The sequence below is a fragment of the Temnothorax longispinosus genome, chromosome 5 (assembly GCF_030848805.1).
Source record: "Temnothorax longispinosus isolate EJ_2023e chromosome 5, Tlon_JGU_v1, whole genome shotgun sequence".
NCBI classification, from domain to species: Eukaryota; Metazoa; Arthropoda; class Insecta; order Hymenoptera; family Formicidae; genus Temnothorax; species Temnothorax longispinosus.
Window position 1 is genome coordinate 1380412 of NC_092362.1, and position 144179 is coordinate 1524590.

Genomic DNA, 144179 nt, shown 5'->3' on the forward strand with positions numbered 1-144179 from the left:
AAGAGAGGGATCTGCGCCTACCCGGCGCGTATACACTCGCGCTACGTGTACATATACACACCGACACTTGTTTACGCATGGAATATGTAGGCACGATACGTGAGCGTGTTGAGGAGGCCACGTACACGATGCATCCGCGTGCGGTCGCGTGTATGGGTGCATGTAAGCGAGTACGAGTACGAGTGCGATCGTCGGATCGTATCGGCCAGACCTACCTACCTATTCACCGTACCAGCGTCCACTACAAGCATGCCATCAAGCCGTACGCCGTACGGCATGCCTCGCTTGCCTCACGGATTTGCTCCTATTCATTTTCTTCTTCTCTCTCTCCGTCAGCATGAATCCATCTCTCGAGGAGACATCGGAATTCCCCGTGCAAGATTCTTTTTCTCTCTTTTTAATTAACCCCCTTTTTCTCTCTTTTTAGTTAACGCCCCTGGAGTTATATCTTTATATTGTTTGCGAAATATCTTTTACTTTCTCGTCCTTTTAATAGTAGTTTAATTTTTAATTTAATTTAAATTTTTTTTAAGTAGCAATAGTAGTAATTTATTTTATATATCTGTATAAAATAAAAATACCTACCTATTTAAATCTACATCTATATATTGATCTATCATCTATATTATTATATGTTTTTTATACAAGAATATAAGCATGATTTATATTCTAGTAAATGGTAAAATAAAATAAGGATTAGACCTAAAATTAGACCTAAGGAAATATATAAAAATTAGATATCTATGGATGTCGGGTGGAGATGTAATGTAAACATTGTTTTTTTACAGCCTATCCCTATTCGATTTACCTTCATAGTCTGCTACTGCCAATCGATGTCCTTCCTGTGTTACAGGGTGCCACAGCCTCGCTGCTGGTTGCAGTTCCGACGAAACAGCGAAGTTCCGTCCGTGGTTGCCCCCGACTCCGGAGTTGCCCCCGACTCCGGAGTATTCTGACTACCAGCAGGCATCGCAGTTCAGCAACGGTGATTTCCAGTCTTACGGGCCTCCGTGTAAAAAAATCGCACGCCAACAATCATCCAACCGCGACGGTAACGTTCAGGGTTGTCAAAATTCGTGGTGCTGGACGGTTCGCCCGACGTGGCAGTTGTTCGGTAACGCCGCGACCGATGCGAGGGAGTACAGCTTTCCAAATTCATCCGGCTGCCACAATCTTCCATCGTCACCAGAATCTCTCACAGACACCCCGCCGAAACCCGTTGCAACGTCGTCGTTGACGGTCGCGCGGACAGACAACGCGCGGAGGACCCAGGTAGCCAGCTACGCGCGCCCGAAGGAGCGCAGGAATTTCATCTCCGGGCTGTTCGCAACTCGATTCACAACGTCGCCCACGTCGACGAATACGCGTAGCATCGCCGCTACCAGCGCGGCGTCGGCCACCGCTAACGTGTACAACGGGCAGCTGCCGTCTCTAAGCTTCGGGAACAAGACGGAGTTTCACGGCGTGCGCCCCCAGGAAGAGCGACAGCAGTCGTGTGGCGGATCGTCCTCGTTGTCCCGATTCAATCCGTCCGCGGCGTACAACCCCACGTCGAACGCCACGCTGAAGATCCTGCCGAGCGTCAGCAGCGGCGACAACGCCTGCGTGGATAGGAACAGTTTCCTGAAGGATTATTCCCTGAGGACGGTACCAGCGGCGCGGGAGGAACAACATAAGCTGCAGCCCGTGGTACCAAGTTACAGGCTCAACAACGCGGGTATATTGGAGGAGACAGGCCCGGTGCTGAAGGAACAGCCCGTGATAGACACGAACGTGGCTGGCACCATCGCTACTCGCAATAATCGTAGCAATTTCAAGCAGCAATCCTTCTGCGGGGGAAGAAGCACCGGCGACGTATCGCTGGTGAGGCACGCGGCCCTGCCGCATTACCTGGACACCATTTCGCCAACATCGGACATCGTAACGGAGATGAAATACGAGACGCAGTCGGGCCCGCCGGCGGCGCCGCCGCACTTGACCTCGTCCGGCGTCGAGCCGCCGCACAGCAGCCAGGGCTCCGGGATTGTGGTGGGTAGTTCGCCCGGCGAGATCGACAGTCTGCTCTTACCCTGGACAAACGGTCCAGAATTCCTGGAGGGAGGAGTGCCGGACGCGAAGCAAACTGCCGTCGGATTTCAAGACAACTGGGACTCGATCTTGGGTACGACGGTCGCCGAACAGTCGCTGTCGGACGTGAAACTGCTTCCACTTCCGCCCTTCACCAACTATACGGGACACCTCCAAATAAACGGTATCCCTGGACATCACTATCACACGATAGCCTCGTCCGGGCAGAGATCAACGATCGAGGTGGGGTCCGCTTCGCCTACACCCTCCTCCAACCAGGAATTCTTCGAGTCGCCCGTAGTGTCTTCCAGCACACCATGCCCGCAGGCAAGCCAGAAGCAACAGCAGCAGCAGCAGCAGCAGCAGCAGAATCACCAGCAGCCGCAGCATCACCATCCTCACAATCAGCAACAGCAGCAGCAGCTGCCGCAATCGACGCAGCAGATTATTTACGAGGAGATGGAGGACATCGCGCAGATAATCGGTTCGGCGATTGCGGACACAACGGTGCCGGGCAACGGAAACGGCCCCAGTTCCGAGCAGGATACAGACGCCTCGAGGGATTGGATAGATATCGCCGATTGGATAACGGATTGTTCGCCTAAGACCCAGGAGACCACCTCGCCCAGTACGTTCGCGTCTCACCAGATCTACGTGACAACGACCCCATCGACGCAGACTCAGCAGCACGGTTCCGCGTTGCAAAGCCTGCTTACGCAGAAAATGGATTACGCACCCTTGCTGCAGGCGAGATTGCAGGCCGGTAACCCCGCGAGTCTTCAGAACGCGTCGTGCGGCGAGACCCCGTCGTCGACGAGCCCGTACCCGCCGCTCAGCCCGCCCAATCGAGTGTCCACTTCCTGCAGTCCCGACGATATCCTCCATTCATCCTTCGCCGCGCCCTCCCATCCTAGAAAGAGGTCACGATCCTCGCCAGGCTCCGGGGGAGCGACGGGCTCCAAGAAGGGACCCGCGGCCGGCGCCGCGGCGTTATCCTACGGAACGGAATCGGGTTTAATGAGCGGTAAGGATAAGCCAATACATCGGTGTCATATCTGTCAAAGAGGTTTCCTAAACAAAAGCAATATTAAGGTACACTTACGCACGCATACGGGCGAGAAACCGTTCAGATGCGACGTGTGTAGCAAAGCTTTCAGGCAGAAGGCGCATCTTATTAAGCATCAGCAGATACATAAAAGGATTGGTAGGGATTAGATCGTTCATTATCTTTCTCAGCCCGCGATCGAATGGACATATATGATAGAATAGAAGGTAGTCTATGATAGCTAGTTAAATAAGGTAGATAAATATACATAATAAGAACATTTGGACGTATGACACTCTGAAGTACGTTGTGTACTTATAATGCAATGTGTCGATCGTAGTGATTTGTGTGAGCAAATGATTTTAATTATCAGAGTCCGGATAAATGTTGCAAAGTGTATTTTCGGTATTTTCAATAGTCTACGAAACGTGGTCCGATGGGATTTTAACGATGAGCTGCTTGAGCGTTTACTGAATCGCGATAAAGAGATAACAATAAAGAATAAGATAATTCTTGCTCTCTATCGTTAAATCTTATTCGACGATCAGCTCGGAGCCTCACTAGCGGTGCGTCGCGTTAAAATCGCATCAGACTGTCTCGCAGGTACAAGTTTTATTACATTGAAAATACGGTTGAGCTCTACTAAGTGCTTTACGATCCACGATCAGAATATGATGCTCGATTGCCAGCCTGATGCTTGAACGGTGTATATTCGAGTTATTCTTGAAGCATAAATGCGAAGAGTAGTGTCTTCAATATTGACAAGCTTCAAGTATAACTACTAGGGAATCTCTTTCATAGTCATTACGTCGGTGCATGACTTCATCGGTACCGTCAGTTCTTCTTTCGATTAAACCCGATTCCGCTCCAATCTATAGACTCCCTATGAAACTTTACGAGTACTTATTTTTATATGTAATATATACATACATACATACGCTCACATTATGTACATGTATGTATATACGAAAAGAGTTTCATATATAAATATTTATTTATTTGACGACAGACAGAAACATTTTCAAACAAAAATTTTTTATAATTATTTTTTTTTATTTTTTTTTTTTTTAATATTTTTCTATTGTGTGATAATTTTTCTTGAGAGTTACTGAGAACTAGAGATATATGGGCGTGATCGTCGACGACGGCTAGTTTTTTTTTATCCGAAAATAATTTTGTTTTATTAATTACATTTCGATTACTGTGTTATTATACCGGCTGTACTCTACTATACTGATTTTCATTACGTTCGTACGTTCGCTATGTACGAAGAACAATGGTCTCCTGGATCTTTGGCGAATGGTGAGTAATCCAACGGGTGACACCAATCCAGTTCATCGTGACGCCTGTACCGTGCGAGGAACTTCTAAGATAATAAAATTTGTAACATAAGGTTGAACATTTTATTATTAAAGAAAATTTTCCTTGATGTTATTATGGTTCCGGAAACAAAATCTCATCACCCGGTTTCTCGATCGTCTCGAATATTCAAGTAGAAATATTGTACGAGACTAACAATTTTCTTCTCTCTCTTCTATTCTACGATACTCTCAATACGAGTTACATCAAGATACAACTTCTCGAATGTCAATTAGCGTCATTAGGGGTAGAAAGAGAGCGAAGAAATTGATTAATCCTGTGTTAAGACGCAGTCGGGCGCGTGCTGCTCGCGCTCAAGATGTACCTAAACTCCGAACGTAGCGCTAAGGAATAGATTCTAGTTTTGTCTTTTATTTATATCGCTTTTATTTTACGCTCCCTTCAACATCTCCTCCTCCCACTTTTTATTTATCTTCCCTTCCGGATACTCTACTTCGCGTACCTTGTAAGATAGCCGCTCTTATTTATAAGCTTCTTTCCCCGACTCCTTTGTATCTCTCTTTTTTTTTTTAGCTTACCTCACACCGTGTGTAAAATATTGTACGACAAGGTACTTAATTGCACTTCCCTCACCGATCCTGCGACAAGAGGATCTATGTACGGGTCTCTATTTTTTTTTCCTGTAATAACTAAATCGAAGGACGTGCGTATACGTTTGACGAGATTTCGCGAGTTTTCGACGGATCGACGGTAATAATTCTCGGAATCGCAATCGCGCAGGGGACATTCACGGTTCTCGATGTTAGTCGTCGGGTTCGCGGAACACACTCGCCTGCAACACACTTTTTGTTGCGACTCACACTCGCCACTCGATCCTCGAATTCTCGCTCGCTGCTGCTTCCGTCGCGGTAGCTCGCTGATCACGGAACATAATTTGTATAAAGTCGTATGCATTGTACATGTGCATTATTTATGAAAAACTTGATGTTCAATTAAATGATTGTTACCGCAACACGATCTTGTCATTTTTCTCTCTCGTGCCGATACCCCCTCCTTATTCTTATCCGCATCATTCCTCCGCTCTCTATGATACCTTATCGGGCATTCTCTGAACCGACTCTCGACCAGCCAATTCCATAATTATCAATTCGGCAGTGGCGCTTCATAAGAACATTTACAATGTTGTGTACAGATACTAAAAGATTTTTTCGCGACGACGGAAATCCCGGTTGGAAAGATAGTTTGATAGGAGAGAACAGCGATAAATGCATAAACGTGCATTTCTGAGATTCGAGGACGTGACGTTGTAATGGCGCGGAGGATCTTTACGTGAAAACTGCGCGCGGAATATGGACAATTGATTTTTTTTTTCAATTTACCGTTACGTTTATAGGCGGGAATAAAGGTAAAAGAGGTATAAAGATCCGGGTGCGCATGCAATGCGGTCTCTCGTGGGATACTTGATCGCCCGACATCGTAAATACGTTATTTCCGCGGAATTTTACGCCGCTCGTACGGCTTCGATCTCCGCCGGACGCGTCTCGCAATTAAATTCGGGATGAATTCGCGGCGTCACGGTGTTCGGTCAAGTTGCACACGCGCCACTGCCGACGTTATCGCTGGCTTATGGAATAATCACCAGGGGCGTTCGGGGGGAGAGAGAGCAGGGGGACTTATTTTCGGATAGTCATCATCGGTGGTCGTCAGCTTCCGGACTTTGGATGCGAGTGTCACACATCGTGCAGACAACGGGCCGAAATTATACCGACGGGCACTCTAACAAAGGACGACGTTGAAAAGGGATCTGGGACAGTTTGCGTGGCGGTTTGTCTCGATGTTTGCGCTCGGTATATGGACCGCGGATTATTGTTGAATATAATGATATAACGGGTTTACGGTCCCGAAGGTTATACGGTCCGTCGTGCGATGTTGTCTCTTTGATGTGGAACAAGGAGAAGCGTAGATTCAAAAAGGAGAAGATGCTGAGTGAGAGAGAGAGAGAGAGAGAGAGAGAGAGAGAGAGAGAGAGAGAGAGAGAGAGAAAGAGAGAGAGACGAGAGAAGAAAGAAAGGGAGAAAGAGAGAGACAGGGATCTTTTATTTCTGCCCGACAATGAGCCCGAGAGGCTCTTGTGATCGTACACGCGAATCGTAAACAGAGGTATGGTCACAATGCGTCTAACTGTACTGTTGATTAATTCACGTAACAAACATATAAGGCACCAGGAGTATCGATTCCCGGAGCGGCTAACAGTAGCGCGTAACGCCGTAAAATAACTGCAAAACAAATAAGGAGAGTGCTATAAAAATGACGCGAGATGAATATAATTGAGAGAATACGTCGCCGCGCCGTGAAGAAGATGCAAAGCTGATGATTAGATATGGCTGTAAGGCAGATGAAAATAATTAGAAGAAGATGACGTTATATGGGAGATAATAATAGCAGTGGCAGAAGGATACATTGCCGGAGATAAGTTGAATTAAATCCTAAAGAGAGCTCGCCGCTTATAAAGTTCTATTAAAAAAAAAGAAGGAAAAAATCAGGACGGGTGATATGTTCCCGTAATGAAGTACCATTTCACACATTATTTTGCGATTACGGCCGACTAATAGTACGGAGAAAAAGCAACGGAGGTGAAGCGGGAATGAAGATGATGGACCGACACGTCGATGACTCAAACGAGTGGCGGCTAAACCGTAAGGAGGGAGGAGGGAAGGATGGACTGTGGTTCCCATGACGTGCCCAGTCGAACCAGTGACCCAAATTTTTGGGGCCCACTGGCGGAGCTTCGTACCCACAACCTTCGATATCGTGTCTCCTCCCCCTCTTCGTCCCTTTTGACATCACGGATGCGTAAAAGGCTTCGATGCAAAAGCCTGATCAATTGATTCTGCATGATGATATCGGATTGTTGCTCGTTGATGTTTGTGAGAAGACGAACATTGAGAGAGAGAGAGAGAGAGTACGAGGGGGGGAGAGGAGGGGAGAGGGGAAAAGGAGAAAAACGAGAAAAGGCGAGAGAATAAATTTTGTGTTGGACGCCACTACTGAATACGTTCAATTAGTGCCTTCTATTAGTTACAATGATTGTGTAATTTATTCGCGGGATGCTATATGCCTCGCCGTATCCTAGCGACCATCTGTTAGTTTAGTAGCCTAGATACCTGAGAAGCGTATGAAACTTGATACACTGCTAAAAACAAGTAGCAATACGTTTCTTCAGAGATGAGCGTATAATATAATATATGTATCTCGAATTTCGATTATTTTTCTTATCGCATGATTTTAGTATCTTGAACATCCTCGTATAAATATACTGCTTTAGCTTCTCTACAAACGTTGCTTTCCCTTTTTTCGGGCTTTTTTTTTTAAAGAACAATCCCGAGAATAATTGTTTTCGACAATGCATTAATAGCGGAATTTGAAAAAATTTCTGAAGAGTAGGATGTCTTTTTAAGGATCTTTCACGGTAATTCCTGTAATTGCGAGTTACAAAATGAAGGAGAACAGCCTCCATAGCGCACAAAAATGTTCAAACAAAATATGAAATTATATATCTCAGTAATAAATGTTCTTTAGACACCATTGTCAGCGAATTTGTAGATAAACATGGTTGCGATTACATATGTAATTATACGAGGTGCGCCAAGTGTTTTCCTTATACGTATCATCTATTATAATAAGATAATAAAGTGTTTCGCGTTACATAGTCATCCTCCCTAATAACGCCGCAAGAGATTAACGCGGCGGAAGAGATTTCCGTCGCGTTTCTTTGATAATACGCGATAATATACGAAACTTCTCTCCGTGCCCGTTATGCCCGTAATACTTTACTCGGATCCCTCGCGAGCGGGAGCGGAGGCCGCGTCAAGCGCATATCCGCGACATCCGACTTTTTCGGATGAAAAGGAGCATATACGCACGGCCGAATCAGCGCCGCGTGTCACATATCGCATCTGCCGAGAGAGGATTTCATTTTTATTATATATCGCCGGGGCAAAATATCAAGGGGGGAAGGTGCAACCGGATGCAACGTGGAGGACCCGGCATCAATTACGGCCGTCAAAGGAGACAATGGACAATTCTCTCCTCGGCGGCGAGTGCCGCGCGGCGCGGCGCCGCGCGCCGGTAGGCAGCAGGCGGCGTGTAATTTTTACTGTGGAACCTCCTTAAAGAAAGTCTTTCACCGTGTACGCGAAGGAGGAGCGCCGGATTGTCGTTGCCGGCCGCCGCGCGAGGAGGAAGAGGAGGTGGACGAGAGGTGATATGGCAGTGGTGGTATAGAGAACGACGAAGAGGGAGAAGGGCAAAGAGGAACGACGAAGGAGGAGGACCATGTTATACTACTTTGGTATACTTCGTCGTCGGTACCAGGCAGCGATGTTCCACTTACACGGCACACTTTGCAACTCGCCTCGCTTCAGGATCCTGAAGAGTGGTTCTGTGTCTATCCTACGGTTCCGATCGCCGCGTCGTTGGGCTGTATATACGCGCGCACACGAAATGCCTTGGCTTCGAAACACGAAATTCGTGCGAGATCCGTGCTGCGGACGTTAGCGAATATACGTCTCTTCATCTCTCTCTCTCTCTTTCTCTCTCTTCGACTCGTCTCGCACAAGGTTGGAGAAATAAGTCTTATTTTTTTGCACTTGGAAAATCCCAACCGTTGAAACGGAGTACAATAGAAGAATGGTTAAAAGAGTAGCAACTCACCCAAATGATGTCACATGTTCAGGATATTATAAAAACTTAAAACTATAGGAAAGAACGTCGAAAGAATAGTCGACCAGCGGTGCTATAAATTAGACGTTTCTGAGTTAATTTACGATGTATGCGATGACTGCAATTAGCTTTTCCGAGACGAATAAATATTATTTACAAAAGATTTGTTCCATAATTTTTCATTTTTGATGTCGGCAAAGTCTCTTTCTCGAGTTCTCAATTGTACACAAAATATTCGGTTAAACACGCTGACTCATCGGCTTTAGGCCGACTTCTCTTGAAAATCCTCAGAATATATATATATATATATATATATATATATATATATCTTTTTTTTTAAACAAAGCATATATAAGTATTTCATAATTACTTTTTTTCTAAACAAAGTGGAAATCGACGTAATGAATCTTCCTCGTTTTGCATCCAATTATGATATCAGTTCGAAATAAATAAGTAAATGCTTCCGTTTGATGTAGGACACGCGATCTCAATATAAACGAGAGAGTAGGCGTGCGATTAAGTTCGCATTGGATAAAGAGGTAAAAATTAAAACAAGCGTAAGAGTTATACTTCCTATATAGAATATCAAATGTATATATTAGATGTAAGAATTTCTATAAAATTAGTATATAAATACAATATCCCATAGAAGAGAGTAATTATTTTTTCAATAGTTTTTCACAAATTTTTTAAATAACGTTTAATTTTAATTTACACATAATATAATATAATATAATATAATATGATATAATATATATTATATATATTATATGTTTTAACTGATAAATAAATATAGATTTTAAATTTTTATCAATACAAAAAATTCTTACTGCTTTCTCGATATATAGTTAAGAATTGTGTGCGACTATATACTAATCCCACGCCGTTTTATGTGTTACACGTGCGCATCTTGGCGATTACGCTCAAACTAGGACAAGATGAAAATCGACATACTTGCGATTATGTGCGCAAATTTGGCTGCATCCGCCGTGGCACGCTGTGGAAGGCCGCGATCGCGCGGGGAATCGTTCGTCCACGCTATAAATGCTCGATGGCCAATCATTCGAGGCGCTAATTCAAACAAAATACCGTGTCATATCGCGATGCGAACGACGGAGATTTTCGGATTCCCGTTGAGAAATCGAAATGACGTCGGAATCGCTCGTTTCAAGTTCGACACGCTTTCGAGAGTTTAAGGAAAGTCTTGCGACATAAGGTCGTATCTATGTATATATGTAAAAATTACAAAGCCGAAGAGCCGACGGGTAATACGTGTGAAATAATAGCGTTGCATTGGTTCGCCAAGCTTTTAGCGAGGTAACGTATACATTAAATACGTACGACATGTTATATAATTATATAAAAGTATATAATTATATTTTATAATATACATATTATAGAAACGTCGCATGATTTATCAATTATTTAATTTAAGCAAGTTGCGCAGCTCTAAGCATTCAATTTCTTAATGAGTTGAAATGCAGGATGCAATGTTACACGATGCCAATTTGTTCTTTGTAAATTATGTGCCAGTCTCTTGTCCGCTGCCGCCGTGAACTAATTCTCGGTGTACGTAAAAAGATTTTTGCATGCATCTCTTGGCTACCCGAGCGGAACCGGAACACTTTTAACCCGCGATTATCTTGTCAATTTAATCCGTCTCTACGATGAGTTTCTAGCGATAAATGCCAAACACCAAGTTTGTAACATCCACACCGCGTAATAACGTATTATGTATGCAATATGAACAATAAATATTAGTTTTTACACACACACACACATACATACATCGTTTTATTTTCTCTTCTTCCGTTAAAGAAGAAAAAAAGATCGTTATGCGTCACAAATGACCCAGTTTCTACCGCCTGACAAGTATTTCGGTAAATCAAGCAGTTTGATAATGCATGTAGTGTAGAAGATGAATAAAAGATTAACCAAGAAACTCGTATCGCGCGAATGAAGCGTCTTGTTTGTTGTAAAGGCATGTTTTCGATTCGGGAGACTGCGAGAGGTCTCTCCTTCGCATCTCTTCCCCTTTCGCTCATCTCTCATTACCATCGAATGTGCACGCACACCGACGTCGAGGCGCGTCCGGGAGGGGAAGAGGGGGTGCGAGGAGAGGGCCGGAAAGGGGGTACGGAGAGAGAATTTCGCAAATGGACGAATAATTAAAGGCGATTCGGATCATGTGAGTGGTACAGTTCACACAGTTACATCTCGCGCGCCTTCTCAATGGACGTCGTCGGCAGGTGAGCAGCGATGCACGCGTACACGGTGGCTCTCCGGCGTCCTACACGTCTCTCTCTTTCTTTCTCTCTCTCTCGGCCCGGGTTTCACGATTCTCCATTCCCGTGGTAAAGTTCCCATCGTACGAAGACACGGCGTCTATCGCTCGCACTTCGGTCCTCACGAAGGTGCGCAACTTCTCTCGCCGCGAGATTGTGTCAAAAGATACGCCACCGACGCAACAGTAGCCCAGGAAGCAGATAGACCACGACACTTGGTCATTGACGATTCGCTAATTTGTTGCAGGCTAATGGACCAGGAGAATAAATACAAATGCAAAACTCCGCACCGGTCGAAAAAAGTAATTATTTTTTGCGTAATGTGAACGTAGCTGTGGTAAATATACTTATTAGGGCTTCGTAAAAAAATTTTTTTTTCCAGTTTTATTAATATATGTTTTTTATAACCGAGAATTCAAAGATATAATTAGAGCTGCTTTATTGAAGTACTACCGGAGAAGGATAAAGAGAATCGCTTTTTTGCTCAGTTTTACGACTGTACGACGATCACGTGCACGTGTCAGAATATGGACATAAAGACAGAAAAACGTCTCGTACGTCGACAGAAACAGTTAAGAATCATCTATTAATTCTGTCGGCTAATAATAACTGTGAATTATTAATCGTGCTGTAATTTAATACGCGTTTGTTAGCGTCGAGCGTCGCGGTCGACGCGGTTCACCGTCGATGGCATTAAATCATCCCGAAATAAATGGCACGTTTCAATTGATGATATACCCCGAGATTTCTTTCTTTTTTTCTGCAACATACCTGGATCGCGAGCGGGCTTGACAACGGCAAAAGGAAAAGAGCGAGAGAGAAAGGAGGAGAGCCGTACAAATGAGAAAGAGAAGTACAGTTAAGAATTCGTCGCACGTGGAACTGCTATATCTAGCTGTTCTTACCTTTTATCTGATGCTCCATTTAAATAGGAATTCCTAATTACCATTGTACGCTCCCTTCCAGCCGCATCTCCTATGAGCCAGCGTGTTCATCGACGAACGAAGTATGTCGTTTATCAAACGTATCAAATTCACGATTCAAGAATTGGCATCGACGCGACGCTGCGAACTATTCATTAACAGCTAATTAACTCTTAAAGGCTACATGGTCCATATATGGATCTTGCATATGGATCACGTATAAAGCTGGGTCTAATCAACCAAATCTCGAAGAATTATACATGAAATAAGGATAGAAAAGACCGAAGAATATATACTAAAAGTAGAAAAATTGGCAATAATTAATATTAAATTCTCCAAAAAAATCAATCTTTTAAGAGTCTCAAATGGTTGAGACTTGAGATGACTTGAGCTGTAGCCTTTAAGGGTTAAATGCAAGTTTTCGCTCGCTTACATTGTTACTTCCTCAATTTCTAATAGACGCAAGCGGAAGAAAAATACGAGAATTGTAAGAAACGCTTGGCGGGCTTCTGAAAATTCCGATCGAGCGTCAAACGTTAATTCGTCTGCTTTTTTGGCGCACGAGAAACAAACGATCGGCATGCATCCGCTTGACAGGGGCCGGAGACGTATGCCGCCGCGCGCAGTATGACGATTGCTTTCGCGCAGTATGACGATTTCATGATTTATGAGAGTTATTACGATTCCAAGTGATTTATGGCGCGACTCGCGATAGCGCGCGGTTCCCCGAAGAGAAAAACGGCGGGATTCATCGTTACTCGTCACTGAGAAATGTGATTAAGAGAATCGCGCCTTTGAAAAGTAAACGTCCAAGTATCCAACCGTTTAACAGGTCCCGCACGATTATTCGTCGTTGATTTTATCTCGAGTCGAGTATCGAAACGGAGTGAAATATCTCAGATCGAGTTGACAGATGAGTATCGCGTCGTCGATAATTAATAGAAAGCTGTCCGGACGTGTTCGTGTTTTCGTTTCCGCTTTAACTATGATAATCGATTCAACGTGCGCCCGCACGCGGGTTGCGCGTGATTTTCGTCCTCGGGGACGGGAATAATTTTTGACAGAATCCTATAAGATTTCACTCGTGCGTGACCGCGCGGTGCGTGTCGTCGCGCCGTGATGCCAAGAGAAATCGAACTTGATCGTTAAGCGAGTCGCGAATCGCGAGCTCGGCCCATTAGCCGCGTTCGGAGTCTCCTCCCGGTCCCGTCGAGGCCCCGAAGACGTATCATTAATAATGATCGCTGCAGCGAATCGCTCGTTCCGAAAACCAAGCATTTTTTTTTCGAGTATTATCTATACTGCGTGCACAACGCGGAGATACGATTCACGTCTAATTAATGAATATATTGATCTTTTAAAGGCGACAGTGTTATACGTACGTATGTGTATTAATTACCAAAAATATACGATTGCATTATTAATAATAATTTTTTGCAAATATGTATTTATTTTAACGGTATAATACTAATATTACGTATCTCATGTTAAATTGAATAAATAAAATTTTTAATTCAGAAGGGAAATTTGAATTGATCTGTACGGTTTGCAATTTTTGCATAAATCATACAAGTATACGTCGTGAATTATATTAGCGCAAATAGTAATAGGATTCAAGTGTGTATATAATAATATGAAACTTCAAAGTGCAAACAGAAGCCAAAAAAGAAAGCAGTTTCCAAAAGCTCCTATACCTATCCCAAACAACATTCTCTGGTCCGAAATCTCGCGGTTCCTCTCCTTATCTCACTCGCGCAATTTCCAAAGAAATAAGAGAACGGTGACGATCAACGCGCTTCGCGTTATTGCGCGAAAATAGGAAATAAAAATAAGCGGAATGTACATACTTAGAAGCGCATTATATAACGTCCGAGATCCTGTTTGCCGAACGTGGACGTTACGTTACGGCGGAATTCGCGCGGAGAGAATTTCCGCGTGCGTCGGAAGGGGGGGAAAAGAGGAAGCCCGCCCGTAAATCTCCCTCTATTTCCTTTTCTCCCGCGGTGTGTGCCGAGATCGGATCTACGCAGATCCACGATCGATCACCGTGTCGGGCTTCGATCGGCGCGGAGGAAAGGTGCAGCGGCATCAGCTCTGATCGGTAGAAAGCCTTCGCTCGATGTCGGCGTTGCTAGCGCAAGTTGCTGGCGACTCGTTTATGCCGCGTGCGTATACACGCACGTGTGTGTGCGTGTGTGTGTGTATCGGCTCGTCTTTACTAGCATAAGTTAAGCGCGCGCGCCGTGTTCTCCCGGGCTCCCCCCGTGCTGGTGGGACCTTGTTTCATGACCCACATAAAGCAAGGCCGTTAACACTACTCGCGACTCCGCGTACACACACATACGCACACATACACATACACATGTACGAGGGAGCCCGCGCGAGGTGCGCTCCGCGCTCTATGGAGAAGGCTCACGTGTATACCCCCTACCCAGATAGCGCGGCACCCATCGGACCCCCGTGCGAGATGGCCCCGAATTGGTACCACCTGGTAGGATCGCGGCTGTGTACCGCGCGCGAGAGATAAGGGACTCCGGGGGATATGCCTCGTTCCAGCCGGTGCGGTGTGTGTCACTTTTAAAGCGACGCGATTAAATCGAGAGCTCTCTGACCCGGTCGTTATTCTCGTTGACCCATTAAAGGCCGCAATTAAAACATACAGGATTTTAATTAAGACGCGATTGTGTTTTTATTTTGTCTCTCGCGAGATTCGTAGCAGAATTGCAAAAACGGTTTACTCTCTCTTCCTCGCGTATCTGAAAGATCGTGCTCGACGAGAACGTTGACGCATGAAATTATTTAAGCGAGAATCGGCTATGATGGGAAAAAGCAATGTATCTGATGACGTTCTTCTACTTTTCAAATCCTTTAAAGACAAGTATTTTTGAGATATTATTTCTCTGCAAAAAATGTTTGGACATCAAATAATTAAAATTTGTCTTATTTATAAATTTCTTGTTCCTGTAACGATAGATTCTACCGAGTTTTTAGATGAAATAATTCGATCTGGCTCAACACGGCGTATAATCGACGAAAACTTGACCGAGTTAATTTTTGGCTTCGCTGTATCGCTTATGAGGCAAAAACATTCTCCACTTTCCAAATTTTGACGTAAAAGAAACTTATTTCGCGTATGCATATTTGTATAAATCACCCGGATTCCATTTCTACCTCAGGATCGGAATAGGAGTGCCAAATCTGGCTCGCTGCGTATTTCTTTCCAAAAAAAGATGCAAAGCGAAATAAACGAAGCTAATTTCTTCGATATTAAGAAAATATAAAAGAGAGAATAAAAGAATGAAAAAAAGGATTGGAGAATTTTATCAATCGAGTGTCTTCCAACTACCTCTTTCCGTAATTACCGCAGCAATATTATCAAATTAAATGCGACTTATTTATTGCAACCGTGAAACTTTGCGAATTTTCCCCCTGCTCTCATCCTCATCAGAACTCAGAACGCTTCATTGCGATTTGATTCGCATCGTTCGTCGCGCTAACGCCATTAGGACGCGAATAATCTTCGCGAAGGCGCCTTTTTTGTTTTTACGGTCCAGCTTGAGACGGTCCCGCGCTGGTCCCGCGCAAGATGAGGCCCAAGATGAAGAAGCCGCGGGGATCCCTGCCCCCCCTTCGCACTTTGCCTTCCTCATCTTACGCTCACCGCGATGTGTGTACGTACGTATGTACGTCGCACCGTGTCTTCACGCTTATTGTTAGTAGGTCACACCGATGCGTGCTGGTGTTAGCGAGAGGATATTGTGGCAGCGCGTACCAGCGAGCGCGCGCGCACGAAGCGTTATCGTACTCACGACGGAGCCTGGCTGTGGGTCCGGCAGTCACCACCTTGATGGCACCTTGATCTTGATCTTGACTCCGCGCAAGGCCCGCCTCGCGGGCAGACGCCGCTGGGAGAATGCGGACGGTCTGGCGTCTCTCGTTTTCACGTATTATGCGTGTAATTTTCGTCGGAACCCGCGGCTGTGGTTCGAAAAGCCGTAAAATTTATTTTTTCTCTTTTTAATATGACTTCTATTTCCGCGTTTAATTAAAAAGCGTGTCTAAGTTGCGTTTAAAGAAATCTTGAAGAAGAGCGAAAGGAAATTTAAAAGATTTTACGATTTGTGTAAATGAGTTGCGTTAAGTTGATAAATATATGACGATTGTTATGCAGGAGACAGCTAGATTATAAAGAATATTCTTTAGAAATGAATAAGGATATCGATTCAATTTATTATTATTTTTGATAAAGATGTGGATGTAATATTTATATAATTGCGCGCGAATCGGATTAAAATTATTAATATAATAAACGTAATTCTCTACACTTTTATGACTCCTGCGTTTTTTATTTAGGTACGTTACTTGTTTTATTATTGTATAAAAAAATCAAATTTTATATGACGCGTCCCATATCCTTTTATGTAAAATTCTGTTAAATTATTGATAAAGAAAAAATGTTAATAATAGAATAATTAATTAATAAATATATAATGCACAGTTTTTATCTTGTCGTTAATTGATTCACGCACTTTACGAATCTGAAATTTTTATGACCTAATTTAGCCTTCCTTTCCCGATCATTTTTTTAATCATCTGCCTGTACTATAAACATAACTGCCGCCATCTCTCGCGATCGAACCATACCAGAAAATTTATGTATATGAAGAAGAGCTAAGTAACACATAAAAGAAAGTTCTATTATCATTATCTTTCTGCGCTATATATCTTATACGGATGTCGCTTATTTCATTTTGATCATGAATTCTGTGGGGAATCTAAAGCTGCTTTCTTCTTAGCGAAAATTTAATAAGACCGCATTTTTGCTATTGTTGAATTCTCATATCTACGCCAATCACCTTGCTTATTATTTAATATTACACGAAACATATTCTAAAATTCATTTGTATATAAATTATTCTCTAATATTTATTGCACTTCTATATATTTATATCTACAACTTGTATGAACGTGTGAAAATTTTTCTCTATTTATTAATCTTCGGCATAACTGCAAAAAATAAATGTATACATAAAGTGTATAAGAATATTAAAGAAAAATATTTAATATTTATATATATACACTTCACATATATTTATTTTTTATGAATAAAAATGTGTTTATGTATATATGTTTAAAAATATATGTATTTTTATAAATATATATACAAATTGTAATGCACACATTTTTTTTTATTCCGAAAAGTAATATAAATAAATGGCGAAAAATCGATCAGGATCGTCGATCGCACGGTTCTATTCGTCCGACCTACTGCCCCTAAGACGACCTTAAAAATCGCGATTTGCGTTTTCTGCCATCGGCGCACGCTATCCGTAATTATCGGCTGACTCGTCCTGATCACGAACTGCCCCAGATGCAATTTTACACGTTGATGCGAGAGGCGACTCCGAGGTTCACAGGTCAGGGAGCGGGAGGGACGTATTTAGAAAACTCCGACCTTCCGAGTTTTCCTTCATTTTATTGGTACTATCTCTCTCTCTTTCGTACACAACGATCGTCGCAATAGACTCCAGCCGTAATCTGGCACAAAATGCATCTCGAGTTGCGCGTCGGCGGCGAAATCCTCGACAAGCATGCTCGATACGGAAATATTCGTCTTGACGATGACGCGAGCTATATATTATACGCGAGTAAGCGTCGCCGTTACCGATAACGTGTGTCATTACCGAAGATTGGTTTGCAACGGAATATTTTAATTTTTTGTCGTAATAACGTACAGACTGACAAAATGACGCGGACGTGCACGTATTGTCGAGCGAAGTACATTAACTACGCACTAAATTGTTTTTCACGGTAATCTATGGTAGGAAAAAAAATGAAAGGCGACGACGTTTGTCCCTGATCTAACAAATTACCGCGAGTTTTTACAATGGAGCATGCATGAAAGGTGGATGCATTGCGTTTACATTTAAATGAACTTAACACGTCGCATTAAAGCGATGAACCTGGACTAATAGTCGAACAAACGTATTATCGAATGTCTTGAATAACGACGACGTATTGTATTCGTATCTTGAGAGTAGTCTTCGATCGTTCCCAGGACGATTTGCGTTGGAATGTTCACGGATAAGCGGACGCAATACGAACCAAAGTCGTATTCTACAACATATATTCATTTGTGTTCTCACTCGTAATAATAATATTACGAGCAATGATGTATCGTCGATTTCCACCTAGTGAAAAGTCATATTTACAAGCGTGTGGCCACTTAATTTTACTTAATTATATACTTCCTATGATTTACGACATCTTCTATTCCACAAGATTTCAAACTTAACTTCGTCGACTCGTTACTAATAAATTTGTTTATCGATATTAACATCATAACCAATAAGACACGATGCTCTGCCGACACCTTAAATGGTTCAATGAACGGTCCCTTTGCAAATAATCTTCGAAAACTTCCACGTTCAAATGTTGCTTATAGAAGCTCAATATCAACAGCACGAAAAATCATATTGCTAAATTACCCAGCTCATTGTATTTGAACAAGACTACAATTTCTATACTTGTACGAGTTGATTTTATTCCAGTTCTACCGATTGCATTGTTTGATAAAGCCCGTTCTATTAAACTGTATTCTATTAGACTGTTTTTATTTTTCAACTTCAGCAATACGCAATGGATACGAATATCAAAGATTCAATAATCCCAAGATTTTCACATCTACCTTATATATTTATGTATAGTATGGGTATATATTTTCCTTGTCAACTTGTAGATATAATGCCAAGGACTAGAAATTTTGCACGGTAAAAAAATAACACCTTTCTAATTGTATTATTAAAGAATAAAGTTGTCGTTATAGTAGTTTATCTGGAAATTATTAGTGATTTCTTTACTATAATCTGATTTGCTTCATTTTATATCAAATTTGATTTAGCTGGACGACTTTTTAATAAATCTTAATGTATCGTTAATTTTAATATTAATTTTTCTGCAAAGTCACAAGAAACTAATCTAGAAAAACCACATCCCTTAGAATGGCTTAGAATATTGCGCTCAAGTCGAATTCCGACTGATTGTGAGTGTTTGTTTAACTCGGTGGTAATATTTTGTCTTGCACTTAAGATTCAAGTAAAACTCTTCAAAATCTTGCAAATTATTTGAACAATATCTTAATTGTTGTTTCGATATTATTTAAATAGATTTGTTTAATGTGACTTTGACATAACTCCAGTGCATTTATCATCGAATTAATCTATTAAATAGATTGAGCGCTACGAGCAATAAGGAAAATGACTCCATGATAAATATTTGCAACAAAATCCTATTTTTGCTTGATGAATCGATACAATTTAATAAATCTATTAATCAGGCACATATTAGCTTGTATATTAATTTTACGCTCTTATTTATAGGTTCGATATTTTCATGAAACATAATTATAAGCATTTTTATGGTTCGTAATAACTTAATAACAAATAAATATTTATTCACTGATTCCGTTCAATTCGTAATATAGAATCGGAAGAATATTCAACTCGAAAGGGACTATTTCAAACCATGACACCGCGCTGTGCCAACAATTGCTTCCTTTGGTGAAGACTCGGCGAATCCACGGTAATCTCGTCGTTCTTCACGCTGTCGAATGACTTGGAGGTTTTGAAATTATTTAGGACGTTCAAGCAATTGTTGCTCGTCATTTCGAAAGATTTGGAATTCCTTAATGACGCGCTAGCTAACTTTTTGATAGTTTCCGAAATGGGATACTTGAAGTCCACTCTCTCCCGTTCCCTCTCCTTGACCCTTTGATTATCGTTGACCACCAATAAGGGATCTTTCTTCTCCGCTTTTCTCTCCTCCTGCTCCATTTTAGAATCTTCGTGTTTCGTCCTCTGATTCTCGCTTCCGTCAGTTCTATACGTTGTCACTGACTCTGATTTGTCCTCTCTTTTATTCGTAAATGGCTCTAATCGCGGATGTTCGCTCTCTTCCTCCTCCTTCTTGTCGTCTTGACCTAGTAAAGACTTTGGTGGCGCCTCCACGTAACCGCTCTCGTCGCTGTCAGCCTCCTCGTCGAGAGAATCCAGAGTTAGGAATGAAGTCTCCTCGTTCTGCAGAAATTCATGACCTATCCTGCCAGGATACTTCTCATTCACTCGCCTCTCTCTCTTCTGCGGATCCTCGATCCTGTTCAACATCTCTCCCCTCGGTCGATAATCCACTACATCATCGAGATCCTCGACATCCTCGAAATCGAACACGTTCGAAGTGGTGTCCTCCATTTCCTCTTCTTCCTCCTCCATCGATTCATCCTCTTCGCTCGTCAAGGGAAACCTCTTCATGGGATCTATAGGATTAAAACGAGGACTGCCGGCGCATGTCATAAAATGCGCCGAACCTTCCGAGTTCCTTCGCGGCCCTGGCCCCCTGCTGACTCGGTCCTTCACGAAGATAACTCTTTTGGTCGACCCCCGCTGATCGTTTTGATCTAGAAAACATATTTCAAAGGTAAGCAACTTACCAAGAACATTATGACATTATAACTTTATATGTCACGCACCAACTGGTACGACTTGTCAAGCAACTGCCCTTTCGGCATAATTATGCAAATACCGAAACCCCTGTCGTTATATATCCCTCTAAATAAAACTTCACAAAAATAGAAACATAATGTCTCAAATACAAAAATATCCCAAAGGGGAGTAAATAAAACGCTATGGAAAGATACGAACGACATAAAAAATTTGTTATACGTTTGTCGTTTTATAAGCTTGACGATTAACGACGTTAAATAATTATAGCTCGCTTATCTGTTCGTAGCGCTAAAATAGCGTAAAAAAAACCCGTGCTAGAATAAATTACGCCTAGTTTATCTACCTTAATTATATCACAAGGTGATACAAAAACAGGCTTTATCTCCACCTCACCGCGTTTATGTAACCATCCTCGCGTGATATCTCGCGACACAAAAAATTGAGGAAAATTTTAAAGACTGCCGTGCATCAATAAAAGTGCATTTACATCATGAAAAAGGTGTGTTTAAAAAAGGGTTTGTCGGAACTTTGCGTTAAGTTTCGAAATGGTAAATGAATAATAAGCGATAATTTGCGAATACTAACTCTGCGGGAGCGGCTCCTCCGGGCAAGTGGCTCTCTCCTCGCTGGTCGCCGTGCTGGCGGTTTCGCATCCGCTGGAGATGCTACCGTTTTCGTCGGACTCGCGATTGAGGGCGTCCAGCAGTCTGGCTATCCTCCAGCTGTCCTGGTCCTCCCAGCTACGCGCCACGTTCTCCAAGGAACGCAGCTCTTCCAGCAGCCTCTTCTGCTCTATCTCCTCGGCCACCGTGTCCTCCTCGATCGCCGACAGCTTAGGCGCGCTCTTCGACCTCTCCAAGGGCGGCCGGTAGTTCTGGCCGCCGGTGCTCAAGAGGAGCTTCCTACGCGGCAACGACGGGTTGTCGTATAACGCGCTCGCCAGAGACAACCTGTAACGATTCGTGTAAACTGTGCTAATTAATTCAAATTATGCCAATGTACTTAATGAATGTGCTAATGACTTAATGAAACAAGTAATGAAAATTTAATACGTGTGAAAAAGAGAAAAGATTTTTAATTATCTTTCCCGTGGTAATTTATGGATTTGCTTACGAGATGCTACTCCTTGCTAATTTTTATATCTGGAGAATCATATATAAAATTCTAGTTTATGAAATAATTAAAAATAAATTTTAATTTTAATTAATTAAATAATAAAAATTGTATAACTCATTAAATTGACAACTCTTTCTATTTGTACTTTTTCTAGCAAATAAATTCCTGAATGACAATGCGATAAAGAAAGTAGTAAATTAGACGTGTTAGCGCAATTCCGGCAGAAGTGCCAGGGTATGTTTGACCTGCGACTTGGAAACACTGACCCGAATGCACATCGCCGATCGCTTCCCGTCCTGGATCGTGACTCGATCGCGCACATAACGATCTACAATCGTGACCGGAATCGTGACTTCCACGGTGGATGCGCGAGCGCGTGCGTAACTGCGCGTACCTCTCAAAGACCCAAGATGGGGAAATTTCTCTTTTCTCCCGATTAAGGCAAGGGGGAGGCAAGCACCTGCATGGCCGACGTAACGACGATATAACCCGAACGTGGGACGATAAAAATGCGAGGAATGCGCGCGATGGTGCGCGCCGCTGCCCGACATTGAAATGAGCCTAACGGAAACTCGGAGAATTCTACGAGTTTGAGAAATTGTGCCGCGCGCGATTAATCGTGGCCGGTCCAGTTTTAACAAGAGCCGTTAAAGCCAAAGCAGATACGTCATAAAGATAATGCATATTTAGATGATATTCAAGTAATTAAAATAGATAAGACGAGAAGTGATTTCAAATCTTTTCTAGCACGTCGCATAAACAGCGAACATAAATGCGAATGTACTTTGTAACGTGTGTCCTATAATTTTCTCCTAACTCTAATACCTGACAATACCGAACAATACCTCGCTAATCCCGTAGCACTTGCCAATTCCCACTAATTGTTTGCCAATCTTAGATAAAGTCCGTTAACGATTTCCGCTAATCCGTGACTCCCGTTTGTACTTACTTATCTATTGTTGTCGATAAATAAAATTTACATTCTTTTAATTTGTCTCTAAATTTCTCGAGTAACTCTTTGTACGCGCCGCTGAAGTAAGCGCTGCCTTTCCACAGCTCGCTTAGGTCGCAGTTTACTTTTAGCGGCGTGATACCGCTGCTCTCACCTGGCGTTTTGCCTGGAGACCTTGTCCCGACGGAATTCCATGAGCGCCTGCTGCAGCCTGGTATTCAAGATCGAGGCGAGTCTCCTTGCGGTAGACTCCTTGCTGCACAGTGCTGCGTGACACCTCAATTCGGGCCTCAGTCTGCGGCCCTCGTGCCGATACACCCAGACGAACAGTCGCGGGTGAGAGGCCGGGGCCGTGCAATAAGTCACACGGTGAGCCCAGTACTCGGTGAGGCCGTGGTCCTTGGTGGTCGCGGTCAGCCCGCCGTTGGTCACTGTCAGCCTCATGGAGACGTCGGGTCTGCTGCTGGTTACGTAGTTCCGCCATAGGGTCGACACGGGCTTCTCGACGCAGCCTTCACCTGCGGGAAGCGTGAAAGGGGTTGGTCTCAATTAATTTCAGAACTTTGTTAGAGCTAGAGCCGTTGCTGAAACGTTTTTTATTCCTGGGACGGCATGGTGTTAAATATTGAAGGATAAAATTTAAACCGATACCTTGAGTTAAATAACTTTTTGTTATTTTTAACTACCATGTGTATCAAAATTTATTATTTCAACTTAATCGGTTCACTTAAATTAACGACATATTGTGTAGAAACAGCGACGACCTGTAAAAATGATTAAAATTGACTCAAATTGAGTGTAATTTAACAGTGGGAGTCCAGCATTTCGATTCTTCGTGGAACGAAGCCGTAATTCATCGCGGGGAGCTCCTCGCGGATGATGTTCGTGAGCTACGACGTCGAAAGTAACGTCACGCTAATGCCGATGTCTCCGCGCGCGGTACTTTCTACGGTTCATTATGGACATTGACGCATAATCAGACGCTCAGAAATGCCGCTTCTCGCACGGCACGACGAGAGGTATGCCGCGCGCGACTCCAGCGAAGTATGTCACTTTAGGATTGATCTCGCATGCGCATACCCACGTATGTACATACTTTGTTACAACATTCTAGTTACGTTCGAACGTCGGCATGTGCAATGCGTACGAGATAGCCTCCGTTCCACGTACTCCGGGGCATATCCTGACTTTCGATACAGTTCGATTCGCCGCTATACGCGCTGCCTTGGCTCGCGTTGCCAATTTAGAGATACAGGAAACGCAAGTACTGTTACTTAGAGCTCGAAAGCGAGCCGAGCCGGCAGGCGGAATAGAGAAGGGACAACGAGAAAGAGAGAGAAAGAAAGAGAGAGAGAGAGAGAGAGAGAGAGAGAGAGAAAGAAGAGGTAGAATGGCGCAGGTTGAGCGAGAAAAAGGAAAACCGGGAAAGAGAGAAAGAGATAGCAACTTGGGACAGGTAGGTAAGTGCACGCTAAAGTCTCTCTCGTAAGCCGCTGTTCGCGAAAAAAAAATAACGCTATTCTTCGCTCAAACCTCGAAAGTGGTCTCCGCAAAAAAAATAATACGTTGTAACACATGTGTCTGCTTATCGATTGCAAATATACTGCGTTTGTACTCTATTCCACGAGGCAGTGACAAATTAAACTCCGACATGAATATAGCTTGGATCTGTTGTTGATCTTGAGAGACAGGATTTTTCCTCGCGCTCGTGGCATATTCCATCGTGGCGTTCGGATCTTTGCGAACGTCACACAAACGTTCTTTATAATTACAAATCGAGTCGGACTGGCGCCACTAGGCATACAAAACGAACAAATTAATTCTATAAATGATTACAAACGTCACGGATCTTCGATTGCCATGCCGATAGAAGATCGATGATCGTAAAGATAATCGCCGGCGAAGTGACGACTTTCTGGGGCAACAAAAAAGCTTTCTGCGTCTTAAGCGACACTTTAGATCGATCATTATGCAAATAGCTCGTGCAATCCTGTAACGATTGATTTTATATACAGGACGGCTTGACAACGAGATTTTTGATGAGACACAGAAAATGAAAAACGTAGAAAACTGGGAAACAGAAACTAATTAACTTTAACGTTAAAGGTTTTGGTGGTCACATATTTTGTAAATATTCTACTTTGAACTGAAGGAATAGAATTACTAAAAATTTACAGTAAATTCAATCATTTGCGATCGAAACTAGAAATAAAAAAATTTTTATGGAGAAAAATGTAGTTTGTCGATTATAGTCACATACAGGTTCCAATGTTTGAAGAATTATGCGACAGGCTAACCGCAATTATATAGAGTCCAACTCGATATGCATGGGACCGCAAAAGGTTAATATTTATTAGACGTTAATTATTTGTTAAAATGTTACCGCGATAAGAAGGCAATTGATTTATGATTGTCAAATAATTAAGAGCGCAACACATGGTTTATGAACAATTATTGTCAGGTAATAATCTAAGATACAATAATAAAGTGCTTAAGATGTATTATGAGCTCTTAATATCTCCGTGATCATTAAGCGTGCACGATCAAACAATTGCGAAATGCATGCAAGTGATAACTATGATTGCAAGAGAAGGCACATCTATAAATCAAAGACAGCTGAGAAACGTCATTGCGCCTCACAAACGCTTTCCTTGAGATATCTTTTTAATTATGATATATTTATAATCCGGCGGTAAACTAAATATAGCAAACGACCGCTATTATTACGAACAGCGCTCCAAAGACTATTTTTAAATAGAATGAGTTGTGTCAACGTTTCGCACGAGACCGACTGGTGCAGATAAAGAAATGACGTGGAACTGAACACGTGTGTGCTTATTAAATCCCACGTGCATGGAGAAAGACCTAATCAGAAGCAGATGACTAAGAGGCACATCGACTTCAGCGATATTTAATCAAGGCGACATGATCGAATGTCTATCCAGAATCGCGTGCGATTTCCTGGAATACGTTGAGTCCATTATTCCGGGGATGATGCGATCCGTTTGTTGTTTCATCACGCGTGATTCCGCAAAATCGTTCGTGATACTCACGTGATTCCTCCGAAACGGTTCGCACCGAGAAATCTCGTTTTCACGCGAAAGGCGTAAATGTCAAAACAGCTGAAGCTGTTTCTCGCATTTAAGTCGTCACGATTATACCCTCGGGGAAAAAATACCGTGTCTCTTACTTCGACGAGTGTAACGTCGAGAGAAAGCATGCACGGCTCCGCCACCGATCGAGATCCGTGCCGCAATCGAACTGTGACCGCGCCGGCCGACTCGACTGGGTGGAAAAAGGCCATCGAAAATCGCATGCAAATAAACCACGGACAACAATGGTGCCACTGTCGGCGTAATTTGCGTATAGGAAGCCTTACGTTACACGCGCGTTGGAACAACATTTTATTCCGAGCGTGTCAGGAGAAAGCGCACGGGGAGATTCGATAAAAGCGATCCTTTTGCCGCAGGTGAAACGCCGCCGGTGGCGTCCATTGGCGTGCCGCGGAATTCTTTTCCGTTATAACAATTTTTCAAACGAAAGGCTCCGCGAGAGTAAAGTGGCGGAGCCGACGGAAAAATTGCGCTCCGCTCAATTACAAAAGCATCAGATTCAGTTTTTAATTTCAACTCGCGCCGTGCACGCAGCTTTATTACATGTACGTATACACATATGTACATATATATATACGTATATATATATAATTATTTATATACGTGCCACATCACGTATTTAATCATTTAATGTATAATAAAATTAAGCGATTACGACCATTCAAATTTTCATTGAAAATCGATGTTCCTATTCACCGAATATTTTCTAAATTGCCAAAAGATATAGTAGGGGGTTAAATCTCTTAAATTTAATTTTATAAATTTAACAATATAAGTATATATATGATTCGTATTTTAATCATCTAGATTCGAAATTTTCGAATAATTTGGATTCAAATCATAGAAGTTCGAATTCGTATTCGAATAGATCACCAGATCTCTATTTGCAGCTTCGTGATCTATCGAGTCGCGCGAATATTGCGATCGAATTATTGCGAACGGAAAAACAGGCGGTCTGGAACGATGCGGAACGGGAAGCAACGGCGAGAGAGGGACCGTGCACCGGTGCACCGTAGTACGACCGGGTCGTCATTGCCACCGGACTGTGACACTCGGCGCGTTTTAGCGTCCGATATTATTCAATTAGAGATAATGCCGCGACCGCCCGTTGATTTTCCCTTCGTTAGCTGCGCCGCCATCGCGCGCATCGCGCTCCTGCTCGAGCGGGGCATTTCGAGAAAATCGCGCGTGCAAAACCGCGGAACGCCGCGCCGCGCCGCGCGGAAACTTTCCACCGAGAAAACGCCGTTTGCATCGCATGACGAGAGCGAATGTCGCGTGCATCGCACGCGGTCGGCGGATGAACAATATAATAACGTTATATGAATGTAGAGTAAATGCGGCGCAGTAACGGGGTCGCGATTTTTTAAGCGAGAAGAGGTCATTGTCGAGGATGCCCGACACTCCCCGGACAAGAGCCTTTGTGTGTCGTCCACTTCGGCATAATTGCCGTGGCCACGTTTGTGCGTCGATCATAATTTACTCACACTTAATTATAAATCATTCTCGAGAGCGACAGTGCAGACAGTATACCAAAAGTTGAAAATATGCAGAACACATGCTGTGAGTTTCAATGAACAGACGAGACGAGATAAAAGACGATGATAAATAAGAGTCGAGTCTGACTTGGCTGCTTTGAAACAATGGAGACGTAAAAAATTACACTTGTGACACCAATCTGCGTTACGCAAAAGAAAGATGAGATCAAAAAGGTCCTTCGGGTATTTCCCATCTTTTTGTGATTTTTCAACTACCATACGTAATGTAAAAAAAGATATGTGTCAGGCATACGTGTCAGTGTATACTAAAAATATTAGCTAACGTTACCACGTTTTTAACATTATAGAACCGTCGATGACTAACGTATACCTATTTCTACTACCTAAATATACTATGTATTTTTAGAAAGTAATAAAGAGAGAGAATAAAAATTGAACATTTACATATTGCAATAAAAAATCACGGAAAATGTACTGTTATAAAATTGATAGAAAATTATAAACGGCAGTCGTTCTGACTGGCTTTGGTAGATCCTGCAGTATCTTACTCATTTGAAAAAAAAAAAAATCTTATCTGCATCGATTTATCGTTATTGGCAATAATGAAGAATAATAGTCATGTATGCCAATGTATCATCTTCAATGCGTATTAATCACTTCGCGCGTCGGAGAGAGGGAAGTATATCTCCGATTTACAGCGCGCTCGACTTAAAACTGGCGATGCATATAAAAGGAATTAATATTTATGGCGATTTAGCATTAATATGGGAATTAAAATCTCGAGATTATTCCGTGACGTATTACTTATCTTTTTTAAACCGCGGATTAGCCTCATAATTATACAATACGTAACGCTCTAAAAAATCGGCGAAAGAAGTCTTAAAAACATAACAATAAACACGACGCGACGTGGCCGAAGTCTCCAAGCATCGTCGTACGTGACCACACATCACGTTTTTCTCATACACATTCGCCGACATTTATCGCGCACACTTCTTACGAGCAGTTCCTTTCGGTGTTTTTCACGAAATTACTTCTTCTCGAGTGCAATTTCAGGCTGAGGAGCAATCGAGACGCGCGTACTCCAGACGAGTTAATTCATCTCTATATTTATCGTCGCAAACACTGCATGGAATAATTTTTAGTTATATAAAAACAGTAAAAATGTACACGCGCGAATAGCGCGTTTAACTATCAATATAATAATATTATTGCATATTAATATGTATATATTGATAGTTAATGAAATATCAGAGGCAAGAAGAGAATTGCTACATTACATTGCATATTATTAATCGAGGCGCCTTCTCGGTAGTCACATTCTTTAGTGACGTGTAGTTCACGTTAATTATTCTCCTTAATTTCATGATTAATAACGAGTTAATGTGTCTTTTTATCAGTTCCAAGAAGATCGAAACGTTATTTCTTGCGATCTTACGTATCATTTAGAGACGGCGCTCACAACTTCGCGAGATACGTGAAGATTACGTTGAAGGAGCCAATCGGAACGCCCGAGAAAATAAACTAGCTTTTCGAAAAAAAGAAAACTTCAATTTTCTCACGTACATTCGCATCAACATATAATATCATGATTCTGGGTTGCTGCGCCTTCACAGAAGTGAACAAGTGGGTAATTAATGAAAAGCGAAACATGTCTTAAAAGTTTCTAGTACATACAGTCGTCGGTAGAAAAATATTAAGTTTCGCGGCTTCCCCTGGTATAATTCGCAGCTTATCAGACACGCACGGTTGCGTAATTTATCGGCGAATGGAATATTCTGGACGCGTCTCTTTTATCGTTTCCCAGCATCGCGATTGAATCGCTAAACGTGAGCGTGAATTTAATGGAGCTACACGCGCGGTATTCAGTGTGTCGCGCAAATATCGTATTATACGATTGTAAAAAAGAAAACGAGAATAGGTACTTATTCGCGGTTCGCGCTCGCGAGATCAATTTCGCATAATTACGTTTTCACAGAAACCGGAAATGAAACGATTAGCGATATTTTTTAAATCTTGAGTTTCTTGCGATGTTAATTTAAGGTTGAAATATTAATGATAAAATTTCAATCGACCTGCCGCCGCCGCCAAGGATGTTTCAATCATAAATATTTCCTTCTTTCATTTGTCACAATTAAGAAAATTTATATAGTTTTATGATCATGTAATGCATTTGTCACGTTTCGAGGACATAAGTCATTTATTATTGAATGCAATTTTTAAATAAGATAATAACTGAAGGAAAAACATCTACTATCTATATTTTTCTTAATAATATTTCATAAAATTCTATTAAGTCTTTTTACAATCAATAAAATTAAGATAAGAGAAATAAGAACAACACGCCGCTATTAAAGCGTCGAGAGATATGAAATAATAGATTTTTCATGTATTTTCAAGTACACGAATTTTTCCAACTTACTCAATTGCGCGCTGATTTTTTGTCGGACTTTAAAATACAGTTTTCGTTGGAGCATCAAAATCCCTTATCCCTCCCCGATTAATTGATGCTAATAAACATCTAAAACACTGTAAAGAATTTATCGCGAAAAATATTACCTCAGCCAAAGGGTTCGAACCTGGAAACCTCCCCCCATTCCGTGTAGGGGGGAGGATTGTCGTACCAATTCAACTACTGAGGTATAGTTGTAATATTTATCGCAATAAACGGTTAATAATAGTGAGTTGAAAGAATAGAAACCGATAAGACGTATTGTTTCGGCCTGCGTAACAAACAATAATTAGAAAAACGCTCTTAAGATATGCAATCAATATAATTAAGATAAGGCAAATAAGAAAAATAATAATTTTTTTGTGTATTTCCAAGTACGCAAATTTTTCCGTTCACGTTCAGTTCACGAATTATTATTTCATATCTTTCGCTTTAATAACATGTTACTTCTATTTATTTATCTTTGTATATCTTGAGAGCGTTTTTCCAATTTTATTTGTAAGTCTTTTTATAAATTTATAATCAAAGATTAAAAACAAATAAATATCAGCAAAAAACATGAAAATTATGTTCTTTCGTTCACCTGGTCCATGAATAATCTTGTCTCAAAGCTAAATCTTTGTAAAGATTCTCAACGAAAATTTTACAATATATGCAAAACATTCAAGTTCTGCACATAATAAAATATCTCATGAAAAATTCAGATGTTTCTTTCAACGAATAAGTACCTTGTGCCAAAGAACGGATAATTGTCACATGCGGCGCTTTCTTTCCCGAATTGCACCTTTTCCCTAGCAAACTAATAAAAAATGCGCGGAGAACAAAAAGGACTGCGTATTCTTCCAGAAGGCGACGCGAAGGTCGACGAGAACAAGTTCGAGGCAAAACTGGAAACGGCCACGTGAATTCGATGAAGGACCGGTAACGACACATATATACACGGAGCTTTTTTGCAATTTTTTTGCTCTTTGAATCGTTCGACCTCGACGCGGAGCTAGATCTCACGATAGATCTCACGAGCTAAAGCTAAGTCATAAGCATAAATCGGTAATGCGCACTAGAACTGGCAAAGAAACGGTAGTTCGAAGTAGTTAAAAATAGATATTTTATGTATTAGTCTACGAGGCTAACGTGTTCCTCATATCTTTTCTGGGCTTCAAACCTAAGCCAATTTACGTTTGAAATCTTTGCTTCAATAAAAAAGAAATTCAGAATTACGTAATTGCAGGTGTCTTTGATGAACTCGCGGTTCTAAAACCGATACAACATATTTTTCTTTTTTACAGACAGATCTAAAAAATCTGTATATTTTATATTGTCGTTATAAAGCCATAAACACAACAAATTACATATGTTTTTATTATTACGTCGAGTTCGCTCATTGCCACTCGTTATGCATAACGTTGCGAACGTTAATCAGTGTAATCCGATAAAGCCACACGGCCGCGGTATAATAACAGGAGGGATAATTTTTAAAAAGTAATGAAATTAATCTTATACGATGTGTTATTAAGAGGAAATATAAATTATACGCACGCGTAGGACGCACGTCACGTCGGTGTGGCTAAGTTATTCTCGATCGGAAACTCCGCACTTTTGCTTTTAGACCCCTCACGTATGTATCAGCGCGCAGTGATCAAAAATACAAACACGTCGGTTAAACCTGTCGTGATAAAGAGCCGAAGTTATTTATAGTCCGTGTTCGCGCCACTATTTTGGCGCTAAATAAAATTGCCATCTCTATACCGGCCACGTATCTCCTATTTAAAAAAGACCGCGGTGGAAATTTCACTGGTAAATCTTCGGCTTTAGAACGCACGGGTTTAGAGCAAAAATATGGTTTCAAACAAAAATTCTAGAATAAAGGCGCGAAAGAGCCCCATGCGAAAAATTCTTCGAAAGTCTCAAAACTTATCTTAGCTTCTCGTATCATCGTATTTTCTCTACCGTACATTTTTAAGTCTTTTTTTTTATAACGTGTTTTTAATTAAAGTTTTTCGTCGGCTACGCGCGTCCATCTCATTTCTTCCTATTTTTCGCGCTTGGCGCGAAATATGATCGGCCGATTCCGGTTACGGTTTAAATGCAGTCGCCGATACAGGCCGCGAAGCGCGATCGTTATATACGCGCACGCAACACACGCGTCTCGAACGACGATATCCCCCGCATACCCCGGATACCCCGAGGGACAGTCACGGAATTAATTAATCGCCGAATAGGCGTTTGCGCAAACTGTAATAATGGCGATCTGCCGGTGACGATTAAGGCCGCCAATCCAGTCGAGGCGGCGGCGGCGGCGGCGGCGGAGATATGCAGAGAAAGTCCGGCCGGCCCCGTGCCGTGGTACGCCTATGTCCGGTCATTGCACCACATAATTCCTTCTACTTTTTTTTTCACCTCGCGCTACGGCGACCGCTACGGGTGTCAGAACGGAATTTCATCGAGACGCTTTTTCCACGTGCTATCGCGGATCGCGTTTCGTTCGATCGCGTTTCGACATTTCGTTTCTCTTCTCCCCGTTTTGTCCTCGGGGCAAGACGAAACCTAACCGGAAGGTGTCTCGTTTCGCGTTTACAATGGAATAAAACGGAAGGTGGGCGCATGACCGAAATAGTCACGTGCGACTTTTAAAAAGACAAAAGTCACGTTTTTTTTTTTAAGTTCATGCACTTTTTCTCGGCGCAATTTCTTCAACGAACTTGGAGCCGGTTTTCGCTCAGCAAGAGCCTCTAGATGGATTATGCGATGGATTATCGTGTCAAGTTTCAAGATTAAGTAACCTAACAGCTAAACTTTTATTGAATTGCATTTCTTTTAAGAAAGACTGTAAACAAAGTTATAAATAAAGCGTTTCTGCCGCATCAACATTTTATATATGTATGGAGACAAATAATTATGAAATATTATACCTATTTTCCGATGAAACTCGACACAGAAATATCACATTTCATCATCTTTTACATCAGATTTTTTTTTAAATTATTGATTAAGAGATGAATTAGCATTCTTATACCGTCATTTGTCAAATTGGGCAACAACTTCAAATTAGTCAAAGAATTTGCGACTGATCTTGATGAAAGTTCAATTTGCGTCACTTCGAGAAGAATCTCCTGGCTGAAAGGGAAGTTCGCGAGAGGGTAGTTCAACGTCGAGACAACGAGAGGGGGGACTCACGAGCGACGCGAATGCCAATATAGAATTAATGGCGACCTTGCTGCTTGCTGATCCATCCAGCATCGTAAGAAGTATCGCGCACTTCCGGTTGGTCATTCACGCGCCAAGGCTGCTGGCTCACGATCGAGAATACGGCGCGTGCAATACGCGCGACGTGTATCTATCGTTCTTAATTGCCGCTTATCTGGACGCATAATTACCGATGATACACCGGAATGAGCGCCGACCCAATTTTTTCATTGGCCGGAACAACTCGATCGAAACGAAGGCGAAACGTCGGCGGAGTCCGTCGACTCGGTGACTGATAAAATATCGGTACGTCGCTTTTGCAAATATAATGCGGCCCACGATTTGCATATGAACAAATAGACTTTAAGATAAATCCGGCTTTCAATATAATTACTTGGACGACAAATCCGAGATATACGTAGCTCAATTAATCACGCGACGTTGTTGCGATTAACGAAGGGACGGTTTATTCGTAGACGTTATTTATCTTAAATGATAATCGACTCGGTTTAACATAACTGCTTGAGGGATATTTTTTTACATACATACGCGCGTTTGTAGTTCGATTAATTATGCGCAGTGTTTGCCTTTGGCGATCATGCAACACGAGTAAAACTTGATTACTTCAAATGTATGTATTTATCCTATACCGTATTAATAACTAATTTGTACATACATATTAAAATGACAACGTAGGCAAAGATATCGAATGTTTTTGATATCTGCAATAGCTTACAATTTGCTTGCAATCTTTTCTATCAATCCATAATATGAGAAATTTTTTTCTTTTATACTGTCTATATAAATATTCCAGAATATAACAGTTAACACAAATTATAACGGTCAGAATTTCAGTAATCCGTATGAAACAAGGCATAATCTTTTACTTCATTATACTAATTCAATATTATATAATCAATATCTATAATCAATATTATATATCAATATTATATAAAATATTAACTTTAATTTAAGAAGTTAATTTTGAGAATGTTAAAATGTGTAAATGTTCAAAAAATGTCCAGTAAAAAAGTAACACTTGCCCTCTCTCTTTCTTTTTCTTATTCGTAAAATCTCTGATTAACTAAAGATAATTTATTCAAGTTCCACTCACCCTTGGCCCATCCGGTCAGCACGTTTCCGAGATACGCGACTTTGTAGGAGGGATCGTATTCGGTTATCGACGCGTTGCCTCTGTGCCTCCTCCAAAGTCGGCCCAGTCCTCTCTTCAAGGACCTGAGGGTTCTCTGGCCGAACTCCTTGCTCGCGCTTGAGGGCTGCACCGTGCCGTCGGTCTCGTCGATCGAATCCGCGACGACGTCGCCCATCGTCTTCATCCTCGCGTTTGTCTCACTCGCGAATAATCCCTCGTAGATCTTTCGCGCTCGTCTCGAGTACTTGACGTAAGAAAGTCCGCGCCTCTCGGTCGCCGCGCTACATCGTGCCGCCACTTCGTCGCGCTTTGTGTTTCGTTCGGGGGAACGAGAGTATATTTACGGGGAAGAGTTCGGCTTCTTCCTACTCCGGCCGAGCGAAGCGAGAGCCCCGAGATCTCGATAGCCGATCACGGTCGGTGTCGGCGATCGAGAGAGATTGCGAAACTCGAATAAATCGTCGGTGCTAAGCCGGCCGCTACGTAAACGACTGTCGATCGGTCAGAAGCTGTCATTCGCCGCCTCCAAGGCCGTTGTACACCTCACCTCTTCCTCGATCGTTATTTGCGCGCGCGCGAAAAGATCGCGGCTCCGTTCTCTCGTGCGACCCCGCGTGTCATCTCCTTTCCTTCCGCCACTGCGCGTTCCTCCTGCCCGCCGGCGAGGTTCACGATACGTCTCTGAAACAATAAAACGGATGATCGTTTTACGCAAAGTCGATTTTTCATAGCATGCGACGGGGTTGTCGGCCTCGCGAAACGAAAACTGTGCGGCTTATACATCGGTATGACGATATTATTTTTTTTTCCCCCCGGATATTTTTCTTCCGGACTCGATCGACGATGCGCAAAATAATTATTGCGGAAACACTCGAGTCGATCGGAATTTATGTGACCTCAACCAAACTCGCACAGCTCGTTATCCTTCGAATATGAATTATATGTACGTGAATATGATGAATTTTTTAAACGTCATCAAAGCTCGATTTTCGAGAAAGTTTTTGATTAGGATCGTCCCCAAATAGATATCAACTAAGAAACTTTCTCTCGTGCGTTTTCTCTTAGTCCAATTAAAAAAAAAAAATTAAGACAAAAAGACAGAAAGATAAGCGTTAGAGTATGACGTAAATAAATTAGCATACTTCGCTGCAGATAAAATATCTCTAAGAACGGCGAAGATAACTCTTAGCGTAAAATCTGATTTTTATTGCATATTTTTATGCGACTCATCTTATTTTGAAAATTTCCGTACAATCACCCCTTTAAAACTACAAACGAAACTAGCGGCGATACAAACACGTACAAACGATTCCGAAACAGCACCCGTTTGCGGATATAAAATATCTCTAAGAACGGCGAAGATAACTCTTAGCGTAAAATCTGATTTTTATTGCATATTTTTATGCGACTCATCTTATTTTGAAAATTTCCGTACAATCACCCCTTTAAAACTACAAACGAAACTAGCGGCGATACAAACACGTACAAACGATTCCGAAACAGCACCCGTTTGCGGATTTAAAATATCTCTAAGAACGGCGAAGATAACTCTTAGCGTAAAATCTGATTTTTATTGCATATTTTTATGCGACTCATCTTATTTTGAAAATTCCCGTACAATCACCCCTTTAAAACTACAAACGAAACTAGCGGCGATACAAACACGTACAAACGATTCCGAAACAGCACCCGTTTGCGGATTTAAAATATCTCTAAGAACGGCGAAGATAACTCTTAGCGTAAAATCTGATTTTTATTGCATATTTTTATGCGACTCATCTTATTTTGAAAATTTCCGTACAATCACCCCTTTAAAACTACAAACGAAACTAGCGGCGATACAAACACGTACAAACGATTCCGAAACAGCACCCGTTTGCGGATTTAAAATATCTCTAAGAACGGCGAAGATAACTCTTAGCGTAAAATCTGATTTTATTGCATATTTTATGCGACTCATCTTATTTTGAAAATTCCCGTACAATCACCCCTTTAAAACTACAAACGAAACTAGCGGCGATACAAACACGTACAAACGATTCCGAAACAGCACCCGTTTGCGGATTAAAATATCTCTAAGAACGGCGAAGATAACTCTTAGCGTAAAATCTGATTTTTATTGCATATTTTTATGCGACTCATCTTATTTTGAAAATTCCCGTACAATCACCCCTTTAAAACTACAAACGAAACTAGCGGCGATACAAACACGTACAAACGATTCCGAAACAGCACCCGTTTGCGGATTTAAAATATCTCTAAGAACGGCGAAGATAACTCTTAGCGTAAAATCTGATTTTTATTGCATATTTTTATGCGACTCATCTTATTTTGAAAATTCCCGTACAATCACCCCTTTAAAACTACAAACGAAACTAGCGGCGATACAAACACGTACAAACGATTCCGAAACAGCACCCGTTTGCGGATTTAAAATATCTCTAAGAACGGCGAAGATAACTCTTAGCGTAAAATCTGATTTTTATTGCATATTTTTATGCGACTCATCTTATTTTGAAAATTCCCGTACAATCACCCCTTTAAAACTACAAACGAAACTAGCGGCGATACAAACACGTACAAACGATTCAGAAACAGCACCCGTTTGCGGATATAAAATATCTCTAAGAACGGCGAAGATAACTCTTAGCGTAAAATCTGATTTTTATTGCATATTTTTATGCGACTCATCTTATTTTGAAAATTCCCGTACAATCACCCCTTTAAAACTACAAACGAAACTAGCGGCGATACAAACACGTACAAACGATTCCGAAACAGCACCCGTTTGCGGATATCGGAATTAATTAAAGTGATAAAAAACATCATTTCTTTTGCAAATAGATTGTCCATATGAATTAGAAATTGATGACACAATCGTTAAGACTTGCGACGTTGAATTTTTCACGATTTTCTTTTCTCGCTCGTAGAATCTCGGGGATCAAGAAAGCTGAGCGCAAAGTAGAAAGTATTACTAATAAAAATACATACGCGGGAGAAAGTATAATGGTACCAGTGATAACGAGTTACAGTGTTCCAAATACGTACAAAGGTAATTAAAACTGGGTCGATTTTTATCGTCTACGTGAAAAATAGAATAATATTAAAAGTGCTGGCTATTTCTTTCCCTCCCGTAAAACTCTGGGTATAATAGAGCATGTAATTATTGGATAATCATCAATAAGACGTTACTCCGATCGATATTAAATCAGTTTCCCCCCTTCCCCCGCCACGACATGCCTCGTACAACGTTCAAGCGCATAATCGATATCAGCAAGAACAAGATTGCCTTTCTTGCGGAAGAGCCGCCGCGCCAACATTGAAAAATTAGTTTTCGCGAAACGTAACGAGCTCGCATGTAGCACGTGCATTGATAAGAATTTAAACAAGGACGAGAGAGGCAAACGGTTTGGTGGATTTTTAGTACAAGGCTGTTGTGCACGACGCTTGTTTTTAAGATCGCGCTATGCTATACGAGAGTGCGAGTACGCGTTCGTCCGGTCAATTTATCTCGCCGGAAATTACGGTTTTCACCGGAAATCTTGTGGCCGGGCTGCCGCAAGATTTCTCGATCTACGCTAAAATCCCCGTTTAACGGGTCTTTGTTGTAATGAATGTCGTGTTTCACCGTTGACAATAACGATCGACGCGCGAATGAATTAACATGCGTTAAATCAAGATACATTTATCGTAACAATAATTACATTAAGGGACAAAGAGGATTCTATGTTTTCTTAATTATTTAGTTTTTCTCAATTATTAAAAAAAATCTAACGACCAAATTGAAATATTTAAAAAATCGATCGCAATTACAATTTCAGCGTTCTATGTGAAATTATTTTGCGCACTGCTGGAGCATAGCAATTAGTTTGTCCCGACGTTGCAAAAGAACCCGAGAAAAACATTTCCGGACTCGCATGAACATTTTTCGCTTCCTCTGATGCGTTTCTGCAGTCCTAAAACTGTCTATCATCATTCGTTAAATATCCCGCATTATCCGCGGCGCTGCTATGCTGTTTACGAATATTTTTCTCATAATTGAAACATGTGCGGCCAGCGTGGATAATCGGCCTTTGTATAATCGTCATAGTTATGCAGCGACAGGTGGATTCTTGTTGTTCAGACCTACAACTTGCCGCATTTCTTGCAAAATAACACGGAAAATGTAAATTACGACAGCGCTTTCGTAACACGTCGTTCACGCAGAAAATTCTTTCTTGGTTAAACATATATATAAAATAAATGCTTGCAAGTATAGAAATAAAGTACTTTATAAGGAGGTTGGGGATCAGAAATGTTAAAAGTTGCATAAAATTTAGAAGTTGAGAGCGCTTTTATAAGTCATGTCAGTATGTGATTCTTTCAAACTTTTTCATCGGTTAACTTTTGATAACATTTGACATGGATTCTCAAGATACTGTACCTATCAATTAGTTACGCAATCACATACGGAGTGAATAAGCAACCATCACATCGCAATCGTGTTGTCTGTTTGACCATTTAGTGGTGTTATCGGCAACTTCGAGTCTGAGCGAGAAAATTAATGACCTGCGTGCATTAAGCCTGACAATGCGCCGCACGATTTTTTTTTCCCAAGCAGAACTTCGCAATTAGAAAATGTGATTTCTTAAGTACACTTCCACGAAACATGAAATATTTTAAAATTAATGTTTTATATATAAGATTTGTGATAAGATTATTTATGAGTTCCCCCGATGTATGGAGGTAAATTTTTTTTCCGAACAAACAATTTTTTTCGCGTATGTGCAGAATATGCGCGATTATCGTGTAACGGTCATTATTTGATGAAACACTCCCATTTTTAAAACACACAATTTTGGCGCATAAAAAACGTGTATAATTATCATAATGTAAAAATGAGCTGATGTACGGTTTTATTTAACGATTGCGTAAGTTGTTACGGAAATGACGAAGCAAATACTTGGTAGCGAAAATCGGTGAAAAAGAGAGAAAAGGGAGGAAGCAGATATTGCGTTTCTTTGTGACACGATTCCATAACTTTAGATTTTCAATATAAGACTTCTTTTAAATAAGATATATATACAATATAAAAACGGTATCTCTTGAAATCTGGCTTCAAAACCTGGCGGTCCGCAACGCGGGGAAAGAAAAATATGCGTCTCGGTCACTGCGTTTTTTCACGATTGAGAGACTTTTGAGATTCGCAATTTCGGAAAGATCCGCAAGGTAAATATATTCCCGCGTAGCATAATTCTTCGGAGGCTCCCCGAGACTGGGTTTAAAAATAGCCGGCGAATTTGCATCTACGTAAGCGAACGGGCGTGACGAGAAGCGTGCGACGGGAACAAGTGTGATTTACCATGGAAATAAATCGTCAGGGATTTATTAGCCGTCCGCCGTTGTCGTCGCGTAACTGAAAACGTTTATGCGCCGATGAGGTGCCGAGGCAGACGGTGCATAAAACTGTCCGTCCGATTCACGTTGCACACGGAGTCATCATCGTCGCCGCGCGAGATCGAGTCGCCTGCAGTTACGTCAGGATTGACATTGGTCGCCACACCTGCGGTCTGTCCGTCTCGCCCGGTATGTTTTGCGTGAATGGATCGCGTATATACGTGCATCTCCGACGGCGCGGCGGTGCACGGTTCTGTAATTTTACCGGGTATATAAAGCGGCAAGACCGCCGATAATTGTGACCGGTCTTGCTTCCCCGCGCGATCCTCGCGCGGCACAAAACCGCAAACGGAGAGACCGTTTAACCCGCGCGCGGATATTTAACCCCCGATGTCGCGCCGTGCATTAATTAGAATCACGCAAACAACTTGAGGTCGCGTGGTCAAGGCGCGCCGTGAGGCGACGCCGCGATGGTGTTACAATTGAAATATTATAGTTATATGATTAATTTAAATATCGAGCTTGAGTTCAAAAGTTAATTTATAAGCACATGTATGTATGAAGATAAATGATGTATTTTATAGGTGACGAGAGTAATAAAGATGAAAATGCTTAAATTGCACAAGAAGAAACACAATGTTTAAAGTATTACTTTGATTAGTTTTTTTTAAATTAAAACAAGTAAATATCTGATAAAGAAAAATTTATGCGTGTTATTAGAATACTTAAAAATAATCTGCACTGTTACACAATCGTGACAATTTGATTTAATTACTTGTAATTGTCACTATTCACATCAGACGATCATATTTCATCGTCATTTACAGCAACGTTATAGAAGTCCGATATTAATATAATAACACATTTAATGACATCAAAAAGATTACATATACGTGTAACTATTTATTGTAAATCTGCCTTTTCTAGGTATACAGCCACAGAGATGAGACAGAAAAATAAAGTGGAATATTCCATCGACACGCGAGCGAATGAAGAAGCAAGAAATCGCTCGTAATTATGCAAACTCGTGTGAATTCAACTCTTTTTCAACTGAATACTCGTCTTATAATAATACCTACCATCATTGGATAATTAGTTATTTACCACCGCTATTTATCATATTTATTTCTCGTGAAACTTCATTTTCACTGTTTTTTTTATTTGTAAAAAAGAAAAGATATACATGTCAATCAATTCGCATATTTAATATTGCTATTCATATTCATTATTGCTACTTTTTGAAGAAAATAGTAGAATTGCTAGCAAAATAGCGAGTTGCTGATGATAAACAATTGTCGTTGATTATAAAACTAAACTGATCAGCTTGCTTTATAAAATTTCTAAGAACGTGTACTTCTAAGAATCTATGAATTCGTGTAGACTAATCTGATAGGCAAATCTTCTCCTTCTTCTTTACGTGACCAATAAGGAAATCGTATATTTTTCTCAGAATATATACTGACGAGGAAAGTAAAAAGAAATTAATCAGTTCATTGCGTACTCAAACCTAAGCATACATATTTATTAACTTGTTGTTTGGTAATATAATAAAATTTATCGACTGCGAAACACGCACGCGTGGACGTCGTATCGGGCAGATTGTGCCGTGTATACTCACGACGCGATGATGGATTCGTCGGATGCTTAATTGCGGAACTCCTGAATCGCGGAAAAAGAAACCTGTTTGACGAACACACGGTACGACGTTATCATGAGTGATTATGCGTGATTATCGTACGCTTACAATGTCGCACAGTTTTGAATGGACACTTGGTCGTCAGAGCTTAAGTTTTCGCCGATATATGACGCCGATAATAAATGAAGGCCTTCCAGGATAGTCCGCGAGTTTATCACCCGATGCGGGATGTAAGTAAAAGACGTTCTCAACTTACCGCGCGTTATTTTCAGATTCATTACCAAGCATATTTACGTAGCGAGAATTTAATGAAGCCCATAATATTGTTGTGATATCATAATTGCCGGTATTAATTACCTCGCTATCTAGCACAAAAAAAATTCATAATATTAATCGAAGCTTGTGCGTAAAAAGGGAAAAAAAGAAGCGAATAATCGGATCAAGATCACTGGGAGAAAACGTGATTATAAATTATAAGTTCGCAGGGAGAAGCCGATGATTGAGTAACTTATTAACATGCAGAAAATGTGATGTAAACTGCCGAGATTTTTCCCAGTTCCCTCTATCCTGCCATTATTGACAAAGTTTCCTCGCGAAAACGGTACGTAGATCAAGTATTTATTTGTTCATATCGTCAAATTTTCTAGTGACTGCAGATGTGTGATTTTACGCGAATAAGTCCTCGCAATCCGTAGAAATATTTACGAATCCCAGTCTTTAGAAGGAAGTCTCGAAGCGAATTCGCGAATTCAGGTGACCTCGAACGTGCGAAGAATTCACGAACGTAAGTCTTGACATTGTGAGAAATATGTCAGTGAGACAATGTCGGAGCCATTGTGAAAGAATTATGCTATTACAATGGACCAGCGATGACAAATGCACAACCCTAAATTATTCGCGAGGCAAAATGAAATATTAATCTGATTGTCAATTTAGCCTTTCTAAAAGAATTCTGCCTCTCGACTTGCATTGAAATGTCAATATGAAAAATCGAATGTGACGAGATTGAAAATAATAATCAATTTCACAACTTCTTTTGATTGATTAATATACAATTTAACTGTTTTCGTCTATATTAATCTTATAATAGTGTTTTTATATGTATGCGTGTGTGCATGTATGCACATAATTATTTTTGTGGCAGTCATCATTTTGAGAAGCCTATCATCGTCATCGTTTAAGAATATAGTATAATTTATCCAATCCTTTTTTTCCTATAATATAATCATCAACAGGATGCCCGAGAGATTAAACGCAGATTGATTAAACTAATATTAGTCGACAGAACCAGTCACACTCGAGAATTAATAAAATATTCCGACAGCGTCAAAATTTGTGTCCGATTAATCTTACCGATGCATGACTTCACATATATTGTCGTTCGATAATTTCCTCTAATAACATTTTCCTGTATGTACATAGTTGCGTCATCGTTGCACTTATCATTCCGAAGCACTATCATCATCATCATCACTTATGAATATATCCTGTCCAATTAAAAGCAATTTATATATGCGTAGGCATTATCAACGACGAGAGAGAGAGAGAGAGAGAGAGAGAGAGAGAGAGAGAGAGACGATGAATTTGTGCATCAAAGATTAGGTGCAATGTATCGCGCAATTTCTTGGAAAAGCCGTTTACAGAATATGATTTTTCTTAAATTTTCAATTTTCGACATTTAGTTTTATAACTTGACAAATGAAACTGCTCGGTATTAAAACCTATTCAGGCGTATTCGTAAATGTCAAGAGTTTAAACAAAAATCTGAAAATGTTAATCTTAACCAAAGTTTTACAGCCTCTCAAAGTTGCCATGGACCTCTCAGACATAGTGCGTGTTTTCGAAATATACCGGAAGCTGTGTGTTCTAGGGTTAATAAGGTTAATTTGTATAAATTGCATTAAATACATTCTTATTACGAAATTACGAATATTGATTGATTTATCTATTTTTAGTCCACGACTGAGTAAACATCCAGAATAACACTCGATCCGTTCTCAGCTCGTCTTATTATGAATCAGCGCTTGATCCGGATGAGATTAAACGCGGCCCTCAGCTTTTTTACGTCTTTCATCACGTCACGTATAATGAGGCCCGACGAAATCCCACGATCGTTGTCGAGCATCGATGCGGCGGCGAGGGCGACCCAGTATATTCCGCTCTCGCGAAAGTGGCTCGGCTGGTCGCGGGCGAATAAACGAAAGAGGAGTCGCGGAGGCAGAGGAAAAAAGAGAGAGAGAAACGAAAGAAAGATACAGGTGGGGAAAGAAGACCTTTTCGCCGCGGTAATTGTTGCGGTGGGCCGGGGATCGCGGGACAACGCGACGGCTTGCGGAAAATAAGAAACTCGGGGGAGACGAAGAGAAAAAAAGAGGCGAAGAGAAAGAGAGAAAGATGAGGAAGAGGGAGGAAATCGAGCATGCGGTCCTTACCGCATCGCGTCGTGTCGTCCCACGATTGTATGCTAAGGCGGGATATACACACGCGAGTATATAAGTTCATGCGTATAATACCCACACCTGCGGGAAACTGATTTCTAAATGGCTGCCTGCCGTAGGATCGCGCAATATTGCGAAGTATGACTTACGATTGCGAAATTAACGCGAGTCGATGGCTCCACCGGCAGCCGTGGCTTTTCCGACCGAGGCGTGAGAGAGGCGTTCTACCCGTAATGCGCGTCTTCTTCGGATAAATCTACGCTGTATCTGAGAGAAATCACGATGCTTGGATGCCGCCGCGCATCCTTACATACTCGCGTGAAAATTATGCGGAGCGATACCGGTTACTCTTCCTGAGAGACAGACTTGTTGTTAGATCTCCTTGAAACTTATAATAATATTTAATTATAAAAAATTGTGAGTCTATAGTTTCTTCCTTGTAAAAAAAGAGAGAACCGAGCAAACTGAAAGTTTTTAAAAAAGATTAACCCAATGCAAATGCTTGAGAATTTGCTCGAGACGTACATTCTATTTAGATATTTCGATATTACTTTGATTTTAAGACACTCGTTATTTTTCAATCATGTATATTGGATGACGACATTGGTTGTAACAATTTTCTAAGAAAAAGAAAAAAAAACAAAATTTGCATGTATTTATTATCGAAAGCAAAACAAAGTATCGATACCTTGGTAAATTACACGAGGAAAAAGCGGAGTAAACGGTGCATCGATGATATATAAGTGGATGCAATAAAAAGGCGAGTAGGGGTACTCTTGTAACGGGTATCCGCAGGTCCGTTGGAAGGCCGTTGACTCCGCGAAACTTTCGCCGGCGCTTTCATATAAGGCAGACACAAAAGTATTAAAGACATTGTAAAAAGCGTTCGGTATCGACTCGGTCATTGAAATTGATAACCCTGCATGTACGTGAGATAAGTATATGTGTTATAAGTGCATGACTTTCCTTCTTATAAAAGAGACATCGCACCTTTCTCTCTATTATCAATATAAAGACTACTTTAATCATCGGAATAACGGAGATTAAATGCGATTTCGACTTTTAATGCACGTTGAGAATCAAAATTGTATCCCGCACATCTGTCGCACACTGAGAGAAATTTAAATGACAACAAAATTTGATCTGCTGCGAGAGCAAACTTTTTGCTATTGCCAACAAAAGGTTTGCTACTATTGCTAAATTAATTAGCTCTCGCAGCAAACCAAGTGTTTGCTGTCACTATACTGACAAATGATTTGCTAATACAGCAAAAAATTTCTCTCAATGCACGCATAAGCTGATTGATTTATTTAAACTAGTGTTATTGCAGGTGCGACACTTAACTGTGAATTACGTGTAGTAGCATAAGGACGTTTTAATTGTGCATCAGAGTTCATCGTAAATACCATGCGTTTACATTCGCCGAACACTACAATGTTGCATCCACGCGGTTATCACCTCACTCGACCGATTTTAGTTCCGGCATTTAGGAATCTACGCGCTATACGCGAAGTAACGAGGAAGTAAGAAACAGATGAAAGAGATTGCAATCACGCTCGTGAGATCCGATCCGAGAAATAACTCTCCAACTCGCAAGAGCTAGGCATCGCGAGGCAACGTCAACCGCGCCAAAGCTACCCCTCGAAGCTACTAAGAGCCCAAGATCTTCGTCTTCGTTCCGCTGTTTGCTTCTCGGTACAAATCACCGTATCGCGTTGTAAAACCGCGCGCGGCGCGGTGAATGTAAAATTCGTGAGGGCGTTTACGCGCGGATTCCCGACGGTGGCCACCGGGCGGCACGCTGCGTCTTCCCAAGGAAGGAAGGAAGGAAGGAAGAGAGCGAGGAAACGCGACTCTCCCTTCGTCGCCGTCGCCGCATACCGGGAGACTTTCTCACGCCAAGGGCGTCGCCTTATATATCGAATATTCATCTTTCTCTCTTTCTCCGTCCCACTCTCTCTCTCTCTCTCTTTCTCTCTTTCTCTCTCTCACGGCGGCGGATCCTAATTGCGATCTCTTACGAGCAACGCCGCCCACGAACGACCGCAGTCATTTAAATTTGTGTCATTATATACCGCGTGCGCGAGACGGTGCGAAGGAAGCCACCGCCGCCGGCGGGGGACGGTGAAAACCCGGGTGCATTCTTGAGATGCCCGTAACAATGGCCGATGCACGTCTCATGGACAGATATTTCTCGCTCGATTAATGGTACGCGAACTACCCTTCACTTTCAAAACGAGATTAGGGCTGACGTAAAAGTAATTTGTCAGGTTATTGTTATTGTCTCAAGTTACGGCTCGCAATTCTTCGTGCTATACACTGAGAAAAAAACATTTAGATCCAAAAAAATATTTATTAGATGGCTCTTAATAGCTTATTTGCTTAATATAATACACATATTTAGTTAGAATTTGATATTTTTATTTAAATTAAGTAAAAATATCTAATTCTAAATAAATAACCTAATAAATATTTTTTGGATCTACACATTTTTTCTTAGTGTACCATATACTTCAAATTGCTCTCGTATCAATCGCTGCTATATATTCCGAATTATTTTTGTACACGATCGATACCGTGTTCCGCGACTCCAGCAGTCGAATTTTAAACCTGTCGCGCATCTCGTGCCTACCGTAATATTCTTTCGATTACTTTCCACAGTCCTGCCGCAAAATTTACATTTAATGCGCCGAGCAAAGCAATGTCCGCACGCAATCAATTGGACGTATTTTATTTAACGATGCAATTTAGCGCGCGGGAAAGACACTCTGTCCTAAATTACTGCGGGGATGTTTCATAACCCAATGTCGTAAAAATATATGCGGGCAGCGCGGAAGAAAGCCGATGTTCCTGGAACGGACAATGCCAATGAGGTTTCCATGGAAATCCCTCCCGATGCGGTAACGCGAATGAAATTCGCGCTTACAATGGAGACTCGCGCGCATACCCGAGAAGAGAATGATGCGCTACGCTTCCAGCGCATCAGCATAATTACCTTACAATTAAGTTCGCGTTACGTAAATGCGTTACGTACGGCGCGCAAATTGATCGGCATGCTACTTACAATTAGTCAAAAAAAAAAAAAAATCAGCATGTTTCTTGTTTACCACGTTTTGCCCGCGGTTATTTTACATATTGCCATAATGAATGACGAAATTCAGATTGAACTGTACGAAATAACTTTTTATCTTATATCTTCCCAGAATTGATTTGACGCAGAACTATTAACATTCATATCTATAGGACGTCGCAAAAAACGAGTCGAGATAATTTAAACAGTTTCAGAGGTCATTTGGAATAAAAAGTATTATATGATTATAATGTTACTCTGGTTTTCTCAGGGGTTTTTTTTCTTTTTCACTACATAAAATTATTCGCGTTGCATAAATTGACAGTTAATAGCTAATTATAGGCAGTGGAAAAACACGGCCATCAAATATGTGTTTTGGAAATACACCTTTATAAATATCGCACTTATGTGTGAACGATGCATCTTAAATTTGCTTTTATCAATCAAATATACCGCTCTCTTCGCGCTTCAAAAAATTCGAATTTTATAGGTTTTCAAACACATTATTACACAAAGACTATCGACATCTTTCCGAATCTCTGACACCTGAGGCCGTTCTACCTCAAATTAATCGAAGGAATCTGCGGATGGCACGAGAAACTCAGGGCTATCCTATACACGATAATCCTGTTATTAATTTGCACAATAACGACGTGAAGACGATCCGTTGAGTCAAGGATCTATACGGAGACGCGAGGTCTATAACGTTATCGCTTTCAACGGCCTGAATTCACAACGGATCACACGATCAATACTGACGCGGAGAACCGTATCGCTGCAGCGGAGACCGCAAAAGGAAAAAAAAAAAAGAATCACAACCACTTTCTACGACGTCCCGATTACAATCGCGGTGCATTTCGACGCGGTTTGCCACAAGGATCGTACCGCCGCTCGGCGATCAGCATCCACGCCAACCACGAATCAGAATGGAGACGACGATCGCGAGGGAAGTCGCGGAGGAGCTCGTTCGAGAAGCCATTAAACAACAACATCGTCGTATCCATGGACAAAATTATTCCTCGATCGTTGATCCCGTCGTGCCTGCCGATCGATCGTAAATACTCCTCGAGCGCGACGACGACGCGAATGAGGACGCTAAAAAGCCAAGGACTGCTTCTTAAATCCGAATATCTCCGCCGTATAGTCGAAGGTTTCTATGAAGAAACCTGCCGTGCATAATTTCGACGCTCATTAAAGACCCACCGTCTTCAACTCCGGTGATCGGCCTATTTTTCCACGCTTTGACATTCCGCGCGAAATTACACGCTCACGTGTGGAGAAACGACGACGACCACGCGGCGATCGTGATTCCGATGATTATAAGCGTTCATGTGGCGCGGCTATAGCTAGGATAAACGCAGTCGGAGATTGCGCGAAAAACGCACCGGGCGTGCTTCTCCTCGTCACGAAACCCCGCCGCCGGCTCGCGCGCCGCGCCGGTACCTTCGCTCCGGCTTAGCTTCCTATCCTTGAACCTCCGCGGAGAGATAAAGCAGGTACATACGCACACGCACACGCACACGCACACGCACGCCGGGAGAAAGAGAGAACCGGGTGTGGCCGGTGTGTGTATCGGCGGCGACCGGCCGCGACGGAACGGAGAGAGGGAGAGAAAGAGAGACGGCGAATGTGTCAAGTGTGTCACGCGAGTGAAACGTTTGCTTGCGTTCGCGATGCGGTTTATTGCGGCGCGCGATTGTGTGCCAATCCGACTCCGTGTGCGCGCGCGCGCGCGCGCGAACGCGAGCAGAGGCTTCGGAAGCGATTATATGTACAGGGACTACTGCTACTGCTGATGCTGCTGCTGGGTTTACTGTCTGCTGCAAACCCGGCCCGGCCCGTCGTTGCGTGCAACGCCATGCGACGCGTTTTATTGGCGCTAATACGTCGTCTACTCAAAGGAAGGCTACCGGCTGCTGCTCGCGTCACTCGCGAGGGTCGTTAAGCGACAGATCGGCCAAACTTGCATACTGGTAATCGCAATGGTGATCGAGCGAATGCTTCTTCTACGACGGTCTTGTTGGGGAAGGTCAGGGAAGGTAATCATACGGGAGTATTATCCTAAGAATAGACTCGGAGAACGCAGAGAATGTGTCTCGAGTTAAGTGTCAAGAGTTATACAGTCGCCTATAGTCACTTGAATAAAATAACACGTAATATTAATTAATGTAAGAGTGGCCACGATACATACGTGCTCTGTGTTGCGAGATGATCTCTCTCGGTAGATGTAAGATAAAAAACCAAAACGATGCGCATCGAACGAGTAAGTAATATAAAGCGTGAAATTTATGTCTGACGGTACTATACGCGCCTATTCGTCGAAAAACGATTGTCGCAAGAAATCAATCGCTCGAATTCCATCAAGAGTTAGAAACGATAGACGCGTCGAGGGGAACAGGAAAGGCAATTAGATCGTGTCTATTCGTTTCAAATGACCGGCTACGTAGTAAAACAAGCATTCTCGAGGCGAGAATATTAAACGGAAGTGCAATCGCAAAAAAGAATAATAACCGGACAAAAGCACGACGAGCATTAAAAAGGGGACTCTGTAGGTGCTAAACTCGTGACTAAACTCGCTTAATACTTTTCCGGTCGTCACTCGCACCTGCAGGAAAGCCTATTCGCCATTTCCTCGCGTTCGTCGTTTTCGCACCTGACAGGAAGGCGACAGGAGCTTATTAGCATCCAGCTATATCTCGTTATAAAAGTCCCCCATCCTGGCACGATCTTTAAACAAGCGAACTGTCGTGATTCACAAATCCGGCGATCGAGAATCTAAACGTCGAGAGGATCTAAAGCGATCGTACCCTAAAACTTGAAGTATATATTCCGCAACATGGAAAATATGGTATATCTTCAGAGCGCGAGACTTGCGGTACTCGCCTTCTACGAAGGGAAATATTCCGCCTCTAAGAACGAATCCTCCGCGAAGACGCGAGCTAGGTCCCTACTCTACGGATCGTTTCGAAATAATAGTCTATAACTGGGTAATCATACATTCCATAAAATAAGCACGCGCGCGGGCAGGGGACTCGTTACGCCTCAACATTGGCACACAGGTCGGAATAAACCGAAGGGCACAACGTCATGCAAGCCGCGCGCTCGCACATCGCGCGATCGGAAAAATCCATAATTCGACGTTCCGTTGTGCCGCGCCGCGCCGCGCCGGCCCCGCTCGGATTACGTACTTCCTCGCATGCGATTTCCAGTTACCTGAGTTTCGTCTTCCAAAGGGGTATTTTCAACACTGTATTGAAATATTCGTATTCTTTCGCTGAAATTAACTCTGACGCGATAAATATACATTCGGACTGTTTATTATCTTTTTGGCGCGGTTCGGCCGTGACTGTCCTCCTACTGTCGTGCGAATGTCAGCGTATCTCGCACTGCCTTCAAAGAGTTAATAAGGAGTTGAATTACATACGTGATTCGTTATCGCCGTCAGTAAATCCGCCGATTATCGGAGTTGGTTACGCGACAAAGAGGTATAATTAATCGTTAACGAGCCTATACAAGCTTTTACGATCCAAAGGACGATCCTAAAATATCGGTTTATTCCGAGAAGACCCGAGGTAAGTCAAGAGACAGTGATGCATTAATGACTTGATAATTTCATTTCTCTTGCCACTAAATGTTGTGAATAATAATCCGCTTTTCTGAGAAATAAATTATACTTCGATCATCAAAGGATAACAAATTAGAAAATTAACTCGTTTTTTTCGAATGCATTCATAAATTCTGTCACTTAACCATCAGCTGTTTTTTTTTATTTTTATGATAAACTACTGTTTTATGATAATTTAACATTTCAATTGATTTATTCGCAAAATAATATTCGCATAATAACACAAAAACTATAATTTTTTAAAATAAATTTGACAATATGTGAAGATTTTCATATTATATGTTTGCTGTTTGCATTATGATAATAAAAATTACTCTTTTATGATAATTTAACGTCTACATATTCGCGTAATAACATAATAAATTAAATTTTTTATTAAACTCGAGTATAAACTCGAGATGTAGAGAGATTTTAATATTATATATTTAAGTTTTATAATAAAAATTAACTTTTTATGATTAAACATTTCAGATTACGTATAATAATATAAAAACTATATATTTTTTAAAGACTTTGCGAATATACGAAGAATTTTATGTTATATGATTACTGCATTTATAAAGTTTGTTAGAAATATTTATGATTCCAATATTATAATTCCTGAAATCAGTGTCCCGATTGTTCAATGAATTCATAACTCCCATTAAACTGGACCTCCCACCATCGCAAATCAAGTTCGCACCCGGTCAAAAATTTAGTGCTATTTAGGTACTAATTTAGTGCCCCAGTCCAAATTTTAGTGCTCAAACCGTTTGCTAGGAAATCGTGTAAAAAATGGGGGGTCCAACTTAATGGCGAGCTAAAATTCGGACTGGGACACTAAATTTGCACCTAAATAGCACTAAATTTTTGACCGAGTGCAAACTTGATTTGCGACGGTGGGAGGTCCAGCTTAATATAAGGAATTCATGTATCAAAAAAGATATGATGCACTCGTATACATGTTTCATGACACTCGATGAATCAGGCTTCTCGGTAACGAGCTGAACGAGCGAATTAGAATTCACACGTCACCTGAATGATGAAGAAATACAACACGTGGCCGCGTAAGAGCCAACGGTAAAGCCGTATTTCGACCGATCGTGTTAAACGGGTGCGGCCTGGCGCGGGAAGCAGGAACGAAACTGTCACGAGTCGACACGGCACACAGTCTAAAGACTTTCACGTTAATATTCCGGCGCGGAGACTGTGAGCCTTGCTTCGGCCTTTTTCTTCGATACCGCAGGAATTTTTGCATCCCTCGGATTTCGCATCGCCGCGGGGACGACGGAGAGAGAAGAGAAGGTAACGGGGAACGCGTGTGCGATCGAGCGCGAGCTCGTGTGCGTTGCACAAAGTCGCGCAGCGCAGCGCGGCGCGGCGCGGTGCCGGTCTACCGTAAACTTGACTTTACGAGCGGCGGCGGGGCGCATGGCACGCCTGGTGCCCCGCGAGAGTCGGGGAGAGCTGGCTTGTGCACGCCGCTTGCTTTTTCGCGGTTACCTCTGTATTTTGTTTCGTCTCGCCGGCGTAACGGTCCGCCGTGTCGTCGTTTGCCGCTCAGGCGGCGATCTCTTCGCGAGCTGGCGAGATCGAAAAGTCTGTAAAACACACCGTATAGGCTCCTTGTCCTCTTTAGAAAATGGAAAATCACCGATTTCGAACGACGAAGAGAAACGTGAAATAAATGCACCGGTAGATAGCTAATTAAGAGAAATATTGCTACATTTTGCCCGACGCTTAGATCGTTATCACGATCATTATATCTAGGTATTGATTAAGAATTTAATTAGAGACATTGCCGGTTTCAAACAAAAACGTTAATTTTCGTCAAAATGAAAATGCATTATGAGTGCATATACTGTATTTCTTTTTTATTTTCTAATATAACGCATGTTCTATTTTGACAAACATATCTCATTGTTATCTCGCAAGTTATTGATATTAATTTTGATAAAATGCTTCTCATTCCTGAGTTTCGAAAGCCAATCGCGCGCGGCCTAGGCTTTCTCGCTTCGGAATTTCACGACATACGCGCATCTCGTTTGTATGCGGAAGTGCACGCCGCGTGCCACGGCGTATCCTGAAATTCCGCCGAGTATCTCGCTCGCGCGCGGTTTTCACCCCTACGTCCTGCGTCCCTGCGGAAACGCAGTCGCGCGCAGATTCTCTCTTCTTTCCTTTCTTTTTTTTCCGAGACGCAACGAATTCCATGCAAATTTCGCGCGGCGCGGCGTCGTACGCATAATGCCACGCGCCGATTGTTCGCTTTCGCGATTAATTACTGGGTTCGCGCGCAGCTCTGACGTAATCCGCAAATCATCTGGATGGAACTTCCGGAATGCGGCGGCAGATTATTCCGCGAGCGTACTTCCGTATATGCGTTCCGCGTAACGGAGCGTTGCGAGCCGTTCGTCCACGATTCGCCGACGTAATCGAGAAGTTCTATTTTTTATGAGAACGAATTTAGGCGCGCGATTGCGCGTAGGGGCATTAAAGTTATTGCTCTCCGAGAAATTTCGAAACCTCCGCGCTATCGGTATACACGTAGTTTTGAATACATCGCTTCTCTTTGAATAATAATTTCTCGAAACACAATTTAAAGTTTACCGCTTATTGCCGATGTTATTGCTATTTTGCTATTTATAGTTGCGCAATTACCGATGGTTAAAACGGGAAACCTATTAGACTGATGCTAATAGCGTAATTAAATGTCGTGGAATCCGTTCGTTTAAATTCAAGGTATTTGACATGAAGCAAAACGCCGTAATAACTTTTAACTCTAACGAAATTTTGTCCTAAAGTATATATACGAGAAACTGATTTTACATGAGAAAGCTATCGTTAAAATTCATAGCCATTGATCTCACGTGTAGAGAAGCTAAGTTTGCCTACGTGCGATAAAAAATGTAGTAACACGAGGAAGTTGGCCTATGTAAATCAACCTTGACATTCGGCTTTAAATTGCCTTGCCTATTTTCACCGCTATACAGGTAGTGTAATGTGGATGTAACGCTGCAGGTATAAAAATTGTGTCGCTTATGTCCACGGGCCATAACGGCACCTAACGATCCGATCCGAACGACTAATCGGCAGACTGACAATGGGAATTAAGTACGGCGGCGATTGGCACCTAATTAGATAAATTCATATAACCGCTCGTACGTGCCTGTGGCGTATTACAGCCGATCGAGACACACCGCGCGTTATTAAGTTGCCACACAGAACTCGCCAGTTAGAACTCTCGGCGCACTTCCTTGTGGTTTTGCCGATTATCTCGCTCTCCCGGTGGTAATTTCGACAAGTTTCCGACACTCGCGACTTGTCCAAAGTGGCAGTTGCTAATCGCGCCGGTCTCCCTCGCAGTCCCTAATTTTCTCGTTAACGTTTATTGCGCCGGCTCCATCGCGTCATTATTACATATTTTCCTCGCGTAGAGGGATTTAGGAGATTCCGCGAAGTTCGCAACTCCCACACGCGGAAAGAAAAAGTCGCGTCTGAGCAGATGTGAGAGGATTATGACACTTTTTTCCACTATTCTACGTATATCGTTGCATCACCGTGACGAAACGCCCCGACTTTACGCAGTGTGGCACAACGAGAACCGATCGTAGTCATTGATAAAGTCATCAGCGATATTTAAGGCGACGACCACATTTTGAAATTGCAAACATATGACGAACATATTAGGGCCACGTGAAAGATATGAGAACGGCATTAACGACGCTACGAAGAAGTGCTAATTAAACAGTATACTTTACGATGTGTCGCACGTTTTCGAATAGGCAAACTATTCGTCAACTCGTTCGGCATCTTTAATATGCAACAGACAGATTCCACTGTTACTTAATCACCATACAGATGATCCGTTGCTGCAATCATTTATTTACGCTTACTGGAATTTTTCCGTGAGAGAACCAAGCGAGCTGTTTATTTAGGATTTGTGTGCAAGAGCGCAAGCACTACAGGCACAATTGTGCAAAGTCGAAGAGACAGAAATGCCCTATCTTTCGTGCTCCATCTGATAATATCGCTGCGTCTGGATGACAGATGAAATTAGATGGCAAGGTTACGGTACTCAACCAAAAAAAAAACCGGTCTTTAATCCTTTCTCGTGGACTTAATAATTCTTAGCAATTAACCATAATTCATCAAAGCAGCGAGAAAAAAAGGGAAATATAGGATTACAACGGATTTACCGTTTTAACTATCACTTCCTTTCAATAAGTCCATTTTTTGTCGTTTAATAAGAAAATAAGGCAAGAGATGTATTTTATAATTTTGAAAATAAATTTAATTAAATATCTTGACGTGTTTTTATGTTAATAACCGGAGAATTCTCTTTACCGCAGAAATAGGAGCTTCGAGGAAAAACATTTAATTATAATCCATTTTTCCTCTAATTATCTCATTCGATTAGAAGTTATTAATACTCGGCAGTTATTAATACTCTTTGCAATATGTAATTTTACATAATAAATTAAAATAAACTCATTTATTTTGAGCATCTATAATTGTTTTCCTTCGACGTTTTATTTTCCTTTTGAACATTTCGAAGAAAAAAAAACGTATCTGTAACATCAAAGAGATGCGTGCAGAGAGAGTTAAAATTACGCTCTCGCGAAGTTCGTCTGGACATCATCTTGAGCAGGAAAGGGACAATAAAGCATCGCGGCACGTTACGATTAATCATCAACCCTGCGGTGCGCGCGGATTTTAACGGGATTACGTAACAGCTTCTCGAACGATTATTCGTGTCATGACGTCGTACCAATTACCGGGTTATAGATCCGTCGCCGTGTCACACAGGACGCGAATATTATCGATCGATGGCATCCTTATTATACGAGTTACCTCGGTAAAGATATTGAATGTAACCGCTATTGCGCAATGTGAAGGAGATACGAGGAGCTGCGAGATATAATTGATAATTTCAGGGCCGATATATCACGCGCGTGCAAACCACGAGCAATTGCTCGGCAAATTGAAAGAGGGTCGATATCCGACCTTATTTTTAGCCTATACTGGGTGTCTCGACATCGTATGTAAATATCGAAAACTGTATTTTTTAAAAACACCATTTGTTTCAACATTGAGAAGCAGCGTTCGGGGATCGTGAGCGATCCAACAAGAAAATTTCGAAGTAATATACATATCTTATTAAGTTTTTACTGAATCCCGAGTGAGCTGCATTTTAGCAGAATTTTTAATTTAATTAGCGCGCAAGGCGCGCATGAAAGATTCGTCACGGGAGGGAACAGACGCTATTAACCCGTAGCCCAGAAACTGTTTAATTAAAACTGCCGGCATATTTCCGAGTATAATTCCCGACCGACGAATCTCTCTCTGTCGGCTCATCCCGATTTATTTTCCATGTACCACGATAAATAGACAAAATCCAGAGTTTCTTTCTGACACACAGCACCGATTCGTACATAAAAAAAAAATTATTTGTTTCCTTGGAAATTGTAAATTCTAAAACACAGCGAGGTATTTCTGTGCCAGCGGATATAAGCCATGGCCAACGGTTTTAATGTGAAACGTTTTCGTATGTATAGATATATCTTGACCTCCACCGATGAACTTTCTTTCGTAAATTCCTCCAACAAAATGTTTTGCTTCGAGTCCGATCTCCGCAATCGGGCCCCGAGTTTAAAATCGAACACGCCACGAACGTTTCTCCCAAGCGTTTCGACTTTTCCGCGTGCGAAAGGCTTAAGTTTCCGCGTGGGAAAAACGTGATATCGCGCAATCTGATCCGCTTAATTTTAGTTACATAGTAGTAATTTAACTTATTCGCTTTAATTATACTTTAATTATCTAACGAGCTTCACGGTAACGAACGTGCGCGTTAAATTAATCTCGTAAATCATTCGCGATCTGAGACGCTCCTTATGATCATCCGGACGCTATACCTTCTCTCTTAATTACTTAATCACTTATCATCACTGTCGCTGTCAGCTATGTAAATATTTTCAGCGTCAGAGGCATCGAGAGAATCGTTTCGCGCGTATCGAGGATCCGTACTAAGCTGCCGATTCAATTTTCGAGCCTCTTTGTTCCCTATTACACACCGCGTGCAGAGCTGGCGAGCTGAATCTAGAAAGGGACGTGAGGAATAGAGCTAATCAAAGTTAGGTAACTTAAATTGCCGGTGCGGCGCAGCTGCATTCCCGGTGTGCACCGGGTAAGTTTGCCCGCCGTGGCTGAGATCGATATGCCCGAGATTTTATCTAAAAATCGATAGAACGGACAACACGTTCTGACCACGAAACGTTACCGCAATCGCACGAGAGAGTGTGTAATATTTAGCAAAATCACAACACAAAACTCGAGGTCTATTAGCAATAATTTCGAAATAATTAAAATTCGCATTTCTCAATTCCACGTTCGACGATTTATCATTTTAGGAGAACCAACTGTCGCGCGTGTCCTAATAGGTTTTCTCACAATATTAATAGTGTTCGTGTTAATTAGTGTATTATCGAAAAGGATAAATCACGCAGCTCGGCAGTGCTTGTTAAGGTAAAGTGCCATAACGTGAGGAAGTTCGTTCACTTAGATACGACGAGTAATTCAGCAGAAGAATTCATTAATTGTTAGAGGTAAAGTTATACAATATAATATATGCGATTTTAATATCAATAATGCGTACACATTATGAAATACAGAGCGTATTGCAGTGTTTCTGGTAAGTGGTTAACACCATAACTTGATGAAAAAATCACCCCGCCAGTAGTGTTAATTCACACCGCAAAAATGTGAATTTGCCACACCAAGCAGACAGTGTTGTTTTGACACCAACACCGGTGAGAATTATATAAACACCCCATATGGGTGTTATAATCCATACCACTAGTGTTAAATTCACACCCATATTTTTTAGAGTGTACGCCTAATTATACACGTTAATGCGGTCTTCGAGAAGCGACGAAAAATTATAAACAGATGCGCGCAGGACTTTTCTCAGATCGGAGTAATTTCAAATCAAGCGTTACGATTCATGCACCCGCGGGGAGATGCAATCGTCTTTCAACGGTGATTCTTGATTCTTGCACGCCTACCTGTTTTGATTTGCACGTCGGGGATGTGACAGGATGATCGAACGCTTCGCGAGAGGATGCGACGTCCCCGCAGATCGGATAACGATTGGCGCTTCCGTACGATTTTTCGGAGTTAAAGGGACACGTCGCGAGCGGCGCGAGTCGGCTCCTTTTCCCTCGTACGTGATATCGATTTCGCCGGAGAGACGTCTATACGTGGAACGCACCGCGGCAGCTGAGCACCAACTGACGCGATCGCTCGTTGCTCCGTGGCCCGTGCTCGCCGGACGAGAGTCGCGACTCGCAAGACGACGTCTATAGATGGCGTCTACCCGCCTCGGTGAGCGGTTGGTCAACAGTTCGGCATTCGCAGGTAGGTAGGTAGGTAGATAGGTATGTACACGCAAGGTAGATATGTGTGTACGCGTATGCGTGTGTACAATGGCGCGCGTTAATTGTGAGCACCTGTGCAGATGCACTCGCAATTAAGGTAGACGCAATTATTCAGGGCCGGGCTAATGGTCATTAATCATTATCAGGCCTCGGATTAAGATGGTGCGTTAGGCTGGAGAGCCACTTTATACGAAACTCGATATTAATGGGTGATAATGATTAATTTTAATATGCGTTATATAATTAGTAATATATGACTAATATATAATGTAAAATTAATAATATATCAATTAGTCGTTATTATGTAATATAATAATAATAAAGAAATTCTGCAAAAATATGATTCTCGAATTCGAGTGGGGCTTTGCTATTATAGTATTTGGATTCAAGGTTTAATCAAACTTATCGTCTCTTATCACAGTCTTTAGAGATACGGCTGTAAATATCGTAGTGACTAAACCTTGAATTAAAGTTCTATTTTAAAAAACTATGCCTTTTGATAAGAAATGTTTAAAACATCCGACGCTACTAAGGCGAAAGTACGTGGCACGATTATTATAAGGTGATGTGTGATATTTATTAAAGTCTACATAGCTAATCTTGGAACTTAAGTCGTAAAACGTGAAATTTTTAGAATATTTTAAATTAAGTTTGGATCCAAAGTTATACCAATAAAATTGATACAGATCAAAAATCATTTTTAAAAAATCTTTTTTTTATATTACAGTGGCAGACACAAAGCAGTTATGAAAATAACCGGATGTTTGCAAGCCGGATTGAGATACGAAAGGTGAAATGTGATAAGTAGCTCGTAAACGCATTCGTAATGTATTAATATCGTGCGTTTCTGGCCTGAGGAACAAAATGTGCCGGCCGCGCGAGTAATTAAGAGTATATACGGAATGAGCACGGCGCCACAAAGTACCGGAAGGGGCGGCAGTTTATTTGCAACACGGTGTCATTAACGCAACGCACCGTACACCTACGCAATTTGCACGCGCGCAAGGAGATAGTATACATACGTGCCTACGCGCCGATACTAATAAACGGCTGCGGAAGTGTACCTCGCGACGTCTCCAAGTGAATGAACGAGAGATGCAATCGCGCGGCCTTACACGCGAGCGTTTTGTGTGTCCTTTGTGTCTTAAAATATCCTTGTTTTCCCTCAGCTATTGTTCGCTCATCGCGTAGCGAAAAATGAAACGTACGTACGGTGCGTTGTTCCGTGCTATACGTAACGCCAGACACCGACGCCGTTCGTTATTTCCTCGGCGTAAAGATCGAGCGTATATAAATATCGATATACCAAATACGATATCTCGAACTTAATTAAGTTACAGGGTTTCCGTGTTTACTTAATTGCAAAAACATGTTAAGCTCTTATCGTTGCGTAAGAATAAGTACGTTATATATTTTCTGTCGAAGAATGTACTGTTTTTAACTGTACTATAATAAATGTTATATATGCCGTTTATAATGTGCGTAAAATCGTCGAAAAAAGTTTGATTTCACCAAGGCTGTTGCTATCGCGCCAACGGAAGTGTAATTTCTCCTAACGCTATGGTAAATGGTTTAGCACTCAGCGATAACTCTCTGAAAGAAAGTGGCCGATGAGTAATACTCTGATAGAGGTTTATGCGTAAATTCAAAGCACGAAAAATAACTTTCGTCGCCGTTCGTAATTGGTGAAAGTGTACGTTTACTTCGCCCGCATCATCGCGCCCAAGTTTACTTCGCTGTAATGATTCGTGTCACTAATATGTTGCTAGCGAAAATAACCGGAATATCGAACACGCGTCTTTTTTTTTTACAAAAGCAGGAAAAAGATCCTGCCGTTGTTAATTATATGTAATATTCCCTCCTACATAATTTTCTTATAAATTGTATTAATTGTATATTATTATTATGTAAAGCATCCTACAACATTATACAATGCTTTGATAGCGAATTCTAGAGATTAAGTAAAATCGCAAATCTTGATATAAAAACGTCGAAATTATATAGTACTTTTTTAATAATCAAAGTTGGCTAATAATATATACGTGATTTCAGGCTCGTAATGACGTACCAATCTTTCTTTGATTTTTATGTGATTCAGTTTATATTGATATTTATTTTAGCTCAGCTGATTATCCTTTTGTTTCTTATCTGTAATATGTATTTCGTACTATTTCGGTAGCAATCAACTGATATCAAAAAGTTTATCAAAAGGTCAACCAATAAAAAATTAATTAGTCAGCCAACAGAAAAATTCAAGATGATAAAATTCAATATAATAATCAAAATCAATCAAAAATCAATATAATCACAAAAACAATCAATGTAAATGAATATAGGCTATAAAAAATATGAATAGGCTATAAAAAAATTAGTATAAGTATAAATTAGTATAAATTGGCGCAATACAAAAATAAATATAATTAATAGTTATTAGAACATTTATTTATTTATTGAAACATGCAATGTAACTATGAAATATTTCTTGTCTGTTTATTTATGCTTGTGATATATGAGTTGAAAATGTATTGTGTGACAGTGATGAATCTCTATGTGTTACTTTCTTTATGTAATATTTAATCCTGAAAAAAAATGTAGGAGACAAACAAATTTTATTTAAAGAATATTTTAAAACATTAAAACTGAACGATCGATATATCGTACACGATCTTCCGTCACTTAGATTAATCGAACTGTTTGTCGCTGTGCGTTGCAAACCGGATTGCTCATCATAGCAGAAAACAATATTATTATTTTTATCACTCATCAGATCCCCCGGACTTGAGTGACTAAAAAAATCACGCTAGATATATCTGTTCCGATAAATCGCCTCGACGCCACTTACCGTGACTATCAAGAGTTTGCTAAACACGCGGATCGATAACAGTCATTTGTTCGCACCAAATAATCGCCTTTCGCGAGATACTTAATAACGCGAAGACACGCGCAACAGTCGCTTGTCTCGCCGGTGCAAATGAAGACAAAGCGACCGCGGGTAAACAAGGTAAGCTGTATACGACGCAAAAAAATACACCAAATGCGTCAGCCAAGTCGCCAAAATATTCACGCACTGCGCAACGAATTTACGCCGAAAACGTATTTTCTTGAATTTTAAGTTTATTAGTATTGACGGACGGCCAATGCCTCGCGGCTTTTCTTTACTCCAGCGATTCATCTTATTCCGTTAATCCATAATAAAAATAATGAGAGACAAGTTTCGTCTGCATCGACGAGAATTAAGTTTAGAGGGCAACGCGACATAGCCAAAACAAAGTTTAGTTAGGCGAGCAATTACCGTCACGATAATCATTTCCCGTCCCGCGATTCATCGACTCTCGCGGCGGAGTAAAGATCTCGCGCGAGAAGTCCGCCTGAATGTGAACGGGATGCTGCGGTACACCTCCGTCCCCCAAGACTCCGAACCGTTGGTCGTAGAGAGATGACTCGATCGCTAATTGCTCGTGGGAATTCACGCCTGCCTCTTTCGTTTGCTCGCGATCGCGATTCGGTAAGTAATGAGAGAACACGCAGCCCCTACCACCGCTACTTGACTGTTCGAGCGTCGCCGTGCGAGTGATTATACGACGACCTTGCCTACACACCTACACAACGCCAACGGCCGCGGCGCGCTAAACGCCGCGCGCCACAAAGGAAAATAAATAAGCGCCGACCGTCAGGTATACGCATATGTACATACACACACACACTCGCATTGCCGGCCGGCACGAAATATTCAACGTACCACAAAATAAATGTGGAGTATATTCTGCTCCTAGTGTTTTAAATTAATATAAATTCGTTGTAAAAAGATATGCTACGATTATTCATTGGTTTATTAAAATCGCATAATTTTGCTTGTCTCGAAAGGGATGTAAAAAAAGTTGGAAAAGATAATGAATTAATTTCCATTTTTCGATTACATAAAAACAAGGACAAATTGCAATCTTTAAATTTAAATTTAACGTTAGACTTAACGATGCTTGTGGGGTGCAATAATTAACATTTCAATTTCCATGTGAAAAAGAATTGCATTATCTGCATGTGATAATTAAAATTTGCTATTTGTAATATGTTCAATATGCAGCATATCTGCACATAAGAAACCAAAAGTTAAAATCACTTTGCTAGTAAAAAACTGAGCAGTGGAAATCGACATTGTGAGTTACGAAAATGAATAGAATAAAATAAAAACTGACGGATCTATTACGTGTAAAGGTAGGGATCTAAGCATAAATTCTGTACAAAATCGACCAAATTGCGAAATAATTAATCTTTAGGACACACGCTATTGAAGATATCGTACGATGAGTATGAGATAATCTGTATAATTTCGTAATATCTTTGATTGCTTTGTTTTGTTTTAATAAAATAATTAATACGAAAGAAGTGTTATAAATAAATTTATCGATTTCTCTCGACTCTGTAATGATTTGTACAATTTCCTAATTTCGAGTAGGTACGATATCCCTTTTAAACCCTATCTTATTCTTTATTGCACACCTACGTATTTGATAGTATCAAACTATTGTAAGCAGTGCCATTCCTTTTACGTGACAGCTATAGGCGATCGGCGTTAATGCTTCGTGAGCATGCAGGATGCGTTCGCAAGTGTGCGCGTGAATGCGGGTGTCGTCGTTGCAAAATCGCAGGTATCGCGAAATACCTACGCCGGTCCGCGCGCGGAATATCACGCGAGAATAGGATGGATAACGGGCTGAATGTTAAGTTAGAAACGAGTTTCCCTCCGTTTACAAAATCGCGTGTCTTTTTTTATTACAGGAGAAAGCCATTCGTCACTTAGCTCGAAACATGCCGCCTATAGAAATGTGTGGATAATGGAAAATAAATAATACCTTTGAAAAATCGATTTTATATATGTATATATATATATACACAGTAAAAAATTTAATGTCCCAGAAAGTCCACTCTAAATTTTGTACTCATTGTAATTTTTTACATTTAGAAATGTTATTTTAGTCGATATAACATTTCTAAATGTAAAAAATAACACAATGCATGAGTTATTTTAACACAAAATTTAGAGTGGACTTTCTGGGACATTAAATTTTTTACAGTGTATATATATATATATATATATATATATATATATATATAAAATCGAAGCGAGATACTTAGCAACACAATAAGGTTGAATTTATTATTTATGTACTTTGTATCTTCGATCATAGACCAAATGCAAATATATTACATATTTTCATATTCCTTGCAGAAATCTGCATTTGATCATAGATTAAATGCAAACATACTAGATATTTTCATATTCCTTGTAGAAATAAGTTATTTACTCATGGAAATGTCCGATTGCGAGTAATCAAACGACCAAACTTCTTTCCAAACGAGATCTACAATTGCTCTTTATCCAATAATAATGAAAATCCTTTATATGTTTGACACAATTAATGTAATTCTAATTCGCTTTAAATAAAAAAAAAGCGAAAATTTTCCTCTGTAAATGATGCTTGTTACAATTGCTTCCGGTACTGCTAGGAATGCATTAAGTTGCCTCTAGATCCGTATAATTAGCGCTGGATATCTGATTTTTATCATTGCGTAAACACAAGAACAATCGCTAGTATTCTCACATGCGATGCGAACGACGCATCTTCAACGTAATACACTTCAAACGACTTTTATAAAGTGCATGTGTGCACAGGCCGCTTCTTTGCGCAATGCAAACAGCCAGTCGAAGTTATTTTAAGTGCTAGAATAGAATTGGTGAGATATCTTTTACATAACTTTAATCGTGCTCGGCTGTTTGTTTTCGTCCGATATCGTACAGCTAAATCGAGAGTTTAAACCTACTTGCTGACTTACATCATCGTGGCAAAATATGTATCATATACATTTCCAATGTTTTCATGGCTCCGCGACATTCTAGGAAATATATATAAAGCTGCAAAAGTATGTCATAATTGTTAATAATCGCACGGGAAATGTAATTGTGATTTAAAGTGAAAGAGATTCGCACGAATGTTGACGTATGTAGCGCGATGAAGAAAGGCAACGACATAATAGAGATTATTCGCGGTCGGGCGAGTAACCTTCTTTAATTGAGTTGACCCTAGTCGACAATTAAACAAATTGGAGAGGTCGCGTGGACGTCAGAAGACGAGATCTTTCGTAGTTTACGATGCTAGAAGATATGTCGAAAGTAACGCAAGAATCGCCGGAGAATATTTTTGCTGCTTTTATTTCGATGTTAATCGTCATGCATATATAATATATAAAACATTTTAATAATTTTATAAAGATGCTTTTTTGTAAACATACCTACACATACAAAAATATAATGATTGCTAATCAGATTATAAGATGTAGACAAGAAGAAAAGAAGTACGTTTGTAAATGGCATTATTATTCATATTCATTTTAAAAGGCGTGGCGATTTACGTCAATGTAAAAATAATAATACATTCGTGACTCCTTTGATCCTCAGGGAGCTTTTTATTTCCCTTACGTTTCTAGATGATTACATAATAGCTGGCTAATAGGATGGATATCCAGATTCGCTATGCATACAATCTATTTTTTTACATCACCTTCAAATTATAAATTGCCCTACTGTCACCATATAAAAAGATTGTTCGATACTTCAACTCACTGTTTAAGTATACCTCTTCTATCTCGCATGTAATAAATTTATATGACTGTATCAATTGTTGAATATTGCCAGTATCAGTCCACACTTTGGTTCGCTCATGATTATATCGTATTGCATGTAAATGCATAAACTGGTTGCGTATCGAATGCCAGACGTAGATGCATTTTTTGCAACTCGACTCAACGATAGCGCCTTCTAACGTACAAGAAGCGGCGATACAGAAAACTTAGATAAATAATAGTCATTGCTTTTCCATAACGTAAAAAAATAATCAACACAGTTGTTATTTCCTTGTGACAATCTAATCAGCGCGATCGATGCTTACTTATTTTAGTCTGATTTGAAAAGGCAGTCGAATTGAAAAATACAACCATTAAGCCGGACACTTATCTCGATTGATTATCTAAAAGCGTGATGGATGACTCGCGATGTTACGTGGGAAAATGGAAAATGTTTATACGTTTTAATTTTACTACGACGTATTTCTGCACTTTGATGAGATAATTGATGACTTGTAAGCGATAAGTTAGATAAAAATAACAATACTCGCACTTTTCTTCTTGATATTTATCTCTTTTGTTATCTTTACCCCCTGCTGTACGCTAGACGAAATCAATATCTTATCTACACTATTTAGTTCAATACTCATTGTTAATTACGATTTTCAATTTTTTATTTGTAATTTTACACTAAGAAAAAACATTTGTTAGTCCCAAAAAATATTTAGTCCGATACGTTCAACTAAACATTTTAGTTAGTTAACTAAACATTAGTGTAATTAATTAATTCTTGATTAAAGAAACTAAATAAATTGTTGAAACAACTAATGTTTAATTAAAAACTAACTAAAATGTTTAGTTGAACGTATCGCACTAAATATTTTTTGGGATTAACAATTTTTTTTCTCAGTGTAAGCATGTATAATTGTCATGCTATCATTTGGTCTTAGAGAGCTCTAAGACTTCAACAAATTAATTTTATTATTATTGTTGTTGTTATCATTCCTGTATTGTTTTTCTCACCTATCTCTCTGCCTAACTCTCTTTTCCTTCATGTCCCAATCATTCTCTCTCTCCTTTCTCACCACCAACGTTACGCAACGCGAGAAAACGTGCCTTGCACAGTAGGAATATCCGGATGTAGTGACGCCTCGCTGAATGCCAAATATGTTTAGCAAAGTGATTTAGATAAGCCCGGTTTGTTTGCGTGTGACGTAAATGTCGGCCGAGCTGTGCATCAGAAGCTCTGTAATATCGGGAAATATTTCTCATGTAGGTGAAAAAAATCAGAGCAGATGTAACAGTTTCCTTTCGCGAGCTAGTCTCTAACAAAACCCAATAAACACGCGTAATCGGTCATCGGCACGTTTATCATCAAATCATCAATGCGAGTTCTCGCGTACTCGCGAATATAAAGCTAACAATTTGGGCTCATTGTCAGTTGGAGAAAAGAAATCAGATTCATGTTGAAAGTAGTGCAACATTTACTCGCATAAATCTTAAAAACTTAAATACTATTCCACATTTTATTTATCGTTCGTATTACTAACAAGATATTGATAAAACAACTTGGCACAATAAATTACTGAATATATATAAACCTATAATAAGAATTGAGAAGAAATAATTGAGCGTAAGAATAGCGCTGAATTCTCTGTAACGTTCTGAAAATCAATTAGCAGCACGAGCGAATGGATTTATTCGTATATGCGCTTGTATGAATGCGCTGTTATAAATAGAACCGAAATCAAGCGGACATTATTTCTATCGACTGATAACGATCATAGGCTCTTGAACGTGCAACGATAAATAGGCGTGATAACTCGTTAAATTTATCATCGGCAATCGTGAGGCAAACAAATCAGAGAATAAACTAACACGAATCGTAAATTAAGTGTTGATCAATTATCTGCATTTAAGTATAGGTACGCTGCGAAACATGATCGCGTGATTGTAATATAATGGATTTTTGCCACGGCAGGTGTATTGCGAATTCGTGTCCCAACACAATGAGATCTAGATTTGTATTAGTTACGTGATTCGCAATAATATGTAATAGGTATGATTAAAACATTGACGTTGCAAGACGTCTACAAAATTCTGCATAGACGTAATGCAAAATAATACCTTATAATAAGCAATTTTGATTAATGACTTCAGAAGTAACTGTAACACGCTCCCGCCTATTTTCTAGAAGACTTTTCGCACGACTTTCCCTCACATGGCTTAGTGTGTCACTGCGCTGTGCGATTGAGAGCGTAAATTGCCGGGGTTTCGATCGCGATAAGAACCGTCTTTATTTCAAATAAGCAGATTGTTCCTGTTTTAAAACAGTTTTAAATTGCGCACAAGAAACAGAATTTTTTAAATTAAGGAATATAAATGAGAAATGAGTTTTAGCCTTTGTTAGCCCATATTCCATCAAACACACAAGATACAAACCTTGTTCTTATTCTTATTATTACTTATTAATTCATATTGTTCTTACTTCTTACTCTTATTATTTCTTATTGTTCTTAAATTAAATTGCATCTTGCTCCAATTTTTCTCAAATGTTTATCCTACCTATCATGAGATTGTGTGTCAATATATAAAAATGTATTTGTGCAAAGACAGTTGATCACCTTTGACTTTAGCAATTTTTTATCAAGCTTGATTTTTATTAGATTTATTATAAGAACCAGCAGATTTCGTTAGTATAAATATTACCATCAAAGAATATATCGAGGAAAAATAAATCAGAACGTTATTGCATAAATTTAATGTCGATTTTTTCTCAACATAAATTTCTAGGGAAATCTAAAAGTATCGAAATACATTTTTCATTAACCACCGACATAAAATTTACATATTTATTCCATAGCAGGATAGTAGAGAGCAATCCCGATTGGAATGAAATACAGTAACGTATAAATTATTAAGATTTTACAGTGATTTATTCCTCGGTTCTAATAATGCTCGTTCGCGTAAAATCGTAGAAAAAGGGACGTGTATAATGTCGAAACGATCCTTGCCACTCGTGCAAATGTATTTGCAGGGTGTTGCGCTCGTGAATTCGCCCAGTTCAAATGACTGTGCGAATCGGCCGCTCCTGCGGGATTAGAAAAAAGAATTCCGAGGAATCGTGCACACGCGCAATCTCTGTCTCGCGATGGAAAAGTGCGATCGAGTAATACTCGCGTGATTGCCCACGAGACCAGAGGTATACATCTCGGCGCCGATATAATCCCCGCGGAGATATAAACTCATATATAACTTTTCCTTCGGACGAATCTCAATTTCAAATCGACCACCGATGACTGATTACGCGACGACGCCGCTCTCTTCGTCGGCTGGATCTGACTCCCTAACGGTCAGGAAGGATAGTGGTTATGATGAAAGATTCATCAGGCACGGCGTAAGTAATATATCGGGGCAACTCGCCCAGATAACATCCTCAACTCGTTCCGCGACGCATTCGCGCGGTCGTCCCCACACGTTTCCCGCGCCCAGAAATCCCGTCCACGTTCGAACTAGAAGGCGTTCAGCCTTAAAAAAAATTATCACGAAGATTACTAATAATAATTCAACCTGATGCCATTAATGAAAATTATCTGATGTCCCATCGAATTGGTATATAGGAACTTTCGGCCGTCAATTTCTCTCCCCGAGAGATCGAGTATCCGTGAGTCATGCGTAGGAAAATTCAATTAGAACGATTCAATATTCGCAAATCTTGCGTACGCGCGAGACGCGGGATATCGCGATTATTATTGCCGGCAAAGCGAGTCCGAGCTCGCGAGACGTGTAGCATCCACGATTTATGGCACTTGTTGCCGTTACGTACCGCGGATTGGATATGGAAATAGATTATAGTGCGCGATAAAGAGAGCCGGTAAAGGGAGACGGGAGGGACGCGCGCGCGCACAGTACTGTGTACTGTGAAACCTTCTTCTGCCCGAGGGACCGCAGGGCGTTATCGTCGGTGCCCTCTGGCTCTATAAGGCCCAGGCCCAGCCTACCGAGACGTTTGATGATCGCAGCCTGGCGATAAGCGAGATTAAACGCGGGTCCATCGCGTCGATCGAATTTGAGCGTGCCGGAAGAAGCGCGTGTAGCCGAGAAAACACAGACGCGACAACGAGAGCTAGTGCGCCTCCAAGTTTCGCACTTGTTGCGTCTCTCGTCCCCTGCAGCGATGTGTCGCTTTATTGCGCGACAACGACGCGATAACGCGTACACCGAGGGGGGAAAAAAACAACGTGCGAGTGTCGCGGACCGAACTTTCGTTTCGAAATGCTTAAACGGAGGCTAAGACAGGTGAAAGCAGTGTACCCGGAGTGAAAGTCAAATTCGCCGCGCCCGTCTCTCTTCGTAACTTCGTAAGTGTCGTTAATCGGCAGGACGAAGAAGTTAATGTGAGTCTTGTAAGTGACACGACCAACGCGGGTTTCCCTTACGAATCGGCATCTACGCTGGTTTAAAAGCGAAAGAGTCGCTTTGATTTTACACGTTCCTTTTGTACGATTTATTCGAATTATTAAAACCGAGGAATAAATCACGAAGAAATCTTAATAATTTATATTGCGTTACTGTTACTTTATTCCAATCGGAATTGCTCTCTACTGTCCGAATATTATGGAATAAATATGTAAATTTGGTGTCGGTGGTTAATGAAAAAGATATATATCTCTCTCGATACCTATTTAGATTTCCCTGGAAATTTGTGTTGAGAAAAAGTCGATTCTAAATTCACGCAATAATTTTAAAATTCTGATTTATTCTTCTTCGATATGTTCTTCGATGGTATATACTTATCACTAACGAAAAATCTGCTGGTTCTTATAACAAATATAATAAAATTCTGTAATTATAATATACCTATCTATAATTATAATTCTAAAATTCTATGTTATAAATAAATACAGTAAAAAGCTTGATAAGAAATTGCTGACGTCTATAGGTAACTATTTTTACGCGAGTGTGACACAAACGATTTTTATTAACATTAAAGTGAGGTGATAAACATCTTGCCAAGAATGAAGGATAATTAGTAGCGATAAGAACTTGTTATTTCTCTAAATTAATCACTCGCGAAGTTAATTAGTTTATGAAAAGTCATTTTCCTTTTATTGCAAAACTGGAATAGATATTCTTAGATTTCACGTTGCACTTAAAATTACGTAATAATATTTCTCATAGACAGATACCAATATTACTTTTTTTATCGAATTAAGTATTAGAACTTTCCTACCAATTCAATCAAACAAACTTTGCCCAGTTTGACACAAATATTTCAACGCGATCCATCATAAGATGTTCTTATCCCATTTGCATCACTAAACTTAATTTACGAGAAGTTCTTTCATCTTCAGTCGCCTGTAACTTGAATATAAAGAAAAAGAATCAATTCTATGTTGATTAAAGAATTCGCGAATATTAAATAGAGAGGAGGAAGAGAGAGGTTTAATATTTAAGAGCGATATTTTCGTATAGAACCGAATATCGCGTCTGTCATGATTTTAAATCGAACAGGATGCTCTTAGCTCTCTTAGCTAGAGTACTATTTCATTTGTTGTATCATACGACAAATTTTTCAAGCGCGTTGATTGGTTGCAGGGTGAAAGTTGTCGAATCTCTAAAAATGTTCTATTTTATAGCCAATTAATACGCTTAGAAAATTACGTACGACAAATAAATATTATCCTTAGGCTGATATTTCACATGTAGTATGTGACCAATTTTTTAAGCATGTTAATTGATTACAAAATAGAGAAGTTCTCGAGTTTCTAGAAATCCTCTATGTCGTAGCTATAATCAATACGTTCAAAAAATGTACGACAAATTAAATATTACTCTTATTTATTTCATTTGTCATACGACAAATTTTTTAAGCGTATTGATTGGGTTACAAAAATAGAAAATGTCTAGAGACCCGAGAACTTTTCTATCTTGCAACCAAATCAACATGTGCTTGAAAAAAAAAATTTATCGCACAACAAACGAAATAGTACCCTTAGATTAGGTTACACGGTGTGAAGCACCGGCACTATGCGTTCACGCGTCCCAGGAGCGAGTCGCTCGCGTCGCTGCGATCGTCCGCGCCGAGCCGCGGGCCCCTACCCGCCCGCATTCCACCTGTCAGAAGGTGGCATCGCACACTCCCGCGGGCATGAAAGACGACGAAGGGGAGCGAGGGGGGGGGGAAGGCTGTCGCGTTCCCGAAATCCGGCCGGATCCGACGTGCGGCGACTCCGCCAGCCGGCCTCCGAGGCCTCGAGAATCCTCCGTTGTCTCAATATGGCAGTGGCTCGCGGTCGCGCGCGTGCATACGCGCGCGCGCACACATATATATACAGGACACACGTACGAGCCGCGCACGCGGCGCATACACGCGAATACGAATGCACTCACCGTTCTAACGGCCATCGTCCGTCGGCCGGTCGCGCCGCATTCTCACCGTGGCTCTCCCGCGGCGGACGAAAACGTTCGGAATCCCCAGAGTCCTCCGGTTACCGCGCGAATATACACCGCCGCGCGAAATTCGCAGCCGAATTCAGGCCGCAGGCCGATGCCCACGCTCGGCGCTCCTCGTTCCCCGTTCCTCGGTTCCGCCGCCAACTTCGCTCCGCTCCGCGCGCCCGCCTACCTGCGACCTGCGTGCCGCCGACGATTGTCGTTTCGTGCCCGGGAGCTCCCTCGGGCACGGCTGCTGGTGCATCCAAACCAACGTGATCCAAAAACGCGCACTAACTGTCGCGAAACGTGCGCGACTCGGTCGCGAATGGAAATTCGAGAATGCGACTCGCGAAACGACGCGAAAGACGAGACGAACAACCGACCGTTCGAGCCAGCGACGCTCGCCACAACATAACTGGACACCGGTTGGTGGGGGAACTGAACCGACCGACGAGGAACGGGGCACGGAAGGGGGAGGGATCTCGCGGGAAGGGGTAGGGCGTGGGACGGAAGGGTAAAGGGATCCGCGAGGGGCCCGCTCTCGGCATGAACGGGTACGAGCGAGACGATCACTGGGAATTGCACTTAAACGACGTTGCGTACACAAGGGGGGTTTCTTGAACAGTATTCCTTTGAATGCCCAAAGTAAATTAAAATTTGTTTGAGACTAACGTTATAAAAATCCTGTTGTTTCCTGTTCTGCTTTTTTTTTTTTTTTAGAAATTAATGCAAGAATTATAAGGGACACTTTGAAGGATCATGACAAAGTGAGGTGCCTTTTCGACCTCGAAACCCTTTTGAAAAGTCCGACTCTTTTCAGAAAACGATTGTTTCCGAAATTAATGGGCTGACATTCCTTCGTTATGCCTCTCTAGACTCTCCACACGGAAAACAGACGTACCTCAATCTTTTGTCGAAATTTTTGCCCGAAAACGATATATGTTACACCGCTCGGACTTTTCTATGTTCGAATAATTCTCTTGAAAAGAATTCCTTCGTTTTCGTTCATACATTTGTTAACCAAACTTGAGAGAGAGAGGGGGATGCACGTGTAGCATGCCCTTCTTCGTGTTGTTACCAACTGATTTAGCTGTAGAAGGCACGAGTCGATTTGAGAAGAAAACATATGCCACGATGAAGAAGGATCAACAAAGATTACCGTTTATATGACTTATAATCCGGTTTTATAACTACCGTGTATACTATCCGATCAAAAAGTTTTCTTCTTCTTATCATAGTGATCACTTAAGCCTATTTTATAGCTGTTCCCATATTCACTGCCAGTATTAAAATCTATAGTTTACGTCACGTAAACTATAGTGAATATGGAAACACAGCCTATATTTTAAACATTTGAATCAATCTCTTTTGATATATATATATATACATATACACTTAGAAATTGTAGTTTGAATATAAAAAAGGTCCTATTAAATCATTATTATCACCAAAAAGAGAAAAATTTTTCATCGGATAGTACACGGTAATTATTAAGTTGGATTACAAGCCGCCGTGTAAACGTAGTCAGAGTATAAACACGTTGTAAGAGAGTGAAAATAACGCGCCGCGTCTGTATCGGATTATAGCCAGCCGGCTGAGATCGGCTGAAGCTTTCCTGGGCATCTGGGCTAAGTAGTTGCGCGCGATGCGGCGCCGCGCAATTCCCCTCATTTGCGTTTACAATGCGTGATCCTTTTCGTTCGTGGCGCGAATAACACGCCAGGAGAGCAGCAAAACGCAATTAAGAAGTTCCGAGAAACGGCGGGGCGGGGCGGGGCGTTAATAGCGGCGTCAGCGTGCAACTGCCATTGTTGCGCCTTTTGTTCTCGCAGAGCGCGATTCACGTTGTTTTTCTACTTCAACCGTCTTTTACGTAACGTCTGAATTTCCGAGGCGCCGATCGCGTTCGCGCTCTGCGGAGTTCCTGGTACGATTTTTTGAAAGAGCATCGGACGATTGACGCTCGAAACGCGAGCAAAAACGAGTAGGTTTCGGCGATTTTGCGCTTCTCGCGTGGAAAAGTATAATTTGTAAAAAATTAACGGTAAATTGAAAACGTAAAATCCGAGTCATTCGAGGGGAAAAGGAAAGCACATTCGACCGATATTTTTTGTATTAACGTCGATTTCTCGGTTCTTATTGAAATGCAAATGCACAAGTTACTTTGAGTTTCTCTAAGTTTCGCCTGTATTAGCTAGAACTAATTAACTTTATAATTATATAGAGTAATTATAACTTTATAATTATATAGTTATAATTACTCGATGATGTCGATGAAGTATTGATGAAAATTCATATATGCGTCGATTAATATAACCCTAAATTATTTTTCACAATCCCTGATTCTCCTGGCTCGCAATTTTGAAATTGGCGGAAGGAGAACACGATGCGATCAAAATCTGTTCTGGAGAACTTGGACAATTTAGCTCGCAACTGAAGTGTTGCGAGCAAATTAATGTAAATAATTGAAATACAATAATTACACAATTAGAGAAAAACGTCATTTTACAGTCAGGACTCGATCTTGGTAGCCTGATAAAATTATTCGTGCGAATTTTATGTACATTTCTTTGCCTTATCATAAAATGGCATTTTTTAAATTTCTAATTGATTGTATATCATATCGGTCGTGTTCCATAATAATTACAGTTGCGTTTGACTCACGTTCGACGTTAATCTCGTTAACCGCATCAGCTCTCTCACGGGTGACAATGACCGTCCTCGGAAGTTGGAATCCTTGCCAATCCGCGGCGATCTGAAAACAAATGGCAATTAGTCACGCACTTCTCGTTTTCGCTCGAAATAGCGGCTCTTTTTAGGAATCGTATAAGCCAACGTGATGTAAACTTGCAGCTAAAGTGGGACGCCAAAGAGAGCTAACCTTTATCACGCGGCAATCGAATTTTCGTGGTCGTGAAGTGCCATGTTGCTAGCGCACGATTTCGAACGTTTCACGCGAATGCGTCGCGCGATCGTAGAATAAGGAAATTAACAGAAGAGACGTGCCGAGAAACGCGATCGACGAACGAAGCAGTCTCGTTTCTTTTTCGGGATATCCCGGTCGGATGGACGATCGAGAATCGTCACGCAGAAACTTTCGGAAACTCGTCTCAATCGTTACGTTGTTTGAACGGAGGAACGACGGAACTGTGGAACGACGCTATATATAGCTGCCATGTTGACGTGCTCGGTCTTGAATACACTCTTATTTGCAACTAAGAAAAAATTTACAACGCGCAATTTTATATACTTTTTTGAGAAAACTAGAAATCACAGACGCGCGCGCTTTTTAGCCTTAACATTACACTATTAATCTCTTCATACACACAACTGTCAAAATATAGGCATGATGCTCATGAAGTATATAAGCTATATAAGCACAGTGAGAGAACCAATCGCATCGCGGAAAAGTGGCAACAATTCAATCTCTTTTACATGCCTTCTTTACTATGTGTTTTGTTATATGTTAATTATATCAATTGTCTTATTTTGTTATTTTATACTGTTTATACACAAAAGTATAGAACAAGGATCGCGCATAGCGCCATTGTAGTATGATAACAAATTTATGTAGAAAAAATCTGCATGGTTAGAGGAAAACTAGTACCTAACTAATTAATATGCTTAAGTGATTTAAGAGTCGCTCTTTTATCTAATTGTAAGATTTATATGAACCGGAGCACTACGTTCTCTTTGGAACGTCACAATCGTCGGATAAGACGATTAGTCCCGGTCTACAATAGGTGGTTTAAGCCCTAAGCCTTAAGAAATTGATCAATCTGCAGTCGAATTTGAGGAGAATAATTGACTGTGATTGATCAATTTCTTAGGGCTTAGGACTTAGAGTTTAGAGCTTAAAACATTGTAGACCGGGACTTACGGTATTGCTAACGATATTCTTAAGGCCATTGCACGTAACAAAGTTTTAGTCATAATACGGTAAGGCCGTAAGAAAATAGACCAATCACACTCGATTATTCTTCGAGCTCAAGGAGAATAATCGACTGTGATTGGTCTATTTTCTTACGGTCTTACGTATGACTAAAACTTTGTTACGTGCAATGGCCTTTAGTAAAGCTTCGGAATAAAGCGGAGTTTACAATGAGAATTTAAGGCGCAAAATTTAAGCTTTAAGCTTTAAGCCTTAAGCCATAAGAAATTCACAAATCGAGTCAATTTCTTCTGGCTTAAAGTCTTAAAGCTTATAAATTGTAGACTCTGCTTAAAGACGGTCAAAGCATCATACAATCCTTCCTTTTTAAACTTTACAATTGCATTTAACTAAAAGAATCCGCTACTTAATATATTGTGTTGGCAAAACGCAATCGCGCGACAGTTTCGTCAAGCAAACTCCGTGCGATCGTAGTATTTATTATTTATATATATTTATATCGAATCCTTTACAGATTATACTAATGTAATTTAGAAATACGAATGCAATTAGTTTTCTACGCTAACCGAGATCATGATAAAGAATCAGAAATCATCTGTTTATGCTCTTATTCTCGTATATTTTGACTGGATCGATAGTCAAAGCTCGAATATATGTTTTAAAATGTAATTAGTTTGACGTGTCGCCATCTGTCGGCATTCCCTTACACGAGATATCGTAAACATCTAACCTCGCTTTACCACGTGTACCCAGTTTAACTTAACCTCAACAGGAAGCCGTTCCTCTAGGAAACACATAAGAAAAGAATCAAAGTATGTGATTTTTATAAGTTAAATAATAATAAATACGTAACAATGGCATCGATAACCAGATTAGTGAATTCCTTCGACGTGAATTCGGAAGAATTCGAATCGTTTGTGCACGATTTAATGGTCGATAACAACGACGTGCCGTTTGATAGCCACGAGGTACGCGAAGCAAATATCTTCTCTTACGCTCTTTCTCAATTTTTTTATAGACACTTCGCATAACATGTTGCTCGCGTTTACATTTCAGGTTGACGCTGTTCGAAATTTCTTTATAAAAAGTGTGAATTCTCGTATAAATCAAGGGGGATGCGATTTTTTACCTATCCTGGAAAGAATCTTGCCCACGTGTTCCAGAGATACGTTTTCCAAGTACGGTTTATTCTGGATAGTCAACACCACGAAAGTATTGGAAAATGTGCACACTAACACGAAAAACTTGATACTGGCGTGTAAAGTGTTGGGAGTTTTAATCGAGCACTGCAAGGAAATTCCAGAATTGCACAAACAGATCTCCATGCAACATGTGAAACAGCTTATAAACATTCTTAGCGCATTGCAACCAGACGCAAAATGTGGTGCAATCTACTACTTGGTCGCTGTTCTACTTTATCATTATCCTGAAGTTTGCGAAAAGTTTCAGGTAATGGATTCGACAAACTTTGTTCTATTAGCTAAATGTTTTACGTTGCACATTAATGCTGATCAACGTAAGAGATCGCGTACGAATAAGAAATTTATTGTTTTAACATTTTCCAGGGACTGATAAAGAGAATGATTTTATTACAAATTGACTCCAGGCAAGAGAACTTGGTTAACGCTAGCGCAAGATGCTACGTTCTTCTATCCAAAGCGACAGAACGCTCGTTTAAACCACCACCTTCTAAATCTGTATACACTGCAACTATGTTCAACGAAGCGTTGCTTTGTAATAGCTTGCATGCTATAATGGATGAACTGTTTTCTGGATTAATAGAGCTGGAGAGTGTAGACGTCTGGGATCAATTAGAATTACCACCTATTTCTAATAGAGACGTAAAGCAATACTACGATGGGCAGAAACAGAGATTTGCAAATTTGTGCATTTATCTTTCCTCAATGTTACGGTACTGATCTATAAGTCTTACATTTGATATTACATTAACGTCTCTTATTTAAAATCTTGAAATGTACATTTAATTTAAAATTTCAGCGGATATGATGCAAGAAATTCTGTTCTACCTCACGATATTCTGGGAGTTTTATGTCGAGGATTGGCAATAACGCCGTTAAATTTAAAAAATAAAACTTCCTTTAAGGAACAGATGCTGTACGTCGTCTTGCCAAAATTGCACATTAGTTTGCTCGCAGTTTTGGATGCGCTTATAAATGGGTATATATGCATATAAATTTTGATAAAATATATGTTCAATTGACTAATCATTGGGTAACCATGGTTCGTAATGTAAATGTATGTTTCAGATTTGCTCAGGAACTAGTACCATATGGGACGATCATATTACAGTTGTTCCAACAAACATTGCAATGGACAAGTGTCAGCTCCGAAGATCAAATGACATTTAGTGATAATAATAAACCTTTTAGAAATGTCAGGATATGTACTTACAAATGTCTCTGTTCGTGGTTAATTAATACGAGTTCGTTGTCAGGAATAGAGACAATTGCAAATGAATGTGTTACGTGCATATTGAAGGACATAACACCAGAACGAAGTTGCGTGTTATTATCTGTAAGTTTCGGTTAATTATCAATTAAATGCTCACTTTTATACTCATCTAATAATTATAAAGTTTCTAAACTGGTTTCATTACTATTGTAATTACAATTTTTATGAAAAGAGATTGTAAACTTTTTGCCTAAACTTCAAATAAGCTATATGTCTATTTAATTAAAAGTTATCTAATAGACAATTATTATTTTGTCCAGGTGCAACCAAAAACGCACTTGTCTAAACGGGCAATAAAACGTTTCAAACATAGTCAGTACGAAAACAGTACAGTTTTAAATAATGGAGAGAGTTCTTCTAAAAGTTCTTCTAAAACTGCACATTTAGATGCAGATTTGTGCAAAGAGGCTCTTATCGCTTTACAAAATATAATTCTCAGCGGTAATGTCCTGCTGAAACAATCATTTTACAAGGTAAGTTCATCTAGATTTATTTTGTTATAACAATGCATTACTATGATTTTCCTACATATTTCTTTTAGAACGTGCAGAATACCGTGATACCTTTATTATACAATCTTTATCTGGACTCTGCTGAACAAAAATTTTATAAAGATCACAACGTATGCCGCTTGGAACTATTTAGAGTATTAAGAGCTTTACAAATGAATCCACATGTGGCATCGTCATTTCCTGTACAATACTGTCTAGAAATATCGCACAGAGCAGCTCATGATATCGATTTAAATATTGTTCGAGAAGCAAAATTCGTATCAGCCGAGTTGGAAAAAATTATACATCCTATTGCGCCTACGTTACAGTTACCTCGGCAGCAGTAAGTGTTTCAAACCTTATTTAAGTTTATATTTTTTATATGCAAGAATTTGTATAGATAAGACTATATTAGCAGCTTTATTTGCATATTAAATAAATTAAATACATATTAACTTCTAGGGAACCTGATAATGAACTTGGTCTTGAAAATCTAGTAGAAGAAATTGCGACTACTTGTAGATCAGACCAAAGAAGTAGGATTGAAAAGGTTTTTAAAGATGCAGATGCAATACCACATAAACGGCAAAAAATCGTTGAAACACAAGGTGTAATAGTACGGGATGGCTACGATGGAGAATTAATAGAAGAGAATATGAATGGCATGAATATAAATTGGTCTCAGACGGATGGCAAGTCAGATGAGGAGATCGAAGAGGAGATCGAAGTAGTAGAGATTGAAGATGTAATACAAGAACAAGACAAAATACAAAACAAGGAGCAAAGTCAGCTGGATATTGATATAATTCCAAATGTTAATGCTGAAAGTAAGATGGAATGTGAATTGGCTGCACCCCTTAATACAGAAAAACAAAAGCAACATGAGAAATCTGAAGATTTCGTGTTGTGTACAGAAAAAGAGGACAAAAGGGTAGAAAAAAATCCTAAAATCAGTGAAAAAATAACAAAGTTGCAAGATGACCCGGATGTATGGGAATCGTTTGACGATGATGTAATAGAATCTCTAAGTTTGTTTCACGATGAGGTAAAATCAAATTATTAGATATTTTTATTTCATATATCTTTGCAATAAAAGAACATATACGTATAAAATAAACGTGTTATGAATAATAACTTAACCGAATGGTATCTGCGGTACAAGTACCTTCGGTAAATCATTCGTTTTCCGTTGCGTTGTATCTTTTTTCTTCGGTTCTTCGATTTTCTGATCTGTCAGTTTGTTCGCGACATTAAGGCCAGATTTGGGAATAAATTCGTTGACCGAGTCGACAGGTTTCTGAATTACGGATATCGGTACTTTGGCACCTTGTTCTATCAACTGAACAGGTACTTTGTATAAATTGCATATCGGTGACTTTAATCGTTCTGGTACAACCGTCCACAATCCCATTTCACAGTATCTGAAATTAATACATGGCGAATAGTTTAATGATGTACCGACTAATATTTAACATAAGGTTTTCGCGACGTTACCTAAAATTTTTCAAGCTTTTCGGAGCTGTCGTGATACTGACGAAGGAATTTGTGTCGTCCGAGAATTGTGGAACTATATCTGGCACCCAAGTGCTGTCATTAGATTGTACGTTTGTAGCAGGTGCATTAAGCGTGCCGCTTCTCGCGAAATTTGCTATCATATCTGTAAAAATGTCCGTTACGCGCTCATCCGCTTCGTCCGGCTTTCCGCCATCTCTCACTTTTTCGCCGGTAATTGTGTTTCGACCAAAGATGAATCCTAGATCGTCGCCGTGATTCAAATTACCTACAAACGAGACTTAATTATATCAATATTTATATGTAAGAATGTAACATGATGTATTTTATGAGTTATTATAAATTATACCATCCGAGGATCGTTTGGCGTCGACGATTGGCAATCCGGCGAGAAAGTCTTTACCATAGTTTCTATTTCCCTTATGGTCGAAAGTGTACAAAAATGTATTAGCTTTTTTGGACCAGTGGTCGACGGTCAGAAATGCGGGAGCGTTGTAAAGCGAATCGCCCAAAGCTTCCGCAACTTTTTCAATAGTATTCGGCCTGCCGTCACCTTGGAACATGTTGAGGTAGCCGCGGAAAGCCTGCGGGACGAATCGCGATCCGTTCTGCATATTTGGAACAGTTCCTTGCAGATACGGTATGAACTCACTGGTCAAATAATCCGGGACCGTGCTCAATTTGTTTTGCACTTCATCTCTGTATTGACCGAGAACGGCACCTCCCGCTTCGTCCTTCATAACTCCCGTTAATAGCGGGATAGACGGGAAATCGCCGAGCCTCAAAGATTCCTCCGGCGATGTGGTCATGAAGTTCGGAAGCGATCTTTTAAAAACGATCAACGGTAAGTTTGATTTAAAAAGAAATTCAACTTGGTAATATCTTAATCTCGATACTTTTGCACTATACCTCCCGTCGTTGGGACCTTCCATCACAGGACCAGGTGTTAGCAGATTGGCCAAGCCGGAGACGAAACCTCGGGCAGTCGCACGGATGTTCTCCAATTGGGAATCGATGCTGATCAATTTTTCGACCGGCAATTCTCGCAGGCAGTCCACCATTCTTCGCGCATCGTCTGTGGGACAGTCGTTTTTACGAGCTACGTATCTGGCGGTCTCGGAGGCGTCCTTGTCGACAGCGAAGTGAGATAAAACGGAGCCGGACATTGCGATCAAACCGTGGAAGTGATCTACAGAAATAGAATGATTTGTTAACGACGAGGAAGGACGCGTTAATTGTAGAGCGCGATAAATTGTGCTATCGGGGATTACTTTCGCAGAATTTTGATAACGACAGCATTATAGCGGAACTGGCGCCGGTGCCGTGACCGAAGGCTGTTATCCTGTTTGGATCACCGCCGAAGAAATGTATATAATCCTTCACCCAGTCGATAGCCAGCACCATGTCGAACATACCGTTGTTTCCCGGCATCACCTGTGTACCTGTACTCAGAAATCCTGAAACGAAAGAGATTTCGGTGAGATCACTTTCCTTCCTTGTTTAGCGCATCTTAATTACCTAACGTCCCTAATCTGTACTGGATAGACACGACGATCAGCTTCTTCTTAATCAGGTGTCTCATTTCGTATTGACACGCCGCACCTCTCCTAAAACCACCACCGTGGATCCATACCAGTACGGGATAGCCGCCGCTGGAATCTGGAAGCGATGGGGTGAAGACGTTCAGGAAGAGGCAGTCTTCGCTTCCGATGATTTTATCGGGTTCATTGTGACTGGGCTGAGGACAGGGAGGTCCCCACGTAGTGGCGTTGTACTCTCCTTCGAGATACACGGGCGAAGCTCGCTGAAAAAATTTTTTTTCTTATTAAATGAAGATGTTGATTTAATAACAATGATAACTTTATTATTTTTTTTTACGAGGCTTGATAAAGCATAAGAAAAAGTCAAAGCCAATAATGGCTGATATATTGTATTGGTAATAATTGTTAAAATTATTTAACGTTAATTTGTATTTCGATTTGAATTGCATAAAAGAAATATATAAATGTTTAAAAAGTATAGAGAAAGAATTATGTTTAGTTATTATAATGAGTGATTAATTGTCTATGTTTGACCGATATGTCAAATTATATAATTAATATTTGTTAAATAACGTATCATTTCTTGCGTCTCATATGGTTTGTTTTATGCTTCTTTTTATTTTTCGGACAGAACTGTCCGAATTTAATGAACTTGATAACACGTATCAAGTTCATTAAATCGGACCATTGTATGTGTGTGACAGGATACACTGAGAGATAAAAGGATGTTCCGTTCAGCCTGATCGTGCGCGTTATTGATTAATAGTAGTGTAAAAAATACGCAAAAAAAACCACGGCCTTTTGTTCTTACATGGAATAGCTATTAATATTCGCGGTTGCTCGTTAAAGTGACGCACACGTTTACTCCACAGGTCATTGAATTTAATTATCACATATATTGTGATGCTTTTCTAGTCTTTCTGCCACAGTTCACATAACGGTTTGAGTCGTTAACATTGTCGACGTGTACATTACGACTCACATTACACAAAAAATATTCTATAAATTGTACGGCTTGACAATTATAATTGGTATCTTTTCAAATTTTAATTTTTAAATGTACGTCATTAAGTCAATAAAAATTCTTATGTAATAAAATATTGATAGGATCTTAAAATTTAAATTAACTACATCATTAATATCTTACCCCATATATAATATGTAGATAAAGATCGCGAAGAATTCCAATTTTGCTAAATGTGCAAAGATTTTTAACACATTGAATTTATATGTGTGTAAGTTTATATTATATATTGTAATAATACATTTATAATACTATATATTTGATAATTCTTACTTTTATATTTATAGATCTATAAACGTTTTACCTGGAATCTAGCTCGACCGGTTGGTGGCTGCCCAAATCTGATTCCACGAAATACATAGAATCCCTTGTCAGGATCGCGGATGCCGACGATACGCGCGTCACGATCGTTTTTATTCACAAAAACCACCGGATCGTCCTCAGGAGGCTGCGCGGCCGGGATACCGCCGACAATTCTCTTCCGTCTGATCACATCTCGGGCACTTATTAACGTGCAAAGTAAAAGGATAACGAGCGAGACGACGCGTCCATCCATTTCGAATACGCGCGTTGAAATAAAAGAATTATCACCGCTCTCTCGCTGGACGATTTAGTGTGAACGAGTTGGAGGGGATGCGCATCATTCTTTATTACGGAATTGTTTTATCAATTTATTGCTTCACAATTTTTATCTAAATTATCTGAAATTGAATTTTTTTTAGAGAGGAAAAAGCGTCTCAGCATAATTATGACATATAAAATTGCAAATCTTCCTAATAGAATTTTCCTTTTAAAAGAAAGCAATTTTGTAATGAGACTTTACAGTAAGACTTTTTAATATAACGATTATTATATAACATAATTATATAATTAATATGTAATTAAATATAATAAAGTTAAATATATTGATTAAGTATATTTAGTATATAAATAAGTTATTGTAGTAATTAAATATATTAAAAATTGTTTAAATTCAATATTGAATTTTTGCTGAGAAAATTACTTTTTAGATGTGAGTTTGAAGAATTATTTACGTCTATTATAATTAACGCGTAATTTATTTGCTTATCTAATTCGTTAGAACATAACAAAATACAAAAATGTATGTAAAATATAAATTAATTGGATTAGGTGCACGCAGGAAACGAATTTGAATCGAACGCCGTTTTAGCGGGTTGACTACGCGATCAAGCGAAGCACTGTGGTATCCCCCAATCACGGCTGACTTCCGCTTTCACCTCCCTTCCCTCTGTTTGATGTCGGCTCCTCTGGTACGCACGGGGTTTTCGCTGGCGCGGATTATCCGCATCGATCTACCGCGCTCGAGACGAATCTGTCGAAAGAAGCTCACAATTACGTGATCCTCGTTTTCCGTGCGTAAGATACACTCGATATTTTCGCGAATCCGGCGAAATGATGGATTCGCACCTCGAGCGGCATCGTGAGGTTAAGATGCGCCAGCTGAAATGCACAACGTGTTAACGAGCGTGGTGCGTGTTGCGAGAGTGTCGTCGCGACGAGGCTCACCGATACCGTGATTTCTTTTCAGGTTTTTGAGCCATGGGTCGAGTGATTCGCGCGCAGCGTAAAGGTGCGGGATCCGTCTTCCGATCCCACACCAAGAGGAGAAAGGGAGCACCGAAGCTGCGGTCTCTGGACTTCTCCGAGAGGCATGGATTCATCAAGGGTGTCGTCAAGGTTTGCAGCAATTTTCTATTCTATTTGGCCATAATGGTTCCAATTAGCACGACTGTAGAATTCGGAGCGGCATTTTCGAGGCCTGGTGAATTGATTCAGCTTGTATTCATGATGATTTCTAACATACCTACGTCTGATTGATTAGATGACGTCAAATTAGAGGCTCTTTCTGAGGATACATTTGTCACGTTACTAAAATGTTTTCAGCTAGTTTAATAGGTATTATATGAGGTTTATTTCTTTTTTCACTCAGGACATCATCCACGATCCTGGTCGCGGCGCGCCGTTAGCGGTGGTGCACTTCCGTGACCCTTACAAGTTCAAAACGCGTAAAGAATTATTTATCGCGCCAGAGGGAATGTACACCGGCCAATTCCTGTATTGCGGAAAGAAAGGTATGCTCAACGATAATTTCTAAATGACATTGAACGAAACAATGTAAAATTAATGATGCTTTATTTAAAACAACCACTCTCATTTATAAGAATTTATTACATATTAAATTTGAAACATAAGGCAAATAAGAGCAAAATGCTGATGTTATAGCGAATAATATAAAATATAAAAAGTAACTTTAACATAAACATAAAAATGAATTTATATAATATAATTTGTATAATTTGTTTGCTCTTATTTGCCGTATGTTTTAAATTTGATTGTATATCTAGAGAGCGTTTTTCTTGGCTACATTACATATGAATTTTTATTAATGACAAAATGTAACGTTTTCCAGCCAACCTCCAGATTGGAAATGTGATGCCAGTCGGCATGATGCCGGAAGGTACAATTGTCTGCAATTTGGAGGAGAAGACCGGTGACAGGGGCCGATTGGCCAGAGCTTCTGGCAATTACGCCACAGTGATAACCCACAACCCCGACACCAAGAAAACTAGGGTCAAGCTACCTTCGGGCGCGAAGAAAGTCATTCCTTCCAACAACAGAGCTATGGTTGGGATCGTCGCTGGTGGTGGACGTATAGATAAGCCTATACTTAAAGCCGGTAGGGCTTACCACAAGTACAAGGCGAAGAGGAATTGCTGGCCTAAGGTATGCCTTCGGATTTTCACATTCGTTGCTGACACGATGTGTAACGAGAATTCAATTTTCTTAATGATGGCAATTAGACATTTGAAACCTGAAGAATTTCAATTTGTGGAAATTTTTTTCAACTGAATGAACGTAAAGCTCTTTTGCATCGAGCCTATGGTGCTTCCTCGCCGTATTTGAGACACTCGAAACTTTTTCAGGTTCGTGGTGTTGCCATGAATCCCGTGGAGCATCCTCACGGTGGTGGTAACCATCAACACATCGGTAAGGCGTCCACCGTCAAGCGTGGTACCAGCGCCGGTCGTAAGATCGGTCTTATTGCTGCTCGTCGTACCGGAAGAATCAGGGGAGGCAAGACCGACACGAAGAAGGACGACTAGATTAAACGCTAAATTTGGTGACATGTTGTACAATAAAGGAAAACATTTACAAAACTGCATTCGCTGTACAATCGAACAAATTCTACGAATTCCAGTGAGGTATTTTGGGCAACTAAAGCCGAACTGATCTTTTTTAGAACCAATCTTTCCTGCACCTATGTTTAATTGGATGGCATAATCACTCGTTCGGGACTTGACTAAAAGATGGATTTTGTTATCGTTGAAATTATTACGACAATTATTTTTATTATAATCCAATATATCCGAATTATTGACGTTTATTACGACCACGACAAAGAATAGCTAGTTTGTTGCGCCCACTCTGTGATTATAGATCTCAAAGATCTGCACTTTATCTTTTCTCTTTTTCTCTCCAATATGAAAAGGGAAAGAGGAAAGATAAACCGTGTAAGAAGTTCAGTTAAAAAGGAACAGACCTATCGATAGGATTCTTTTCTACATGAACAAAATCCTGATCTCCGCATGAAATTAAAAAAATGTATTCGCTCGCGAATTTCAAGTTGGCGAGAGCGTTCGGTACTTAACTCGACATCATTACCAACCGCGTTTTCGATCGGTCATATCATCGCACGTGCTCGTGCAAGAACTAATAAATATATACAAAATATTCCTAATGTAAGTTTACGATTTCTCGCGCCTGGCGTTTTTTTTTTTTTTCCCCTGCGACGTCGATCATATGAGGAAGGGGAGGGGGAACGTTCTCCCCACTCGGTTACTCGCGCGTCCCGTCGCCCCTGACATCCGGCGGAAGTCGGGGCGCCGCCATTTTGGCAGCTCGGGTTCTCGGCCATTTTTGTTGCGTCAACGTCAAGTGCGGCCAGGGGCCTCTCGCGCTTTCCTTCACGCCAGTTGCCTCCGGGATCCCTCCGTATCGTGTTCAGCTAAAGACTTGACCGGCGCGCGCCGTTCTTCGACGAACTGATAAAGGATCGGGTGCGAATTCGCGATTAAGCGAGGCTATCGCCTGCGCGAGGCGTATATATCAGTCCGCGAGACGACAAAGAGACCGAGCGAGAGACAGGGAGAGAAAGCGAAGGAGCTAGAAAGAGACAGAGCGCGTTGGGACGCGTTGGGAATTTTTTCGACTCGCGTGTGTGTGTGAGAGAGAGAGAGAGAGAGAGAGAGAGAGAGCAAGAGTAGACGAGCTTAAAAAGGGCTTCAAGCGACAGAGCTGCGAAACCTACGCACCGAGGCGGAGTAATATGAGTAATGCAGCCAACCAGAATGGATCAGGTCTAGAGCAGCAGGTAAGGGAAAAAAACGAAGGGCGAGAGAAAGGACCGCAGGAAGCCAGGAGGCATTGTTCCCTTCGGGGCCAGCGTCCTGCGAATCCTTTCCTCCCCTCCCCCTTCCCCGTTTTTCTCCTCTCGGTTTTTCGCACATCTCGATCCGGATTTTCCCTTTCGGGATCTCCAAACGCGAACATTCTCGCTTGTTCTCGCTGGAGAACGCAAGGGGAATTTCCTTTATCCGATCGAAGCGAGAGAGAGGGAGAGAGAGAGAAAGAGAGAGCATCATGGGCCGTCGTCACTCGTCGGCCAGCTCGTGACGTACGCTACGTATAATGGCGGCAAGCGATTCCGGGAACGGCATGCCTATTGCCTCGTGTCGCGACGCGCTCGCTCTTTCTCTCCTATCTCTTTTTCTCTCTCTCTCTCTCTTCCTCTCGCGCCTGTTCCCGAGATAGGATTGCGCGCGGCGGGGGAGGGGGCGGGGGGGAGCGCACAAGTCGGATTTTCGCGGATCGAGATGACTCATCGTCGGGGAACCGAATGATAATGACTTTATCCGCGCGAATGTCACGCGGTCGCGAATACCAGACTCCGATCTAACCTGAGCTCTCTCTTTCTTTTGCCCCGCAGCTAGCTGATCTGGACTTGCAGGGCTCCCGCCAACCAAGTGGGGGCCGCTACGTTCCACCGCATCTTCGTCATAAAGTTGCGAGTGAGTACAGTAAGTTGTCGAAATTGTTAATTCGCGAGGTTGCTTTGAAAAAATTCAACGCTCGTTGTCGCATGTGATTCTTATGGCGGAGTATCAAGTGATGCGTTACAATATAGCAAGTCGACATGTTGGGGCTGATAAGCGTGTACTGGCCAGCAGAATGTCGCTTGATCTTAGCTTGTGGAATCGAATTGCTTTAGCAAAGAAGAAACGAATATACATAAGTGTGGAATTTTTTTCTCAACAGGTAATCCACCCGCCGATTTGAATTACTCTTCCAACTCAAGACCGTTTACTGACAGAGACAGAGGGGGAGATCGCGATCGCGACCGAGGAAGGGATGATCGCGATAGGGCCGGAGGCGGTTATCGGGACTCGCGGAGTCCTCGCGACGTCGATTTCGCGAACTTCGGGAGCTTCGGTGGGCGCAATAGGCGCAGTCAGGAAAATGGAAGGGATTATAGATACCCCAACGCCGAGCGCGATCGACCAATTAGCGGCAACGATCGCTGGCAGGAGCCTGTTCGAAATGATCGTTGGCCGGACAACAGAAATGACAGGATGGGAGGTAGCGGCGGGAGATGGGGCGATGACAGAGGTGGCAGAGGCGGCAGAGGCGAAGTCGACTGGACGGTCCCAACTGCCAGGGATGAGCGAGTGGAGCTGGAGCTGTTTGGTACTGGCAATACTGGGATCAACTTTAGCAAATACGAGGATATCCCAGTTGAGGCTACCGGAGATAACATACCACCACACATCACATCTGTGAGTATACGATACATACACGGGACTTTATTTGGTATTTATATTTTTCACACGCACACACCACACATCTAATCCCCTTGCTTTCTAATTTTTCAGTTTGACGAGGTTAAGCTGACAGAGATAATAAAGAATAGCATCGCCTTGGCAGGATATGACAAGCCTACACCGGTACAGAAGTACGCGATACCGATCATCATCAATCGCCGTGACGTGATGGCCTGCGCTCAAACCGGGTCCGGTAAAACAGCAGCCTTCCTAGTGCCAATACTGAATCAGATTTACGAGAGCGGGCCGCGACCGCCGCCACCGCAAGCGAACTCCTCCGGCAGGCGTAAGCAGTATCCGTTGGGTCTTGTGCTGGCCCCCACGAGAGAGCTCGCTACGCAGATATACGACGAAGCGCGGAAATTCGCATACCGATCGCGTATGCGCCCCGCGGTCGTATACGGTGGTTCCAACATAGTAGATCAAATGCGCGAGTTGGATCGCGGTTGTCATCTACTCGTGGCAACGCCTGGGCGTCTGGTGGACATGTTGGGACGCGGTAAAATTGGCTTGCATAATTGCCGGTACGTTTACATAAACAATAATTGAGTTAAGAATAACACGAATTAATTTATTATTTCATTTACTCATTATTTATGTTTGTGTTATAGATTCTTGGTACTAGATGAAGCAGATCGCATGTTGGATATGGGTTTCGAGCCGCAAATAAGACGCATTGTCCAGGAAGATAATATGCCGCCGACTGGAGAGAGACAGACTCTCATGTTCTCTGCCACTTTCCCGAAAGAGATTCAAATGTTAGCCAGAGATTTTCTCAGCAACTACATCTTCTTGGCGGTTGGTCGTGTGGGATCGACTTCTGAGAATATTACACAGAAGATTGTATGGGTGGAAGAACATGACAAACGTTCATACCTACTTGATTTGCTGCAGGCTAGCAACTTTGCAGATCCTAGTAAGTTTTAATACTGAGTTAGACTCGAATCAACATCGAATTTCCAGGTGTAAAAATTTATTTATAATTGGTAATGCAATAAAAAGGTTAATGCTTTACGCTTGTGTTACGCAGCTGCTGAGTCACTCACCCTAGTGTTCGTGGAGACTAAGAAAGGTGCCGACATGCTCGAAGAATACTTGGCCTCAATGGGATATCCGGTTACCAGCATTCACGGCGATAGGACTCAACGCGAACGAGAGGAAGCATTGCGTCGCTTCCGCGCGGGCAAAGCGCCGATCCTGGTCGCTACCGCAGTGGCAGCGCGTGGCCTCGACATACCGCACGTTAAACACGTCATTAATTTTGATTTGCCCGGCGACGTTGAGGAATACGTTCATCGTATCGGTCGTACCGGACGTATGGGCAATTTAGGTTTGTTTTACTTCGGAATTATTGCACTGCTAGCAATTGTTTGACAAAAAATAGATACACGTTACATCGCGTCTCGTTTTGTAATTCAGGTCTGGCCACATCATTTTTCAACCATAAGAATCATAATCTGGTACGCGACTTGGTATCTCTGCTTATCGAAGCCAATCAGGACCTTCCACCTTGGCTGGATGACATGTTTAACGAAGCGAGATATTCCGGAGGTAGTTCTCGGCGACCAGGAGGTGGCGGCGGCGGCGGCGGTGGCGGCGGCGGTGGTGGTGGTGGCACCAAGGGACGCTTCGCTGGCGGCGGCTTTGGTGCAAGAGATTATCGTCAACAACCCAGTTCTGGGCCTGGTCGTAGTAATGGGCCATCTAGACCTGGTGGTTACGGAGGTAAATGATTAATAACAGGATACCAATCTCTTTTTCTCTGATATTAATTTAAAATGTTTTATTAATATTTGATTTTAGAATATTAATTTAAAAAGCTGATGGGATATCTAAATAGTATAATTGCTGTTTTTTTTTTACACAATATTTACAATATTTTATTTATTTTTCTTATTACAGGCGGTTATTCAAATTACGGAGGTAACTTTAATTCATCGTACAATAATTCCACTAATAATGGCAACAGCGGCGGCCCCGACTGGTGGGGAGGATGGGACAAGTAGATGATTATTTCCATCTCTTTCTACTTCATCATAATTATTATTACTCTACACGCAAATTCAATTATATGTAAGGAAGACACGACATTATTATTATGTCTGACACTACACGCACGTGTTTTGCGCGCGTATACATGTACACATGCGCAGAGTACAGACAGTTTCACGTATAATACGTATTCACGTTTTCGCTCGACTGCCTGTGCACTCCGAGTTTTTGGATGAGAAGCAGAAAAAAAAGAATACTTATGTTTAAATTCCACTATATTACATTTGTTCGTGAGCGACATTGACAAATCCTGCGTGCAATTTAGTATTCGCGCCGGTGGATCGCCGGATGATATCTCAAATGTGAATGATCTCACCATAAAAAGAAAAGTGCGAGTATGGTAAATAGGATTTGTTCGACACTTATTAGTTAGAGATCCATCCAACATTTCGTTGCCGTGCGTGCTGAGAAACACAAGTAGTATAACCACTAACGAATCAAATCGGTAAGTCGTTAGTCCCTGTTCGGAGGGAATAACGATGTAACACATAGTAGCTGAAGAAACTTAGTAAAATTTTTTAGAACTCCTGTCGAGATTATAGGGGGCTCATCGTAACTTTATTATTTACACACTTTCTTTTCTTTTTTTCTTTTATAGGGGGTACGGTGGGGCGTATCTTCGGTAATTATAGCGTAATATAAACGTTTGACTGTTGTCAAAAGAACATTTTTAATGCACAAGTATTTTATTGCCTTTGCTACCATAATGGCCAGTAGAAGTCATGCTGTTTCGTTTAAATGGATGGCATATAATTCTTTATTTATACACGTGCACGTTTATCGATACGCCTAGGATACGCCAAATTACCGTCGCCATAGATTACATGATGATTCCTTATTATTTTTTTTTTCCTTAATTTGCTGTAGTTCAGCGACGAATGGTACTTTGTTGTTTTGCCGTCCCCAAAGAGAGACGATATTGCGCCGGCAATATATGGTTTACTTGAAATAAGCCACGTGAATTTTTCGGGGATCGACGGTTTTGATATTGAGAAAGAGAAAAATGGCAACACAGGCTACGTCTTAGGATACCTTTAGAAATCTCACATTTTCATTATAGCCTGATACGCATTGATAATTTTAGAAATTTTCAAGACGGCGTTCATGCGATTTACAAAGCCAGCAGTTATTTTCATAAGTTATTCTCATAACTTTGTTACAGTGATACCTCGATATATATATATACGGCGGTTACATAATGTCGGAAAGGAAAGTTTCCACTTTTTGTCGTAAGATTTTTTTCTTTAAAGAAACAATCTTTCTGTCTTTTTTGATAAAATTATTTGCCGTCTTTGCACTGTTTCTCTTCCAAGTGTTGTGAACGTTTGCAGCGAGAGCCTTGATGGCGAAATTTTCCACAGATGCCTATAACGAATATGGAGGTTTCACTGTACAAATGCGGCTAGATTATGCTTTAGTGGAAAGAGCAGGTATATATAAATGTTTTATGTACCTGAGCTTGTAGTTCTACAGACGGAACTGCGTTGATCCCACGTAGAAGCGTGCTTCTCGAATAGCATTTCTAAACGTAACGGAGACGTTGCCCTGCGAAATTGGTATGGCGCTTTATAAAAAGAAAATCTTAGTCTGCAGTACCGAATGCGAATGTGTGAGTGCTCATATGGAAGATAAATTATATTGAGACAGATTAAAAAATACGGTTGCAGTTACAGAGGGGTATTAAAAACAAAGAGCAAAGGGAGAGATGCTTTTTGCATTGACATAGCGGGCTCTATCTTCATTAAGAAAAAAAAACAAAATAACGGGAGGGGGGAAAGATAGAAAGCAGCATAAGCCTCTTGAGGGAGACACACGGGGTGCACTCATGTTATTTTCTAGCTGTATTTATCAGTATGATACGCGCGTTATATATATAAATACATAACACTAAAATAATTGAAAAACGACTGTGATATCGAACGATCTTGTGACATTCAATTTCCACGCGAATTGATGAAACGAACAATTAACGGGATAACAAATACAAATAAATGTGTATTAATTAATCGGTATTGAATGTCGGGAAGGTGAACTAGCTCAGGTTGTTTGAGCTGAGAACAAGAATATTAAGTCGTTAAAACAGTTAACACAACACAAGACAACGTGGCTGTTGTCCGATCGGGGAGGGCTGAACGCTAGGCTCTTGGCGGTCCCGGGGGACCTTTCTAGGGCATTGTTTCTGCTTAAAGTAAACGCGCATTAAACGATATAATAGATGACGCGAGCTTGCGAGTCATTTACCGGTTGAATGATGACGTTGGGTATAGGGCTTTGTAGGATGTCGATATCGTTTTGTGCTAAAAAAAAAAATAAAAGAAAAAACGTCGGGTTCTTCGTCTATCTAATCTACTACGTGAGGGGAAAAAGTACAAATTCGATTTGCGTCACAACCGACAGGATTTTTAGACATGTCATACTTATACCTGTTATATTACTAGATTTAATAGTGCAATTCGCGTGCGTGGAATCGTATGCCGTGTGACCGTGGACCAAGGTGTGAATGCCTCTTTTACGAGAGGGATCGAATAATTATTTCATCATAGAGCATTCAAAGGGGTTGGGGTAGCGTTTAACGAGGTAAACGAAAAAAAAAAGATCGTTGGCTTCCGACCGTTGGGTGCGAGTGTTCTCAAATTTTTTAATACGATTCGTCATCGAGGCTATTATCACGTCAGCTCTCGGAGGCCCCGCCAAGAACGTTACTTACGGAGAATCCTTTCGCGGACGGCGGTATCGTTCATTCACGCCGTGCCGATCTCTCGTGTACGGCAACGTGTATATCATTTTCGTAGGGAAGACTCCGCGTCGGTTCCGAGACTGACGTTACGTACACGCAGGCTTCTCTTGCGTCTTCTTTCCTATTTTATTTTGTATTATTTTATAAAAAGTGACGAAGGAAAAGGTATCGGTAGAGTTCCCGATTCCCACGGGGAGAATTGAAATTTTGGCGAACAAAGGCAGATTTGCGTAACGGATCAAATTTAAACGTACACGATAAAAGATTTTTTTTTATCGTTAACTCTTGGATGCATGAAAACGGGGTGGGACTTCGAGACCTTTTCTTTCCTCTTAGGTAATTCTTTTGTCGATATCGTTCGCGATTAGAAAATTTATCCCATTAGGAGGCCACGCATCCAAGGGTTAAAAGTTGCAACTGTACGATGCGTTTAGGCATTTCGCGGACGCGTCGATCGCGTGTCGCGCCCGCGTTTTTAATCAGTCCCTTATTGCATTTCGAAACGAACGCTTTTTTTTCTTTTCCGACTTACATGGTGGGCAGAGAGAGAGAGGGATACATTTCGAGCGGCCGGCGATTACAACGTACGCCACTTCCGCGTGTTGTTGTCCCCTTAACTTAAATAATTTTCCCTTCAACGTGACAGCGTCCACGATCGGTATATCGATCACCGATTGGCAGAGAAACTTTCGCTTCGTTATTTCTCCCGCGATGACGTTAACGTCGAAACCTGATTATTGTCGAACGTTCCTGCAAGATAGTCAAAATGTCCACCGTGTAGTAAACCGACATAAATGTGTATAAATTTAAACGTGCGGTACTATGACTTCTTCTTTTTTTTTCTTTTTTTTTTTTAATAGCGTATTAGCATACTTAGGAGAAATAGAGAACGATAACTGCGATTATTATTTATTGATCGATTTAGTATTTATTTTCTACGTTTCGGAAGGTAAACAGTAAATGTATGTCTTCTGTACTGTACACGTTCTTTTCTCATGTTTGGTCCTCTGAAGTATATCGGACGAGCAGCCTTAGGGGGAAAAATAAATAAAAGAAAACACTTTACGGATTACAGTTCTAAAGAACGGAATATATGATCAGACGAAAGATTAATTTTAAAGAGTATAGTGCGAGGGAAGAGAGAAAAGGTTGGGGTGAGAAGTGTGAGAATGAGAGAGGGGCTAATCGAACGAACACAGGCATCAAAGGGAACGAGGGGAAAAATAAAAATAATAAAAACAGAGGGAGAAGGGAAAAGCGGCGTTGACTGTGACTGCAATCATTATCGAAGAAGGGAGAGGAAATTCCGCAGAGGAACACATTGCACATCGTATGAAAATGTAAAAACGCGAATGCGCGCGCGACAAATACAATACTATTGAACGCCGGCCAGACGGGGGGAGGGGGCTGGTCGCCGGCGAGTCGCGGCGCAAATTGTTCACGTGCGAGTAGTCTTGTATTTTTTATTATTTTACATTTATAAGCGCGCTCGATCGGGCTCGATTCCCGACGACGAGAGGAGGAACGGGCGCGCGCATTCTCCGTGGTTTCTCCACTCTTGCGCGTCCTCCCCCTTGGGAGGTAACGAGAGCGCGGATTTTCGCGGGGGTGAGAGAACACCATAAAAAAAAAGAGAGAAGCGCGCCCGTTCCTCCGGAGGAGCGCCAGCAGCGAGGTGGGATGGCAAAAGAAACGTCTTCTAACTTGTTCCGAGCGTTTTTTCGATTTGGTACGAGGACGGCATAATCGTGCGCATGTAATCGGATCGTTGGGGGAGATGCGAGAGGTGGGCGCGGGAGGCAAAAGGAGGAAGGAAAAATTTCAATTTTTGCTGCGTGCGGCGAAAAAAAAACGGAGGGGGGGGGTCGCGACCCCCCCCCCCCGGCGGAGGGGTGGGCGACATGCGTACGATGCGTCGCGCGACACACTCCTCACGCGTTATTTAACTTGTAACCGTAATGATACTATACTAATCACTTCACTCGCATTGCCCAGTGCGGGAGGGGTGTCTTTGAACGGAACGGTGAACGTACCATTCTGTCGGTCTCTTATTTAATAATTTGCACATTTACACGCGCTAATGTAGAGGCGAAAAAAACCGAATATTCGAACAAAGATTACCGAATGTTCCGATGAACTGTTGCACGGCTATATGTGTGTATTTGTATATGATATATATACGCAATACATAGATATATATGTGCACGTTGGGTAAATTGACGGAAGGAGAGTGTCTCCAAAGACGGGGGGGAAGGGGAGAAGAGAAATTGATCGAAGAGGAAGAAGGAAGAGGTTCATCAGCATGCGTCGTATATTTATTCTTCATTAGCAATAAATCTCCCTGCGCGCGTTTCTCTTTTCTTTTTCTTCCTTTACATTTCTTCGATTCCTCTTTTCCTCACTTTCTCAACGTTCCAGACGCTCTTCCTGTACACGCGCTTGTCGCGTGTGTATATAGGCATATTTAAAACGTATGCTCGTGAAGAATTGATGTAGAGTGTCAATATTGTTACAAAAAAAAAAAAAAAGAAATTACCTCATACGGGACGATCACATATTAATTCGATGTTCTTTCATTCGGTGAATTTTTCCGTTTATTTATAGTATTACGCGAAGAGAAGGAAGAGAGAGTGACAGGAGACTTCTACAAAAATGAATATAATAAAGATTACAAAAGGATCAAGGCGTGTGGCTTCTCTTTCGTCGCTTCCCTTGCACCTGCGTGCTCCAACATTTTTGCGTATCGAGGAAAAGTAATTTAAGTCTTATAATCGTCTTGTGTGGCCACTCTCTTCGTGTCGGATGTTGAAGAATTATACATGCGGCCTGTAATTACGAGAATTCAAGTTCGATTATTCCTCAGCAAGAGCTTGCATTGTATAGAATCTTTAGATAATCTTTAATCTTGCATTAGACTAAAATTTTCTCTAATTAATCTTCAAAATATTGGAATGTACAGTGGTTGTTTGGGCAGCCTTTAATAAGAACAGATATTAACGTATGTAATCTTTTTAAATTGATTCACGTCGCGCGCGAGGTGTGTGTTTTATTTTAAAGTGGCCGTCCAAGTTACGAATTAACTTAATTATAATGATCAGCTTATCACGTAATACCCGTCCTATTTCATTAATATGAAAATAGTATTATTAATCACTTGTCTTTTGACGGGTAGAAAAAATTGGATCACAAGCAAGAAACTATACAAATTTTGTTTCAAGCAATTCTATAAATTGTGGATTGACCAGCAATCAATTTAAAGATCAGATTAGGGACGATAAATCATACATAATAATTGGAAATTTAGTCAGAGTTTGCTCTCCAAGTTTAAAATTCCTAAGAGTTTAGTCCCCCACTCTCAGGCTAAATAAATCTGTAAAAATTATTGGATCATTAGGCTCGTTTTATGCAACGCAAGGAGTATTGTGGTAAATGGCCGACAATACGAGTTGAATAAAATGTTATATTGATAAATTAGTTTAGTTTTAATATAAATATAAAGAACTGGTAAGAGAAAATTATTGTAATTTGTACTAGCGTATTGTTGGCCTATTTACCACATTACTGAATCTGTGAAATAAATAATAGTAAAACATATAAATTTCTTAATTAGTCCCGAGAGAGCGGATCAATAAAAAAATTGTCCGGACGATATCCGAGATTTACATGAAGAATTCTATATTTCGCGCGAGCTTCCGACATTTATCTCCCCGCCGCGAGGGGTTAGGTTATCTGACTCCAGGGTTCATTAGTGGGAGAGACACGATTCGCGGTTTCACCAATCGTATAAGACCACGATCGCAATGGCGGCGTGGCTGAACGGTTTTGCGTTATCGGATGGTTAGGTGTCGATCTGGCGGTGCTGAGCGCGTTAGTCTCCTTGTTTACAGCATAGCACATCGGTGGAACTGATTTTTTTCCTCCCCCAGTCATGTACGGTTTCCTGATAGTGGCATTGCTGGATATAACCCTCGACGGTACGTACCCTAACCTCCTCTTCTCACCCTTTTGAATAAAAACCAGCCCGTCTCTCCGACGAGCGACTGATAACGGCTGACTCGTTTTTAGTGGTCGGAAGTGTCTCGCAGTCGGAGATCACGAAACATCTGGAGTACGGTAGGGAGTTCCTGGCGAAGGGCCAGTTGCAGGATGCCCTGTCACACTACCACGCAGCCGTTGGTAGGTTGAATCCTCCCGAATTTGCGCTTGGTCTTTTAAACTGGAGCTCTCCAGCAAGCGACACGAGTCGACGTAAACGTCGTTCAATATTTCTTTTTTGACAATGAGTAACAAAGACACTTGTGTGGACACTTGTGTCGCTTGCTGGAAAGCTCCCAACGTTGTCAGCTGATCTTGTGTCAGAGAGAGGAGGAGAACGGTCCCCGGTGTTCAAGAGCGAATTTCTTTCAGAGGGGGACCCGAGCAATTACCTGACGTACTACAAGAGAGGCACGGTTTATTTAGCGCTTGGCAAAGCCAAGTTCGCTCTCCTCGATCTCGACAAGGTTCTGGAATTGAAGGCGGATTTCACGCCAGCGAGGCTGCAGCGCGGCAACATTTTACTCAAGCAGGCCCACTTCGACGAGGCTGAAAGCGACTTTCGCAACGTGGTACGTTATTCCCTTCGTGTTTACATTATGTTTTTACATTACGTACTGTACTGTACAGTTTACGGACGAACGACTCACGCCTTCTGTTCTCATTCCAGCTAGCATTAGAACCAAATAATAGGGATGCCTTGAATGCCTTAGATAGGTTATACCCAGCTAGGGAAGAAATGAAATTAGTCGATATATTTGTGTACGACGGCGATCATGGGGCAGCTGTGCAACAGATCACTCGACTCATCGAGATATGCCCGTGGTCCTCTTATTTGAGGGAACGCAGGGCGGAGAGCCATGTTGCCCTTGGAGATTTTATGAGCGCCATATCCGACATACGTTCGACTACAAAATTGCTGTCCGATAATACGGAGGGTTTCTTCAAGCTCTCGACGTGGCTGTACCGTCTCGGGGACGTTGACGAGGCATTAAAGTGAGCAATTAACCGTGAGAATAATCGCTGATACTTTTGTTAAAAACGCAGCACTAATTTGGAATAAATTATTTAGGGAGATTCGAGAATGTTTGAAGCTTGATCCAGACCATAAGCAATGTTTCCCGTTTTATAAGAAGATTAGGAAGATAAAGAAGTTGCTGCAGGACGCGGAGACAGCGCTGGAGGATAAGGATTATGACGTGTGCATTGATTCGGCTAATCGTGTATTGACGCAAGAGCCGAATGAGCCGAAAGTACAGTTTACGGCTTACCATTACCTCTGCCGATGTTACGCGGAAACTTCTGAGACGACTCAGGCGATCAATAATTGCCAACAGGCGTTAAATATCAGGAGGGAACCGAATGTGCTGTGCGACAGCGCAGAGGCGTATCTTGCCGCGGAAATGTTCGACGATGGTAATTTAGTCTTGTATATATTTTATAGTGTCGAAGTATGTATAGAATTCTACCACTTTGTGATGTAATGAAAACATTTTTTTTTCCTTGAATAGCGATCAGAGAGTTCAAGGATGCATTAGAGATAGATTCAAACTTCCAAAGAGCCAAACAGGGACTGCAAAAAGCGCAACAACGGCAAAAGATATCGGAGTCGCGAGATTACTATAAGATCTTGGGCGTCTCGAGGACGGCGAATAAGCGGGATATCATCAAGGCTTATCGGAAAGCGGCGCAGAAGTGGCATCCCGATAATTTCCAGGAGGGCGACGAGAAAAAACGCGCGCAGAAGAAGTTCATCGACATCGCCGCCGCCAAGGAGGTCCTCACGGATGACGAGAAGAGGGCGAAATTCGATCAAGGCGAGGATCCTCTGGATCCGGAATCGGGCCGACACCAGCAGGGCTTCAATCCCTTCCAGGAGTTCCACCACTTCCACGGGTCTCCCTTCCAATTTAAGTTCCACTTCAATTAAACACGCCGCAAATCTCGTCGTGATAGCGAAATTACCATTCTCAAACGCGTGCGTGCTTGCGCGCGCGCGCGCGTCGCTTCGTCCGCGACGGACGATCTTCACTTCGCCCTAGCCCGAATTTTATTTCGCTACCTCGTCTCGATGGAGATCGCACGTGTTTAACCCGATTATTAGACGGACTGAGGAGATTCTATGTGCACGAATTGTGTCGACGTATCAATAGACTGATGTCGAGAGATCAGTGGCCATCTCGCGATACCGGGCAACGCAACTATCTCGGCACGCATTTGATAAGACGCGAAGGTAGATTTAATCGCCCGCACTAGTTCGTCTACCGCAAAAAAAATTTGTAATACAGTACTCTCTAGTACGTGCAGACTGAGCGATGAATATAATCTATTTCGGCTCGCACATAGACGTTTTGTCGCATGTAATTTTATCATCGCATTACCGATCTGTATATTACTGGTAAAAAAAATCGTGATCATCTCCCGCGTATATCGCGATACGGACGGGATGTACAGTGATTATCACACTGCCACTGATTGCTTCAGCGGCTGTTCATTTTAGCTTGAGAATGTGCGAACAACTAGATCGAATAAGTCCGAGAGACGTTTATGCCTTTATCGAGTACGATACTGAGCCGATATATTTATATCATTACTTTCGCGTACGGGATTCGTACTCGGTAATGTTCAAATGATGTATAGAACAATGCTGTGCGCTTGTCATGTTTGCATGTGTGTGAGTCAGACCTTCATGTAAATACTGTATTTCTGATATTTGTTTAAAAATATATTTGAATAATTTATACAGATACTTCGAAGGCATTATTAGAGTGTGTAAAGAAAGCGGTAACTCTTTACAATAATAAATTATCAAACTCTCTGTAATTTTTCAGGCACTAAAGTCCTCTTTTTTTTCTTCGATGTACTCTTTGTCTTTTCTTTTTTTTATCGACCTCTTTTTTCTGGCTTAATTTCTTCCGCTTTTTCAATCGTTTTCGTAGACCTTTGTACTTTCCTAATTGTTGCCTCACCATGTGACCTCTCCATATCGATTGAATAATAGTTGCGGCTTTATTTAGCTTCTCTTCCTTTTTCAACACTTCCTCCTCGGCGATACATTCGTCGATAAATTTTTGTCTTTTGTCCATTGTAGCGCGCATTTTCTCCATCTCTAATTTTTGTTCTTCTATCAGTCGCTATCAGCGGATCAAGATGGTCATGAGTCATCATTTAAAAGCTCACGCTATCATGGCATATTATACTAAACAACTTATTTTGTTCTTTTTTCTTTTATTTTCATTTTTTGTATGTTTGTTATATGTTTATTTTCAATTAAAAAAATATATATATACTGTAAGGATTATTATTTATTCTACTACTCTCTATTAATTTCTGGATATACCTTGAACTCGTCGATTTCGTGCTGCCGTTCCACAATCTCCTCGTTGTATTTCTTCGTCCACATATCTATCTGCTCTTCTTTCTCTTTGATGTCCGCTTCTAAGTAAGCACTCATTTCAGCCGAGATGATCTGCTCCGCATTGTACTCCTTTGAATATTCGCTCAGTTTGTTCAGCATATCTTTCTTTTGCAATTGCAGCTTGAGTTCCTGCTGTTCCAATCTGGCTTTCGCCCATCTTTCCGCGTAGCCTGAGTACAATATACTCGATCAGAACCAGCAAAAAGCGCACTTATATGAATTATGCGTTACCCAATTTCCCGCTGTTTAAGAATATCGCGTGGTCGACTCGCGCGTCGCTTTCCTGCGCGAGTTCTATCGTCCTTTTCCTCTCTTCCTCGTTCGCTTTTTTGTCGGATTCCAGCTGCTCGCGAAGCTGTTCAGCTTGGCTGAGCCATTTCTGGGCGCTCTCTTCGAGATTGCGTTCGCCTTCTTCTTTCTTCGCGATATTATCAACTTCTTCTTGCAGACTGTCGAACCTCCCATGGGTCCTTATTTCGTGAAGGACTTTTTTGAGGACCTCACACACATAGTTCCTAAATGTAGATTATTTATTGAAGGAGTGAAAGCTTGAAATCAGCGATTGTCCGAAGCGCATCCTGCCCTTCGAAGTTTCTTACTTCCATTACAGCTAAGGATAATGGGAGGGCAAGACATTTTTGCAAAAAGTTTAACACATGCAAAGCTCCGAAAAAAGTATCTTGGAGTAACGTATTATCTTTGTAAGATCATGTGATATTTTTTTAAGGAACTTTAAGGTAAAGGTACCAATACCCGGACACTTAAGCATAGGAAATGTACCAATACCTGGACACGTATCTGTGTCTGGATACCTTTAAAAAAATATAAATTTATGAAAATAAACGTTTGGATATTATAACTGAAGTTTCAAACTACAAGAAAAAATATTTTTATCTTTGATTTTAATTCGCGTTATACTTATAAATAATAAAGGTGTCCAGATATAGGTACATGTCCGGGTATCGGTACCTTTACCTTACACACCCGCGAGTTATATCCAAGCAATAGAATGTAGAGTACATTTTTGCACAAGTGTTATAATGTGTACGTACGAGGGTGTGTTTCTGCGCACCTGTCTCTCTGCATTTTTTCAGCCTCTGTGGGTACGACTGGTAACAGGCCCATGTCTTCTCTGAAAATCATTCTAGGTTCATCAGGCACCCCATATGTTTCGTCGATCGTCTTAAACGTCTCGTCCCAGCGTGGATCGACATTGGCCGGTATCATGAATCCGATTATGGCAAGCTGATCCAAACACTCCTCGAGGACACAAGATATAGCGGCCGCTTCTAGCGGTGTGAAAGAGTCGACCGGCGAAATTTCCATCTCTGCACTCTGCACCTCGATATCTTCTGATTTCGAATCTTCTGTTTTTGACGATAGTGTGCCAACAGGCGATTCTGGAGGTTCCAAAGGCGTTCCAGGCTCGATGAAATGTAATGACTGAATAATAAGTATCAAGTTCACATTTAGATAGTCTATAATTCACATGTCAGATTTCTGGATAGAATTTTATTAATAATTTTATATATTGTAGTATTTTAATATGTTATACATATATATATTAAAATCAATGTACATTCTAATTATTCAGATCATTTTTGTATTACACGGCAAAATTTAATAAAATTATAAATGAAATATACATTGAACAAGTAGTAAGTTTTTAAAAATATATGCCAATTATGTAGATAAGCACAATAATGTTATTTTACTTTTTCATCCTTAATATCCACCTTAGAGATTTTGTCTAAATTTTGGATGAACATGTCAGTGGACTCTTTCAGCGTTTTCTCGATGGTATGTGTACTTGATACGTTATTGACATGAATTACATTTCTACGAGCTTGTTGAAAAGTTATTGATGATAATCTATTCAGCGCGATTTCTTTTTGAAATGCTTGTCCGTCTCGGGTTATTTCCAGTTCATTTGCCATCATATAGGGATATGCTAAAATAGCATAAATACACATAGTATTATATAATGATATATGCCATTTTATATAAAATATAAAATGGCATATAAATAAAAAATAAATAAAAAGAGAAGAGAAAAGAGAGAATTAGTTGGTAAAACTAAATTATACTTTATAGAAAATGCGCTTAAATTTTTGCATGCAATGTTGCTTATATTTATTTAGTATAAGCTTATATTATACTAGAATATATAGATTATTTAATCATTTTCCTTGAAAAGTGGTATGAATCAAGATACATATTCTAGGATTGAAAATGATTGCTATCAGAAATTTAACCATATTTATACAAACCTTTTTATTATTACTTTCCGTACCTAATTATTTTTTCTCGTCAATTAAAATATCTGCCAGGAATATACAGAGTGCAAGTGCACAAAATAATGGCACTGAGATCTTTGGTTTAACATCTTCCCAAGTCATATTGCCCTATAAAATTTGCTGCGTCAAGTTTGTATAAAAATTTGAAAGGCAAATTGGAAACAAAGAAATATCGATTATCCCGATTATTAAAAATTTCATGTAAAAGTTATACGATTGTATGTATACATACACAGAATTAGTTCGATGCTGCTGATCATTCGCAGGCAGCTTAAAAAAAAACCGAGAAAAAAAGCGTCAAATTTTATTTTTGAAATATTCGTCATAGAGTGTACGGAAAAGTGAGCATGGCTTTACACTTTATCGCATGCAACGCGATTTTATTTTGTGCTTTAAAGCGTGTATTTTATGCTTTTTATCTTTCAGGGAGGTTTTACAATTTCTTTTATTTTTATTTTTATTTTTATTTATTTTTTTTATTCAAAGTTCTCTCTCTCGACGGTATTTGTATCACGTGTTAAAAAGTTTCTGTTTCCAATCATCTGGTCCAGTTTCCAATCGCTGATGAAATCAAAAAATGGTTTGCCTTAAACGCGTTTTGCGCCATTAGCCCGGCCTAAGATCACATTTCATTGTCGCAAACGGAGAAACTCGCGAGCACGAATTAGTCTACGGAGATCGTTAACGCTATCCCTCTGATTGCAATTAACCTTTGTCTACGGGAAGACAAATACGAGGCGATTGTTAGAAAACTATAAGGAGCTGCGAGAGGCCGGGAGGCGCGATAAAAAACCGAGTCAGGAAGTCATCCGTGTGATGGGAAACGCGGATTCGTTTTACGCAGGAAGTGCACACACGATTCGCGCATTCATGATGAGAAAATCTTAAAAACATCGTTTTCCGGCTGAACGTGCTAATTACATTATGCGCGTAAATGAAACGGTTGCGTTCCTTTATCGTTTTTTTTTTCACTTGAAAGTATTCGATAAAAATCCATCAAAGTAGATCCGAGAATTCCATAGCGACGCATTGTTTCCCGTCTTGCGTGTAACTTGGAAAGAACATTTTACCAGCTTGATCAATAAAAATTGACGAAAAACTCCGTAAGAGTAATTAGGACTGCGGCAATTCGTTGTTTTTGTAAAAGAAAAAGGCGGGCAAGCCTAGCTTAAACCAGTTGGATGAATCTTATCCGTGACTCTCACTCGTTTATTTCCCGCTTAATTAATGAGACGCGTTGTGCCGAGTATATCTGCTGCAAATTCGACGATCCGCGAACAAGTGTATCGGTTTAATGCGAGCTAAAACTAGTGTGAACCAATTAAGTAACAGATTAATGCAGGTTGGAAATTGCGACCGTAATTATGATTAGCATATCCCGCTCGCATAACTTGTTACGTCTACGTGATAGTGCGTATTAGATAGTGATATTGCCCTGATATAACAGACGTCGTACGCAAGCAATTCAATAAAAAAAAACATTCATACGTAAATCGCTAGAGAAATCTTGCTCAAGTTCGTCTCTCGAGTGACGAGAGCGTCTTTTCCATCTCGAGACAATGTAATTCTTTTTTTAAGAAGTCTCCGATAAATTAATGTCGTATTTAGAGTCACCCTCGAGTTATCCGAGCGATTAGAAATGCCGGAAATGACTGATGTTAATCGGAAATAACGATGACGATATGGCAGAAGGGTGGAGTCACGGTGAGAGTCGCCGAATTACGTAGAAAGTCTCGCGAACGCGTAAAACTTGCCCTCCGCGAAGGAGTTGGAAAGTCAAGGCTGCTATTTTTAACATGACATGACACAATATTTGCGGATATGAAATCGGTGATCGGCCGATACGGACGGGCTTTCAGCAGCAACAACGCGCGCGCACGTTGATTCTGTTGAAACTGTCAATATATACAGGCAGCGGGATGTGTTATCAACGCCTCGGGGATATCCCGGGATATACGTGTGGGAAATTTTACAGAGAATATCGCGGCGCGGGGGTTGCGCGTATATACTTTGCTACAATGTAAAATTCGATTGTCCCGTGGAATTGTATATTTGAAGTACAAATTCGACGACTAATAGTTCGAAAAGCCACTCGCAAAAATCCATCATTTTATCTGCGTCATTTTGACCTGTGAGAGAGAGCCCCGCGTAAAAAAAGAGAAAGAATATTCGCGGGCAAAATTTGCGCTCTTATAATAACGTAAAATTCTTTATTTAAACATTAGACGTTTATTTCATCGACTACAATTGAGAATTTAGAATATTATTTGTTTTAAGTAAAGAGAGTGATGAGTGTATTTTAAGATTATTATAAAAATGAAATATTCTTTGCGAAGATGACCGTTAAAAAAAGGGAAATGGAGTAATTGGTTTTCTTAGCACTAGAATGATATTTTTTGCGTGTGAATTGTGCATGAATAGCAATTGCGATATAAGATCGCGAGCCAAAAAATAATTTTTTTTTCTGTGGCAAGAAAATGATAGAGCGCTATCATTTCCACACCACCTTGCGGTAGATAGCATGGCGCATTTTTTTTTAAGTGGTATCCCCAGTAGGTCTAATCCACTTTGAATCAAAATATTTCAATGCAACAACTGCTCGAAGTGCCTTCCTCCTTCTCGTACACAGAGTTCGGCCCTTCGAGTGATATTCCGCGTCGCGCGGTGCGCCATTTCTGGTGTGATGGTACCGAAAGCTGCGAGAATTTCTTCTCGTACCTCAGCTTCTGTACCACCACGCCTGTGCTCGACTAAATCTTTTATACATATATAAGCATCTTATTTTTTTTATAATTTAAATTGAATTAAATTATTAAATTTATTTATATATAATTTTATAATAAAATTTATATATAAGTATCAAAGATTATTATTAACGTCTTGACGATCAATCGGACCAAAACCAATGGTCTAATCGTCACGATGATTTATTTGCCAATTGTAGTCGATGAAATGAATCTAACATCTAATGTTTATTATATTGTTGGCGAATTACGAATGTACTTTCGGTTTATTTATTTAAATATCAATTTTTTTTGTCAAATCAGAAGGTAGAAAGTGCGCGTAATGTTATGTGTTGCACATATCGCTGTACATACATTGTATTTCCGCGTTTCTTGTTTAATCGCACGGGGCACCGGCGTGGATGCGGCGCCCGCACATCGTGATTATAATGCGGGGAAAATGAGTTTTATGTAACCGGCGCGACATAATAGATACGTCGTATCTTTCCACGCCGGAAAGATAATCGATCGTTCGAGATAACGCTCGGATACATTATCAGAAGAGTGCGACGACCGGGGATCGAAGAGCACGTTAGATTAAGGCAACGAGGTCGCGTGCCACCGGTGGCGGCAGAAATGGCTATACACGTTGGACGTTAGAAAATTGTAGCTTTCAACGTCCATCAATCAGGAAGCAGTGAATAATCATTTTTTGGATATCGTAAGACGCTGTTATTCGACGAGATTATTAGCTTCGTGACGCGGTATTTCCTCCTTTAATCGCACCGGCGCGCAGAGCGCGAACCGCTGACGTTGCACTGATATTAGTATCGCGCTGGGAGAGACAAAAAAAATAAGAGAGAAACTTTACGTCACGAATGTATCAGGTGCATTGGATTTTTCATATTTGTCAAATAAAGTTGAAAAGGAAATTTTAGCAAAACTGGGGTAAAATTGTCATTGTGCATTTATAGTCTCTTTCACGTCTAAATTCTTTGTTGTTCTTTTTAAAAAACTTATTTTACCTCTTGACAATTTAATCTTTTCAACTTACAGTATCTAATGTCCATATTTTAGCAAAGTGAAGCGTCATCGTAAAATCGCCATGTAAAACACCCGGTAATTAATTGTTCCTTCATAATTAATTTGCGCGTCTCAGTGACATTCTAAAATCTTGGACAATTATCTGTTTTTTTTTCTATTCCTTCATTGTTAAATATTAAAGGATAAAATTTAAACCGATACCTTGAGTTAAATAACATTTTGTTATTTTTAACTATCATGTGTGTCAAAGTGTGTTTATTATTTTAACACAAAACAGTATTATTTTAACTCCACTAGTTTAGTTAAATTAACATTGTTTTAGTTAAATTAACGATATATTGAGTAGGAGTGGCGACCTATAAGAATGGTTAAAATGACTCAAATTGAGCATAATTTATCTGTCTTTTTCTATTCTCTTTTTTACATAATTTATCTGTCTTCTTCTATAACTTATATTTAAACTGAACATAAATTAATTATCTGTCTTTTTCTATTTGGTTCTTCACTATTAAGTATTAAAGAATAAAATTTAAACCAATACGTGGAGTTAAATAACATTTTTAATTAACTATCATGCGTGTAAAAGTTTGTTTTAATTCCACTGCTGTTAAATTAATGACATATTGAGTAGAAGCAGTGGCGACCTATATAAGAATAATGGTTAAAAAATGATTCAAATTGAGTATAATTTTACACTACAAATTTAACAGATGTATCCAGAATAAAACCAATAATGACGATAGCAAAGATGCAGTATGCGGATGCAGAAAACGGACCGACGAGACGACGAGACAAACGACGGACGGATCGTTAATCATACGATCGACAGGTTCGTCGGTGGCCGTCTGTTAAACACGGAGGCGTGCAGAAATCGTATACTCCTCCGTACCGGTTGGGAGCGGCATAAATCGCGAATCTCTCGCGATTAGAATCGAGTGCCAAGTGTGCTAAGCATCCTGGAATGTCTCCGTACGTCGCGTCGCACGTCGCCCGCGCGCCCGGGAAACATCTTGGGAGCGCTTTACTACAACGCGCCGCGGTTATTTACCTCTTACGCGCGGAGAAACTCCACGACGACGACGTTGGGACGTTGACGCGGGGCCGCATTCAAATCACGCAGACGAGGTAGGGGGCTCGTGCGCGGCAATTAACCCATTTATCGGGCCTAACACGAGGTAAATATTAAGCAACGGGGGAGGGAAACAATCGCCTCGGAATATAGATCCCGTGGGCGGGCTACGCGTCAGACTTTCTAAAGACGCGGGCCGGGCGTTTTCGAGCGTTCGGCTCTAATTAGAGTCGTTTAACGTCACGTAATCGCGCCGGATCGCGGGGATATTTTAACAGCTTGAAATCGACTTCGCCGTGTGACTCGGTAATAAAGCGTAGGAGCGTGTTTCCGCATATATTTGAACAGGTATTTAAGTCAAACATCCAGAGAGGTACGCGCAGCGAGTTTAGAAAGACGTATGAGAGATAAGCGAAGATTGTCGCGTTATTATTATGATAATTGGCGGTCGATAATCTTATCGCAATAAAAACGTCGGTAATGTAAAATAACGAGAGATGGGCTGCTTGGAAATCCATTACTTAAAACTCGTTTTAAATGTATATAATTATAGTGTCGGAATTCGGAATGGAATTCCATTTATAATCAATGTTTTGTATAATAAGAAAAATAATAATAGAAAAATCAGAGCACACATACAACAAAGCAATATTAATAACCAATTGGTTATATTAATATATAATAAATAATATATACATAAAGTATATATACATATGGCATAAATAAAATTTTATTAATTAGATTCTATCCTGAAACTTGCAGATCAGCGATCGGCTGAAGTGAGCCTCTTAAAATTACTTTAAAAACGCAACACAAGGATAAAGACACAATTGCAATTAACATATCGCATGTAAAGCAAAATGTTCAACAAATTTCTCGTGTATAAGAATAGTGTAAGAATATGTAAGAATTAAGAATTTCAACGTCTTTTTAAAATCATATCCTCGATAATAGAAGTTAGTATCCAATAAATATAGAAAATTTTTCAAGATTTCAGAGATTTTCCTTACACGTATAAAACATTACCTTATTTCGTAACGTATAAAGATAAAGTATCCGCTACGAAGAAGGCGCTACGATTTCAAAACAACGTCGTCATCGTTACGTCTCATTTAAATTCATTGAGTATAAATAGCAGTTAACACGCTCAAATAACCCTCCTCTATTATATAAATCTCACGATCTATATATCGCGTAAAGGCATGCGACGCGACGCCGCGCTAATGACATTGACGGAACCAACAAACACGAACGAAATAAATTACCGAACGGAATATCACCCAGACGCGATGAAGACGACAAAAAGTCGCCAACCGTCCAATAGCGTCCCAGATACGAGAGTAACGACCAATCGCGTTGCGCACATCGAGACACGTGACCGAGCAGCGCGACCAATCGCGCGGCTTCGCCCGCGTCACGCCGCAAACTTCGATCCGCGTCGCGTCTAGCGTATCGCCCAGGTTCGTAGACGAGTGCGGAGGCGCGAGGCCATTGGCGGCGGGCTAATTCAAATCGGCCAGCCGCGCGGTGCGGCCAATCAGTCCGTGATGTTGCACGCGAGGATCGTCGCGGCGTCGCGCCGCGTCGTCGAGGCACGGCCGTTCGCGCGGCTCCGCGAGGCCGCCGCGTCCTATGGAGCGTCCAGGCGCACGGTGGGCGATCGCGCCCTCAACCGCGGCCGAGTGTCGCGCGAGGACATGCGCGAGAATTACCTGCGGATGCTCGAGAAGTTCAAGTGTGAGTAGTCAACGGTCCCGTGGCCGCGCGGCCATGCCAGTGTCAACACGTCAATCGGCGACATTCACACACGTGTTCTCACTCGTGTTAGTGACGTTTGCGTCCGCGCCGTGTTTATTTGTACGTCCGTTTCGCTCGCACGTGCGGAGGGTACCGCGCATGCGCCCGCCGCGTTCGATATATCGATAGGGCACGCGCGCGCACGCGACCTTGACGCGCCGCGCATGCCGAGCGAATTGGCACGCGGATCGATCACCCTCCCCGCGGGAGTGGCGGTGGTGGTGGTACCGTTACGCGCATCTCCCCCAACCCCAGTCTCTCCGCCGGGGTCGTCGGAGAGACGCGGACGGGATCACCGATTGAGTCTCTTTCTCTCTCGAGCGCAAATTTTAGACGCGGACGAGAGACGCGTGCGATTACGTATGCGACGGCGATGAGGGAAATTTTGACCGATCGCCAAGCACTCGGGTACACGTGTCCGAGAGACCGCTCATCGGGGTGGGCGATTACCTTTTTCCTATTGAAGGATGTCAAAATGATTGTTCTTTTTTTTTTAGCAAGGAACTGATACGAAGTAAAAACCTATGATGCTGCGTTCCATTTAGGAATAAATATTCAAAGAAAAAGAGAAAAGGACACTTCCTTTCCTTAACGCAATCTGAAATGCAAATCTTGCCTCAAAATTCTTAAACTATGTAAAACCTCTATAATATATATATAAATATATAATGTATACATATTTTACCGCCTATAATATACAAATATATAATATAATTTTATCGTCTGTAATTGTAGGAATTAATGGGTACGTTTATTGTCACCCATAAATTCGAGGAGCTTCGATAAATTAAAGAAACAGGAGGCACTGCCATCAGGAGAGAGAAAAAAACGATGCGCGTTCACATAAATTTGTCACGGGCGCGAAAAACATGGTGGCCCATCGAAATTTCAATATTAAATGCCCGTGTGTCTCTCCGGCCACGTTGACAAACTTACGAGCCGCAGCTCGTATATTTATCGTCGCGGTCGGACGACGCGAGAGATAACGACGTGCCGTCGAAACGAACAGGAAAAGTACATAAATTAATCATGAGAATGTGTGTCTCTCGGATCACCCGACACATTCCCGCGATCGTCTTAATTAATTTTAATCCGCGCTGACGAAGAGCGGCGTAAGGAGGGCGGCCGCGCGCTGCGGAGACAGATTAGATTTTAGATCGCGCGGAGATCGGGTCTCTCACGGCACGACGACGGAGAGGAGCGACGAATGTGATGCCGGGCAGAAAAATCTAGGACAGTGAAAATCGGCCCCGGTATCGCGCGCATCTATAGAACGAAACGGGAGCACCGACGCACCGAATTGATCGCCAGTTAGGTCTGGAGGAGTAATAACTGTAGTTCATTCCAATCGAGGACTCTCGAGGCGCTCGCGCGAAATTAAGATCGGACGCGAGCGATATCCGATCCGCATCCAATTCGCGGAGAAGCCGCGTCTCCCTTTACCGCATCGTGCCGCAGAAACCCGACTTTTATCTTAAGATCAGGTGTCCCGTGATTTTTTTTTCTTCCCCAGAGCTCCCAGATTAATTATCGTCGGTTTTTTTTTTGCAGCGAAAAAACTGCCGCAAGATGTGAATGCCAAGGGCGTGTTCGCCTGCAACGAGCTCGACTTAAAAGAGGTCCAGGTGTATGGATTCGATTACGATTACACGTTGGCGTGTTACAAGCCGTCTATGGACCACTTGCTTTACAGCCTGGGACGTGACATGCTTATTAAAAAATATAAGGTCTCTACTTTGTAACAAATTCGCTTACTAATCAAATCGATACGATACGTAGGCTTCCACGCGTGCAATTTTTTTGCTTTAGGTACATCTCACCTTGAGTCAACTTTTTGTGAAAATGCCAGCATCTATAATCATTTTCAAGAAAGTTATTATTTAATTCTATACGAAAACAGTTTCGATGTATAGAATTAAATAATTTTCTTTACCTTTTAGTGCCTTTTACTATTGCTTTCCATAAAACAGAAAATAGCTTCTGTGAAAGATAAAAGAATTAAATTATAAGAGTACGTAAAGCTTGTCCTTTATCTCAAAGTTATTCAGAGATTCTCCCGAAATCAAAGGACAATTACGGCCGATTAGAATTTCATCTTGAAATTCGCTTAAACTCGCTTAATTATTCCAGTATCCAGAGGGAATTGCCAATCTACAGTACAGAGAAAATTTCGCCGTCCGCGGCCTCCATTACGACATCGAGAAAGGTCTCCTACTGAAGCTCGACAGCTTCTTGCAAATTCAATTGGGCGCCGTTTATCGTGGCTTGCATCCCGTGCCCGACGAGGAGGTCCTCCGTCTCTACAAAAACAGGACAATGCCGATAGCTTACGTGGAGGCGCCCCATAAACACTCTCATGTAAGTTCGTTATCGAAGAACCCCCCCCCCTCGATAAGATGGGGAAATCGGCGAGTAATGCGTAGCACTTGATGAAAGCTTGATGCACATATTTCTTTTTTTTAATAAGAGAACGGGCAACGCGCATGGTTTGTTTAAAATTGTAAAAACTCGGGATATACTTCGGTATTTTCAAACATCGATATGATACGATCTGTAGCTAAACAACTATGCTTTTAATTATTTTTCTAAATATCAAAAGAGATTTTTGCTCTTATGCTGCGACAGAAAAAGCAGCAACATTTCTTCTCACATTTGTACGTTTTTACTTGTAAAGAAAAATTCCAATATATTAAATGCCCCATCTTCTCTGTTTTTTGCATCAACATTGCTTCGATCATGACGTGCAGAAGGCAAGTACATTTATATTCGCACGATATATATGAAATTTTTTAATAATATTCAAGATTCTGACATTTATTTCTTTTCAGGATGCCTTACATCGCACGAAAATGGTCCAATTAGCCGATTTGTTTTCGGTACCGGAAATGAGTTTATTGTGCAACGTTACAGAGTACTTCATACAGAATCATATCGATTACCACCCGGAGATACTATTTAGGGACGTTAAGGTGAGCAATCAAAGTATAACTTTGCTAATTGCTTTTATAATAAAGTTTATGCAAATCTTTATAGAATTCTGTGCAAAGCTGCCATCCTGTAATGCATCAACTAGTAGCGGAAAATGTGTCTGATTACCTGGAACAGAATAAAGATTTGAGAAGATTTTTCGATCGACTTCGAAATGCCGGCAAGAAGATGTTCCTGGTCACAAACAGTCCTTTTCAATTCGTGTATGTTTCTCAAGTGTTGGCAATCTAAATCATCAATTAAATAAAATCTATATAATGTTTATGCATATCACTATAATTACTAATTGTTAATATTAATGTGATTTTTGCAGTAACAAGGGCATGCAGTTTCTGGTCGGCGAAAATTGGAAGAATTATTTCGACGTGGTGATCGTTCAAGCGAGAAAGCCAAGATTTTTTACCGAGGAATCGCGCCCCTTGAGAATCTACGATGAAGTTAAACAGACGCAATTATGGGATCGGGTCACTAAACTCGACAAGGGTATCGTGTATCTTGAGGTAACTTTCTATTTTGATATCCTAGAAAATTATATATTTATAATTATGCGTATATATTACATATATTTATTAACCGCGGAACATTTTAGGGAACAGTTAAACAGTTGCAAGACATGACCGGATGGCGAGGACATCAAGTATTGTACTTTGGCGATCATCCATACAGCGATCTGGCGGACGTGACTTTAGAGCATGGCTGGCGAACGGGAGCGATAATAAAAGAATTGACGGTAATTTAAGCAGAATTCCTATTAATCCTTTTTGTACGAGGCTAATCTGCTTTCGAGAAAGAATGTTGATGCGCTGAATTTAATATAAATATAATGTACGATATATAAAGGGTTATAAATTACATTACAGCACGAAATCGAAACTTTGAATGATCCAAAGTTCAAGGAAAGCGCGAACTGGCTTCAGATGTTAACTGGCCTAATTGAGGAACATCAGGATTACGAAGGACACGAAGTGCAAAATGAACTGGACGAGTGGATAAAGGAACGGGATCAATTGAGAAACGAGATTAAATATGTTTTCAACAAACAATTCGGCTCGGTGTTCAGAACATATCATAATCCGACTTATTTTTCAAGGAGACTGTTCAGATTCGCTGATATCTATATGAGCTCGATCACAAATCTGTTAGAATACTCCACAAGTCATACGTTTTATCCCAGGAGAGGTGTAATGCCTCACGAGTATACTAGTTACTTCGTATAAAATGTCTATATTTTTAGAAATATTCGTTTCTCTCTTATATAAGTACTTTTAGAGCGTACGATCAAAATATTTCGCGTTGCAGAATAGTATTTTCGATCATGAGAAAAGCTGATATATTCGACATCACAATGTAAAGCCTTCATAACAGAGAATCACTAATTCCGCGCAAAATACTTCCGCCTTATTATTAGATATGCATGCGTAATTTACGTGTACATACATATAATATGAATCTATATCGATCAACGTTAATGCGCTTTTACAGCCATGTAGTTACAGGTTAATCTGCATTGAAATGTAATGTATGTAAACGTGATAAAACGGACGGGCGTATAGATCACGAAGGCTCTTACGTTATTATTATTACCATGACAATAGCCATATTATGTAAAATGAAAATACATTATGTTATAAGGATTCCAGCCAGAAATAATCGTCGAATCAATGTCGATTTGATCGAATCGATGTGTTGATGAATCGTCGCTGTCGAATATTGAGTGATATTTTCAGTATTTTGTGTAAAAATTGTTCCTATCATAATTTTTTTATGTTAATTGAGCAATTGCGAATATTTCTGTTAGATTTCTGTGTTTTGGTCAATTTACTATATCAAATACAATGGGTGCGTTCCGTTTCACGCATGATGCATCACTTATCCTTGTTTAACATTCGGTGAACAACAAGGACAAATGATGCATTATGCGCATGATGCGTAACGGAACGCACCTAATATATACTTATATACTGTGCTTTTCGATTTTACATCAATTTGATATAGAATTGACCGCGCAAAAGACAAGCATCTTATAGAAATATTCGTAATTGCTCAATTAGCATAAAAATAACTATAATAAAGTCGATGATGAAAAAAATATAAACCTATATCGACTATTCATTGACGTATCAACATTAAATCGTCAATTCGACTAATTTCTAGTTGGAGAGTAAAATGCAATGTATACTATGTATAGAATAGGAAACGGCGTAAAAGTCGATCAGCTATACGCAAAGTATTATTGAGCTAAAACTCGTTATATATTTTGAGATTAAATAATTTATTTTTCATAATTTATGTAAGAAAGAGAGATAATGCGCTTTTGCGCAATTAGAATAAAATATAAATTTTGAAGAGAATGTTAATTTAGATCGTGTCGATACTCAATTATTTTTGCAATGAGATTGATATTTACTGTTATACGTGCATAATAAATACGTTACCGTGCATGATAAATTTAAATTTTAACTTGTAATATATTTATGAATATGCCGTATATCGTGGACAAGTACAAACGTATCGCGCGTATGCAATTCAATTTTTATCCGAAATTTATAAACAGAAAGAATGCAATTTAATTAATATTAACTTTCCTTCTAACAAAAGTTCCTTCTAAATAATCTGTTTAATCTTATTCCTTTTTGTATGAAAATGTGCATTAAAAGCAAACGTTCGTTTAAAGTTTAAACTCATTAATAAAACAAAATTATTTGTTATCACGGGCCTGATTTATTATATTCTTTATAGAATGATTTGATACTCAGCATATTAAAAAATATAGTCGTTAAGATAACCGTGTGTTCAAAAGTATATACATAAATGTAACTATTATTAAACAAAAAATGCTAAAGTTTATTTATTTAGTATCTTTGTAGACGAAATGTATTATTGTTGCTAAATATATCTTTATTTTCAATACAACTGATTAAGTTTCTATGTAAATATCACCAAGATAAAAGCATCTTTCAATCTCTGTCTGTCACGTTTACCGTGACACCACGATACCATGTATTCCACAATTCTTTAGTATATTAATATATTTCTTATTATATATATATATATATATATATTTTTTTTTTTAATTTAATCTTTACCTCTTGCGGCTTTAAATGGACTTCCGTACAATACATTGTTTTACATTGTTCTCTTTTCACAATATATTTCTTATTATATATATCTGTATTTTAGAGGTAAAGGATCGTACGTCCATTTTTGAACATTTCGAGAAAATAAGGTTTAAAGTTTTAAATAGGGAAATGATATATATTTTTATGATAAAAAAAGCTAAAATAAAAGTAGCGCCTTGATTTATTAAGTTTTTAATAAAATAATTTAGCTGACATGTTTAATAGTGAAACTGCCAATAACACGCTATACCTGGTTTAAAAATTAGGCACTACAAATTTTCAATAAGACTTTTTTTAAACATTGTATCTTAGAAATTAGTAATAATAGACATGGGACGCTTTACCATTATATAATTTAAGCTTCTGTTATACTGAAAAATGTATTAACTGCATTTTGATAAAAATTGGAGATACGATCCTTTACCTCTAAGGTACAGGTATATTATTAAATATATTAATATATTTAATATATGTTCTTTAATACTGCTCCGAGTGGCAATATACAATACAACAGAACTCATTTCGCGATGTCCGTCCATTATATAAGGAGCTCGCGATTGTTGAAGCGCTAGATCGCTTGATCGTTTCTGGTCCTCGGAGAGACGGAATTTGCTTTAGGGCTCGCGTGCAATTAATATCTCTTTTCTACCGTCTAACGTGAACTCAGGGACGCGCGTATGCGAGCGTGTGCGTGCGCGAACGAGCGTGTGCGCGCAAACGGCAAAGGTGGCGAAGAACGCAGATTGCTAAAGGCGCTGTTCCGGTGACCTACTCCGCGATTATCACTCACCGCGGCCGATCGTCGATGCAAGTGCGTGAGCGTTAACTAGTGTTGCCAGCTACACCGCGCGCCACGAGAAAAGGAGGACGCCACGCGGGGGACGTAATCGCGTAAATGTCGTCACGAGTCGTCGTCTCGTTTCGAGCCCTTTCCCGCCGCCGCGATGCGCCGCGGCAGGTGCATTGAACCGACGTTGCTGCCCGGATCGTGCGATTTGCTTCTGTGAACCTTAGTACGAATTACCGCGACTTCCACGTCACGAGTCGCAATTAATTTCTTAGCGCTAACGTGTGACATACATAACGTACGGTCGCGACAACTGTATGCTAGAATGAAATAAATAATATAGTCCTGCAATATAGGATTAATTTTGCATCACCTAATAAAATCTTTCGAAGGCAATTTACTTTGACTATCGTCGAAATGTATGAGAGTTTTCTCTGGATGTTATTACTTCGTTCTAAATTTCGTAAGTCCTGCAATATAGGATTAATTTTGCATCACCTAATAAAATCTTTCGAAGGCAATTTACTTTGACTATCGTCGAAATGTATGAGAGTTTTCTCTGGATGTTATTACTTCGTTCTAAATTTCGTATGATACAACAAGTTGAATTGACATTAACGTGTGACACATATAACGTGTCATGGCGACAATGTATAGAATGAAATAAATTAAAATCCTGCAATAGGATTAATTTTGCATTACCTAATAAAATCTTTCGAAGACAATTTACTTTGACTATCGTCGAAATGTATGAGAGTTTTCTCTGGATATTATTACTTTGTTTTGAGTTTCACATGATGCAACAAATTGAATTGATATATTAACGTCTGACATACATAACGTGTTAGAGCGACAACTGTATGCTAGAATAAAATAAAAATAATAGTCCTGCAATAGGATTAATTTTGCATTACTTAATAAAATCTTTCGAAGACAATTTACTTTGACTATCGTCGAAATGTATGAGTTTTCTCTGGATGTTATTACTTCGTTCTAAATTTCGTATGATGCAACAAATTGAATTGACACTAACGTGTGACACATATAACGCGTCATAGCGACAATGTATAGAATGAAATAAATTAAAATCCTGCAATAGGATTAATTTTGCATTACCTAATAAAATCTTTCGAAGGTAATTTACTTTGACTGTCATCGAAATGAGAGTTTTCTCTGGATGTTATTACTTCGTTCTAAATTTCATATGATGGCAATAAATTGAGTTGACTGCAGTCTTGGAATTTGAAAATTGCATGCTTTTAATTTTTCTAAGAAATTTTAATCTGTTTAACATGATTTCATGAAAACATATAATTTTTTGAAACAAAAAATATACAATTTTATTTATAAAATATTTTTTTACAGTTGCGCTGACATTTTTTCAGCTTCTAGATAAAAAATATACAAATTTGTCGAATATCACGTGTGCGAATTGTGGCGCGTTTGAGTTGAATCGACACGAAAAAAAGATCATATTTTCTCTCGTTATACCTCTCGTTATTAAGCGAATGATGAATCTGGATCGCTGGCCAATAACCAGATACCGCCGATTTCTGGCAAGTGTCCGCGGAGAAAGTATGGCCGATCAAATGATGCTGCGATCGATCTGGGCGGCGTAGCGTGACCGATTCGCGAATCGCATATATTCCTCTCGATCGCGAAACGCTTTTTGCTCGTTTCACGTTTATCCAATCTTTCGCGCATTTACCGTAACCATTGATTTCTTGTTTTTTTTTCTTTCAACACAGCTGCTGCAAAGTATGCGATATCTCTCTTAAGTACGGCGTTATTTACGCATCTTTTAACGAGCCACGAAACTTTGGAGGGACTGTCAAACGTTAAAACGTTAAAATATTAGCTAACGAGCTGAAAGCCCATGAATTAGTTAACTCGTGACGGGAGTGTCACAATTATATGATATATGATAATAAAACGAAAAAAAAGATTGTTAAATAAATACGACACACTTTGGTCGAATATTCGGCGAATGAGGGCATTGTTTGGAGCCTACTTAACATATATTTCCAAGTTGTTTGCACAATCGTGGCCGCGACTTTCTTATCGTGACGTCATACATTTATCGCGACTCGTTTGTGTGAGGAATTGAGCCTTCCAACGTGTTTTGTTGCCCGTTCCCTTGTGTGCGGCACCCTTGCAGGTTGCGGTGCACGTTATCTTGCATAGTTTAAAGCTCGTCGTGCAGGTTTGACGTCGCCCGAGACAAGCGCGTGCGGCATGATTGATCTCAACGGAGGAGGTGCGCAGATAGCGGAGAGACAACTCTCGGCACAATGATTCCCTTAGCGTTACTTGCACGCGGCAAAATACGCCGAGAAAATAGCGCGGTATTTATCATCCAAACAAACTTGCAACAAAGCAGGGCAAGGCAACCTGCAATTAACCATCCCCGAGCAGGGGAAGCCAGGCGCGCGGTAGCGCGCACAATAGACTGCCAAGGAAGCTGCCCTTCCTGCCCAAGTGGAAATTCTTGTTATGTATGTTCTTGTTATGTATTGCTTTAACTTAACTGATCTCACTTTACTTCTCAAATAACGCAAACTTTATGCTAACTTAAAAAAAACTGTGATTTTCCGAAAATTTCCCTCGAACCGTGTGAAACATCACTAGGCTTGCTAAAAAATTGAAAAAAAATTTTTGCGTCTTTGCATAGAAAAAAAAGAAGTGTCAAATCAACACTGATATACTCGTGTATACGCAAGAATATATGATCTTATAAAAATTTCAACTTTTCATGTTAACTCTTTTTTCTTGGTTTAAACTATATAAAACTTTGTTTAAGTATATAAATGACTTCAGTCAAAGATGTTTCCTTCATTTAACGCAATACAATCTCATTTTAATAAGATTATATATATTCTTGCGTATATACAAGTAAGGGAAATGTACCAATGCCGGGACACTTAAGAGCTATATCTGGATACCTTTATCATTTTAGTTTTTAAATAAGTATAACGCGAATTAAAATCAAAGATAAAAATATAATACAAGAAAAATATTTTTATCTTTGATTCTTTGATTTTGATTCGCGTTATAACTTATTTAAGGACTAAAATGATAAAAATGTCCAGACATTGGTATACATTTTATTGCCTGATATCAGTGTTGATTTGACATTTCTTTTTTTTCTGTGCGTAAAAAAAGTATTAAACGTTTTCTGAAAACGTAGAAATAAACGACGCGGTATTTGATCGTTAGGCTTGAGAATGCTGCGAGTGTGTAATTCGGGTGTAATGGCTATGCTAACACGCGGGCGGCGTGGAATTCTCTACGAATGTTTGCCAGGTTGAAAAACAACCTTGACCCAGTCAGGTGAATACGTGCCTCGATCGTGGAATCTGGAAATAGTAATTTTACGATCGGCTCGCTCTCGGGCGAGTAATTCATTTTTGCACGTTCGAACCGCAACTGGCACAATAGAAACGCATCGTTGCAACGCGCTGACGTAAGAGGCTTGGTCACAGATCTCATTGACTGAGGCACTTGTCGCGTTTGAGACAAGTCATAAGACAGTGGCTAATGAGTGGAAAACCCCGGTTTTTTAATACGTACGAATACGTACAATAGGAAATAATTTACAATTGTTGTCCAATGACACTTAATTATGAATTATACCTTCTTTAGCGTGAACAATTATATAATCGTAACGCAAGTTTAATAATAAAGTATAATTTACATCAAAATGTAATTTATGCTAAATTTTTTAGCAGTTATGAATGATAATTTTATCCGCGAATGATGTGTGTTAAATAATCAAATATATTTATAGCATTTGTATTTACAATATTTTATTGTCTCGATACAATCGATGCGATATCGAAAGAGTTAACCTTATAAATTTAATAAATTTAATATTTTATATAATTCTCAATTAAAATAGAAATACATTTTTTAAATCGTTGTATCTGCTTATTAATTAAGCTCTTAAAAATACAATATTATCCTTGTTTTACTATTCTTAAGTTATTCTTTAAACAAATTAAAAATTGAACAAAAAATTCTAAAGCCTGGACGCAGAATGGCACAAATGAAATCATTAAGGGACCGCGAGAAGTATTATTAAATTTTACGTACGTTTTGAGCAGGGCGTTAAAACAACTAACGAAATACCTCCGATTACACGGGCGCGTTATTTATGCGGCTCATCGCCGTGGCGCAGTGGCTATAATAAATAATTTCGATAAAAGGGCTCCGTTTATCACACAAATTCAATGGCAGCGCTTGCCCCGGCTCATGACCGCAGCTCCAATTTGTTTCAATTAAAATCGTAATAGAATACATTATCACCCCCAGCGCCGAGCATAAATTCTCCCGTATATAATCCGAGATACTCGAAAATATTTCTTTCGATTACGCGCCGAGCGCGCGAAGCGTGATGAACTGCAAAAGTGGCGAATATATCGATGCAGGCTGACGGTTTATTTTGCCATCCGCGGTTTAATTCAGCCGGGAGTCGAAATATTCGTTAGAACAGAGATCTAAAAGTCCGAATCAAGGGGAAACTTTTTTTTAGACAAAGTTAAATAGTTCGCGCTCATTTACACGCAAGAGGCGCGAGAGGTCTACAATAATGAGGAGCCACTCTGTAATCGAGGCTCGGTTGAAATTTCCGCCAAGGGAAAGTCGGCTGGACGTTCGTCAAAGAATACGCTCCCCGCTACTGATTTCCACCTTTTCTGGGCCACCCTGCGGAGAATATTGAGACGGTGTGGAAGTCTGTCGATGATCCGCATACCACGCCGCGCGGATGATCGCGACCGACGTACAACGTACGTATACCGCGCATATACGCACACACATTCGGTGTTGTGTGTATAGGTCGGAGGAGGAACGAGACACTACAAAGTAGCGTGCCACGGGAGTATGGACCTTGCGAGCGGTCAAAGTCGTGGCCTACTTCACTTCCTGGCTTCGAGAGAAACTTTCTCCTCGTGCCGCTCGTGCGTTCACGCGAGAACCGAGAACGGCGCGGCAGCGCGACGTGGCGGCGGGGCTCTCGATCGGATATACGCGTCGTCGTACGGTCGCGGTCCCCTGCGCTCGCCGATGATCCTTTCAGGGTGGATGAAATTCTAAATATGGTCGCCAGTGGTTGCACACATTTGCCGCTAAATGCCGATCGCGCGATTCGCTAATTAAAGATAATTATCTACGATCTTGATAAGGAGAGAGGATAGAGGGTTGAGAGGTTTAATGCTGGATGAATTATGCTTTATGCAAAAATAAATATTTTACGCAAAAGTAAATTGATTCCGTTAATAGCGTGTAAGATGAGTTCGAGATGTAGACCCTCTCACACGCGGGGTCATGTGTAATTAACTTTATATTTTGTGGGTTAATTTATTTCTATACCGCTCAGAAAGATGCACGTGCGAACCAAGTTTAGCTTTACTATCTGTAGGAAATTATATCTTGCTTATACATATATTATACAAATTTTAATATTTATAACGTAATATATACGTTTATAATGTAACATTTTATGCATGTACTGTTTATTTTCGCTTTTTGAATCTCGCTGTTCTTTTATTCCCGACATCTTCGGCACTCTTACAAAATTGGAGTTGTCTCACTCAATTGACACAGAAATAAGTTTGAGATCTAGTAAATTTAACTACGGCACGCTGAAACAAATATATAATCTCGACTTACTTTTGGAAAATGGATCAAGTCGATACTTCCTAATTTAATTTCCTCGAATCGAGCGGCACGCGGACGGCGACGTATAATCATCCGCAGGGAATCTGATATACCCCGCTGCTAAAAAATGAAATCTCGTCTCGTCCTGATTTTTGTTAATCGGCCAAACGTGGTGCAACTAAAAGTATTATTCGGAACGTTCCATTGGCCGAGTATCCGCCGTGCATCCGAGTATGGGCCACGATCCATAAACCATGTGTACGAAGCGTGCGCCATTCGCTTGCTCGCCGGCTCGATAATCCGCGGGCGACCGGCTCTCGCGCGACCGGCAATAAAATATCCCCGCGAATACCTTGCCAGGAAGGAATTGGTACCTCTCGGAGTCGTAAAGGTATCTCCACGGCGCTCTCTTGGCGCATTATCGCCAATTCTCGAGGGGACCGGAGGGGCCGTCCCGAGTTTCACCGATTATCTCGCGTAACCCTCGCGTTTCTCAGTGTTCTTTCGATCGCGCCGATATCGTCCCGATGTCCGATTTGATGCGTCCGTTAGTTCACCTCGGAAAATTACAGCCGACTGCCGGCCGACGGGTTTCGGGCTCCCCGATTGTAACTTGTAACCCGTTCAGGGCCAGAGAACGCCGCCGATCGCTATGTTCTGATTGCTTGAGGAATCAGAGCGTCCTCTTCGCGCTGTGGCCGGGCTAATTCAGATTTCGCGAGTCACCGTGATTTAGACGGTGTACCGACCAGCAACAATGCGCCGGTAATTAGCTACCGCCGTACGTGAGATGCATATCACTACTGTTTGTCTCGTCGGAGGAAAGTTTGATGACGGCGAATTAATGTGCTCCCGCCAGCTTTCGATTCGTTCTACCTAACTTGTGCTCACCGATCGTTCAGCAAAATTATTATACAGCTGTTTTCTCGGGAAACTTTGTGTATAGCATTAAAATCACGTTTACGCACAATTGCCTTTAAAATATAAATCAATAATAGGGGTAAACGGTATAGTTGTTGGTTACTTTAAAATGATTGACCCACAACCTAAAAAATTAAAGGTTACGAAGAAATACTATTAAAATGTTTAAAAGTGTATTAAATATTTTTGTATTTATAATTAAAAACATTGTAAATAGTATTTCTTTCTATAATCTTTAATTTTTTAAGATGTGGCCAATCATTGTAGAGTGGCCAATAACTGTACTGTTGCGTTTACTCCTACAGCGCAATTAATCGTATAAAATAAAAGTTGATAACGATTCATGTAATGGTCAGATAAAAATTAATTAATCCTTGTTACAAATCTAGGTGCACAATTGGCGGATATAAAAGGCAAAATATGGAAGGTACAATTATCGCGAACGTGTATGAGCGCGTTAATGTGCATAAAGGGAATTTGCGAGCGAACGATTATGGACCGCTCAAATTGATGGATATACGTAGGATGTAGGATGAAACGAATCTAACTGTCGGCGAGCGAGCATTCTGTTTGCGAACGTCGGGTGAACGTCAATCGATTCAGGATGCACTTCGCAAAAGCTGCGGGAGTGCTAGATGCGATTCTCCCCGCAGTATCGATGCGGCTCGAATTCCATTGCGAGGAAAGCCAACTGCAATGCCATTGTTGGCGAATGTATATTGGTTCGATCGCGTTACGGAACTTAGAGTGCGAAAATAGAGGGCCGCGGCACTTTTGCAGCGGTTGGAAGGTCAATCGAGGGAAATAGAATGGCGCGAAAATTAAGTGACCGCAGATTATCAGACGAAAGAGGCGATAATGTTGAGAAGTCTAGTTTACAATTAAAAAATGTACTTTTTTTTATTAAAGAAATAAGATTTCGTGAGAGGAAATGCGATAAGAGAAGAAACAAATCGTGATAAGTAGCTTTATATATAAAGGCGAATAAAGTATGTTTTTTTTTTAGCGAGCGATGAAATTAGACAGTTAGTTTAAATTGAGATTTTTAAGCGCGTGTTGTACGTTCCTAAATCGTCTTATTAAACGAATCCTTTGTAATATTTGAAACTTTCTTATCTATCCTGACGTACTACAAAATTTACAAGCAATTTTAGTAGCTAAATTGCTTGTAATTATAACACTTTAGCTTCTTCGTTGTAATGATAAAGTTTTTTACTACGTATAACAACGTTAATATTTTCAAGGAGAAGAACCGTCTGAGCGTTTCGTGTTTTAAACGACACATTTCCTTGAAGATCCGTAGCGGCGATGTGTAAGCGATGCGTAGAAAAAGAGATGCGGGACGCTTAAGTACGCTTTAATTTTTGCACCATATTGGCGATTCATAAGCTCGTTCCCGTATAATGCTCGGGGAGAAAATACTGGTAATCATTGTAGTATAATGGCAGTCGTAACACGGCGCAATGCTAAAGAGCTTATCCGGCGTCACGGGAAGAATATAATTATCGCCGTAAGTTTCAATGGGTTGTAAACTCAGTAACACGAGTAGAGATATCCTCGACACAGACCCCGGCGGATCTTTCTTGAAATCTGTGGGGGGAAAAAGAAGGAGAAAATTGGACTCGGGGTTGCGAGATGCAGAAGCGTGATTCCGTGATAAAGTAATTATGTTTGTCATACTCTCTTTCGTTACGCTATTTCATAATTTATGCATATTCGTGACATTGAAATAAAATTGTGGAACGTTATTAGCGTAGTTTCATTGTTCATTATTTCACCTAATGCTATCTTGACGAGAAATCGTTATGTTACAGCGCGGTACGTATAAGACGGCGACTGTAATCGATTATTCTGTGACATAAACGACAACGGCGAGGATTAATAGTGCACTTCCTCGCCGTGCCGCTGCAGCTCTGTAATAAGATGACGGCACAGGATGACTGCTTGGCAACTATTCCTTTGCACCGTAATCCGAAGCGCGGTAAGTATAACGTGACTGAAAAGGCAGAAGAATTTAATAATCCCGACGCAATCTTCACTCGTTCTCGAGTATTTTCTTCTTATAAAAGGAGCCGAGCTCCACTTAATGCGATCCTGAATGAAAGGCGTCGAAGAAGAAGAAGAAGAAGCGTATCTCGCGTCTGTTATCCTATTTACCTGTAGAATACCTCGACCATTCCGGATGCGCAGGATGCAGCCGGTGAAAGTGAGTCCAGGGGCGTATCCGAGGCCCGTTTTGTTTCGTCGGAGAGATTCGATCTGCTCGAGGGAAAGATAAAGCGGCGCCTCTTGATCTCGCGAGAAAAGTAACGTAATTGTCGACCGAGAAGCATCTTGAAACATCGTGAACACGATGCCGGGGTTTGTATAACGAAAATTGCGAGCGACGGTTTTTATCCGGATTTAAGGTATAAATATACCAATGCCTGGATATCTTTATCATTTTAGTCCCTAAATAAGTATAACGCGAATTAAAGTCAAAGATAAAAATATCTTTCTTGTATTTTGATACTTTAGTCATCAATATCGAAACGTTAGTTCGCGTTATACTTATTTAAAAGACTAAAATGATAAAGATAGCCAGACATAGGTACGTGTCCACTGACTGTCCGGACATTGGTACATTTACCTTATTATCCGCGCGTTATTTACACATTTGCGTCACGGAATATCAGCCCCGAGCGATTTGAGTCCCGAGAGCAGGAACGTTGCACAGCTTCCATTGATTGTGTTAATTCATAGCCGCGTGACGTAGATTTCGATTACCCGGATTACCGCAGGCCTGCGTCTCGCAGGACTTTCGAGAAATAATTTCGTAACCGTAAACTTTCATTGACGTCATTCTATATCCGGACATCCGGCGCGGTGGTCGCGTGTCGTCGACGTGCAAGAGGCGAAGCGATAAAAGTGAAAAGTGAAAGCAAGCGGTGTAGCTCCCCGCTTATAGATATTGTCATGCGAAAGGCGGTATATGAAAATAGCGACGAATTATCTTCCCTTTCACTCGTTCATGCTCGGATTAAAAATACATACCGAAAGTATTATAACGCGCCGTTTTATACTTTCGTGAACGGATTATTTAACCAATATATGCGATTTCTCCGTGAAAAAAGCACCCGGACAGAGGATTAGCCGGAATGTTTCCTGAATTATGAAGGTGCGAGAAATGAAGGGCGGTATACGCTGATTAAGCTCCCGAAAGAATGGGACGGTCCGTAAAAGGGATTAACTTTGTCTCGCGATAATTTCCGATGAGAAACGACACGACCTGGATTTAAAATCTCCCGGTGCGTTTTTACCTCCGCCGACGACCTTTACGGCGAACGGGAAGTGGGTGAGATACGGGAACGCGAGAGAAGATACATTTCATCCGCGAGCCAAAACGGGGTTGCGCGACGGTGAATCATTGTCACGCAAATGCGTGACGGTGGGCGGTCTCGCGGCCGGCCGCGCCGGTACAGAAAATTGACGCGTGTGGGTGGTGAAAGTGAGCGTGTCGACTGGTTTTAACGAGACGTCGTCATCGCGTCGATATTAGAAAAGCGAAAATGGAGCGAGACTTTTTAGTGACGTCAACGTAATCGGCAATGGTATAATCGGCCAATGAATCGTTTTTCCATTTCTAATCGATGAATAACGCGACGCCTTCCTCTCGGAGAGAAAGTGCGCGGTTTTTAGTACGCTCGAGCTACTTTGACGCGATTGAAACAATCGCGCCGATGATGACTAATTCTTCTTTAGGAATTTCTGATCGGGTTACCAGTTCGCACGTTTAGGTCGTCATGCATGCTTATATTTTGTAGGCTAAAGCCTCACGTCCATAGTCCATACGAAAAGAAATCAATTAAGCTTATCTGAAATCTGTCAGAAGTTACCGCAAAAAAAAAAGAGAAATTTATAACAGTCGAAAACATCGATCGTGTGCCAGTTATTTATAATTAAGTCAGGTTTCGCGCGTAATTGAACGAAAAGAAAGAGTTTTCGATTAATACGGATTAACGGGATGACACGACGAAACGCGACGGTATTGTGCAACCCGCGAGAATTACAATTCACGGCGCGATAAGAGTGCCTCTAACATTTCACCGTGGCGAGCCGTGAGATGCATACGGCAGGCAGGCAGGCAGGCAGGCAGGCCAGGCAGGCAGGCATAGATACCTACTTTGCTAAATACCATCCTCCGCCGTGGATTCGTGGACTTGAGCGACGGTCTGGGTTCACTAATCCCGGGTTAGAGACTCTCGCTATCCCTTTTTAAATTACAGACCTACATGCAGCCGCGTGCATAGTGCGTCCGCGGGAGAGACGGAGGAGAAAATTTAGTTAAACGGCAGCGTTAGAGCGATACCGGCGCATCCGGTCCTCAGTCATATTACCGCGTGAATGCTGCGTGAAATGGTACCATTCCGCGGGGATGGCTAATTTTAGTGAAAAGTAGTTTAAACCGAAACGAAAGAGAGCAGCTGCTCTCGCGAGTCTCTCGGCGCTTCTGTTATTTTACGAGGCGACGTCCATTTTCTTACGGTGTATTTTTTCGTGTAACCATTGCGCTATAAAACGTACAAGTAAAGCCGGTTTATTTTATGACGCCGGCCGCGTCTATGTGTGTTTTCGGTTATAATACGTATATATCGCGAGTGTACGATTTGTGGGGCAAGATTAAATTTTTATGGTACACCCCAGGGTGGTAAAATGACTGACGGGGCGTCATAATAAATGCTTTCGGATTACCATGTTTCCATATTTATGAGCCGCTTTTTTTTTTGACAACTGTTAGGACGTAGCTAATTGGATGTAATTTTTCGACACGGCGACGGTGCGCGCGGCTCCGCTCCGCACGCTGGAAGGCAAATTTTTGCGGAGTCGCAAACTCGGCTCTCCTCTACTTTCGCGATCATTTCGCGATTGCATGGTTATCGCGCGCACGTTAGCGCAGCGACGTGAATACTCGGAGATATGAAAACTACTTTCTACCGTCGTCGTGCGAAGAGGAGCTTCAACGCGGGTACGATCGCGCGTCAAGGGATTTGATGTGTATCACAATTTACATACGACACGCGCGATACGTATGCGTGGAGCTAGACGTCAGGTAGCGCGTGTACGTCAGGCTATATTACAACGTTAAACGTGTCTCATCGCCGGGCGATTAGCATATAGACACACTGACACACTAAGATCCCGAATCTACGGATCGCCCTAGAAATCCTGATCCTCCTTCGAACCATGAATATTAGAAAATTAAAAAATGAGCGACCGTCGACGGAGTCTTATTAGCATTTATTCGCAGTCTCTGTTAACGGAGCGTTAAGAGAACGAAATTTTCTATTTTTATAACAGTAGAATGAGACAAGTTTGATTAAAACGCTATAAAAAACTTAATTAGAAACTTTTCTGCAGCTCGTGTCTGAATCTAAGCGTAAAAAAATCGTTTATTGCTCCAAAACACAGAAACGTCTCTCTCGGAATCTTTTATAAAAGTGATTAATTTCTGTGAGAACTTTGCGGTGTATTCTATTCTAGTGACGTGTAAATTTTTTATGGTTGCGATTTCTTTTAGATAGAAATTTGACAGAACCATTAATTTTTTACCATTCATATGGATAAAACATAATATAAGGATAATTATAATTTAAAAAATTAGTTGTTTTAATTTATATATGTACAGAATTTAATAATCTTCTTATATTTTAATACATGTAATTTTTATATATTGAAATAAATTGCATTTATTTGATAACATATTAAGAAAAAACGAAAAGAATTGAAACAAAATTTGATACAAACAAATAAGTTTTTAATTTTGATTAATAGAGCGAATGTGCTTCCACGGATCAACCAATAATTTCTTCGATATTCGAAGCAGTATTGGAGATAACAAGTCGTAAGTTGTTTGTCCTCAATCATAAGTGCAAAGTTCAAGTGCAAAGTTCAGAATTTCTTCAAAATTTTGCACTCGCCCAATAACTTTTACCCCTCAATAGGTCGCGCACCGTTATTCCATTGGATTGAATTTCGTCTGCGCGGCAAAGTCGTCAAGTTCTTATTCCACGAGATTTATTTACGTTTCCGTCTCTACGATAGGTGAGTAAAGTGCGTCGGCAAGTGCATGCGTCTTGCCGTGACAATCGCGCGGCGCCGTAATGCGTCTTGAACGAGTGTCACTCGGCGCGGACGCGACGAAGATTTATCCCGCACTCACCGTAATTACCGGCCGGCTCTTTTCGTCAAGGTTTGGCGAGCGCACTCCACGCCGCGTGTTCCTGTTCCCTCGCGTCGTCGTGCCCGGGCAGTGAAACGACGACGGAGGAAAGTCAGCAGATTCAGTGACCCAAAATTACGGGCGCGTACAGGTAGACACCGCCGGATCGGCACGCTCCGCGAATATACCCGTAATAAACGCCCACGAAGCGATTGTCTTCGGCGAATCGTCGAGAGATCTTCCTCTCGCGCGCGGATAATCGGCCGTGACCAGATTACCGCCGCGATATCGAATGTGTGTATACCTACTTCGAACGATCTCTCCGCACGTCTCGCTACACCGAGAACCCGAAACGTTCGTGTATCTTTCCACATGGGAAGTCACCTATCGATTTTATTAGCACGCGATATTGCGATAAGTCGGATAGATCGTCCGCTTATTTTTTTTTGCATCGTCACGTCAGGCACAATTTCTGCAATTAACAATCATTTATTTTGCGATTTTGACGATCATGCAGTTAATAACCATTTATTTTGTAACGCCCGCGTCATTTTGTTCAGTTTGCATAAGATCTCGAGAGAGATGCTTTTCCGCGTCTCGGAACAACTAAGCTCTACGAGATTTTTGCAGATTCGGGCACAAGCTGTGAGAAGGTTTCTAATTTGTCTTAAGAGCGTTTTAATCGGTCTCTCTATCTCGTCGTCATCACGACCTTGAGACGCTGACATCGTGAAACTCCGCGTACCACTTTTTTGGTCGAGATTTCTAGATGGGCCACGTGATCGTACACATCAATATATGTGGGTTAATCCGTTTTTGCATAATATCGATGCTCAATCGGACTGCCTCTTGTCCGATGCGAGTCGCGCGATCGGTTTCGCGTCGCCGCGATGATGTTACGTCGGCGAGACGCGTCTATACTGATGCATCTTCGCAATTCGTGATGTTAATCTCGTGGGCGCGGTATACGCGAGGAGGCCTCGCAGCCTCGTGATCCGAAAGTGTGTCACAACTAAATCTTCCGTTCGACTTAGCCGGACGACGCGACGGGCGGGGCGGGCGATCGAGCGGCAACGCGATCGAAATCGACATGGTCTGACCGTCCTTTCGATACCCGATCGTCGAATTCCTATACGTTTCGGTGCTACCGGACGAGAAATCGGTCGGAACCCGCGCGGCTGCATACCTTCGCGTATCTACCCGTGGCGCCTCGAGAGGCGTCAATCTACTCACGCGTTCATTATACCAGCTCGCCGGAGGGTTTCTCCAATTTCCGGCGATCACGTTGATGAAGTTGAACGCGCGCGAACTCTGTAATTCTCCATTTAATTTGTAAGAGAGATGTAATTTGTTAATGATACGACAGCGTGTATTGTGTATATAAAAGTCGAAATGACTTTGCTATGTAATGTACCAATGCCTGTGTTGAATCGCTGAATTAGAAGTGGACCGTAATTATTTGTTTCATTCTGCCGTGAATTATGTTGTAGGGTCGACATTTCGATTACGATGTGTTCTGTTAACAATAAACTGATAAAATACTCATTACAAATAAGAGTATTTTGTCGGTTTATTGTTAACAGAAAACATCGTAACCGAAATGTCGACCCTACAACATAATTCACGGTAAAATGAAACAAATTTTGATTACGGTCCACTTCTAATTCAGCAATTCAACTGTGGCGTTAATTTAATTTTTAATTTTTTTTGTAACGTATATTAACTTTTTAACCGAATGACTTAATTGTTATGCGACACTGAAGATGGTCCTATAAAGGTCCGAAATGGTTGTAGTTTTTACTTAAATATAGAATATATGAATACCAACACCTTGTTACGGCTCGACGCTCCATTTTCTTCGAATGATTTTTAATCTTGTGTGAGGGCCTTTATTATTATATTTATATTTTTATCTTTGACTTTAAATCGCGTCATACTTATTTAAAAACTAAAGTGATAAAGGTGTCTCAGACATAGGTCTTAAGTGTCCTGGCATTGGTACATTTTACCTTAATAGCCGTTCAGGCTAGCGTTAGCTTCATCGCGAAGAAGGAAGAGAAGCGCGATCGCAAAAATCGCAAGCTTCTTCGTCCGCGGAAAGATCGAGGATTTCTCTCGCTCGCGTTCTATGTGCATCGCGTATAATGCATCGCTCGATATGGATATAAATATAGCCCTGGAGCACCGCGCGGGAGATGAGGAAGACACGGATTCAGGCGCGCGACGTGCATCGATCTCACGCGCGCACGTTGTCTCGTAAGTCCGCGTATCCGTTCCGCGTTCCGCGGTTAATCCGAAGACGAGTTTCAGCCCGGCCGCGGCGCCCGCGCGCGGGATATATATCCGAGAGATTAGAGCTTTAATCGCAGGGAGTCTAATTGCTCTCCCGAGGCTACGGTAACTGTTCCAGACTGGTACGTTGTGTGCCAAGAATACCGGATCTTCGAGCACACATACCAGCCGCGCCGGCGAGCACGGCCCGGGAGAAAGTCCTCCGAACGTGCGATATCCAACGTTACCGTTTTGCAAAAAGACCGTTTTCCAACTCGTACATACACCCGCGCGTCCCGGACGATGGACGGCCGTTACGCGTTCGGATATCGACGGGTATAATGACATTCACGCGGCGAAGTTAGATTTGCATTGCAAGTTGACGTTGTCCACTTTAAGCTTGATCGGTGGTAGCAGCGTGACCGAAATAAACGTAAAATACTTTGATAAAGCACGGCCGCGCTCGCTAGACAACCGGGATATGTCTCCGACGCGTGTTTTAATGCCGGTTTACGAGATATCGGAATCTATAATCCGTCGTCTATGTCGATCAAAATGTTCCGGGGAACTATTTTCGCGACGCGGAGCTATTATCGAGCTATAGTGCATATGTTAAATTAACACAAAAATTTGAATGGACCGTTTGGGACATGTGATTTATGTTATATATATTTAATACAAATTTTCCAACCGTGTAAGAAGTTTCTTTAATGTTTTCAAAAATGTATTTTAATTGCAAGTTACTGGATAAATCTAAATTTCGGGAAACTAGTTAACAAAAAGGCTGAAGAGTCGCGTTCGTTTATCCCCATTCAAAAACTTCAATCGCGACGATCCACGCTTTAACATTCCAAGTCCTTTAACGATCCTTGCTACTTTACTTCAATCGCCATGGAAATGAAATCAAGATTGAGATATCTTAAAGAAGTTGAGCGAATTTCTCTCCTCCTCTCTCCTTATTAAAGTAACTATGAAATTTAGGGTAAGAGTTAACTTAGGGGTAAAGTTTCAAACTGACTCTTATCCTTCGACGTTGGATTAAAGAACAGGAGTTTAGGAGAGGTTTCATCTCGTGCCTGTAAAGATGGAAAAGGATTCGAGGGCAACGAACCAGGCCGAGGGAATCCGAGAAATATTTCCGTGAGACGGATACCGGAAGGAAAGTAACACTCGCCGCCCGGTAACGACCGTCGCGCGGGCACCTAGGTGAAGGTCAACACGTATTACAGTATAATTAAGTGTCTAGTTTCTTCTCTCGATCATCTGTAGGTGCAACTCGCTCACGTGCGTGAGCAAAGGAAGAATTACGTGTGTAAACGGGCTGTTATAATAGTAAGTTAAGCACAGCTACGCGAATCCTGATTATCCGGGTCAAGGAAACTCTCCAATTTACTCGTCACTGCGAGCGGAGAGGCATCGTTTAGCAAGTAACAAGATGATATCTGACTACTTTACCGGCATAAAACATTTACCAACATCGATCGGCGAGGTTAACACGATCCGATATGATCCGATATATCTTTACGATAACACTTAACGTTATCGCCCGTTTGGTAATCAAGTCAATAAGACGGTATATAATTTTCTTGACTTATGTATCTCGTGATAGAACTCGTTACCGTCCTCTACGACGAATCAACATTCGTTTCAAGCTTTTAAAGATCTCAATAATTATGAATGGAATATCGTAAAATCCTTGTCTCTTTCTCACAGCGGTAATTAACATATTAGCGTACCGTCGTTATTGACCAAACAATGGACTAATGTATGTTAATTGATGTTAATTGAAAGCCTTATAGGTATCGCCAGAAGTAAGACAATGCACCGCGTGTTTTGCGAAACGAATCATTGACATTCCACCCTCGTTCTCTCTTTCTCTTTTTTTCTATCTTTATCCTCCCCCCCCTCTCTTTCTCTCTTTCTCTCTCTCTCTCTCTCTTGTTCCGTCTCCTCGAGCAGATCCAATTCCGGAAGAAAGCTGCGCGAACAAATTCCGCGTCGACCAGAATGGTGAAATTGCGCAATTTTTCCTCGCTCTCTGACGTCAGCGACCATTCAGGAGAGCGCCGAGGCGGCTTTCACACGGATCTTGCTTTGTTGTCTAGATACCTACATAAGTAGAGACTCATTGCAAGAGCTTGACCAAAGAAAGGAAAGATCACGGCAACAAATAAATTTCGTCCCGTCTGCCTTTTACATCGGGTGTCCCAGACCTCTTGGACATCTTCTCGACTGAAGATATACTAAAGAAACTCGACGTTTCAATGTCGAGGCCTTAATTGCAAATTTATCATTGAAGATTAAAGAGTTTTTTTTAAATTATTCTTTTAAAGTATTAAAAGTTAAATAGATAATAGAAAGTGGATTTTGAACTGGAGCTTGTTAAATTCACAGAAAATATAAGGCCCACTTACCGCAACGTGTATAACGTCCTAATTCCAAATTTTGAGGAAAAGATAAAGTCTCTCATCAAATTGCTAGAAACGCATTCTATTGAATTAATTTCTAATTTTTTATTTTCGCTTTCCAATATTCCCTCTAATTAACGTTTCTGGTACACTCTGTACATTCTTTCACGGTTGCTGAACTAATATCAAGGCAAAATGGCACGAGCTTTTGTCAGCGGGGAAAAAAGCGACAAAATTGCGGTTGTTAACTGCAGACCTCGGGGAACAGAAATGGGCCAAGCCCAAAAATCAATAATCTGCACAGCTAAAAAGAACATCGCCCGTATGGGAACTTGAACACGTGCGGCACCAATATTGAACGTTCAATTTAATGAACATTTACCCGAGTTTACATTTTCATAAACATCGTCATATCTTAACGATGTTTACTTTTCAGAATATGCATCACTTTAAATTAAAAGCACCTACATTAAAATGTATATACAATTAAAAGCAATCGTGTCCGCGCAAACGATGCAGCTTTGTCGTCCAAGAAAAAGCATGGATGTGTTAAACGGTAACACCGACACCGTTAATATTTCAACAGAAAAGAAATGTAATTTTGATCGTAATTTGAAGTTAATTAGTGTGTACAATTAACATATGTTGAATCTCATGTTGAATCATTCCCCACTTCTGTTATGGAATAAAATCAGCACTCTTTTTCTGTGAATTTTAACACATTTAATAAATACGTTCAAATTGTGTTATTTTAACATATTTTTTAAATTAGTTTAATAATTTTACATTTTATATTTGTTAAGTTCAATCAACATATAGCAGACATATGTTAAATCTACACATGTATGTGTTGATTATTTTACACACAAAAACTTTAACCAACAGATTTTTTTCACAAAAGTACACAAATTTTTCTCTTCTCGCACGGGATGCATGAAATTGACGCTGTAAAACCGTACGCGTCGGTATTCCGATAAGTATTGCAATAATCTCGGAGAAGTGCAAGTACAAGCACAATAAAAGCGCCGCGCTCCTGAGGCCGCCGCCTCGTGGCCCTGAACGTGGGCAACCGAGGACTTTCGCTGGCATCCGGCCTGCGCTCGACTTCCGCCGTCGCGCCGATGCAACCGAGATAGAATGGGTCGTATACCGAACTCCAAGCTCGTGATTCAGCCTCGGCCGAGTTACAACCGCCGCCGACGCGGTGGTGATTAACAAAAAAAGAAAGCGACGGAGTGACGCACGTGAAGGGTTTTTCCCTCCTTCGTGCTCGCGTTCGAAGAAGGCGGATTAGAGAGTCTATTCTTTTTCTTTTTTCGTAAAAGGTAACCGGTCAACGGCGGGAGACCGGCGCGGGGGACGACACGTAGAATTTCGATTTTTCCGCTAGGCGACGAGCAGCACGTCGTCGGAGCGGCCGAGGTGGTTTTTGGTGAAAGCCGACGACTCCGAGAGGGGAGAGTATATAGGCCGCGTGTCGTTTCAGGCGTGCTCACAACTAACGCACTCGCCAAAGTCGCCCGGTGTCTTTCAAACGAAACGAATATCTGATAAATCGAACACCTCTTTCTCCGGCGCTCCGACCGTGTAAAAGAAAAAAAAAGAAAAAAAAGGAAAAAGCTCTATCTTTTCCTCCCGAGCGTTTCGGCCGGTCCCAAGGTGGGGGAGTCGTCGGCGAAGAAGAGGAATTAAGAGAGCGCTCTATAAGGGAGGACACGCGGCCAGGAAGAAGTCACAAGTGCCAAGTGTGTGTGCCAATAGGATTATATCGAGCTGCCGGCTGAGCCACGAAGAGCAAAAGAGGTTTGTGGCCATTTGATATTGTGTTGGTCGATATTGTGTGATCAGTGACACGACTGTCTGATGAACCAGTGGTGCGATATATAGGTATGCGTATATGTACGTTTCGTTGGACACAACGATTACTACGCCCTTTTCTGACGGTGAAAGTAAAGACCGGTGCACACGATGGCAGATGAGACAGTGCTTATCGAACAGATGCCCCGCCGATATCTCACATCGTAATCGCCGCTAAAAACTAGCTGCGATACATTTCCGTTTCTCCGTGTTGGAATTTTTTTTATTTAAAGCCGGTTGTTCCGACCTGTTGGTAAACTAACTAATAGTTAAATTATATGTCTATCCTTGTTTTATTTAAAGGAAAAACAAAGACATATGTATGAACTATTAGTTAGTTTACCAATAGATTGTGGGACAACCGGCCCTTAGGCTGGTAGTCGGTTCTTATTTCAAGACCGTCTTAAGTTATGTCTTAAGACGCTAATACGACTCTGTAATTGGTTCATAACACCTTAAGGTTGTACTTAAAACGGTCTTAAATATAAGTTCCGACTATGAATACCGGCCTTAGAAAGAAGGAAATAAAGCAGCAGGTATAAGTAATGTTTTTTAAATAATTAGCTTTCTGTTGGACTTTCTCAACGATTGTATATTTTCTTTGAATTTGGCACTTGCTCTCGCGTTAATTAATTATTTAATTTCATTTGTTTGGAACGTCTTTGGTGTTGTCTTTTCGGTAAACGCGCTTCGTCAAAAATTCTTCGACACCGCGATCGCCGGCTTCTCTTCGTCGCTGGAGAGAAGAGCGCGAGGTAAATCGCTTCCTCTTTGACTGTCTCTCTCTCTCTCTCTCTCTCTCTCTTCTCATCTCCCCCACTCGCGCCTCGCGCGGTCTCGCGCGAGCACACGTCGAAAAGGCAAAAGGGTATGTGGGGTAGCGAGTCAGTGTGTCAGCGTACTGGCGTCTCTCCTCGCGGAGAGGCGCGTCCTTCCTTCTCCGGCTCTATGTCAGGAATAAGGCCGCGCGTAGGTAGAGGGAGGCCATCTGCTATGCGACGCGGCACGGCGCGCCGGTTCGTAAAGAGGCGAGAGAGGATGAGATGAGACCGCGCGTCTCTAACTCCACGATGGGATATAAACGTCATGCTCGAACACACATCGCGCTCCAACGAAATCGATACGCATCTCGATTAATCTGCCAACGAGTAATGAAGTCGACGGTCAAGTAGCTCGAGATATCCTCGTTGCACCGAAACTCTCTCGCGAGCTATTAATGCTAATAAAGTTGATTAGCCGGGAGGGGGGGGGGAGGGCAAGAAGGCGGGTGATAATTTTCGAAGGATGCCACGCGAGGCGATTGAACTTTATCCTCTGATCCCCTTAGCCGTGCGGCAGTCCGTTATGCTTTCTACCATGGTTTTCATAAGTTCCTTTTGTCGCGGCATGATTTTCCGCTTTTCTGGGCGCGATTATGCGATCGCGGCGGGGCTCGTTAGCCGTTGAAATTCACAACGCATCGTAATAGTTCCTGCGCTCTTAGAAAGGCCACCGGAGTGCAATTTCATGCGCTCAGCGGAACGGATCTAGAAATCATTTGTCGGCCAACGGCCAGCTGTGTGTGTGTGTGTGTGTGTGTGTGTGCGTGTAAGAGATACCTCTGCGAATTTTGGCGAGCTCTGCTCGAATCTATTGACGCTGACTGCCGAGCGAGGGAAAGAGTTAATGCAGTGTGAAAATTTCAATCGTTACTAAAATTGTTACAACGATTAAGTCTGTAGATAAAGCTATCATTTATAAAGTAATTTAACTTTACCAATTGTTATCAGTTATGAACATAACGCACAGATATTCTTAAATCACGAAAGAAATAATTCTTACATAATTTCATACGTAATTACATTTTTTATTTTTAATGGCAAGTAATAACATCTATAACTGATTTAATTTGACCTCGATCGAGAGAAAGAACGAGAATTTCAATTATACTAAAATTATTACAGCGAGGAAGTCTGTCGATAAAGTTACCATTTATAAATTAATTTAATTTTGCCAATTATTATCAGTTATATTAGAATATAATTCTAATAGATACTCGTATCTTTAAATCATAAGAAAATGATTCTTTTTTATAATTTACATACGTAATTATATTTTTTAAAGGCAAAGTGAAACATATAATTGACGTTATTTTCAAATAAGTCAACGTGAATTGTAATTTACTTGTTAGACTGGAGATTGTCATCGCAGCAGTTAGTATGCTATCCGAGAGTTTAATCATAGTAATGAAGAATTAAACGACGACGCTTCGAAAGTACATCGCTTTCCCAGCTCCTCCGCTGGAGATTCGAAGGAACGATTCGCGAATTATATGACGTATGCAAAAAGAATCTAGTACCGCTATAAATATCTCGATCGCGCGCGCGGTTGCGGTTTATCGCGCGCGGAGCCGCCTTCCCACTCGAGTCACTTTCACGGGAACGCGCCTGAATTTGGCGCACGGCGCGGCGCGGCGGTCTCATGGTGTTCCATGTCGCGTCACATTCTTATAGGGTTTCACCTGGCGTGTGTGTCTCGCGGTATAACGGTACCGCTGTTACGTCACGAGCACACACCTGTCACGCATATGTGGCGAACAAAGGGTTGCACCACGCCGGCCCGGTAAAATAATAACGCGGAAGGAGGGGACTCTCTCTGATGTGCTCGCGCATCGTCGGATATCTGATTTCCGTAACGAGGTAACTTGGCCGTTGTAAGAGTGTGTTTTCTTCGTCGCGGGGATATCTGTAAGACGAGCGTTTCCGCCGTTTCCTCTTTGGACATTTTATTGTTCGTACGCGTGGGCAGATTAAGCATCTGTTCGCTTAAACTTATATATATATAAACCACAATTCAATCAATTATATTCTTCTATTATCGAGACTTCCAAGAATTTTCTACGTTAACATTGATTATGACATCGAAAAGTAATTTGAGCTATATGTTGAGAAAGTTAATGAAAATTGGGAGAATCGATTATAACTGAGGATATGAGGGAAGCGAATTGGAATCATGTAACATTTTGTTAAATGTGCATGTGGATTAACTATGATTTTGTTACGCGAAAGTGTTATTGAAATAAATTTGGTATGCAAACCGCAAAGTGCGTGATGTTTGCGGAAGTTTCTTTCTTCCCTCGATTAGACGTGATTATGTAATCAGTCTTCTGATTAGCAAAAAGAAATCAACAGTAATTATGCGCCGCTGATAAGAAATGAGGTCGCGCTACACCTGATCGCTTTCTCGTGTTTTTCGTGTTATTTCGAGCACATTTATATAATTCATCGCATCTTTGTCATTTTGCTTTTTCTATCTATCGCCTCGTGCCCTCGTATCATGCGATGAAACCTCATTATATGTAATCAGATAAATGATATGCATATATATATTTAGCTACGTAACATGGTATTACCAATTAAACAAAATGAAATAAAAGTATTTCTGATTTACTCTATGATACTATACCATATACTGCGCTATATACTTTGCTTATCACTTCTCGGGTTATCATTTTACGGGGGATTGCTTTCTAAAATTAAAAACCCGCTTATGAATCTGGATTCTACGTCGGCGAACCGTCTTTACGTCACGTACTTGAAAACAGGATTCTCTCACTCGCATACGTACGTTTTTAGATTCTACATACAAATGTCGTTCTTTCTTTCTCTCTTTCTCTCTCCCCCCTCCTTTCTTTAATATCTCTTTTCGTTTGGCTATTCCTCGGACTGTCAGATTGTACGGTTTCTCGAGAGTCACGGGCGCTTATGTCTGTATGCATATGTAAATGCCGGAGTACACGTAAATACCGGATTTTATAGCGCGCGTAAGTAGGCAGTCCTCTCCTTTTCTCTGCGGAAGATCCTCGTCACACCGGCGAATTTGGGTCTCCGGAACGAGATTCTTAGAGTCTAGTTTGTATTTGGAATAGATCGTCTCGCTGGACTCTCTCCACGATTTTCGATAGGACACCAACGAAGTCGGCCCGGTGATTAATTTTCGAGGCCGCTTTCTCTTAATAGCCCGCCTTTCTATCGATACACCTTTTTGGGACATCAGCGAGTCTGTCCGAATTTTCGTTTCGTTGCTCACGTGCATTGTACGCGATGCCCATGATAATCACGCCCGACTTTCTCCTGGATATGTTATTAGAAATATAATATATACGAGAATTATACGCGTGGAAAATATGAAATCTTTTCTCCTAAAATAACATCTTGATTATTGAGGACACGTTTTTCAAAAATTTTAGATACAAAATTGCTTTTTATAATAAAATATACGCATAAATATCATTTTTTAATAAATGGGTGGTATGTATAAATAATGTGTTTATACCATTAGAAACAAAATGATTTTATATATAATGAAAAAATAATTCAGACTAAAGTTCCCCGAGTTTAATAATTATTGTTAAATTAATCATTTAGGATTTAGATTCAAAGTAACATTTTGATTGAAGAAAATATATTCTTAAAGAATTTTAAATATTAAAATTGCTTTTAAAAATTAAATTTATGAATCATAAATATTATTTTTGGTGGATGTCATAGATGAATATTATTAGAAATAAAATAATTTTATCATGAGAAAGCAATAATTCAGAAAAAGCTCTCCGTGTCAAATAATCGTCGTTAAATTAATCATTTAGGTCATTTAGGATTAAGGCTACAAAAATACACATCTCGCTGTAGGTAATCACATTAAATATCCGTGCTAGTTCGGTTGACTCTGAAATGTCGCGTCTCTGATTCAACTTTTCAGTCGAGGAAATTCAAGTATTAATATAATTGCTTGATTGAATTTAGCCCTGAATCGTGTTCGACGGAGTAACTATTGCCCTCAAACAGACGATGAAGATTTAGCGGGGTGTCGACTAAATTTGTACGAGCTCGTGATAGCACGACGGGCGAGCCGTCCAAACCAGATATGGTCCAAGAAGCAAAGCGCGTCGCTTCGCAGTGACTTGCCGGAAACCATCTGTGGATTATCTTTTTCTTTTCTCGAACGTTTCGTGGCAAGTCGCGTCGACACTTTCGGAGCTTTTAATACGGTGTATTCGGTATGGTTACCTTTTGGCATCAATCAAACGCACAAGGGACCTCGTACGCTCTGGCGGAGATAAAGGGCTAACCCGGATGGCTAAAAAAGGGGAAAGAATAATCGAGGTGAAAAAATTCGATGAATGAAGGCTCGCCAGGCCTCCCTTTCAGGTAAAAAAAAACAAGGGAGGGTGCAACCTCATCCACAGAGGAATTTTCGAATACCGATTTAATTCTTCGAAAGGAACTATACGCGTGAAACATGATCCAACATGAAATAACGTCATTAGATTCCACCTGCTATAATTCCACCTGTCATAACGGTCTCGCACTCGGATGTGGAATTACGCCAGTACTAATTATAAGAGCACTTTTCGTTCAAGTCAAATTATTAGAATAAATTTACGTTCGAGTGATATTAATACGATATATCTCGATAACACATCACTCATCGCGTTATTAGAAATTCAATTACTTTAATTTGACATATGACGTTCGATAAAATGTGATATTACAGAATATTAAAATGTCTTCGCGAAGACATTGAATGAGCCTCAAAAGTGCTGAGACGGAATAAAAATGCACGAGAAGATCCACCTACCGGAAATATACGCGCCGGCAGCGTAATCTTCGCGCTCGGGAAATCAAACGTTGGAGAAAAAGAAAAAAAAAGAGGAGCGTACTTACCGCAAAAGAGAACGCGTTCACTCGCACTTTCGCGTATTATCTACCGTATCGTTATCCCTCGGCGTACGTACGCCGGCTACCATAAGCCATTTCCGGATGGACGAGTTAGCACCATGCGGGTGAGAAATCTAGGTCAGACCCATTGCTGTCCGGTTGGCTTTCGAGTTTCGTTCTTATCGGTCGTGGCATTACGCAAATGCAGGCGCGAGCGCAGTGCTCTCGCGGAAGATTTCGAGAAATGAAAACGAAAGCGCCGAACAATGCGAGTGAGCGAATGCGCGGGTCCGCGAGGTAAGCGCACATATCCGGGTATTCATTATTTAGGGCTGTTGCTTCGAAGGCTTCGATATTCGAACTTCGGAGCTTCGAAGAATAAAAAAATTATAGAATTATTAATTTAATATAATAGTAATAGTACCGCAATAAGGCACACATTTATAAAATTATGTGACAAAATCCGTATAAAATTTCTAATGTTGCAATTATGTCGCAAATATAGTTTTCGAAGCTGTCGAGGACTAACAGTCCTAGTATTTATAAGTGATCGGTCATTTGTTCTACTTGTTCGATCATTTATTGAACGGTATCGCATCTTTTGATATTTTTTTTTTAGCTAGTTAGAAATCGCGCGAATCAAGCTAAGTAAGGCCTTTATTACCAGGGAAAATCCGTTCTTGAAGAAGTTGCGACAAACGCGCGGCGCAAGTCGCTTCCGTATTCCGCGCGAGTATTACGAAATCTTGTGCATTGCTCGCGCGGCCTTTTACTCCCGACGCCGGATATATGACGGCCGTCCGGAGGACGATTCGCGAAATTGGACTTAGGAAAGATCAGCAATCGTTCGTGTGTCGTGACTCAATTCTCAAACGGGGGAAGCGTTTCAACGAGGGGGACTTCCGCGATTTCCTCCGTGCGCGATTTTTTGAAATTGGAGCCAGTTCGCAGCGCGGCGTATATAATACGCTCCGTTTTCCATCGGGATCTCGCGATACGTCGTGTTATTCGAGTCACGAGCCAAGAGTATTCCAGACGAGAGCAGCTTCGTCTTCCTCTTCCCCGTTGCGACGACGGACGGTTCGCGTCCCGGAAATTCCGCTGTCTAGAAAAAAAAAGTTGACGAAGAAATTTTCGATCGCGACGCCAAAGACCGATGCTCGCTGCGTCGCTCGTTAGCGTCGCGCGAATTTGGAGTACCCTCGCGGCGCGGACGCTCCAAAATTTCGCGCGTAATCTTCGCGCGGCTGTCGCGCGCTCCGGTTACGGTTTACATACGGAAGCGAGTTATACGCGCGTTGCTGCTGCAGAACTCGTTATCGCGCGATTCGCAGTGGAAGAGGCGTTGTACGTTGCAGCGCGCATCACTTACGTCACTTTCTCGTTACGGCGTTTCTAATTTTAACCTTTTCATCGAAAAATCCTTTTTTCTCTTTAACTGAAAACTTGAGACGCGCGTGACGCGGATATCTCGTTCCCGCGCCTGTCTTTCACCTGTGCCGTCTTTCAGCTGTCCCTACCGCTCTTGGAAGAAGAGAGAAAGAGGGAGAGGAACGCGAGCGAAAAAAAAAGAGTAGGGACGATCGTGGGGCGCGATGGTGGGAGAGCAATGCCGTCGACGGTGGGCCTGTTTGGGCCTTACGTCGTGTGTTCAAGCGGGAGGGCGAGAGGGGCGACGGACGAGCGCGATCGAGATCTTCAGTAGGTCACTGGGACGTGGCTCGTGGCCGAGACGAGTGTGGCTCGCACCTTCAGTCGATCCCCGTCGGCCAGGAAAATCACCTCTGGGCCCGTCGAATCCTTGCGGTCGCACTGGCGAGAGCACGACGGTAAAAAGTAATAAAAAAAATAAAAAATAAAAAAGGACTCCGAGGGAAGCAAAAAAAGCAAGCGCGCAGCAGGACCCGATGAGGACCAACTGACGCGAGTTGTCGGAGCCTTCCCGTTGCGGTCGGTGCATTCGTGAGTTCGTTAAAGGGGGAATAGCCAGGTGGTTTTTTCGCGGGGGGATCGTCCGAGTGATCGCGCGGGTTTCTTCGGGTAGAACGAGGCGCCCCAAGAACCGGAAGTACACGCAACGAGGTGCATCGATTAATGTCCTTCTTCCGCGAGACCGGTCCCGAATGCGGTTCCGCATTCCGCGGGGAGCTGTCGCAGTCGCGCGTGCATTCGCGTATGTTCGCGAGAGATATTGTCTGACGAGTTGATCCGGTGCACTTGTTGCACTTGCGAATTCTTCGTCGCGAATTATGTCAGGATTACGGGATGTTAATTTGGATTTCAACGAACGGACGAGCAACGCGAACATCGCGGACCGTGAAATAAAATTTAATTGCCTCCCCGTCGTTGCCGATTGTGATTATTGAATACTTTGAGGGATTGTAAGGTCTAGGATGTGTATGGTGACTTCACGCGGTGTTGCGCGAGTGGAAATTTGTTTTTAAGATTAAATAGATTTTGGGAACACTTCTAATTGTAAGTTCCGTGTTCTGAGATGTGACGGTTCATTGCGTAATGTTTTTCGTGCAGTCATTGACAAGTATATATGTGTGCCACTCGGCGATCATCCGACCGGCGATAAAATTGACAATTATGCTTTGATCGCGTTGTCACTCTTGCATTCTTAATCGATGACTATTAAGATCTTATTTAATCGACAATACTTATACCGTATATGTTATTAAGTCCATCTATTTTAACAAATAACGTCGTACCACTGTACTCATGTTATGAGTGATGAAACCAAAAACCATTCGGAAATTTATCCTCTTTGGGGATCGATAGATTACGAGGCTCACGATAATGTGGCTATCAATTTTTCAGGTTTTTTTTTCTTTCTATTACAGAGAGGACACGCACATAATGGAGAGGACGTGGCGGAATATACGGAAGACGGCCTTTCTCTTATCGCTGCCCTTACTATTGGCCGTGAGTCAAGTTACTTTCTCAAAAATTAATCATAGAATTAAATCGCTTTCTCGTATATTAACAACAATTGTAGATAAGTTGGGCATGAAGCAATGTTATAAAAATTTCGGCCTTTTGACTCTTTCTCTCTTATCCCTTTTCTCAGCTTGTCCTTTATAAAAAGAATAAAAGAGCTTTCAAATCTTTAACAGTGCAGTTAATTAATAATTTATTCACCTCAATTTATTTATTTAATTATTCATTTAATCTCCTTTTTTTCCAAATAAATGAGCATACACGATTGACGTGCAATGTACGCGTTTCGCGAATTCATCCCGCAAATAAATCGAATCAATCTCGCGAGAGCACATTGTCAATTTTCTAACTCCGCGAGAGGCCGATCACTCTGCATTCTTC

At 41.0% G+C, this 144179-nt stretch overlaps 10 protein-coding genes and 1 long non-coding RNA gene across 16 annotated transcripts in view; 8 read left to right on the forward strand and 3 right to left on the reverse strand.

The window, feature by feature from the left end:
• Ich (zinc finger protein ichor) overlaps positions 1 to 6336 on the forward strand; it is an 8141-nt gene extending 1805 nt beyond the window's left edge. The window contains exon 2 of the mRNA XM_071777911.1: positions 817 to 6336. Coding sequence (XP_071634012.1) covers positions 817 to 3282 — 2466 coding nt within the window. The 3' untranslated portion in view covers positions 3283 to 6336. The remainder of the gene's footprint in view (positions 1 to 816) is intronic.
• Positions 6337 to 17818: 11482 nt separating this feature from the next.
• LOC139812658 (uncharacterized) lies at positions 17819 to 71326 on the reverse strand. Of its 2 annotated transcripts, none has more exons than XM_071777661.1 (5): positions 70900 to 71326; positions 34290 to 35009; positions 23083 to 23446; positions 21446 to 21810; positions 17819 to 20814 (listed from the first exon to the last, which is right to left on the reverse strand). In XM_071777661.1, the coding sequence occupies exons 2-5, from the start codon at positions 34510 to 34512 to the stop codon at positions 19880 to 19882; spliced, it is 1887 nt and encodes a 628-aa protein (XP_071633762.1). In that variant the 5' UTR covers positions 34513 to 35009; positions 70900 to 71326; the 3' UTR covers positions 17819 to 19879. The 2 variants fall into 2 exon arrangements, with proteins under 2 accessions (XP_071633762.1, XP_071633761.1); XM_071777660.1 differs by lacking the exon at positions 70900 to 71326 and adding an exon at positions 57517 to 57734.
• A 4217-nt stretch (positions 71327 to 75543) lies between these two features.
• On the forward strand, positions 75544 to 78862 carry LOC139812794 (proline-, glutamic acid- and leucine-rich protein 1). The gene is made up of 8 exons (XM_071777885.1): positions 75544 to 75804; positions 75893 to 76285; positions 76402 to 76748; positions 76835 to 77014; positions 77104 to 77371; positions 77569 to 77781; positions 77850 to 78142; positions 78262 to 78862. The coding sequence occupies exons 1-8, from the start codon at positions 75691 to 75693 to the stop codon at positions 78860 to 78862; spliced, it is 2409 nt and encodes an 802-aa protein (XP_071633986.1). The 5' UTR covers positions 75544 to 75690.
• On the reverse strand, positions 78846 to 82446 carry LOC139812795 (cocaine esterase). Its single transcript, XM_071777887.1, has 7 exons — positions 82181 to 82446; positions 80830 to 81115; positions 80583 to 80768; positions 80221 to 80500; positions 79661 to 80136; positions 79294 to 79579; positions 78846 to 79220 (listed from the first exon to the last, which is right to left on the reverse strand). The coding sequence occupies exons 1-7, from the start codon at positions 82430 to 82432 to the stop codon at positions 78935 to 78937; spliced, it is 2052 nt and encodes a 683-aa protein (XP_071633988.1). The 5' UTR covers positions 82433 to 82446; the 3' UTR covers positions 78846 to 78934.
• On the forward strand, positions 80016 to 82789 carry LOC139812797 (uncharacterized). 2 transcript variants are annotated; one of them, XR_011731941.1, is made up of 5 exons: positions 80016 to 80155; positions 80249 to 80788; positions 80885 to 81911; positions 82018 to 82087; positions 82164 to 82789. It is a non-coding gene; the product is annotated as an uncharacterized lncRNA (long non-coding RNA). The 2 variants fall into 2 exon arrangements; XR_011731940.1 differs by having other exon boundaries at positions 80885 to 82087.
• A 210-nt stretch (positions 82790 to 82999) lies between these two features.
• Rpl8 (ribosomal protein L8) lies at positions 83000 to 85060 on the forward strand. 2 transcript variants are annotated; one of them, XM_071777888.1, is made up of 5 exons: positions 83000 to 83147; positions 83426 to 83574; positions 83828 to 83969; positions 84308 to 84621; positions 84822 to 85060. In XM_071777888.1, exons 2-5 carry the CDS (start codon positions 83437 to 83439, stop codon positions 84999 to 85001), a joined length of 774 nt encoding a protein of 257 aa, XP_071633989.1. In that variant the 5' UTR covers positions 83000 to 83147; positions 83426 to 83436; the 3' UTR covers positions 85002 to 85060. The 2 variants fall into 2 exon arrangements, with proteins under 2 accessions (XP_071633989.1, XP_071633990.1); XM_071777889.1 differs by having other exon boundaries at positions 83101 to 83249.
• A 738-nt stretch (positions 85061 to 85798) lies between these two features.
• On the forward strand, positions 85799 to 95244 carry Bel (ATP-dependent RNA helicase bel). Of its 2 annotated transcripts, none has more exons than XM_071779585.1 (8): positions 85799 to 86269; positions 86885 to 86966; positions 87214 to 87731; positions 87828 to 88300; positions 88388 to 88692; positions 88807 to 89106; positions 89196 to 89501; positions 89679 to 95244. In XM_071779585.1, the coding sequence occupies exons 1-8, from the start codon at positions 86225 to 86227 to the stop codon at positions 89780 to 89782; spliced, it is 2133 nt and encodes a 710-aa protein (XP_071635686.1). In that variant the 5' UTR covers positions 85799 to 86224; the 3' UTR covers positions 89783 to 95244. The 2 variants fall into 2 exon arrangements, with proteins under 2 accessions (XP_071635686.1, XP_071635685.1); XM_071779584.1 differs by having other exon boundaries at positions 85800 to 86269; positions 86885 to 86975.
• A 1095-nt stretch (positions 95245 to 96339) lies between these two features.
• P58ipk (dnaJ homolog subfamily C member P58IPK) lies at positions 96340 to 99349 on the forward strand. Its single transcript, XM_071779588.1, has 6 exons — positions 96340 to 96539; positions 96631 to 96741; positions 96973 to 97172; positions 97271 to 97596; positions 97673 to 98016; positions 98112 to 99349. Exons 1-6 carry the CDS (start codon positions 96494 to 96496, stop codon positions 98528 to 98530), a joined length of 1446 nt encoding a protein of 481 aa, XP_071635689.1. The 5' UTR covers positions 96340 to 96493; the 3' UTR covers positions 98531 to 99349.
• A 27-nt stretch (positions 99350 to 99376) lies between these two features.
• LOC139813821 (dynein regulatory complex protein 9-like) lies at positions 99377 to 104862 on the reverse strand. The gene is made up of 5 exons (XM_071779589.1): positions 101734 to 104862; positions 101091 to 101461; positions 100250 to 100533; positions 99941 to 100188; positions 99377 to 99734 (listed from the first exon to the last, which is right to left on the reverse strand). The coding sequence occupies exons 1-5, from the start codon at positions 101989 to 101991 to the stop codon at positions 99435 to 99437; spliced, it is 1461 nt and encodes a 486-aa protein (XP_071635690.1). The 5' UTR covers positions 101992 to 104862; the 3' UTR covers positions 99377 to 99434.
• Positions 104863 to 108611: 3749 nt separating this feature from the next.
• On the forward strand, positions 108612 to 114849 carry Nt5c (5' nucleotidase C). 2 transcript variants are annotated; one of them, XM_071779586.1, is made up of 8 exons: positions 108612 to 108888; positions 110500 to 110675; positions 111079 to 111306; positions 111777 to 111917; positions 111982 to 112139; positions 112250 to 112436; positions 112526 to 112666; positions 112797 to 114849. In XM_071779586.1, the coding sequence occupies exons 1-8, from the start codon at positions 108699 to 108701 to the stop codon at positions 113151 to 113153; spliced, it is 1578 nt and encodes a 525-aa protein (XP_071635687.1). In that variant the 5' UTR covers positions 108612 to 108698; the 3' UTR covers positions 113154 to 114849. The 2 variants fall into 2 exon arrangements, with proteins under 2 accessions (XP_071635687.1, XP_071635688.1); XM_071779587.1 differs by lacking the exon at positions 108612 to 108888 and adding an exon at positions 110107 to 110263.
• Positions 114850 to 142570: 27721 nt separating this feature from the next.
• Positions 142571 to 144179, forward strand: part of Dyl (transmembrane protein dusky-like) — an 18215-nt gene continuing 16606 nt past the window's right edge. The window contains exons 1-2 of the mRNA XM_071779167.1: positions 142571 to 142684; positions 143702 to 143783. Coding sequence (XP_071635268.1) covers positions 143718 to 143783 — 66 coding nt within the window. The 5' untranslated portion in view covers positions 142571 to 142684; positions 143702 to 143717. The remainder of the gene's footprint in view (positions 142685 to 143701; positions 143784 to 144179) is intronic.

What these genes read in the sequence shown, in the direction of transcription:
- LOC139812658 (XM_071777661.1), bottom strand. Translation starts at nt 34,512, where the DNA reads ATGAAGACGATGGGCGACGTCGTCGCGGATTCGATCGACGAGACCGAC. An exon ending in GCTGACCGGATGGGCCAAGG is followed by an intron (nt 23,447 to 34,289) that starts GTGAGTGGAACT and finishes CGCTTCCCGCAG; the next exon opens with GTGAAGGCTGCGTCGAGAAG. An exon ending in GGAGGAGCCGCTCCCGCAGA is followed by an intron (nt 20,815 to 21,445) that starts GTTAGTATTCGC and finishes TATGTTTTCTAG; the next exon opens with ATCAAAACGATCAGCGGGGG.
- LOC139812794 (XM_071777885.1), top strand. Translation starts at nt 75,691, where the DNA reads ATGGCATCGATAACCAGATTAGTGAATTCCTTCGACGTGAATTCGGAA. An exon ending in TATCTTTCCTCAATGTTACG is followed by an intron (nt 76,749 to 76,834) that starts GTACTGATCTAT and finishes TTAAAATTTCAG; the next exon opens with CGGATATGATGCAAGAAATT. An exon ending in TTGGATGCGCTTATAAATGG is followed by an intron (nt 77,015 to 77,103) that starts GTATATATGCAT and finishes TGTATGTTTCAG; the next exon opens with ATTTGCTCAGGAACTAGTAC.
- LOC139812795 (XM_071777887.1), bottom strand. Translation starts at nt 82,432, where the DNA reads ATGGATGGACGCGTCGTCTCGCTCGTTATCCTTTTACTTTGCACGTTA. An exon ending in GTACAGATTAGGGACGTTAG is followed by an intron (nt 80,769 to 80,829) that starts GTAATTAAGATG and finishes CTTTCGTTTCAG; the next exon opens with GATTTCTGAGTACAGGTACA. An exon ending in GAAGGTCCCAACGACGGGAG is followed by an intron (nt 80,137 to 80,220) that starts GTATAGTGCAAA and finishes CGTTTTTAAAAG; the next exon opens with ATCGCTTCCGAACTTCATGA.
- Rpl8 (XM_071777888.1), top strand. Translation starts at nt 83,437, where the DNA reads ATGGGTCGAGTGATTCGCGCGCAGCGTAAAGGTGCGGGATCCGTCTTC. An exon ending in CCTGTATTGCGGAAAGAAAG is followed by an intron (nt 83,970 to 84,307) that starts GTATGCTCAACG and finishes AACGTTTTCCAG; the next exon opens with CCAACCTCCAGATTGGAAAT. An exon ending in AGAGGAATTGCTGGCCTAAG is followed by an intron (nt 84,622 to 84,821) that starts GTATGCCTTCGG and finishes AAACTTTTTCAG; the next exon opens with GTTCGTGGTGTTGCCATGAA.
- Bel (XM_071779584.1), top strand. Translation starts at nt 86,225, where the DNA reads ATGAGTAATGCAGCCAACCAGAATGGATCAGGTCTAGAGCAGCAG. An exon ending in TACCACCACACATCACATCT is followed by an intron (nt 87,732 to 87,827) that starts GTGAGTATACGA and finishes CTAATTTTTCAG; the next exon opens with TTTGACGAGGTTAAGCTGAC. An exon ending in ATTGGCTTGCATAATTGCCG is followed by an intron (nt 88,301 to 88,387) that starts GTACGTTTACAT and finishes TTTGTGTTATAG; the next exon opens with ATTCTTGGTACTAGATGAAG.
- P58ipk (XM_071779588.1), top strand. Translation starts at nt 96,494, where the DNA reads ATGTACGGTTTCCTGATAGTGGCATTGCTGGATATAACCCTCGACG. An exon ending in ACACTACCACGCAGCCGTTG is followed by an intron (nt 96,742 to 96,972) that starts GTAGGTTGAATC and finishes AATTTCTTTCAG; the next exon opens with AGGGGGACCCGAGCAATTAC. An exon ending in CGCGGAAATGTTCGACGATG is followed by an intron (nt 98,017 to 98,111) that starts GTAATTTAGTCT and finishes TTCCTTGAATAG; the next exon opens with CGATCAGAGAGTTCAAGGAT.
- LOC139813821 (XM_071779589.1), bottom strand. Translation starts at nt 101,991, where the DNA reads ATGTGTATTTATGCTATTTTAGCATATCCCTATATGATGGCAAATGAA. An exon ending in GAAAAAATGCAGAGAGACAG is followed by an intron (nt 100,534 to 101,090) that starts GTGCGCAGAAAC and finishes ATCTACATTTAG; the next exon opens with GAACTATGTGTGTGAGGTCC. An exon ending in ACGAAATCGACGAGTTCAAG is followed by an intron (nt 99,735 to 99,940) that starts GTATATCCAGAA and finishes ATCCGCTGATAG; the next exon opens with CGACTGATAGAAGAACAAAA.
- Nt5c (XM_071779586.1), top strand. Translation starts at nt 108,699, where the DNA reads ATGTTGCACGCGAGGATCGTCGCGGCGTCGCGCCGCGTCGTCGAGGCA. An exon ending in TACTATTTAGGGACGTTAAG is followed by an intron (nt 111,918 to 111,981) that starts GTGAGCAATCAA and finishes AAATCTTTATAG; the next exon opens with AATTCTGTGCAAAGCTGCCA. An exon ending in AACAGTCCTTTTCAATTCGT is followed by an intron (nt 112,140 to 112,249) that starts GTATGTTTCTCA and finishes TGATTTTTGCAG; the next exon opens with TAACAAGGGCATGCAGTTTC.